Source organism: Crinia signifera, chromosome 6, assembly GCF_055691185.1.
Source record: "Crinia signifera chromosome 6, ASM5569118v1, whole genome shotgun sequence".
Taxonomy (NCBI): domain Eukaryota; kingdom Metazoa; phylum Chordata; class Amphibia; order Anura; family Myobatrachidae; genus Crinia; species Crinia signifera.
The window spans coordinates 86,348,065-86,492,243 of NC_139222.1; the positions used below are offsets into that span (position 1 = coordinate 86,348,065).

Below are 144,179 nucleotides of genomic sequence, written 5' to 3' on the forward strand. Positions count from 1 at the left end.
CGGAAAATTCTCGTGAGTGCCACTGCCTGCGCTCCCTCCTGCCGGGCACTGAGATCAGCGACTGTTCAGCGGCGCTGCCTGTACCTGGGGGTTACAGTGGTGGGGGTTTTTTTTAGGGAGCGCTCCCCCAGAAAAAACTCGCCCAGTGGGGAGCGCTCCTTAAAAAAAACCCACCACTGAAGGGGTTAATGTCTACCAACTCCCCTCTATTGTGTGTATTTTTTGCAAGTTTCTTCTCCTCTCTCTTCCTTAACTACAAACGGTATTACTTATCACAACCTTGCAGTAGAATAAATTACTATAGTCAGTAAGAGCCAGTAAAATTATCCAAAAAGGGTGATGCAAATATGGTACCTATTAAATTAGAAAATGAGTAAGCTACTGGGCACCGTATTTGTCTTGCAGTGACGACCTGAATACTATTTCCAATCACTCCAGCCACCCCCCCCCCCCCTCCCCTCCCCAAAAAAGGACAATAAACCTATCAGGTAGTCATCTTCCTTTATCACCATGAACAAAATCCCTGTGAAATACAGCTTAACACATTTTGTTCTGTCATTGCCGCCTATCACCCTTGCATATAGTTCAGGTTAATGTCTGTTGTTCCTGGTTAATCATAAAGCAACTATTAATTACCATGCACTTTCCTCTACCAAATAACCAACTTTGGGAAATGTTATCAGTACATTTTAAAAATATGTAACTGAACTGAAACTATTATCAATAAGTAATACTATTTGTGGAAAAAGTAAGTACAATTCATAAACGTTTTATTTTGTATAATTTTTGGTACTTTCACGGCGGCAGTTACATAGTCAGCGTAGTGTCCCTGTCAGAATCAGCGTAGTGTTCCTGCGGCCAGCGTAGTTAGCGTAGTCAGCGTCCCTGGAAAGTGGGGTTATGAACAGGTCAGGAGAACGGGGCACGCTGCACGCTGCACTCACCACGCTTCAGACCGGCATGGATAGTGGGGGTTTGAAAAGGAGGCATTTGCCAGTATGTAACATGGAGCACTGGCAAATGCGTCCTTTATTGTGCATGAGACATACGTGCTACCGAACCCCTAACCCTGTCTCCCTGAAGCGGACACGGGCAGGGTTGCCGTACCCTGCCGCAAGTATTACTGAGACACACAAGCATCTGAGACGCTTGTGCGTCTCAGGCAGATGGAGTGCCTCTTAACCAGCACCCGCATGATCGCCTCTCCGCCGGCATCCGCCAGCGCAGGGGATCTGGCGATTACCGGCGATGTGTGAGAGGCGCTCACAATGCTTGCCAGGGACGCCGGGGACAGAGCTGCAGCTCGCGGGGACAGTACGGTGACTACGCTGCCTGACGGTGACACTACGCTGACTACCCAGGGCTGCCGCTGGTACACTACACTGACGTTGGGCTACGCTGACAATGTAGCTTAAAACATGAGGCATAACTGAGCAATTTGCAAGAGCTGTCCGGACAACTCAGGGGGAATGCCGCGGTGTCTGCTTGACGTCACATGTAGCCACTGCGATCCAAAAACATGCACCGGCTTTGCAGCTTTGCTGTTCTGGAGGCACATCACAGAGATGGACCCGGTGAGTGGGGCGTTCTTTCCCTGTGCTGGGCGGAACCCCAGCAGCTTAGAGAGGGCAGTATTAGTTTAGAGCAGGGTTGCCGACCCTCCCGAAATTTGCGGGAGTCTCCCGAAAATCGGGTCCCCCCTCCCGGCCCCCGGAAGGGTGGGCAATCCTCCCGGAATCAGGGGGACCTCCTCGGAGACCCGCGGATTGCGCCATTTAAATGCCGCGATCGGGGGGGCTCAGTGTCGGGGGGGCTCATAGCTTCATGTTGGTGGTCCAGGACAAATTTCAATTAATTTTGGTTAAAGTAATTGGCAGACCTAGTGCTTGTGACTGTCAATAACATTTAATATGTGGACAAATTGAAGCAACTATAGTCCCTTACTACATAATTAAACTTTATTCAGTATATATCTTTTTCTTCATTTCTCAATAAGAACCTTTTGGCCTAGGGGTGCTGTGAATAAAATTCTGATACTATTCGGGAACCACTGGGTTACGCTGATCTGTGCCAAAGTTAAAGTAGGGCACCACCTAGTGTCGCCAGCTTGAATGACAGTGCAGTTCTGTGTTGTGTTTTGCAAATTATGACTCAAATAATGGTTTTAGTTAGTAGCATAAAACCCCATACAATAAACTGATTTACTGTGAGTAATCTTTTTTAAAAGCAAGTAACACATTTTCACACAATATAAATAAATACATATTGGACCTTATTCTGGATTACTCACAAAGCTGCGAATTTCACAGATTTGTGAGTCCACAAAACGCCACCTACATGGCCACCCACCGCCCCCTCACCTCACACACTTAGTTTCCCCTGCATGCATGCAAATGGATGTTTTGCAAAAACATCCATTTGCAGCTTGCATGCGGGGAGGATATCACTTGATAGTCGCCGATCATCTAATGATTTTGCAGGCGTTCGCAGATGTGAGACACCTCTCTGGTGTCTCACATCTACAAGCGCACTGTGCAGAAAACGGGGGGTAGCTGACATCCGCTAATGTCAGCTGCCCATCCCCAGCACCCGCATCACGGGCTCATTTACATGGGAACACCCAGCATTTTCATGGAAACGCCCATGGGCGCAAACCCTTCTCCCCACGCTGCTAGGTGCGAACCGGACAGTGAACAAGCATCAGCACATGCAGGGCCGGCGCCACCACTAGGCAAATCTAGGCATTTGTCTAGGACGCCGGCCAGGGCCGGTTTTAGGGTGTCCGGCGCACTCCTGCAAACCATACATTTTGCGCCCTTTCACATTGCCATTGCATCAAGCTGCAGCCCGATTGTGGGAGCGTATGCAACATGCGATCCTATGGAGGATCTCGGGTGCATGTACATGTATGCATACACCATCTCAGTGCTGTGTCCGCAAAAATGTTGCAGGCACTAAAGGTGCCCATACACGCTGCGAGAGTGTCATACGTTATGGGCTAGATCCCATCGCACGGCATGCATGCAATGTGTGCGATGCGATCTGAAAGCAGTACAAAAAGTATGTGCAGCACATGCTGATTAACTATTGTGCAGTCCCTCCTCTTCTATCTCTTCTATCTGCGTAGGCAGGACACTGAGGACGCCATTACACCCCTCTCGTGACTGAGGGGGAAAGGAGGGGAGAGAAGGAGCAGATGGAAGAAGAGGGGAGGAGATAGAGGGGCCGGAGTGTTGAGCACTGGCAGTGGCACAGCACACTGAGAAGAAGGAAGGAAGGGGAGGCGGCACTGCTGCCTGTTCATCATTTCATTGACAGCTGACAGTTGCAGGGAGCAATGGGTAGGGGGCGAATCCAGACATGACATGTCATCCAGGCATTCACAGACAGCGCTACATGCCTCAGTGCAAGTGCCCGTGAGTAAGAGGGGGAAGGTCGCAGGAGGAGGACAGTGTGTGCAGGGAGCTGCTCAGCTTCTCCATACTGCCGCCCGCTGTCAGACAGGCACTGTGGGTGACATGCAGGATGTGTGCACTCGCGGTGCAGGGAGCAAATCTTTATACTGCCGACCGCTGTCAGACAGGTGCTGCAGGCGGCATGCAGGAGGCAGTGACAGTGAGGGCTGAGGCAGCTTTTGCAGAGCAGGGAGGGAGACAGCGCCTTTTCAGCATGGCGCCTCCCTGCTTTGCAGGAGCTGCTGAGTGGGTGGTGCCGGCCCTGACGCCGGCCACTGGAGGGCGGCATTTCGCCACCCCCCCCACCCCCACCCCCCCCCCCCCCGTGCCCTGGGGGTACCTGTCCTGCGGCTGTGTATATAAAGCTTGCGGTGGCGGCAGCGGGGGGTCCCTGCAGTCAAGAAATAATGAGCGCTATCCGCCTGGCTACGCGGAAGCGCTTCTGTTGTGGAAACACTGGCCGCACGCTGATTGGCTGAGATTCAGCCAATCAGCGTGCGCCGTGCGGCCAGTGTTTTCACAACAGAAGCGCTTCCGTGTAGCCAGGCGGATATCGCTCGTTATTTCTTGACTGCAGGGACCCCCCGCTGCCGCCACCGCAAGCTTTATATACACAGCCGCAGGACAGGTACACCCCCCCGGCACCGGGGCGCCCCCACCCCGACTCGCCTGGGGCGCTCCGGTGCCTTGCACCGGCCCTGAGCACATGCGCAGATGCTAAACATCACTCCCCCATGCGAACGTGCGGGGGGAGTGATTATATCATAATAACCCCCATTGTATGTTTTGGGTGCCGGATGGGTTCCCGACAGTCAGGATCCCGACAGTCATTTACCCGACGTCGGCATCCCGGCTGTCAAAATGCCGGCAGCCGGGTGACACACATTAATTGAGTCCACAACTGCAAAAAGGGACCACTGCTGCTTTGTGCGCTCTCTTGTAATGTCTGTGCACATGCTCATCGAGTTGTGTGCACGCGCACATGCGCACAGTTTAGAGTGAACACTGTTCACAGGTATCTGCGTCCGCTCGCCACACTTCGGGCTCGGTGGCTCGCTGCGCTCGCCACACTTTATAAAATCAACTCCACGCCGACATGGATAGTGGGGGTATGAAAAGGTCGTAGGACGCGTACCGCCGCCTCTCGCCACGCTTCGGGTTCACGTTTATACTTGGGGGGTGGCGTGGGGGTGCATTTAAACATTGTAAGCACCCATTAGGGTGCTTATACAATTTAATATCGTATATGGGTTTAAATCGCATCGCATGCCATCGGGTGCAGGCAATAATGTTATTATCAATACTTGCTGATTTTCCTCAAAATATATAGTTAATAATGTAATACAGAAATATTTCATAGTAAGAATTTAGGCATTTATAGACCCATATATGGAGCTTTTTGGAACGGTGCTTAATACTAATACCAACTATAATCTCCCTGTAAGTAGTTTTTAAGAGTAGGCAAGTAAGAGGTGGAGGTGGCCTGGCTGTGCTGGTACAAGCATGAGAAAAGTTATCTTCTAAAACACATTTTGCAATGGGTCTCAGACATTAAATATTATATTATGCCTATGATCCCACATAAAACATACGGGTGTGGTATGGGACTCCGACAGTCGGGATCCCGACAGTCATTATCCCGACGTTGGGATCTACGCGAGCCACCTATTCTATTCTCCCTCTATGGGGGTCGTGGACCCCCACGAGGGAAAATAGCGGGTGGCCGTCGGTCACCCGGCTGCCGGCATTTTGACAGTCGGGATGCCGACGTCGGGTAAATGACTCCATCCGGCACCCAAAACATACAATGGGGGTTATTATGATATAATCACTCTGGTACGCGTCCTACGACCTTTTCATACCCCCACTATCCACGTCGGCGTGGAGTTGATTTTATAAAGTGTGGCGAGCGCAGCAAGCCACCGAGCCCGAAGTGTGGCGAGCGGACGCAGATACCTGTGAACAGTGTTCACTCTAAACTGTGCGCATGTGCGCGTGCACACAACTCGATGAGCATGTGCACAGACATTACAAGAGAGCGCACAAAGCAGCTTTTTGCAGTTGTGGACTCAATTAATGTGTGTTTCACCCATTAACTACATTGTGTGCTGTGTTTTGAATGTTTAAATGTTTATTATCATTTTGAAGTAAAGTTAACACAAATGCTGAACGTCATTTTCCAGTTATATATAAGTGACGCACAAAAATTTAAATTTCCTTCCAAAGTTGCACAGCCAAAATCTTTTGCCGCACACAGCCTTCATAAAATTAGAGAGAACATTGCCTGTGAAGCCCGCGAGGGGACGCGGATACCTGTGAAGGTATCCGCGTCCCCTCGCAGGGCGCGCTGCGCTAGCCACGCTTCGGGCTCGGTGGCTCTATGCGCTCGCCACACTTTATAAAATCAACTCCACGCCGAAGTGGATAGTGGGGGTATGAAAAGGTCGTAGGACGCGTACCGCCGCCCCTCGCGGGCTCGCTGCGCTCGCCACGGCACGGGTTCACGTTTATACTTGGGGGGTGGCGTGGGGGTGCATTTAAGCATTGTAAGCACCCATTAGGGTGCTTATACAATTTATAATCGCATCCCATCATATTGTATGGCATTGTATGCCATATACAATGGCATACAATTTTAAAATTGTATGCCATTGTAGAACATCGGCCGATATCGCATCGAATTGCATGCGATATGGTCATACATAAATGTGAGGCCTATGCAATAAATTCCAAAGTCAATTGGACCTTGTGTAAATTATCTTTTGAACATCTCTTAGATTTTTAAACCTTGTGCTGTCCGTTTTCTGTGTTTAACTAAAGACTTGATGGCCAAAAGGGGTTATCTGTTGTCAAGTTATTGTTTCAACTACTTATAAAACATTCTCACCTGAGAGACCCTGTTCCAAGTGCCCAAAGGTGTGTGGCAAGCACTACGTTGGTGATCCCTGGCTGGATACAGTGGTGCGGTGTGAATGCAGAGGACAGAGGGGGTTATTCTGGTTCACTCCTTCTGGTATATTCCTTCTGTAATGGATAAAACCATGTGCACTGCAGGGGGCAGATGTAACATGTGCAGAGAGAATTAGATTATGGGTGAGTTATTTTGTTTCTGTGCAGGGAAAATACTGACTGCTTTATTTTTACACCGCAATATAGATCTCACTTTGAAGAAAAACCCCACCCAAATCTAACTCTCTCTGCACAAGTTACATCTACCCAACCTGCAGTGCACATGGTTTTGTTCATTTTTGCCAGAATTTGCCAGGAAGTGAACCAGAATAAAACCCAGAGTGCTTACTGCAAGGCTGGCGTCCTTCCTGGTCTAGTTCCCACCAGATTGGCAGCATATAGTCAAGATTGTATAGTTCTGGACTCAGGGGAGTTCAAGGGAAATCGGATAGTCACAATTGTACATAGCCAATATTTCACTGTGTATATGCACCTATACCCTCCCTCCCTGCAGCCTAACCGTATCCCTGGCCCCCAAAGCCTAACCCTAATGCTCCCCCCACACTATCTTACTTACTTACAATCATGATGTTGGCAGTCAGGATTCCAGCGTCAGCACCCTTATTGATGTCGGCATTCCACCACTGATCTTCTGGCTTCTAGTCAGGATGCCGTAGTCTGTATTCTGACTGATGGCATCCTGTCTGCCGGAATCACACTGCATCCCACTACACTTGCGTCTGCCTGCCATTACTGTACTAAATGCGGGAACATCCTGGTTTTTGGGGACGTTCCCGTGTCCCTCCTGCGACCGGCGGTGTCCTGCTGCGGGGGGGCAGTAGGGAGACCCCCCCAATCTGACAGAATAGACGCTGTGCGCATGGGCACAGTGTCTATTCAGCAGCGCAGTGGCTGAAAACGGGGCATGGCCTAATTTGCATAAGCCACACCCTAATTTACATATGACACACACCCTTTTTGGGCGCTCACGCGGGTGTCCCTATTCTTCAATTGAAAAGGTTGGGAGGTATGCACAAAGCATGCCCCAATCAGCCAATGGGTGGGATTAACTGAATTTGCAAAAAAAAAACACTAAACCCAGCACGTCAGTGATAACCTATAGACCTTACTCTGCAACGCTGGTTGAGGGATCCATCAACAATCCCTCCCAGCATACCCTGCGACTGCCACCGTCACTCCGTGCTTGTGCAGTGGGACTTCCAGGTCACGGAACAGGAAGGCCAGTGCCAAGGGTCAGGACCACTGAGAGGGGGTACTAATTACCTGTTTTTGCCTGGTAATTTGCCTGCTGGAGGGGCCCGGCGGGGGCCCTGGTCCGACCTCCCTTAAATCCCCTTCCCCCTCCGTCCCTCCTGTGCTGTGCTCAGGGGCGGATCCAGGAGAAAATGACAGGGGGGGGGCACCATGATAGGAGAGGGTTTGGGAGGGGGAGGGGGGGTGTTAGTGGTATGATTGTACATGCTAAGAGAGCAGTGAGGGAGAGGAGGAGAGCAGAAACAGGGTGGGAATGGGATTAAAAATAGGCCCTGGCGTTTAATGTACACAGGCCACCTTGGCAACAAAAGTGAAGGTTGTAGATGTACGCGCCAAAGGCGTGCACCGGGAAAGGGGGTGTGGCCCCTCCAAAGGGGGCATGTCCTTGAGTGTAGTGTACCACACCATATACAACTTCTACACATTATGCAACAAAATACTAGACCCCATTATACTTGCCCCTTACACATGATGCCAAATGGATTGAGCCAAAATTCACATAATGCCACACGGATTAAGCCAAAGATTCACAATATGCTTCATAAACAGGGACATTTCGTGCCAAAGGCGTGCATTAAAAATTTACACCATAATGTCTATTACGTATAATGCCAAACACCATAATGCCTATACAAAACTTTGCTACATAAGTGCTGCTTACCTACATGCTCATTGCCAAGGGTTTCATGCTCATTGCCAGGGGTTCCATGCTGGTTGCCATGTGGGATTACATGCGCCAATGGGCAGAAGTGACAGCCATTGACCGGCAGCCATTGAGCGGGCAGAAGTGACAGCCATTGAGCGGGTGGCTATTTGAAATAATACCGTTTTAACACCAGAAAATGCATTCTCAAGTTGGCCCCTTTTACACCAGCCTAGTCCCTGCATTTTCTGGTGTGAGGGGGAGAGAAAAACTCCCATATTGAACTTTTGAGTGGGCTTCGAATGATTTTGGTCCAGTGAAACTGTCATGAAATTACCGTACATTTCAAAAATAAAAAATCGGTTTACCCACAATATCTCTGGAGAACCAATTGACCCATATGGACCAACCTAGTATCATGAAGGCCCAGCGATTTGGGTTCGAATGAGATCAACCACGAGCTTCTGTGATGCCAGGGGCGGAACTGGCAGCCGTCGGAATTGGGTGGGGGTCGAAATGTCCCATGTTAACCTATGGGGAAAACGTTCCCGGTTTGCCAGGCGATATCTCTGGTTCCCGGGGGGCTAGTGACACAAGGCTGGGCTCATTGGAAAGCCCTGTTCATCAGCTACAGCCCTGAACCCGCTCATGGCTATGCTGACAGCAGGCTCAGCATGAGCATCTTACTGACAGCGTGAGAGCTCATGCTAAGCCTGCTGTTAGCACAGCACATGCTGCATACCTCCCAACTTTGGCACTTCAGCAGGCGGGAAATTTTTGGGGGCGTGGCCTAATTTGGGGCGTGGCCTATACTCGCGACTCTTCCGCTAGGCCACGCCCCCATTTTGCCGCTATGGGGGCATGACCCAGCCCCCTGGCTGCAGGAATAGACGCTGTGCGCATGCGCACAGCGTTTATTCCCCGCTGCTTAGCAGCTGACAGGGGGGACTCCCAACAGCCCCCCCCACACCGCGGGACACTGCCGCCCGCAGGTGGGACAGCGGGACAGGCCCTGACAATCTGGACTGTCCCGATAAAATCGGGACTGTTGGGAGGTATGCATGCTGTAGGTGTGCTGCTGCTGAGGTGGTGGTGGTGGTGGGGGGGGGGGGGGTGACAATAACACTCCCCCCTCGAAATTAGAGTGTTTTTCACCCCTGAAACATTTTGGTGGCACGGCCTAATCGCGTGAGGTGACCACGCCTCCCGTGATTAGGCCACACCCTAAAAATTTAACCAGGGCCCAGCATACATCTCAGCGGTCCAGCCGAGGGTGCATCGATAAGAGATGTCCTTTGTGTTAATAACTGCATGTTTGTGCATATGTGATTATTAACAATGCAAAACCTTGCAATGAGTGGCGGGATGCACCAGCAAATTGTAGTGCATCCTGACCAGCATCTGCCCAGCATAGAAAAGCTGTTAGCTGCCCTTCTGCAAAAGATAACATCTAGTGGAAGAAATCTATGTATATATCTATGTGATTAGCAGGCAGATGCAGCTTTCTGATGTCATCACAGCTGTCTGTTTTAAATGACTCCAATTGGAAGTCGAACCTCGGACATCTCTATGAATGCTACTGGTCAGTAGGTGTCAGTATAATAAAGCAGTTGTAAATTTTCCTTTGCAATTGCATTTTGTATACCTGTAAATGTGGATATATTTTGCTTTGTTTCTTACAACTTTTCAATCATTAGAGCATAAGATCTACTGTTCTACAGTCTTTATCTTAATGTGGCATTTAATGTCATTTGTCAGTAGAATTGAAATTGCAGCCCTTCGCAAAACCAAATGTTATATAATGTTGTCATCTTTTTATCTTTCATTATACAAAGACCATCCTAGGGTCCAGACACATTATTACACCTACTGCAGATGAGTTTCCTGTACTCACTGAGGTTGACCCTTAATTATTATTAACCCCTTCATTCTTGGGTTTTCCAGAGGCAGGTCAAACTTACCAGGGCAGGTTTGTCTTGCCCCAAAAATAACTATGACTGAAGCTGCAGTCGGTGCCTTCTTCAGCACCCCCTGCTCCCCTAGGGCTGCTTCTTCTGGTTTCAGCTGTTTGCAGCTGCTCAAGGGACGGGGATTATCAGCAGGAACGGGGAGTTTCAGTGGCAGGGACCAGCGGCGGGGACCAGCAACAGGGGGCCCTGGCGTATGATCGCTGGGGTGAGCGACAAGGGGTGGTGTTGCCAAATGGTGGTGTGCCAGTGGTGTACCACTAGAGTACACCTACTCGTTAGTGGCATGCCCAGAAATATTTTGGGAGAGCCCACTCCTGCAGTGCAGCTTAGTCTGGAAAATTTCCGGGCATGCCACTGTAGAGGTTATGAGTTGCAGGTGTCCGTGGTGCTTAAGACAGGGAGGCCCGGGTAAAGGTGGGATGTATAGAAGATTGTGCATCACTCCCAGGGGCGTAACTATAGCACCGCAACCCCCGCCACCGCGGGGGGGCGCTGTGCATGTGGGGGCGCCGGGGGCTGCCGTGCTATAGTTAAACCCCCCCCCTCAATCCCCCGCAGACTTACCACAAAATGGCAGCCCCCATATAGCACACAGTTCTCTGAAACTGTCTGCTGTATGGGGGCGGCCATTTTCTGGTGGTCCTCAGCAGAAGAACGGAGCCGCCGGGACCAGTGCGATAGGTAAGGATGTGGGGGATTGAGGGGGGGTTTGCATGGGCGGTGGGGCGGCGGGGTAGGGGTGCTCGGCGGGGCAGCGGGGTAGGGGTGCTCGGCGGGGCGGCGACGGGGGGGGCGCCCAAAACGTAGCTACGCCACTCCCAACATAATCCATGATTCCAGGATGGACAATTGCTCTCTATCTGGTCTTCCCTCTTAATATATAACTGCCGTCACCTGTGTTGAACTATTTAATTTCAATTTAAGGAATTTAAATAGAGGTTATTGCAACAATAATAAAGAGGGCATTTTTTAATTGCTAATTCTCTTTGTGCATGTGCAATGCATCTGGTACGCATGCGCATTGTTCAATAATCACTTGATTTGCAAATTCTCTAATTAGTAATCCATGCTGAATTAAGACCTAAGTACATGAATCCCAAAGTACCAGCCAATCAGCTCCAAACTGTCATGTTACAGGCTGTGGTTTAAAAACTACAGTTAAGAGCTGTCTGGTTTGTATCGCTCTACTTTGTCTTTCTCCAAATATTAGTACATAGATCCCTATGCCCTTTATAAGCATTCCTCTACACTAAAACTACACGTGCACCTCCCAACATTTGTGTTTTTAATCTCTGGACAGAATGTGTGTCTTGTGCATGGATTGTTATGAGAGCATAGATCATACTTGCCAACTTTTAAAATTGCCTCTCCGGGAGAAGCCCGGAGAGGACAGCCGGATCTCCAGGTCAGGGGGCGGGGACGGGTGTTGATGACTCAAAGCCCCGCCCCAAATCCATACAAACGCAGTGATTCGCGGGTCTGTGAGTAGGGGGCGGGCTAAAATGAGGCGAAATGACGCGACTTGCGTCATTTAGTCCCGCCCCTTGCCGCAGACCCGTGAAAACTGGTAATTAGTGCGGCACGGCAGGGGGGTGCGGGGGCTGCCTGACAAATGCGGGAGGATTGGCAACCTTCCTGGGGGGCTGGGAGGGGGACCAGAGTTTCGGGAGCCTCCTGGGAATTCCGGGAGGGTAGGCAAGCCTGGCATAGATTGTGTCCTGCATTTCGGAAGTAGAGGGCCATGCACAGCCCCCTTCCCCTCCTTTACAAAAACCTTTTTCAGTACAAGTGCACTTGCCATTAGTAAGAGCAGCATTAAAAAGGCCACATTCTGGGCCTAATTCAGATCTGATCGCTGGACAAACGTGTTCTCAAATTAGGCAAAACCATGTGCACTGCAGGTGGGGCAAATGTAACATGTGCAGAGAGAGTTAGATTTGGGTGGGGTGTGTTCAAACTGAAATCTAAATTGCAATGAATAAACATAGCAGTATTTACCCTGCACAGAAACACAATAACTCACCCAAATCTAAAGGCCCCCATACACTATTCTGAAGGGCCAGTCGCACACGATTTCCCTTGAAGTCCTCTGGCAGCTACCCGAAACAGGTTCAAACCAGTGGCGGTTTTTACCTATGGGCTGCAGTGCTGCAGCCCCCCAGGCAGTGGCGTAACTACTGTAAGGCAGCCCCAGCAGCCGCTTGGGGGAGCAAGCAGCAGCAGGGTCTGTGTGGGCACCGGCACCCACTTAATGCACTGACATGCTGCTGCCTGCCGCTACCCACTGACTGAGCACTGGAGGCGAGTCAGCTGCAGCACGGGTGGGGCCATGGCAGAGATGACAAGTTCCCCCACTGATTCAATTGACTGTATACAGAGTCAGCTATTGGCTACTGTGTACAGGATGGGCGGGCGCATGGCCGTGCTAGCGCGGCCTGGGATGTCTGCTGGTCTCTCTTCCTCTCTCCTGCTTCAGCTTCTCCGTTATGCGTGTGACGTCATCACGTCACACGCTGGGGAAACATGCTGGAGAGGAGCCTCGAGGGGGGGCGCCACAAACTTTTTGGCAGGGGGGAGCAAAATGTATAGTTACGCCACTGCCCCCAAGTAAAATCCACCACTGTAGTGAAGCTAGATGCAGTCTGTGAGACTGCACTGGCTTCACTGTGACTGGCACTGACTTCCTATTGGAAGTCCAACCTGCCAGTCACCAAGGCAGTCCCATTGGGAGGTGTTCCCTCCTTCTGGGACGCCTTTGTGCGGGCTGCCGGGCAAAATCGGCAATTGTGCATGCGCAGTATCTATATCAGTACTGCGCACGCGCTGGTCCCGATGCCTGTAATTTATATTGTACAGGTGCTGAGACCAAGATTCCTTCTATGGGCTGTCACCGAAGCAGCCCATAGAAGCTGGCCACATGCACAGTACATGTTTGTACTGCGCATGCGCCAGTCCCGGCGCCTGCACTCATACAGTAGGACAGGCACCTTGGACAGGAGGAGAGCGGCAGCCCCCCTCCCCCAAAAAGGTAGGAGCCGCCACTGGTTCAAATCAATTTGGCACTTCCTTTCATTACATACGATTTATCACATGGCCAAGGACTCCGGTGGGAGTTCATGGGAAATCGTATGATATATATCGCGGGTGCTAAAAAAGGGCCTGCGATGTGCACCTGACACCTGCATATACGATTATCTTATGTGCAGCACCTCCGTCTCTGACCTGATGCACACGGAACCCTGCATTGGGTCGATTCGAAATCCATTTGGCACGATTTCTCTGCCCAATTTGTCGGAAACAGTTAAAACAGGCCAAACCGCACTAGTGTATGGGCGCCTTAACTCTATGCACGTTACATTTTTTGAGAAGAAATTTGTCCTGCAATCAGATCTGAATTAGTCCCTCAGAGAGACATATCACCCAACTGTCCTGTTAAGCCATAAACCTGGACAATCCAGCCTAAATAAGGACAAGAAGGTGGTAAGGTGGCCATACACGTCCCGATGCGGGCTGTGCGATGTGTGCTTTGAGGTGCGCGCTCCCGCGGCACCTCATCGCACAGTACAAAAAGTATGTGCTGCGTGCTAGTTAAGCACAGAACGCCCACCCGCATCGGGACGTGTATGGGCGGCAGTAGACTGCAAGTAATATAACATACACTACGAAAATAAATCAATGTGGCTGTTATCTTACTAATACAATATCCCAGCTTAAGTATTCACCTTTGTGCAATTAGAAATTATTAATTTCCTTCATTGCTTTAATCCAAATCCCCTGTAACTGCAGACAGGGATTCTATTTTACTCCAATCACATATACAGCAGGTGACATTACTGTGATTATAGCTGGTATGTTATGCTTGTACTCATTTTAAACACTGGCAACCCTGGAACATTGAATAAAAATTGTTGTGAAATAAAATATAACAATGCAAAAATCAAGATCTGGACACACATGAAAAAATGCCTAATCCCATTGTAATCTCACTCTGGTCGTTTAACAAATGGCTCGGTTTCAAGAAGATAAGGAACAAAATAACCGAGTTCTATAAACAAATGATTAACTTTTAAACGTTTAGATAACCCGTCCAGTAACTGGCTGTGTCTACCCAATGATATCGGTGGTGGCGGGGACCTGGCGGTGTGCCGGCATAGGCGAGTGCATACACATTTGCAACTGCTGGTGGCAGGGTGTGTGTCCTCCGTCGTCTGTACATGCAGGACGACATAGGACATCTATAGTAGCACATGGGAAAGTGTGTCAGTAACAATATAGAGCAGCTGTTCTCAAACTGTGGGTCCCGACCTTCTTAGCACGGGGTCACGACTCCATGTTGCTGACCATCAGGCTGATGACTTTTCTAATCTCAGTTAGTGATCCAAGGAGTGTGAAAATCTGTTGAATTGTCTGATCATCATGTTGTGCCTCCACAATGCTGCCATGTATGTGCTGTCTGCTGACTACACATGTGATGTGATGGCCTTCTGCAGTAACTTGTTGGGGTCCTGTAATTATGTTTATTTTCTGATGGGGTCCCAGAGCAAAATAGATTGAGGACTCCTGATATAGAGCATACACACTAGACGATATGCACGATAATATCGTTAATACATAATGGTTCTTATCCCCACTATCCATGTCATACCCCCATTATCCAAGCTTATTGCGTTTCGCAATAAGCTTTTACCTTGACAAAGCTTATTGCGAAACGCGTTGGTGAAGGGGAGCAGGGACACCCCTACTCTACAGACGCCCCACCTTTTTATCACCCTGAAACCGGACCAGTCTCCAGAATCAATCCTCTCCCAGGAACCAAGCGGCACCACCATCAAGCCCACCAGGTAGAGCACCTCGCTCCATCAGGAGCTCCCTGGTCAGGAGAGTTACATCTCTCCCACAAAGGAATCAAGTGGCAATAACATCAAGCCCACCAGGTAGAGCACCCCGCAACATCAGGAGCTCCCTGGTTTGGAGACCTACATCTCTCCCAGTACAAACACCTTTGGCATCCCTACATAGGACGATTATCTGGAGACATTATAGGAACGGATAAAGGACACTACTACGGCTGGACTGTGGGTGAATATCCCTGCTCTCTGCATTTACTTGTGGTACCCCCAATCTTTTTAATTGATTTATTTTATCATACTTTTTTTTAAATGTATTATTCATAATAAATGTTTTTACTACACCTGTTGCATGCTTCCTAGCGAGTGCGGTCTCAAACCCCCCTTTTTTCCAGTGTACCATTCCTTGGGTCAGACTTCCCAAGTCCCGAGACCGCAGCTCCAGCAAAACAACTCCGCTCAGGCGCCCCTCAGGCCACTCATTGTGACCTACCTTTTCTCAACATTGACAATAGGTTGACATGCACTAAATTGACATTGACAAAAAGTTGATACAAGCAAAAGATCGACGTGTGAATAGGTTGACTTTTTCACTTTTTTTGTGTGAATGTTGACACCTGTTGACATCGTCCCCTAAATAGTTTAACGTTTGCCACGCTTTACCATTCCCAATCGGAGTCCACGTGGATGTTAAAGTATGAAAAAGTAAAAAAGATTAAAATAAGTTGTGAAAACAACTCGTCAACCTTTTCATATGTCGAACATTTCAATGTTGACCTTTGCTTGTATCGACAGTGTTGACCTTTTGGTGTCCACCTATTGACCTATCCTTCAAATTCTAAATACCAATATTAAATCCTTAATATAGCTGTAGGGGAACGCCCTGCGTTTTATGGGCGTCTCCATGAAAATGCTGGGCATTCCCCTGGGAATGCAGGCAGGTCGATGCCTGCATAGGCCGGGTGGCTGATGTCACATGACACCAGGACCCGCCCTGAATTCAGACTGTAGCAGTCATCTGAAAAGTACGTATTGACTAGTGAGGGGATACACGGGGTGGGGTGTTCAGCGGGGTAGCAGGCGATGCTTACCTATTCTCTAGGCTGCGAGTACACTCAGCCAAGCAAACAGGTCTGAATCAGGCACAAAGACAATATAAATTCTCATACTGTAGATGCATAATTATATGGTATATAAGTATATAGTGTAAATAGCTGAATGCCCGTGCTTTTCTATGGAATTTCAAGTATTTCCATATGTGTAACTTTAATTTTAAAGGACTTCCTGGTAAACTACATTTTTACTCTTGCCCTCAAGCTGGAGAATGGCCGGCTGTCGGAGGAGCTGACTCTGGAACAGGCAACATACAACTGTCCATGGTAGAAGCAGTCACTCCCCAAATCCACACCAGCCACTTTTTATCTGTGACCCTGAGCTTTGTTAATGGTCCGTTTGGACTAGAGGTGGCAGTATGATGCGATTAGAGGAATTCCCGGAATGAAGATGTCAAGGTGTCAGACAGTGTAGTGTATGCCAGTACCTTGAAGATGCGGAGCCTTCCCGCTGCTGCCCACCACGAGGATCACTGGTGTTGTTACATGAATTCGATGGACAGAAGGACATGGAACCCCAAAGAGACCGCACCCCAAACACAATAACAGTATCACTACATGTGTGGATAGTGATTACTGAACTTTTATTATACTGCAAAAATCACCCAGGGTGATATAGCATGAATGGCATAACACTATGCAGTGAATGGTTCAAAAAGAAATATTGTGCGGTAGTTGGCTCAATAGCAACAGTTTAACCACGGAACACACGGTATGTCAGGCAATAGACCGCATATTATAAGAAACAAATGCAATATACACTGCGGCACAATATAACTTCAGGTGACAGTTTTTTCACCAGCAGTTCTTTGCACTTCTGCAGGCTTGCATCCACCAGAAAGAGTTACACCACGTAGGCTTCAAACCGAGGATCAAGCACAGTGGCCAAAATGTACTCCTCTGATTTCAACTCTTTGACCACCCTCGAACCCTGAAAGTGAATGAAGGGCTTCATCTACAAATCCCACATGCTTAGTGGACTCGCTGCATCTTAGCACCTCCTTCACTTTCTCCAGCTTCTTCTTCAAAAACCTGATGAGGGCAATGACCTGACTCAAGCTGGCAGTGTCTGAACTAACTTCCTATGTGGCAAGTCCGAAGGGCTGGAGAATCTTGGACAACACTGAAATCATTCTCCACTACACTTGAGTCAGGTGCATACTCCCTCCTTTACCTATGTCATCCTCTGAAGCATATAGTGGTTTGAGGTCCACCGCATTACAACCTCTTGCTTCAGCTGATGGTGGGGCAGGCTCAACAGTTTTTGCTGGTGCTCCAGTATTCGGCACGCAGTTGCTGAATGGCGAAAGTGGCCCACAATTTTTCAGACCACCGAAAGCATCTCCGGCATGGTCTTGTTGTTTTTAAAGAAATTCTGCATCACCAAATATATTGTGTGAGCAAAATATGGGTGCTGGATGTCACCCGGACTTAGGCCCTTATTCTGGTTGGTGCGGTAATATCCGCGTGCGTTCGTGCCGCCGATGTTTTGTGTCTGCGCATGTGCAGAGGCGTCTCTGCGCATGTGCGAGCGGGGCGTACGGCCAAATCCCGCATGAAATGTGAACACTCCGAACAGGGGGTGGAGAGGGGCGTGAAGGGCTATTTGGGCTCATTACCATTACCGCCGTGACGCATGTGTAGGGGGCGGACATATGACATCGCCGGATGTCAGCTGCCCGCCCAGATCCCTGCTTTTGCACGGAAAAATGTCCGTGTGGTCTGAGGTTGCGGGAGCTGGTGGAGCACTCGGTCCTGCATTCGATGGTCTGCGACCATCAGGGGCGGATCCAGGATAAAATTACAGGGGGGGCACCATGATAAAAGAGGGTTTAGGTGGGGGAGGGGCGGTGTTAGTGGTGCCAGTGTACATGCTAAGAGAGCGGCAGAGAGAGGGTGGCAATGGGATTAAAAATAGGCCCTGGCATTTAAAGTGCACAGGACCACCATGGCAACAAAAGTGAAGGATGTAGTTGTGCGCGCGCCAAAGGCGCGCTCTGGAAAAGGGGGTGTGGCCACTCAACAGGGAGCATGTCCTTGAGTGTAGTGTACAACACCATATACAACTTCTACACATTATGCAACAAAATACTAGACCCCATTATACTTGCCCCTTACACATGATGCCAAATGGAATGAGCCATAATTCAAACAATGCCCAAAATGGATTGTGTCAAAATTCACATAATGCCACACGGATTGAGCCAAAATTTACATAATAAAACACGGATTGAGCCAAAATTCACATAATGCCAAATGGATTGAGCCAAAATTCACATAATGCCAAATGGATTGAGCCAAAATTCACATAATGCCACATGAATTGTGTCAAAATTCACAAAATGCCACACGGATTGAGCCAAATTCATAAAATGCCATATGGATTGAGCCAAAATTCACATAATGCCACATGGATTGAGCCAAAATTCACATAATGCCACACGGATTGAGCCAAAATTCACAAAATGCCACACGGATTGAGACAAAATTCACATAATGCCACATGGATTGAGCCAGAATTCACATAATGCCACACAGATTAAGACAAAATTCACAATACGCTTCATAAACAGGGACATTGTCCACCAAAGGCGCGCATTAAACATTTACACCATAATGTCCATTGCACGTTAAGTTACACGGCATGATGTCCATTATGTATTATGCCAAACACCATTATGCCTATTAAAAATGATGCTACATACAGTAAGTGCTGCTTATCTACATGCTCATTGCCAAGGGTTCCATGCTCATTGCCAGAGGTTCCATGCTCGTTGCCATGTGGGATTACATGCTCATTGCCAACGGGGAATACATGCTCGTGGTAAATGGGGGACAGCCGCCGCCAGGCAGAAGTGATAGCCACTGACAGTGGCAGAGCCTGGCTGTATTCCGAGCACTGCAGGTCCCAGCTATTTGAAATAATACCCATTTCACACCAGAAAATGCATTCCCAGGTTGGCCCCTTTTACACCAGCCTAGTCCCTGCATTTTCTGGTGTGAGGGGAAGAGAAAACCACCCCTCCCCCCTTTTAACCAGTTATCTCATTTAACCGGCTATATCTTCGGAACTAACCGACCCATTTACATGAGACAAGTATCATATTGAAGAACTTTTGAGTGGGCTTTGAATGATTTTGGTCCAGTGCAACTGGAACGTTTGGTTCCAGAGTAATCTGCCCTCAAAGAACATGAACAGCCATGAAATTACATTTAAAAAAAAAAAATCGATTTACATGCTATATCTCTGTAACCGATTGACCGATATGGACTATCCTGGTATCATATTGAAGGCCCAGCGATTTGGAATTGAATGACTTCAACCACAAGCTCCTGTGATGCCAGGGGTGGAACTGGCAGCCGTCGGAACCGGGTGGGGGTCGGAATTGACGGGTCCCATATTATCCTATGGGCAAAAAATGTTACAGCTTTGCCAGGCGATATCTCCGGTTCCCGGGGGGCTAGAGACATGGGGCTGGGCTCGTTGGAAAGCTCTGGTCCTCATCTACAAAATGAATGACAGGGGGGGCACGTGCCCAGGTGCCCCCCCCCTGAATCCGCCACTGGCGACCATCGAATGATGGGGGAGGTTCCCTGAGATGGAGGAGGCGTATTCCATGAAAAATACACGTGCGGTCCGTTCGGCCAGCTTCTTACCGCGTACGGACGGAGTTGGTGATCCGTATGGAAGGCGGGGTTTCGCACGCACGGTCCTGGCCGCATATTCAGATCCGGCCGCACCGATCAGAATAAGGGCCTTAATGCCTTCACAATATTCATGGCTTTGTCTGATATAACAAATCCTACCGACGGAGGCTAGAGGCTGAACAGCTTGGAGCAGTGGACGGAGGGCTCGCTGCAACCACTATCATTACTGCTGTCAAGCTGTTATTCAGTTACTTCTATGTATGTGAGCTTTTTTATTATATATAATATGTTTTGCTTACGCTCATGTGCGCTTCATGTACCTTGATACAGCCGTGGGATCAATATAATTAAAAAAAAAAATAGATCCAGAGTTCCTAAACCTATTTTTCCAGAAATATTGAACTGTACACAATGATAGTATTCCACTTGTGTGTTCAATCCTTAATTTGGACTGTTGGTTACTTTAATACATTTTTGAATTTTAGATTTTGAAAACCAAATTGGTTACAAACTGAAAATACAAAATCATAATAACAATAACCTAGCTTTCTCCAGTGACAGCAATGTAGAAGAACAGGTTATTTCTCAAAACACACAGACATGTCATACCGGACAGTTAGACAGAGGAATACATGCACCAAGCAAACATATTGCTAATTTATACATAATGGAATGTTCTGTCATTGCATTATTTCCCCCTGCAGTCAAATTCAAATAATTCTAGCAGACAGCTATCCAAATGACAGAAAAAGGGGTATGGGTCATAGGATCGACAAAAGAAAGGTCGACTTGTATTGGGTCGACCACTGAAGATCGACATGCATCAAGGTCAACTTGTCTAAAGGTCGATATGGGGTTAGGTCAACAGGGTCATTAGGACGACACAAGCATTAGGTTACTGCTAGAGATGTCAATCCCGGGGCATTTTTTCGATTAGCATCCCTAAAAGAAAACCGCCCCTGTTCCCCTTACTTTAGTGGATCCTTATTGTGGTGGAGCAGGGCAGGTGGCAGCGGAGTAGAGGCAGGCAGTGGCTGTGATGCCGGATGGAGATGATTGCTGTGTGCGGCCGGGAGAGGTAGGCGCAGCACTGCAGCCTCCAGTGCTGGAACACGCTCACCGCCCGATCTCTCCAGTGTCACGGAAGTCACAGAGGCTGGAACCCACTCACCGCCCGACCTCTCCCAGTCGCATGCTGGGTCGGGAACAGCCGGGCAGCCCGCTCAGACGCTGCCCAGCAATAGACTGTGCAATACAGAAATCCCAGGATTGGATAGTCCAATGCTGGAATTGAAATCCTGAACATTTTGGGGCCAAATCCCAGGATCCGCCGATCCTGATCCCAGGATTGGCCACTCTAGTCACAGCGTTCATTTGAATATACTGTAGGACATCTGTTTATGGTGGCTTCTTTGCACATTTATTTATTTATTCTTTGCACATAGCATAGGCTGGATACAAGTCCATGTACTAATGACAGACAGGTATGTGGGAGAGGCTTTTGCTTTCAGTACCACACACACTTCAGGGTACAGTATTCTCACATCTACATATAATAGGAAGCTTGATCCTATACCCTTACAAGTCAGTAAAGCTCTGTCTCCTGTGCTTATCCCAAACTTAACTAAAATCTGTAACCTCTTTCTTTCTACTGGTATATTTCCTTTTCTGTTCAAGCATGCACTTATTACTCCCATTCTAAAAAAACACAATTCTGATCCAAACTGTCTTTCTAACTACCGTCCTATCTCTCAGATCCCATGCCTCTCCAAGCTACTTGAGAGACTTGCCTACACTTGCCTCACACATTTTCTTAACTCCTACAACCTATTGGACCCACTTCAGTCAGGCTTTCGCTCTCAACACTCCACAGAGACAGCACTGACTAAGTAGTCAATGATCTGGCCACTGCTAAATCTAATGGCCATTTCTCACTTCTTATTCTTCTAGATCTCTCAGCGTCCTTTGACACTGTCGACCATTCTCTTATCATACAAACACTACAATCCCTAGGTCTTCAGAACACAGCCCTTTCTTGGTTCTCTTCCTACCTAGCTAATTGCTCTTTCAGTGTTCGCTTCTCTGATTCTACCTCTTCCTTACTACCACTGTCTGTTGGAGTACCACAAGGCTCAGTCTTAGGTCCTCTTCTTTTCTCAATCTATACTTCCTCTCTTTGCAAACTAATCAGCTCTTTTGGATTCCAGTATCATCTGTACACTGATGATACTAAAATCTATCTATCCTCCCCGGAATTGTCACCATCAGTATTGCTCTGTGTCTCTGAATGTCTTTCTGCCATTTCATCTTGGATGTCATGTCGCCACCTCAAACTCAACATTTCCAAAACAGAATAAATTATATTCCCACCAGCCAAGAGTAGTTACCAACCTGATATCTCTATCACTGTTGAGAACACTACAATTAATCCTACTCCACAAGCTCGCTGCCTAGGGGTCATCCTCGATTCTGAACTGTCCTTTATTCCTCACATTCAATCTGTCTCTAAATCATGTTATATGCATCTAGAAAACATATCCAAAATTCGTCCGTACCTTACACAAGACACTGCTAAAACTCTAATCCATGCTCTCCTTATATCACGCATTGACTATTGCAATAGCCTCCTTACCGGTCTTCCTAAGAAAAGACTCTCACCACTACAATCCATTTTGAATGCAGCTGCGAGGTTGATCTTCCTGGCTAGATGCACATCGCCTGCTGATCCGCTCTGTCAGTCCCTCCATTGGTTGCCTGTATATTACCGCATTCAATTTAAAATACTTCTGCTTACATACAAAGCCATTACTCTGACTACACCGACTTATATCTCTTCACTTATCTCAAAATATATCCCCACCGACCTCTCCACTCTGCACAAGATCTGCATCTCTCATCCACACTCATTACTTGCTCCCACTTACACTTGCAGGATTTTTGTCAGGCAGCTCCCATCCTATGGAATGCCCTTTCACACACATTAAGACTCTCCTCTAGCCTCCAAACTTTCAAGCGTTCCCTGTAAACTCATATCATATTCAGGACCCTCACACAACCTGCATTAGCATTCTTATCTAATTGCATCCCATCAGGATTGTCTTGTAATCTGATAGGACTGCTATGCTATGGAATTCTATCCTATTGTCCCTATAAATTGTAAGCTTGTGAGCAGGGCCCTCTTACCTCTATGTCGGTTTGTTTAATCACTGTTTCCAATTGTAAAGCGCAACGGAATATGCTGCCCTATATAATAAACTGTAAATAAATAAATAGATGCCAAGTAAATGTGGAAATGCGACAGATTCTGTCCCTGGGCATTTCACCTGAAAACAAGGTGGAATCGATGGCCCTATTGGTCATTATCGACTAACAAAAGTTAATGCGCAAAAACGGTACTTGTTTCCTAGCAGGGCTCCTAGTTTTCTTACGTACGCAAACGTAGTGAAATCGCATTGCATTCGATCGCATCGCATTAGGTTATAGTAGCATGCGATGCGATTTTCCCGTTCCCGCTCCCTGTCATTCCCGCCCCCTGTCAGATCCTCTCAGAAATCCTCTCTCTTTGGTGATATTCTGTCAGGAGAAGAAGCATACCTCAGAGCTGCTGGTGATTTATTGGTTGATTTATTGAAAGTTATTCAGATGGCTGCATCTATGACTATGTTTACGCTGCCTCTGGAGGCTATCGCTTTTTTTCAAGGACACAATCTCCTTCCGGTGGCGCAGAATTGCGCGATTGGCCACATAATGTGCCTTTCTGTGAAGGAATGCATGTGGCACTGCCATGTAAAAGCGTGCCGGCTGAAGGTGAGCCTCAGAGCGGCCCACTGGTTTCCAGGGTGCTGCTTATCATTTGTCACCCTGGTGCGCTTTATATACAGTACTCATGGGCCCAGGAGCTGACATCCATTGAGTACTGTCAGCAACAGCTGGACATTTCCAAAATGACGGCTGTTTTGTACAACAGATGGATGCGGGAGGCGTGTACGATGGACCTCATGGTGCAGCCACAGCACCGTATTGGCGCTCCAGGCCACACCGTGGAGGTCGATGAGAGCATATTCGTCAGGAGGAAAAGTAATGACGGCCGTATGTTCCCACAGCAGTGGGTTTTTGGGGGAATTTGTAGAGAAACGGGACAGTGCTTCCTCACCATGGTGCCAAAACGCGATGCCAGCACTTTGATAGCGGCTATTCTGGAGAATGTAGAGCCAGGCACCACGATTTACATGGACTGCTGGAGGGCGTACAGCACTGAACAGCTGGAACTTGCAGGGTATCAGCACGCCCAAGTCAATCACAGGTTTAACCCCTTACCGACGCAGCATGTTTTTGCCTTCCTGACAGAGCCCTTTTTTTCAAATCTGACATGTATCACTTAAGTGGGGATAACTTTTTTTTGCTTTTACTTATCCCAGTGGTTTTGAGATTGTTTTCTCGTGACACATTGTACTTTAAATTAGTGGTAAATTTTGGTCGATACAGTTTTTTTTTTTTTTTGTGAAAAATACCAAAATGTCGTAAAAAAATTGAACATTTTGCTATTTGCAAAATGTTAAATTTTCTGCTTGTGAGACAAATAATCATACCACTCAAAATAGTTAATAACTAACATAGACCATATCTAAACTTTATTATTACATCATTATTTAAACTTTCTTTTATTTTTTTTGGACACTAGGGGGCAGCAGAGTCTAAATTTTACACATCACACAGTAAACGCTGCTTTTGGCTATTCACGTTTGAACAGCCAATCGCAGCGATCGCCCATGGCGGGGGGCATCGCTGCCCCCCCTGGGCAATGAGGGAAGATGTCTGCTGTCAGGGACAGCAGACATCATCCCTCTGTCACCGCGTCTCTAGACGCGTCGACACTTTGAAGTCATGACGTACATTTATGCCATGTGTCGGGAAGTACATCCCGACCATGACGTAAATGTACGTCAAATGTCGGGAGGGGGTAATTTTATAGACCCGTCCACAGGGATGCATACCCAGAATGTGGAAAGAGTGTGGGGCGCATGCAAATGGCGCAATAAGCGCCACAGAGGTACAGCACACCACATGCTCCATTCCTATCTCCAGGAGTTCATGTAGAGAAAGACATTGGGTGGGATAACCCATTTCATCGAATCCTGGGAGCACTTACCCTCCTACCTAAGGATGATTAAGTGATTTGTTAATAATGAATGTTTTACTCTGATTCTGTGTTATTAATTAATTAATGTTTTACTATTTTTAATTGATTAATTGTTGTTATTATTATTATTGTTATGCTTTTTAAATTATTTAAGTAAATTTACAGTTCTTAGTTAACACATGTCATCATTACTGTGTCAGCTGTATGATTTTGCAAGTGTGAATGTGTTCCTAAAACACCACCACAATCCATGCCACCCCGAAGCGTGGCGAGCGGCGGCGGAACTCGTCCTTCGACCTTTTCATACCTCCACTATCCACTTCGGCGTGGAGTTGATGTTATATAGGCCCCTATTCTGGTTGGTGCGGATATGTCCGCGTGCGTTCGTTCCGCCGATGTTTTGTGTTTGCGCATGTGCAGAGGTATATCTGCGCATGTGCGAAAGGGACATACGTCCAAATTCCGCATGAATTGTTTACACTACGAACAGGGGGAGGAGAGGTGCGTGAAGGGCTGTTTGGCCTCATTAACATATGCATACGCCCCGCGTTTCATGGGCATTCCCATGAAAATGCTGGGTGTACGTATGGTAATGCGGTCGTGACGCACGTGTAGGGGGCGGACATATGACATTGCCGGATGTCAGCTGCCTGCCCAGATCCCTGCTTTTGCACGGAGAAATGCCCGAGTGTTCTGAGCTCGCGGGAGCTGTCTGACCACTCGGTCCTGCATTCGATGGTATGCGACCATCGAATGATGGGGGGAGGTTCCCAGAGATGGAGGAGGTGTATACATGAGAAATCCACTCGTGCTCCGTGCGGTCAGCGACTTACCGCATTCGGACGGAGTGAGCAATCCATACGGAAGGCGGGGTTTAGGATGCACGGTCCTGGCCGCATATTCGGCTCCAGCCGCACAGACCAGAATAAGGCCCATAGTGTGGCAAGCGCAGCGAGTCTCCGAGCCAGAAGCGTGGCAAGGGGACGCGGATTACTTTACATGTATTCCGCTGTGCTCGCCACACTTCGGGTTCGATGGCTCGCTGCGCTTGCCACACTATATAAAGTCAACTCCACGCCGACGTGGATAGTGGGGATAGGAAAAGGTCGGAGGATGCGTTTCACTGCGCTCGCCACACTTCGGGGTGGCGTTGATACTGGAGTTGACGCTAAACAATGACATAGGTGTTTTCAATTGTAAGCACCCATCACATGTCATACTAAGCTAAGCACACATTATCTCATCCCATCACATCTCATAGTAAGCACCCATCACATTTCATCGCATGGGTGCTTCTAATATGAAATATTGCATCGCACCTGGTGCACTGCGATTCCAATCGATATTTCATTGTATAAGCACTCCTGTGCACTGCATATGGACATCGCATTGCACAGCACTATACACGCTGCGCGATGCAATGCGATTTCACTACGGAGAATAGCTCACTATGCTAAATGCCTCCTGGGCGCCCTGCCAGGAAGCAAGTACCCCAAAAACATTACAGCGGCACACAATTACCTTTGTTTGGTACTAGACGCTACTTTCCCTTTAAAGTATCTGTTATAATGTGCGGATGGAAGCTTTGAATAAAATCATGTGTATGTCACATTTCACTCTGGCTCCAATTAGGAAATCAATTGCCTGCAAAGGAAAGTCATTTGGCACGGGATGCAAAGTTGTTCCTAAGACGCCTTACTCACTGACATCAGAGACCGTCCTAATTAGAAACAATGCAGAAGTGAGTCATGAAACTCTCCAGAGAAAAGCTGGTGGCCCAGCGATGACATTACAAGCGTCAGATGCTCAGTGGAATGTGACAACAAGGTGTCCTTTCCTGACGTTAAGAGACATGTGCCCACTCCATTACCACACATATACTAAAAGGCCATGAGCTTTATCTGTCATTGTTTGCAGCAAAGGCTTCAATTACAGTACTGTTAGTTACAGTAATGTATTTCTTCTTTATAGGGAAACAGCAATAATAAGAAAAACAATTAAGTATTGTACCTAAAAACCTATATATACAAAAAGTATAAAAATCCGCACAATATTAAGCTCACCAATATAGTTTGAATAAAACAACTTTTTAAAACACAATACCTGAGCCTGGAGACAGTGCAGACTGTATAGGTTTGAAATCCAAATAATTTACTCTGAATACATCTATAACCAATTCTGTATTGCCAAAGATCATTCTTGATCAACCTATTGCCAACCCCATATTGGTAAATCTCTTTTAGAGACCTTCTGATCCCTTCTACTGGTCATTTTTAATTTCCTCTGGTGGAACCCTTTTTTGGAAGCTTTATGTAAATATATCCCTAACCCCCGATGAAGTCCTAACGTTTTGAAGAAGATCATTAGGCATATTTATACCACTGTGGATAAGAAAAGCATCTGAGAAAAAACTCCATGCCAATTGTATACCTTTTAAGATTGATTATACTGGTTTTTGTTTTTTTAAAGTTGTTTTATTCAAACTATATTGGTGAGCTTAATATTGTGTGCACTTCTATACTTTTTGTATACCTATTTCCCCGTGTCTCCTCTACTAACAGTGAGTTCTCCTAAAGGTGCTGCCACCTATTAGCGCAACAAAAGGGGTTTTATCTCCATATATACAAACATATATTTATTTATTTATTAAAAGTTTCTTATATAGCGCATGCATATTCCGCATCGCTTTACACAGAATATTTTGAACATTCACATCAGTCCCTGCCCCAAAGGAGCTTACAATCTATATTCCCTACCACAAATACACGCACACACAGACATTCTAGGGTTAATTTTTTGTTGGAAGCCAATTCGCCTACCTGTATATTTTTGGATTGTAGGAGGAAACCGGAGTACCCGGAGTAAACCCATGCAAGCAAAGGGAGAATATACAAACTCCGCACAGTTGGGCCATGGTGGGGATCGAACCCATGACCTCAGCGCTGTGAGGCAGTAATGCTAACCACTACACCATCCGTGCTGCCCACATAGATAGACGCAGGGCCGGTGTAACCTCTTGCAGCGCCCAAGGCGCCTGTCCTGTCCCCCGCCCCCCTCCTCTCTGACCCGGTCCCGGGGGAGGGGTGGGTGCGCCCGCCGTCTACCTGCTCCATGGCAGAGGGCATGCGGCACTCTCCAGCTTCACTCCCCCCCTCCTCCCCGCAGCGCGTCCAGACCAGGTCAGAGGCGTTTAAAGTGATCCACGGGGTGCGCGGATGCGGCACTCTCCGGCTTCTCCCTACACTCCTCCCTCCTCCCCACAGCATGTACAGACCAGGTTAGAGGCGCTTGCTTGATCCACAGGTGGCGCGGGTGCGGCACTGTTCAGCTTCTCCCTACACTCCCCCCCGCAGGATCGATGTCCAGGGAAAAGGGGAACGCTCACCTCCCTCCTCAGGGGGTGCAGCGGCTGCCGCTTCCGTACGGTACTACAAAGTACCGCCCTCCAGAGGCCGGCGCCCTAGGCAAATGCCTAGAGCTGCCTAGTGGTGGCGCCGGCCCTGGATAGACTGTATATATATATGTGTGCAGGGCCGGACTGGGACCAGAAATCGGCCCTGGCATTTTGAGCACACAGGCCCACCTGTAGCAGGCGGGACCCTTGCGCGGCGAAGCCATGCAGCAAAAAGGGGGCATGGCCTCATGGAAAGGAGGTGTGGCATCAGAAAAAGGAGGTATTACACATTATGGAACACACAGTAATTCCCATTACACATTATGGAACACACCATAATGCCCATTGCACATTATGGAACACACCATAATGCCCATTACACATTATGGAACACACCGTAATGCCCATTACACTTTTCTAATGGATATTAGTGTAATTGGATTCTATTGAGTGAGTGTAATTGGATTCTATTGGAAATATTCATTGGAAATATCTTTCTATATCCCATTTGAGATACATTTATCCTGTTGGGTATGTATAATTGGAACTACCTTTGCTCTCCCTCATTCCAAGAGAGGAAATATAATTTTTTGTTTTTTTGTTTTCATGCTCACCTCCCTAACTGTATTTTAAAATTAATTATAAAAAAAAAAAGATTTTTCAGAAAAGAGTGCTTTTCTATATACGCAAGGGACCCCAGTAAGTGGACACACTACTTTCCCAAAAAAAATTCAATCTAACTTCAATGGTTTAGGTATGTACGGCTCTAAATGTTCAGACGGCATAGACATTTATTTATATACATTTTATATTATTTGTTATGGTGATATGTCCATATTTTCCATCATTTAGATAATATAACCCCTGATGAAGTTATTTATGACGAAACGCGTCGGGTATCATTATATCTTGGAAGAATTGGATCATGGAATCCTTGTCTGATTGATTAATATATTTTACATGTTTTTAATTGTTTGGTCTACCCTTGAATTGTATAATAAGGTGGTGGACTGTACTAAGCGCACCCTATATCTTTTGCTCTATCTATCTATTTCTTCCTCCACTAACAAGGAGGATTTATAGAGTGCTGCTATAACTTTAAGCGCAAACAGAGGTCTACCCTTTTTGTTCTATATATCCTATAGATTGTAAGCTTACGAGCAGGGTTCTCCTACATTTTGACTGTCTGTAAATACCCTGTTTTGTTGTATCACTGTCCCCTTTGTAAACCGCAACGGAATATGTTGCGCTATATAAGAAACTGTTAATAAATAAATAAATATATATATATATTCTATATTCCACTTGCAATAGCACTCTGAGATATGGCTGTGAAAGCCGGTGGGTGCCGCCAAGTGGAATTGTTGGATACATTTTTGTGGCTTGGCACCATGGCAGCTATTTTTGCATGATATATGTAAGGAGGGTGCTGTCCAGTACGGATGCCACCCCAGGTGTTTGCAGAACAGGGCACAGTTGTTCAGTTTCCCCAAGGACAAAACTACCTGGGTTTAGGACTGTGTACACTCGGTGAGATTTGGCATTAGATTTTGGCTATATACCAGTGAATTCAAAGCTTGACACTCCAGCTGTTGTTGAACTACACATCCCAGCATGCCATGTATAAGTTTTAGCATGGTCAAATAGTAAGACTGATGCAGGGCATGCTGGGATGTGTAGTTCAATAACAGCTGGAGTGAAGGTTAGTTCACTGCTATATACTGTAGTCAAAATCACATGCAAATCGCATGCAGATCACACAGGTTTTTTACCTTGTGATCCCGAGGCACACTCCCGTGACAGCACAAATTGAAACCCAGATAGACAGGACAGCAGTGACTATATAGTAAAAATCGAATGTAGATTACATGAATTGTATGTAAAAAGTACAGAGTTAGGAAAGATTGCATAGCAATCGAATCTTTAGGAAGGGAATCTTACCATGTGTACACACCAATAGAGAAATAGCCTGCAATTTTATACCTGAGATCCCATCCATGCAGATCCAGTCCAGGTGTTGGAGCAAGCACTTCCAGCAATCAGGCACACATGTGTCACACTTTCTTAAAGCTCGTTAGTGCAAGGGTTCAGGGTTCCTGATGCCAGCAAGTGTCCAGGTGTAACACTCTAGTATTAGCTCAGATCTTTCTTTTCAGGTAATTTTACAAAGGCTAAGATAAAGGTTAACAGGGTTTATTATACAATCCAGTTTGACAATATTTAAATGTTACATTTAATAGTTGGCTTTGCACAACTAATAAATTATTAAATTAAATAACTAAAATAACAATATTACTATAACATTAAAAATCAAGTCTTTTTCTCTAAATTGCGCAATTTAACTCTTAAGGGAAATTACTATTATGTGCACATAAACGGATCTTCTCCCTGTATTCACTTTATAATCCTTTAATGTTTCTTGCACTGACAACTCTGTTTATAGATCCATTCTGCTGCTCCTGCCTGCTGCTGTATTATATATCCTAGTTTAATTAGCAATGAATGTCCTGTGGGGCCCTATAATCAAGCTGCAAAGTCTACTTCCCTATCCCAAGTCTGTTCTTAAGCCCTAGGGAATAATTTCGGGTCCACCCCTATTGCCTTTCAGGGGCTTCCGGGGCTTGACTCACTCACTCTTTTTTGTGGAATAGAGGGGCTCTGCGTAACTGCGCACCACCGGCCTCAATCAGCTAGGCCGGGCCTATGACACAGTCCAATTCTGAAGCACCTCTATGAGATTCTTGACCAGTAGGATGGCGCTGCTTCCTGATGGGGACAAACACCGGACAACCGTACTGCGTCAACGGGAGTCGCCTTTTGGTAATTCTTGCCACATTTGGTGCCTCTGCAGCTCTCATGTCAACACACACCCCTGCTCTGTTTCTCTCTCCTCAGCAACTGCTCAAACTGTCACATGCAGCTCTGCTTTTTAACCCCTCTCATCCTGGGCTTGTGGTGCTCTCATTCTGCCTGTGAGCACCCTTCAGATTAACTGTCACTTATCAGCCTCCCCTCTCCCTTCAGGAGATTGGTACAGTCCGCAGCCTTGTAGTGGTGAAGTTTCTCCATCAAGACAGTTTGGGATTAACCCACCTCCTCTCCAGAAGGGGTTTCTTATATATTACTAAACTCTCCCTCTATGAGGGGATTGAATCCCTATATGTTCCCTCTGTGAGGGATCTTCATCAAATAAATACATTTTACATACTTATTATAATATTTATACATTTCTGGGATGTCACATGTTTCTCCTCTAGAAATATGCGTGTCCTCACGCATTTCATCAACAATGACATAAAACATTAAAATTGTTTCATTACAATATTTACATTTTCATCTTCACAATTTCCGCTAAACTAATATTCTGGACCAACAATATATCAGATAACAAATGATATTCTACATCATGGCTAATATCTATGCTGCCTACGTGAGGTACTTTGGTTATATACCTTAGACCTCTTCAAAGCCTGCTGGCATATCAGTTTTATCTCCTCAGAGGTTATAGTGGTGAACTTGAGGTCTGAGTGATACCAGTCTGGAAGAAAATTTTTCTCTGAATCTTTAGCTATGCCAAGGGATTCTTCAGGAACCTTAGATTTAGAGTTTGACACAACAGAATCTGGGTAATATGGTCTAAGGGTTCCCAATCCCCCAGCCTCAGCCACACAAATCACTTCTGTGTCTTTTGCTTGATCAGATGTGCTTGAATCTGCTCGACTTGGGTTGACCATACTGAAATCGATGTCTTCAACTTTTAATTTACTGTCACAAACCATCTCTGGAGGCGGTTGCTGTTTGACCACATTCTGCAGACTTTGCTGCACTGTCTCATTCTGTTTCTCCACAGTTTGTTTGTCCGTTCGTTCCACCAATTCACTTTGCTCAGGAAAATCATGTTGTTGCTGTCCAGATTCTTCTGTTCTCATGTGGCAATAAGGGCGATGAGGATTAGTATTTTCAACCGCACTGTGACCTTCTCCTGGTTCCTCTCCACCTCCATTGTGTCGAATATCCTGTTGACAGGAGCGTGGAGAATCTCTACAGCGTGGACAGGGCCAGTATTGGCTGCGATTTGTGACATATTTGTTGCCTTGCACCGGAACACCATTAGGACCTGTTACATTAATCGCTTTGATGCCCTTCTTTCCATTTGCCAAATCAAACTCAACTATTTCTCCAGTTACCAGACTTTTGAAGCACTCTTCAGGGTTGGTCTTCTCAATGGCAGTGTAATGCACATAGACTCTTCTTTTGGTGTCAGTTCGCTTTATAAATCCAAACCCACGTGGTACACTGAACCACACAACATGACCTGAAATCTTTCTTGGGCTGAATTGCTGAATATCGCTTACAGATGTTGCTCCAGACATGCTAATCTGGTTCTGAACTACTGTATTTGAGCCTATATCTCTGGGTCCTCTTTCCCAGGGTGGACCTACTCTCTGCACTCTTCTCGTGGGTTGTCGACAATTCCTTTTGATATGACTGCTTTGTTTGCATCCTCGACATATTGGCCTCCCTTTTGAATCACAATGGTTAGTTGGTACTGCACGTTCCCGCTTTAGGTCTCTTAGCTCTTTTTTGATCTCAGCGAGACTTTGGGTGAGTTCAGCGATCTTGTCATTAAGGATTCTGATCCTGTTTTCATCTGTGGTGGGGTTGCCTCCTTGCACATTCATATTCGATCCTGTTCGTGGACGCCAAATTTGTAACACTCTAGTATTAGCTCAGATCTTTCTTTTCAGGTAATTTTACAAAGGCTAAGATAAAGGTTAACAGGGTTTATTATACAATCCAGTTTGACAATATTTAAATGTTACATTTAATAGTTGGCTTTGCACAACTAATAAATTATTAAATTAAATAACTAAAATAACAATATTACTATAACATTAAAAATCAAGTCTTTTTCTCTAAATTGCGCAATTTAACTCTTAAGGGAAATTACTATTATGTGCACATAAACGGATCTTCTCCCTGTATTCACTTTATAATCCTTTAATGTTTCTTGCACTGACAACTCTGTTTATAGATCCATTCTGCTGCTCCTGCCTGCTGCTGTATTATATATCCTAGTTTAATTAGCAATGAATGTCCTGTGGGGCCCTATAATCAAGCTGCAAAGTCTACTTCCCTATCCCAAGTCTGTTCTTAAGCCCTAGGGAATAATTTCGGGTCCACCCCTATTGCCTTTCAGGGGCTTCCGGGGCTTGACTCACTCACTCTTTTTTGTGGAATAGAGGGGCTCTGCGTAACTGCGCACCACCGGCCTCAATCAGCTAGGCCGGGCCTATGACACAGTCCAATTCTGAAGCACCTCTATGAGATTCTTGACCAGTAGGATGGCGCTGCTTCCTGATGGGGACAAACACCGGACAACCGTACTGCGTCAACGGGAGTCGCCTTTTGGTAATTCTTGCCACATTTGGTGCCTCTGCAGCTCTCATGTCAACACACACCCCTGCTCTGTTTCTCTCTCCTCAGCAACTGCTCAAACTGTCACATGCAGCTCTGCTTTTTAACCCCTCTCATCCTGGGCTTGTGGTGCTCTCATTCTGCCTGTGAGCACCCTTCAGATTAACTGTCACTTATCAGCCTCCCCTCTCCCTTCAGGAGATTGGTACAGTCCGCAGCCTTGTAGTGGTGAAGTTTCTCCATCAAGACAGTTTGGGATTAACCCACCTCCTCTCCAGAAGGGGTTTCTTATATATTACTAAACTCTCCCTCTATGAGGGGATTGAATCCCTATATGTTCCCTCTGTGAGGGATCTTCATCAAATAAATACATTTTACATACTTATTATAATATTTATACATTTCTGGGATGTCACACAGGCATTAGAGGGTGGTGGGCCAGTGGGTTAGAGACAGGGAGCCTGAGATTGTGTAATCGTCTAAGCTGTTTGTGGACCGGTGCCTGGTTAAGGTACCCGGTAAGTTTTCTGTGGCAAAGACATGTTTCATGTGCTGTGGAAGTACACGGACTGCTTTTCCCCACAAACTTTGTCAGAGGTTTGTCTGGTGGAAGGTCGTTTGTTAAAAAGTGGCACCCAATGTGGGGCCTTCTGCTGGATGCAACAAGCACAGCAAGAACCTGGAGCCACCGGAGCCGTGAAACTCCACAAACATCCTCTGGTTAGCTTAGTAACCAGCCAGGGTGTGGGTTTTTTTTGTGTGGTTTTTTTTTTATTGAATCGTGGTTTGCAAAGTTGGGAGTTATGTTATAATGCCCTCAAATTAATTTTAGACCACATTACAATGAGCAGGTCCAGGGGCATAACTAGATATATAATAAATATAAATGTTTGTAAAGGCGGGCCCTCTCAGCTCTGGGCCCCATAGAAGCTGCAATACATGCACCTATGGTTGCTACACCCTAGGAAGAAACACTGGTACAGATGGAGCGCCTCTCAGCCAGCACAGGGGCTCTCCAGATTGCCCGCTGGCGAGATGGAGCTCCATCCGAGCATCCCAGTTACCAGGCGGCGGGGGACGCGGACGCTGCCCATTGCCGCTTCAGGGAGATGATCAGGGTTAGGGGGGAGAGGGGAGCTCCATTGGGAGGGGAAGCACGTGTGTCTCGTGTGCGCGCGTCACCTTCCGGCAGCTGGTGGCCGCTAGATGAAGAGGGCACCACCTCTAACTGTATTATGCACGATTTAAAAAAATATCTGTCATATTCAGTGAGCCACAGATAAATAATAGTTAAATAAATAATTATAATCAGAGACAAAACTCTTCCAGGAACAGACATTTAATAAACAGAGTGGGAAGAATGGACAATTAGCAGCTGTTATAATAAGTGCACACAGTTTCCATGAACAGTTGTTTTCTTGTTCCACAAAGTGACAATTGAAAAATGTGAAATATGCACAATATTATATAAACACAATTTATAATTCTAGCAATAAGTTTACTACTGAATAGTAAACATATAAGGCAACACTTACATTACATTTAACAATTTTTTTACCCCAAATGTTGTGTAACAAAATTGCAGATTTCTATGCATATTTGCCAACCTTTGAATTTGCCTCTCCGGGAGAAGCCCAAAGAAGACAACCAATTCTGCTGGTTGGGGACAAGGCTGACATCTCAAAGCCCCGCCCCCAAATCATATAAACCCCGCGAGTAGGGGGCAGGGCGTAAATGACACAAAATGATGCAATTTGCGTCATTATAGCCCTGTCCCCTCTCACGGACCTGCAAATTCCGTTATTTCTTTAAGCGGCTCCAGGGGGGAGGCAAGTATGTTTATATGTTAAGTTTGAGTTACATGTATGTCAAGTTTGGCCAACTCAAAACACAGCAGTATTTGTACCTTAAGCATATATGACATGTACAAATGCTTATACCTCTACCCAACAATAAATTACTGATACAGGTTTTCAGTGATAGTTATAAATGTGAAAGTGGCATTACACTATGCATACACAATATTATATAATTCAGTGTTATATACATGTAAGAATAATGCCTTGACAGTGCTATTAATAAATATGAAAGATAAATCTAGTTTTGGTAAACATGCATTCAGCACACAATACTAAAATAAGCAACAACAGTGGGGCAAAGTTCCTGATTCAGGCTTGATGGCATGACTGTGAAGATGCACGGCAGCTAAATTATCTATGTACTGCAGATGCACATGGGCCGCAATGCGTGACGCCCGGCTGCAATTTTTTATTTGCTGGCCGTACGCACAGTGATTGACAGCGAGTGGGCGTGATTGGGGTGGGAATCAACCATTTCATGGTAGGGCCAAGAAAAAAAGAGGGTGTGCCGGAAAAAAAAACACTGGGAATGTCAAGGCCTGTTAGGGGAGGGTGTATTATGTCAGTAGCTGATAAAATTATCATTGAGGTATTTCTAAATATATGATAATAAGCAACAATCTAAGCAACATTTATTCAATAAACCATTTTTCAGGGCTATGCAGAACCTTTCACCCGGAAGTTGAAGGGGGAGCACACTGGAGGGCGGATGGGAGAGCGGGCAGCACCTGGATGGGTAAGGTATATATATTGTATATGTCTTTTTATGCACATTTTTACTATGTATGTCCTGAAGACGGGTTAATCCCGAAACGCCGTAGGCACAAGTAAAAAGGCTTTCCCATGGTAATTCCCAGATGACGCGGGTGTGGGGAGCGGGCAACTGACATCAGCAGATGTCTGCTGCCCGCCCGCTTCCTGCACAGGGTGCCTACAGATCGGAGACACCACAGAGGTGTCTCAGATCTGCGAGCTCAGGAGAAATCATTTGATGGTCGCTGACAATCGAACGCTTTCTCCCCCGCACCCAAGGCTGCAAATGGATGTTTATGCAAAACATCCATTCGCAGCCATGCGGGGGTTCGCGGCATGCAAGGGGAGCGGGCAGCTCCGTGGGCTGCGTCTGGTGGACTCGCAAGGCTGTGAAATTCGAGTCAACCAGAATAACCTCTTAGGTTCACAGCCAATAAGACCCCCAATACCAACATCCAGGGGGCCCAAAAAAGGGGTCCGGCCACTACACAAAGTGGGTCAGGGAAACAAGATATGGCAAGTTGCATAACACAGAGGGGGTAGAGGACATGGGGTTTAAGAAAAAAAATGTGGTGAGACCCGAGAGCCAACCACAGAGTGGTGTATGCCAGGCACACCATGGGCATGGATCCGGTAAGCATTCGGACACTGTTGGATCGATATGGACGAAACCAATGTGAGGTGACTTTATTGGGTCCAGTTTAGGTTCACAGTCACTAAGACCCCCAATCCGACCCCGTGGGGGTCCTATGGGCCCAAAAAAGGGATCCAGCCACTACACAAATTGGGTCAGGGAAGCGAGATATGGCATAGTTGCATAATATAGAGGGGGTAGAGGACAAAAAAATGTGCTGATATACGGGAGCTGACCACAGAAAGGTTTATGCTGGGCACATCATGGGCATGGGCATGTGCAGGGCCTTCCACTGGTCGGATTTGGATGAGAACTTCAGAAGACACTCACTAGGCAGCCACCTCCTGGGTCTGTTGGAAGGGAATGGGATCATTCGTCAGACTGCATTTAGGTCTACAAGCATTAGGTCTTACACCATTAGGTCGAATTGCATTTAGGTCTACCTGACTGAAGGTCGACAGGGTCATTAGGTTGACAGGTATAAGGTCGACGGGGACATTATGTCGACAGTGAAAAAGTCAACATGTTTTTTTAAGTTTTTTTTCATCTTTTCAAGCGTTGACACAGTCAACATAGCACCGCATCCCCTCGCATGGCTCGCTACACTCGCCATGCTTCGGGCACGGTGCCTCGCTACGCTCGGCACACTATGTTGTTCTCCCACCACACCCTAATGGATGGTAGGGCATGAATTACCGCCTGTCGGCACATGTCAAAGGACCCCATGTCGACCTTTTGTCTGTCGACCTTCCCCATGTCGACCTAATGACCCTGTCGACCTTATAAAAGTCGACCTAATGACCCTGTCGACCTAATGAACCTGTCGACCTAAATGCAGGTCTACCTTAATGCAGGTCGACCTAGTGGTGTAGACCTAATGCTTGTAGACCTAAATGCTGTAGACAATATGACCGTAACCTGTTGGAAGAGCTGTCAAGCTTAAAATAAGAGACGGATAGAGTTCAAGTAATTCTAATGGCACAGCCAAAGTACAGAGCAAAGTGGACTTGCACTTTACAACCTATGAAACGATTTAATGAATGTTCTGTTCTACTTGCAGTAAATTGTAATAGTTTGCCTTCATTCTGGATTATGCATTCATCATACATGGCATGCTGTTTGCTGTCTTTCCATTGTGAAACATACAAGTAAGAGCAGAATCCTACATATTAAAGCACAATCAGCCACACAATGACTTGGACACTTTGGAAACTAGGATTCCTGAGGAAGTATTCTAGTGTCAAATAATAAATATAAAGAAACACAGATTTAAAAGAAAGTCAACTGTTAATATATAATATTACTTAATATTACTGGTTTCTAATTAAATATGAATATTTAGTAAGTTGTTACAGTAGCTTTAATTATAGCTAAAATAAGTTATTTGAATGTCAAAATATTCAATTTGAAGTATGTTATACTTTGTACTATTTATTATTATGTTAGGCACATACTTTACATGTGTAGAATGTCTTTATTTGTAACATTGTTGTATTACATCCTCTATCACTTAAGAGCTAATAATAAATGAATTAATACTGTGGCCAGGATAGACAAGCTATTAGTACATGGTCCATTCAAGCTAATGGATTTTCCTTGGAAAGCCCAATCACTATACTCAAACCAACCAGCTAAAGCTAAGACTCATGGGAGGAAATAGTTCATGCCATTAGGAACGAACCCCTCTCCTCTCAGTTTCCATTTTCTTGCTGTCTTGCATAAGCCACCTTGTGCTGAGTATCTCCACCTTGATTGGCCTTCCCACATCACGTGCTAATGCTCAGAGAATGCCATCTTTTCACCAACTCTTTTGGTTTATTGAGCATTTCATTCCAGTGTTCCAACTCTCGTCCTCTTGTGTACATGAATGGTCCAACCACAACACGACCTAGTACATTACATTCTAGATCAAGAAGATATAGATTAATTAATAATCCACAAAAACCTTAATTTGTATTACTGAGTTCTAATACAATTTACACACTGGCCCTTATTCTGGTTCCCTTGCAAAGGCACATTCCTTCTCAAATGGACAAAACCATGTGCACTGCAGGTGGGTCAGATGTAACATGGTGCAGAGAGAATTAGATTTGGGTGGGGTTTTACTTCAAAGTAAGCTCTATATTGCAGTGTAAAAATAAAGCTGTCAGTATTTTCCCTGCACAGGAACAAAATAAATCACCCGAATCTAATTCTCTGCACATGTTCTGTCAGTGCACATAGTTTTGTCCATTTGAGAAGGAATTTGCCTTTGAGAGTGAACCAGAATAACCCTCACTATGCATGAACTTGGACACATTTACTTGGAATCAAAGCTAAACAAGAAGCAGCTAGTGCAGTGGTTCCCAAACTGTGTGCCTAGGCACCCTGGGGTGCCTCAGGACACTTGCAGGGGTCCCTTCGGTTGGTGGGCCAGGATCAATTTATATTATTTATGGTCAATGTACCAGGCAAAACCAGTGCTGGTGGCTGCCAATCATAATATATGTGGACAAACAGGAGCAAATCCTGTCCCTCACCAGATAACTGTGACATTTATGTCAGTTATCTTTTTTGAATCATGGCACCCTAGAGCATCAAACTATTTTCAAGGCACCCCTAGGCCAAATGCTTCTTATCGAGAAATTCAGGAAAAAAATATTAAATTAAGTGCATTGTGTTTATACACAATGTTTCTCGATAAGAAACATTTGGCCTATGGGTGCCTTGAAAATATTTTGATGCTCTAGGGCGCCGTGATTCAAAAAAGTTTGGGAACCCCTGAGCTAGTATCTAACATCCACCCACACTACAGCTACTCAGTGAGAGTAGTTAACACTTTCCCGCTGCTTCTGTAAAGGTGAGATTTACATTAATAATATAGCTTACATATTGCATACCAGAATGGCTGGCAGCTACATTTGTAAAATACTTTACTGCTTCCAGAGACTTTCAACGCAAACTGCTTGGCCCAGACATGCTTCAGTTGACTGTCTGAAATGCAGTTTAACCACCATTCTATTCAATGGAATCACTAAGTGGTCACTCCTCCACATAACTCCAACACCCTTGTTTGTATAACTTCCTGGAAGTGTTTGGTTCTTGCTGAAGTGCAGCCTGTACTTGTATGACACAAGCAACTTTCATACAATGGATGCATTGTGGGAATGTCGAATTTGTTCCATTTCAATGCTGTTTTGTCTGGTTCTGGAGCTTACATATTTGGAACAAATCAATTGTCGAGCAATGTCTTCTGTTTATTTAATAACATTATTCGGGGCATACACTCAAAATAAAGGGCTTCTGGGAGATGCAATTTGATCAATGTTTAATGTTAACATAGATAGTACAGAAATAAAACAATATAGAATTAATCATTTCTCAGTGATAGAAATCTCTGTGACGACTAGGCAAAGTTTTTTCTTTACCATCATTCTCCAGGTTTAGTGTCATCATTATTTTTTTTTTTTAATTAAACATCCCAAAATTCGGTACTTGTGAGTTATCCGGGCTCCCGATTTTGGGTACTTGCGATATCGCATGCGATTTGCATAAGATTTGCTATTCATTTCATTACCCCACTATCCCCAAAGTGTGTCTATCAACGTGAACCCGAAGCGTGGCGAGCGCAGCGAGGCCGCGAGGGGCGGCGGTACGCGTCCTCCGACCTTTTCATGCCCTACTATCCACTAGGGCGTGGAGTGAGAATAGAATAGTGTGGCGAGCGCAGCGAGGGGACGCGGACACCTTCACAGGTATCCGCGTGCCCTTGCGGGCTTCACAGGTGTCTGCGCTCGCCACACTATTCTATTCTCACTCCACGCCCTAGTGGATAGAAGGGCATGAAAAGGTCGGAGGATGCGTACCGCCGCCCCTCGCGGGCTCGCTGCGCTCGCCACGCTTCGGGTTCACGTTGATAGACACACTTTGGGGATAGTGGGGTAATGAAATGAATAGCAAATCCTATGCAAATCGCATGCTAAATCGCATGCAAATCGCAAATCGCATGCGATATCGCATGCGATCTAGTACCAAAATCGGACGCCCAGATAACTCACAAGTACCCAAAATTCTATTCCTTAGCATCCCATATTGCAGCTATTTGGAATACAGTCTCCAAATAGAGACACTTCATTTTATTTTTTGGTTTGAACCCTGCTGAGCTTCTGTGGGGACTACTGGAGAGGGATCTTTTGCTTCCGTTTCTGCAAAATATTATGATGAGCTAACCTATAGGCTACAATGGGGTAACACCATCAGTGGCGTACTAAATTTGAAAAACCCCACCAAAAATTTGGGCAGCGCCCTCCCCCCCAAGTAGTTAGCACCAGCCCTGCCTTACCCCTCTGCATGCCATGTTCGCTGCTGGTCTTGTCTGCGGTCCCGGCGCTCCTCGAACTCCTGCTAATTAAAACTGACCCTCACAAAATGGCTGCCCCAAATAGCAGGCCGCCGCCTCTTCTAGCATCCTCATAAACTGTCTGCTGTAGGGGGGCAGCCATTTTGTGACGGTCAGACCTGATGACGCAAATTGCATCATTGTGGCCCCTTCCACAGCTGTGAAATGCCTTTAGTGCTGGCATTTCACAACAGGGTGCATGACCACAATGACGTGGTCACAATGACCATGCCCCCAAAGCACAGCTCATCTTGTTAGCCATGCCTCTGGCCCTGCCTCTTTCTTGACACACTCACCAGCCCTGCCCCCTGTTTGTTCTAGCTGGCTGTCCTTTCCCGGAGAGGACAGCCTAAAGGTAGGCAACCTTGCTTATAGGGAGAGGGAAAATTCCAGTGGTAGGGACCAGCATAGTCAAAATCTTGTAGACATGAGAGGGAGGGGAATAAGTTTGGGAGAAGAGGCTGCATTTATTTGCAGAGCAAAGTGGGGGGATGGGAGTGTGAAGGAAAATAAGGACTCAGAGATGTAAGTAGGAGAGGACTGGGTGAGGGCTTTGTGAGTGTTAGAGGGTTGTAGTTACCTCCAGGCTGACAGAGGGTCTGATCCTGGAGATATTTTGTAAATGGCAATGGCGCAGAACTTTGAAAGGTTTTGAATGTGTGCTTTGAAGGAGTCAAATATATCTCCAAGACAACACCCTTGCAGGCTAGAGGAGATGAAGGTGTTATCATTAGATAATAAAATAGAGGGAGGTGAGGTTATTCAGGAGGGTGGGAAGATATTCAGCTCAGTTTCAAGGTGCATACATACTGGGAATTTTGCCCATTGTGTATGCACAGCAATGATGGGGAAATCGCTGGGCTGAAAATCAGTCAGTGTATACACACTGAGCAATTTTCGCCAGTCTTTTCCCAGAATCCCAGAGGTGGACGCTTTCCATAGCTGGTGGCTATGAAAAGCTGGGTACTTGTTTCCTAGCACGGCGCCCGTTTTATGCCATCGCATACCAGTACTTAAGGTATGCGATGGGACCCGATATTAGGGTTTTACGAGCTGACTGTACAATTTAATATTGCGTCGCATTGCATGCCATTACAATGGCATGCGATGCGACACGATCAGACCAGATTTTACATTGTACAGCCACCCTGATGGGTGATTACTATGTTAAATGCACCCCCATTGTTAATGTCACCCCCACTATCAACGCCAACCGTGGCGAGAGCAGCGAGCCCGCAAGGGGCGGCGGTACGCATCCTCCGACCTTTTCATACCCCCACTATCCATGTCGGCGTGGAGTTGATTTTAGATAGTGTGGCGAGCCACCGAGCCCGAAGCGTGGCGAGCACACGCGGAATACATGTGAAGTAATCCGCGGCCCCTTGTGGGGCTCGCTGCGCTCAACTTGCTTCGGGCTCAGTGGCTCGCTGCGCTCGCCACACTATATCAAATTAACTCCACTCTGACGTGGTTAGTGGGGGTATGAAAAGATCGGAGAACGCGTACCGCCGCCCCTCGCAGGCTCGCTGAGCTCGCAATGCTTCGGGTTGGCGTTGATAGTGGGGGTGGCGTTAACAATGGGGGTGCATTTACCATAGTAATCACCCATCAGAGTGGCTGTACAATTAAAAATCGGGTCTGATCGCGTTGCATCGCATGCGATCGGATCGGTATGATGGCATAAGATAAAAATTGTGGGTGCCGTGCTAGGAAACCATTACCAAAAGCTGTTCACCCCGTCTTTCATCTGCAAGTAATATCAGTAGGTGTTATATTGTGCCTTCCTATCTGTATGAAATCCTTGGTATAAAAATGAAGGCATATTGTTTATAAAGTTATTTTCATGCATACAGCAGAGTCATTTCCGCTCTGTGTCCTCTCCCCCTCCCTTCTCCCTCTCTCTCAGGCAGCTGGCAGAGTCTCCAGATGGCTGTTATGGGCATCTAATTGAGTTTTTAAAAACTTAAGTCCCTGTACTCTTTTATTATATGTAAATGTATTGGGAAAGATTTACTGTATCAAACATTCTCAGCATAATCGAGCCTTTAATAATGTTATTAATAAAATAATGTAATGGCTACATATACTTATGCTTTCGTGACCCTTTGACTGCCAATGCTGCTGTGAGCAATCCTCAAAATATCCGCTGAAAGTGCCAGCGCCGCTCACAGCGACTGTTCTTTTAGTATAAATAAATACAACTACATCCAAGTCAATTCATTGAAGTTTAGTTAAATATTGCACCCAAACAAAGAACAGACGCTGTGAGGGGATGCAGTTAAAATCCCTGCGTTCAGAATCTGGACGCCGGAATCCCGACCGCCGAAATCCCGACACATTTTCCCTCCGTGGGTGTCCACGACACTCCTGGAGGGAGAATAAATTAGTGTGCCGAGCGTAGCGAGGCACCGGGCCCTCTGCGTGGCGAGCGCAGCAAGCCCGCAAGGGGGGGCGATCCACGTCCCCCCCTTGTCGGCATTTCGGCTGTCGGGATTCCGGCGTCGGGATTCTGAACGCCGGGATCCCGACCGCCGGGATTCAGTACTGAATCCGCTGTGAGCACCGCTGGCATTTTTAATGTATATTTTGAGGATCTCTCACTCAAAGGGTTAATAAAAAAGGGTTTGTTTGCCAATTTTCACACCTATTTTTAATTCCCTCGGCACTCAGGGTTAATATGATTTTAACTAGATTTCCAAACGCAGTCCTAAAGTTAAGATTATCGAAGATTTATGGATTTAGATTAGGAAGTGACGTGTCCCTACTCACATCTAAAATGCAGTGTATACAGGGCCGCCGACAGGGGGGTGCCAGGGGTACAGCTGTCCCAGGCCCTGGCCTCTGGAGGGGCCAGGGCAGCTGCCCACAGTGGCACGACACCACCCCATCCCCGCACCCGCACAAATCCCCCCCCACCCGGCGGCCAGGCACGCACAATACAAAGTGCAGCCTGCAGAGCACCAAGCCTAGGATACAGAGGGGCTCGGCTCTGAGTGCCCCGAGTTCCGGAATAGTAATTGGGGGGGGGGGGCAGGGTGCCAGCGCGCGAGGGGGGGGTGCTGCTGGGGGCCCAGGCTGAAGGTCAGTCCTGGCCCCCAACATTACTAGTGGCGGCCCTGAGTGTATAAATAACTTTTTCCCCACTTTGCATTTACCTGAGAATCTGTCAGCCCCTAAGTACCTGCCAGCAGAGCACTATGCCAGAAAAATGGTTAATAACTGAACTAAAACCATGTTTGCTAGTGATACAGGGCAGGTGAAGGTTGGATAAACACCTGAAGAGGCTATGGTAATTCCCACGTTGCACTTTGTTATATTTTCCATCCCTGTTACATGAACAGGGAATACAGAATACAGAAAGTGTGCTTTGTTTTGTGCTGAGAATTTCTTTTGGTATTTGCATTACTCTTTGCCAGAGGACAGGTTGTTCAGTTAATATAAAGCTGTGTACACATGCTTCGATTTTTGGCTATTTTCGATTCAATTTTGCTTATAGAAGCAAAATCTAATCCACATCGAATGGATTTTAGGACACTTTCGATCTGCATTCGATTCGATGCGCGCTCCCGTTTTCTCAAAACAGAAAAATCTACTGAGCAGCCAAGGAAATATCGAATTCGATCCAGTAAATGGAATGTGTACAATGTACAATGTACATACAAAACGGCTTGTACCTGGTAATTAGTTGTGATGTGAAAGGGGTATTAGTGTCTTGTGTATCCAAATAACACACCAACATTTTAGGACACAAAGGTCTTTTTTTAAGTGATTTATGTGTGTAAGTGTGAGTGAGAGACTCTTATTTTCAGATTGCTCATTACCAGCAGTTCAGTGAATACTGCTTATGCAAGCTTTATTTATAATCTCTGTCATCGTTATTGATAAAAATGCAATAACTTTAATTACATTATGTGAAACATGAGACATTTTATTGGAGCTAATGAAGTTACTTACTATCTCCTTCAGTGTTCTGCAAAACTGAGAGGCTCAGACTTGCAGTGTCCAATTCAGTCTGCTCCAATTTAAAGCTGAAGGTCTCGTTATACACAGGATTTGGGGTGCCATGGACCACATTTGTCTTCTTACTCTTAATAAATCTGTTGTGATTCATCAGAGACACCTTAACAGACGCTGAACCTACAATAAATGGAACCAAGATAGGAAACATTTATTTTGTAAGATAGTCTTAATATATATTAAATTATTACAGATATAAATTCTCAACAAAGGAGTTATATGGCTGAAAGACGAGGTAATGTTTAAGCTTTATTACATCCAATGATACAATATTGTATTCTTTCTCAGACATAACAATGGTGTTTCTACCTGTAGTAGAGGGAGTGATGCTCATTGGTCCTTATTCAGATCTGTTCGCAATACAAATTTGTTCTCAAAATGGACTAAACCATGTGCACTGCAGGCGGGGCAGATGTAACAGGTGCAGAGAGAGTTCAATTTGGGTGCGTTATGTTGTTTCTGTACGGGGTAAATACTGGCTGCATTATTTTTACACAGCAATTTAAATATCAGTTTGAACACACCCCACACAAATTTAACTCTCTCTGCTCCTGTTACATCAGACCCACCTGCAGTCCACATGGTTTTGCCCATTTTAACCCCTTCCTGACAGAGCTAGTTTTTGCGTTCCTGACAGAGCCATTTTTTTCAAATCTGACATGTCTCACTTAAGTGGGGATAACTTTTTTTTGCTTTTACTTATCCCAGTGATTTTGAGATTGTTTTTTCGTGACACATTGTACTTCAAATTAGTGGTAAATTTGGGTCGATACAGTCTGTGTTTTTTTGTGAAAAATACCAAAATGTCGTGAAAAAATGGAAAATTTAGCGATTTGCAAAATGTTAAATTTTCTGCTTGTGAGACAAATAATCATACCACTCAAAATAGTTAATAACTAACATAGACCATATGTCTACTTTATGTTTCCATCATTATTTCAACTTCCTTTTAATTTTTTTGGACACTAAGAGGCTTACAATATGAATAGCAAATTCTCAAATTTTCAAGAAAATTTCAAACACTGATTTTTTTAGGGACCAGTTCAGTTCTGATATGACTTTGAGGGACTTGTATGTGAGACACCCCCATAAATGATGCCATTTCAAAAACTGCACCCCTCACAGTATTCAAAACAGCATTTTGGAAGTTTGTTAACCCTTTAGGTGTTTCACAGGAATTAAAACAAAGTGTAGGTGAAATTTCAAAATTTCATTTTTTTTGCAGATTTGCAATTTTAATACATTTTTATAAGGAACACAGTACATTTTACTAGAGAAATGTGACTAAAAATTGATTCCCCCAATTCTTTTGTTTTCAAAAATATCCTATATGTGGCCCTAGTGTGCACGTTGACCAAACCACAGGCTTCATAATAGAAGGAGCACCTACTTGATTTTGGAGCCTCCTTTTTATGAGATTATTTTTTAGGCACCATGTAGGTTTCTAGGCACCATAAGATGCTAAAATTTAGGAACCCCCCCACAAGTTACCCCATTTTGCAAACTACACCCCTCAGGGAATTCATCTAGGGGTATAGTGTACATTTCAAACCCCCAGGGGTTTCACCAATTGTGGTACAACTGGGCAGTGAAAATGAAAAATTACATTTTTTACACAAAAATGCAGTTCTGGCTCAAAATTTTTCATTTTCACAAGGAATGAAGGAGACAAAGCACCCCAAAATCTGTGCCCCAATTTCTCCCGAGTACCGCAATGCCTCACATGTGACCAAAAAATACCAGTTGGGTGCATGGCAGGACTCAGAAGGGAAGGAGTGATTTTTGGATTTTGCAGCTCAGATTCTGGTGGAATTTTGGTGGGTGCTATGTCGCATTAGCAAGACCCCCCAAGCACCAATACAGTGGAACCCCCCCACAAGTGACCCCATTTTGCAAACTACACCCCTCAGGGAATTCATCTAGGGGTATAGTGTACATTTCAAACCCCCAGGGGTTTCACCAATTTTGATACAAGTGGGCAGTGAAAATGAAAAATTACATTTTTTTACACAAAAATGCAGTTCTGGCTCAAAATTTTTCATTTTCAGAAGGTATGAAGGAGAAAAAGCACCCCAAAATCTGTGCCCCAATTTCTCCCGAGTACGGCAATGCCTCACATGTGAACAAAAAATACCAGTTGGGTGCATGGCAGGACTCAGAAGGGAAGGAGTGATTTTTGGATTTTGCAGCACAGATTTTGGTGGAATGAATGGTGGGTGCTATGTTGCACCAATACAGTGGAACCCCCCCACAAGTCACCCCATTTTGCAAAGTACACCCCTCAGGGAATTCATCTAGGGGTATAGTGTACATTTCAAACCCCCAGGGGTTTCACCAATTTTGATACAAGTGGGCAGTGAAAATGAAAAATTACATTTTTTTACACAAAAATGCAGTTCTGGCTCAAAATTTTTCATTTTCAGAAGGTATGAAGGAGAAAAAGCACCCCAAAATCTGTGCCCCAATTTCTCCCGAGTACGGCAATGCCTCACATGTGACCAAAAAATACCAGTTGGGTGCATGGCAGGACTCAGAAGGGAAGGAGTGATTTTTGGATTTTGCAGCTCAGATTCTGGTGGAATTTTGGTGGGTGCTATGTCGCATTAGCAAGACCCCCAAAGCACCAATACAGTGGAACCCCCCCACAAGTGACCCCATTTTGCAAACTACACCCCTCAGGGAATTCATCTAGGGGTATAGTGTACATTTCAAACCCCCAGGGGTTTCACCAATTTTGATACAAGTGGGCAGTGAAAATGAAAAATTACATTTTTTTACACAAAAATGCAGTTCTGGCTCAAAATTTTTCATTTTCAGAAGGTATGAAGGAGAAAAAGCACCCCAAAATCTGTGCCCCAATTTCTCCCGAGTACGGCAATGCCTCACATGTGAACAAAAAATACCAGTTGGGTGCATGGCAGGACTCAGAAGGGAAGGAGTGATTTTTGGATTTTGCAGCACAGATTTTGGTGGAATGAATGGTGGGTGCTATGTTGCACCAATACAGTGGAACCCCCCCACAAGTCACCCCATTTTGCAAAGTACACCCCTCAGGGAATTCATCTAGGGGTATAGTGTACATTTCAAACCCCCAGGGGTTTCACCAATTTTGATACAAGTGGGCAGTGAAAATGAAAAATTACATTTTTTTACACAAAAATGCAGTTCTGGCTCAAAATTTTTCATTTTCAGAAGGTATGAAGGAGAAAAAGCACCCCAAAATCTGTGCCCCAATTTCTCCCGAGTACGGCAATGCCTCACATGTGACCAAAAAATACCAGTTGGGTGCATGGCAGGACTCAGAAGGGAAGGAGTGATTTTTGGATTTTGCAGCTCAGATTCTGGTGGAATTTTGGTGGGTGCTATGTCGCATTAGCAAGACCCCCAAAGCACCAATACAGTGGAACCCCCCACAAGTGACCCCATTTTGCAAACTACACCCCTCAGGGAATTCATCTAGGGGTATAGTGTACATTTCAAACCCCCAGGGGTTTCACCAATTTTGATACAAGTGGGCAGTGAACATGAAAAATTACATTTTTTTACACAAAAATGCAGTTCTGGCTCAAAATTTTTCATTTTCAGAAGGTATGATGGAAAAAAAGCACCCCAAAATCTGTGCCCCAATTTCTCCCGAGTACGGCAATGCCTCACATGTGACCAAAAAATACCAGTTGGGTGCATGGCAGGACTCAGAAGGGAAGGAGTGATTTTTGGATTTTGCAGCTCAGATTCTGGTGGAATTTTGGTGGGTGCTATGTCGCATTAGCAAGACCCCCCAAGCACCAAGACAGTGGAACCCCCCCACAAGTGACCCCATTTTGCAAACTACACCCCTCAGGGAATTCATCTAGGGGTATAGTGTACATTTCAAACCCCCAGGGGTTTCACCAATTTTGATACAAGTGGGCAGTGAACATGAAAAATTACATTTTTTTACACAAAAATGCAGTTCTGGCTCAAAATTTTTCATTTTCAGAAGGTATGAAGGAGAAAAAGCACCCCAAAATCTGTGCCCCAATTTCTCCCGAGTACGGCAATGCCTCACATGTGACCAAAAAATACCAGTTGGGTGCATGGCAGGACTCAGAAGGGAAGGAGTGATTTTTGGATTTTGCAGCTCAGATTCTGGTGGAATTTTGGTGGGTGCTATGTCGCATTAGCAAGACCCCCCAAGCACCAAGACAGTGGAACCCCCCCACAAGTGACCCCATTTTGCAAACTACACCCCTCAGGGAATTCATCTAGGGGTATAGTGTACATTTCAAACCCCCAGGGGTTTCACCAATTTTGATACAAGTGGGCAGTGAAAATGAAAAATTACATTTTTTTACACAAAAATGCAGTTCTGGCTCAAAATTTTTCATTTTCAGAAGGTATGAAGGAGAAAAAGCACCCCAAAATCTGTGCCCCAATTTCTCCCGAGTACGGCAATGCCTCACATGTGAACAAAAAATACCAGTTGGGTGCATGGCAGGACTCAGAAGGGAAGGAGTGATTTTTGGATTTTGCAGCACAGATTTTGGTGGAATGAATGGTGGGTGCTATGTTGCACCAATACAGTGGAACCCCCCCACAAGTCACCCCATTTTGCAAAGTACACCCCTCAGGGAATTCATCTAGGGGTATAGTGTACATTTCAAACCCCCAGGGGTTTCACCAATTTTGATACAAGTGGGCAGTGAAAATGAAAAATTACATTTTTTTACACAAAAATGCAGTTCTGGCTCAAAATTTTTCATTTTCAGAAGGTATGAAGGAGAAAAAGCACCCCAAAATCTGTGCCCCAATTTCTCCCGAGTACGGCAATGCCTCACATGTGACCAAAAAATACCAGTTGGGTGCATGGCAGGACTCAGAAGGGAAGGAGTGATTTTTGGATTTTGCAGCTCAGATTCTGGTGGAATTTTGGTGGGTGCTATGTCGCATTAGCAAGACCCCCAAAGCACCAATACAGTGGAACCCCCCCACAAGTGACCCCATTTTGCAAACTACACCCCTCAGGGAATTCATCTAGGGGTATAGTGTACATTTCAAACCCCCAGGGGTTTCACCAATTTTGATACAAGTGGGCAGTGAAAATGAAAAATTACATTTTTTTACACAAAAATGCAGTTCTGGCTCAAAATTTTTCATTTTCAGAAGGTATGAAGGAGAAAAAGCACCCCAAAATCTGTGCCCCAATTTCTCCCGAGTACGGCAATGCCTCACATGTGAACAAAAAATACCAGTTGGGTGCATGGCAGGACTCAGAAGGGAAGGAGTGATTTTTGGATTTTGCAGCACAGATTTTGGTGGAATGAATGGTGGGTGCTATGTTGCACCAATACAGTGGAACCCCCCCACAAGTCACCCCATTTTGCAAAGTACACCCCTCAGGGAATTCATCTAGGGGTATAGTGTACATTTCAAACCCCCAGGGGTTTCACCAATTTTGATACAAGTGGGCAGTGAAAATGAAAAATTACATTTTTTTACACAAAAATGCAGTTCTGGCTCAAAATTTTTCATTTTCAGAAGGTATGAAGGAGAAAAAGCACCCCAAAATCTGTGCCCCAATTTCTCCCGAGTACGGCAATGCCTCACATGTGACCAAAAAATACCAGTTGGGTGCATGGCAGGACTCAGAAGGGAAGGAGTGATTTTTGGATTTTGCAGCTCAGATTCTGGTGGAATTTTGGTGGGTGCTATGTCGCATTAGCAAGACCCCCAAAGCACCAATACAGTGGAACCCCCCACAAGTGACCCCATTTTGCAAACTACACCCCTCAGGGAATTCATCTAGGGGTATAGTGTACATTTCAAACCCCCAGGGGTTTCACCAATTTTGATACAAGTGGGCAGTGAACATGAAAAATTACATTTTTTTACACAAAAATGCAGTTCTGGCTCAAAATTTTTCATTTTCAGAAGGTATGATGGAAAAAAAGCACCCCAAAATCTGTGCCCCAATTTCTCCCGAGTACGGCAATGCCTCACATGTGACCAAAAAATACCAGTTGGGTGCATGGCAGGACTCAGAAGGGAAGGAGTGATTTTTGGATTTTGCAGCTCAGATTCTGGTGGAATTTTGGTGGGTGCTATGTCGCATTAGCAAGACCCCCCAAGCACCAAGACAGTGGAACCCCCCCACAAGTGACCCCATTTTGCAAACTACACCCCTCAGGGAATTCATCTAGGGGTATAGTGTACATTTCAAACCCCCAGGGGTTTCACCAATTTTGATACAAGTGGGCAGTGAACATGAAAAATTACATTTTTTTACACAAAAATGCAGTTCTGGCTCAAAATTTTTCATTTTCAGAAGGTATGAAGGAGAAAAAGCACCCCAAAATCTGTGCCCCAATTTCTCCCGAGTACGGCAATGCCTCACATGTGACCAAAAAATACCAGTTGGGTGCATGGCAGGACTCAGAAGGGAAGGAGTGATTTTTGGATTTTGCAGCTCAGATTCTGGTGGAATTTTGGTGGGTGCTATGTCGCATTAGCAAGACCCCCCAAGCACCAAGACAGTGGAACCCCCCCACAAGTGACCCCATTTTGCAAACTACACCCCTCAGGGAATTCATCTAGGGGTATAGTGTACATTTCAAACCCCCAGGGGTTTCACCAATTTTGATACAAGTGGGCAGTGAACATGAAAAATTACATTTTTTTACACAAAAATGCAGTTCTGGCTCAAAATTTTTCATTTTCAGAAGGTATGAAGGAGAAAAAGCACCCCAAAATCTGTGCCCCAATTTCTCCCGAGTACGGCAATGCCTCACATGTGAACAAAAAATACCAGTTGGGTGCATGGCAGGACTCAGAAGGGAAGGAGTGATTTTTGGATTTTGCAGCACAGATTTTGGTGGAATGAATGGTGGGTGCTATGTTGCACCAATACAGTGGAACCCCCCCACAAGTCACCCCATTTTGCGAAGTACACCCCTCAGGGAATTTATCTAGGGGTATAGTGTACATTTCAAACCCCCAGGGGTTTCACCAATTTTGATACAAGTGGGCAGTGAAAATGAAAAATTACATTTTTTTACACAAAAATGCAGTTCTGGCTCAAAATTTTTCATTTTCAGAAGGAATGAAGGAGACAAAGCACCCCAAAATCTGTGCCCCAATTTCTCCCGAGTACGGCAATGCCTCATGTGTGACCAAAAAGTGGCAGGACTCAGAAGGGAAGGAGTGATATTTGGAGTTTGCAGCACAAATTCTGGTGGAATGATGGTGGGTGCTATGTCGCATTAGCAAGACCCCCAAAGCACCAATACAGTGGAACCCCCCCACAAGTGACCCCATTTTGCAAACTACATCCCTCAGGGAATTCATCTAGGGGTATAGTGTACATTTCAAACCCCCAGGGGTTTCACCAATTTTGATAAAACTGGGCAGTGAACATGAAAAATTACATTTTTTTACACAAAAATGCAGTTCTGGCTCAAAATTTTTCATTTTCACAAGGAATGAAGGAGAAAAAGCACCCCAAAATCTGTGCCCCAATTTCTCCCGAGTACGGCAATGCCTCACATGTGACCAAAAAATACCAGTTGGGTGCATGGCAGGACTCAGAAGGGAAGGAGTGATTTTTGGATTTTGCGGCTCAGATTCTGGTGGAATGAATGGTGGGTGCTATGTGGCATTAGCAAGACCCCCGAAGCACGGTGAAATTATGAACCTAATATTCCATAGATGTGTGGTATATTTTAAAACACTCCTTTATACATAGGCCGGGTTTGTCGGGGCAAGTGTCACACTGGAAAATAGTTTGCTTTCTTATTCCCTTTTTATAGCAAACTTTGCACCTTTTTTGTGTCCTGCCCTTTTTTCCAGTGGAGGGGATTTCATCAGGAAAATGCTGCCCTGGTACAATACGGGGGCCAGTACTAGAAGTACTGGGGCCCTCTGCCTGCTGGTTCCCAAATATTAGGCCCTTTATGACTTCCTCTTGAAAGTGCATAAATGTCCCCCTCTGGCCGGTAGAACGGAATAGCACGTAAGCGTTATACAGTGCCATCTGGATGATATACACGGCCACCTTCTTGTACCAGATTTTTGTTTTCCGCAGGGCACTGTACGGCTTCAGTACCTGATCTGAAAGATCCACTCCGCCCATGTACCTATTGTAATCCAGGATACAATTAGGTTTTGAGGTGTGGGTACTGGTACCTCGTACAGGGACGGAGGTGGTACTGTCTCCGTGAATTGTTGTCAGTATAAGGACATCCCTCTTGTCCTTATATTTGACCAACAACATATTTTCGTTGCATATTCCCCTGCTTTCACCCCTTCTCATTACTTGGGCAATGTGCGTTTTTGGGAGGCCTCTTTGGTTCTTGCGCACAGTACCGCAAGCTGCTGTACCTCTTGAACCAAGGGCCTTAAACAGGGGGATGCTAGTGTAAAAGTTATCCACATAGAGGTGATAACCTTTATCCAGGAAGGGGTGCACTAAATCCCAGACAATTTTCCCACTAACACCTACGAGGGAGGGGGGGCATTCTGGCGGTTCAATTCTTGAATCCTTCCCTTCATAAACCCTAAACCTGTGGGTGTACCCTGAGGTGCTTTCACACAGTTTATACATTTTTATGCCATACCTTGCCCTCTTACTGGGAAGGTACTGGCGGAATTTAACCCTTCCTTTAAAATGTATAAGGGACTCGTCGATACAAATAAATTTTTCAGGGATGTACACCTCTTCAAATTTGGCACTGAAATGATCAATGACCGGCCTGACTTTGAATAGCCGGTCAAAGGTGGGATCATCTCTGGGTGGGCACTGTGCATTATCGGTGTAATGTATAAATTTAAGAATTGTCTCAAATCGAGTCCGGGTCATGGCCATACGGTAAAATGGAGTACTGTACGGAACATCTGTACTCCAATATTGCCTAATTTCTGGCTTTTTTACTATGCACCAGACCCCAAAACGTCATCATCTCTACTGCATCTACAGGGGTCCACCTAGCAAATGATGACGTGGGGTTTTGAGCAATAAACTGCTGGGCATATAAATTAGTTTGGTCCACCATTAAATTTATAAAATCATCAGAGAAAAATAATTTGAAAAAGTCAATTTCTCTGAGACCTGTGGAATCAAATTGGATTCCTGGCATGGCCAAAAACTCAGGAACCTGGGGCTCAAAATTGTCTGGTGGTGGGGTCCATACGAGATCAATTGTTGGGGGGGGGTCTCAGCTGCTCTACGGGGGCGTCTTTGAGGGGGTCCCTCATCACCAGAGGAGGAAGAGGAGCTTAAGACGAATCCTTCAAATTCCCCGCTTGCATCACTGGCTGTGTCAGAGTCAGAAGCAAGCATGGCATATGCCTCCTCCACTGAATACATTCTCCTGGATGACTGGGAGGACATTTGGGAGGACATTTGGGATGCCATTTTTATTTTTGTGTTACTGGTAGTGAAATGTTTCAACACGTGTATAGTGTAGGGGGGGGGTACAAACTTTATTTCAACCTGGGGGGAATGTAGTGTGTAATGTGTATGTAGTGCAGAAAAAAAAAATACTTTATACCAAAAAAGAAAATTGAAGGGGTTAAAAAAAAAAAAAATTGAAGGGGTTAAAAAAAAAAAATTGAAGGGGTTAAAAAAAAAAAAGGTCCTGCGCCAAAAATTGAGCACAGATGTTGGTCAGTAACGTCTGTCACTGAACAGCGCTCAAAGGCAACAGGAATTTGATCAAAAAAAAAAAAATAGATCAACCCTGTGCCGAAAAAGCTGATCAGTGATGTACGTCACTGATCAGCGCACAGTGGCCACAGGACACCCACAAAATCACAGTGTGTGTAAAAAAAAAATTAAAAAAAGACCACACAGCACCCACAAAAAAAAAAAAAGGTGATCAGTGATGCGACACTGATTACCAGTGAGGGGCAGCAGGTGCACAACCTTTGGTGCAACTGACAGGTATATATAAAAAAAAAAAAACCTCTGTACCCCCAAAAAAGTTGCTGATCACCTCAGATATAGTGATCAGCACAAAAGGCGGGGGGCAGCAGACACAAAATTTAGCACTCTCTATCACTCTCTGTCACTATCTCTCTCTATCTCTCTATCTCTTACTATCTATCACTCTATGACACTGCAGCAGCAGCACTGACAGGTATATCTATATATAAAAAAAAACCTGCGCCCCCAAAAAGTTGCTGATCAGTTAATTTATACTGATCAGCACAAAAGGAGGGGGCAGCAGTCAGTTATATAAAAAATATATAGCACAATCTGTCACTATCTCTCTCTATCTCTCTCTCTCTCTCTCTATCTCTCTCTATCTCTCTATAACTATCACACTGCAGCAGCACAAAATATAGCACTCTGTCACTAGGCCTCTCTATCTATCTCTCTCTCTCTATCTCTCTCTATCTCTCTATCTCTCTCTCTCTATCTATAACTATATCACACTGCAGCAGCACAAAATATAGCACTCTCTGACACTATCTCTCTCTCTATCTCTCTCTATCTCTCTCTATCTCTCTCTATCTATCTCTATCTATCTCTCTATCTAGCTATTACACTGCAGCAGCACAATTTCACAGCACAGTATCTCTCTCTATCTCTCTCTATCTCTCTCTATCTATCTCTCTATCTAGCTATTACACTGCAGCAGCACAATTTCACAGCACAGTATCTCTCTCTATCTCTCTCTATCTCTCTCTATCTATCTCTCTATCTAGCTATTACACTGCAGCAGCACAATTTCACAGCACAGGAAGGCACAAGTAGCAACAGGATCCAGGAAGCATCCAGCACACTACAAGCACAGATCAAGCAGTGATCAAGCAGTGATGAAGCAGTGATCAGGTAAGTATGGAGCAAGGTTCTGGTCAGTATATGGCGGCAGGTGGGCACGGTGACCGCACTGCACGCTATTCCAGACCGGAATGGCGTCTGCAGTGCAGTCACCGTTAGTTTAAACCCCCCTCCATGGCTGTGATTGGTCCGTCGGTCCGACGGACCAATCACGGCCTTTGGGGGCGGGCGGGGTGAGGTGGGGTGACACCAGTGTCACCCTTACACCCCGCGGTGATTGGTGCTGTACTTTACAGCACCAATCACCTCCGATCCCGTGTCACCGGCGAACGTTATTCGCCGGTGACACAGGAAAACGCTGTGAATGGCTGTTCACACTGAACAGCCAATCACAGCAATCGCCGACGGGGGGGCGGCATCGCAGCCCCCCCTGGGCATGCACGGACATGTCTGCTGTCAGGGACAGCAGACATGTTGAAACTGTCACCGCGTCTATAGACGCGGTGACAGTTTAAATCCATGACGTACATTTACGCCATGTGTCGGGAAGTGCTTCCCGACCATGACGTAAATGTACGTCAAATGTCGGGAAGGGGTTAAGAACAAATTTGTACTGCGGTCAAATCTGCATAAGGGCCATTGTACAGTACAAGAGTGATTACATCACAAATGTCAGATTAGAACAAAATACAGCATGTACTGTACATCAGTAATAGGCAAACTGATATACTAATGGTACAGCATTAAATGTCCCAATAACCTTCAAAAGGACTGTACATTACTGCTAATCTCAGTACTAGGTGAATTGAATACATTTAATCAATAAAAGAGATCGTTATCTGTAATAACATATCAGCAGACTTTTTTAACCACTGAAGTGGCTAATTTTTTTCCCAAAATGTCCCTAACTTTTTATTTTATTTTTAAATATTGAATTATGTAAATAGCTATTTAAACCCAATTCTAACTAGTGCAGTGGTTTCTCGAATCATGGCACCCTAGAGGTACAAAAGTATAAAAGTTGTTTTAGTGGTAAGATTGAGGGAAAAAAAACATTAAATTAAGTAAAAGTGATAAACAACCAGCTCCTACCTGCTATTTTTCAAACCCAGCCTGTAACATGACAGGTAAAAGCTGATTGGCTGGCTGTTTATACCTCTCCACTTTATCACTTTTTGAATCTTGATACATCTGGCCCTAACGGATTCTAAAAAATATATCGCTCAAAAGGGTCAAATGAGCAATATCTTTTAAAAAGGCATCTGGTGTGTATGGGGCTAAGCTTTAATTGTAGTAAAGAAAAACACATGAAAGTTACCCTAGTATACAAGACCACAGGGAATACAGTATCTGTGTATGCAGCAATAAAGTACATATACAGCTACATGTACTTATTGCATCAATAATACAATAATATTACAAATACTGTAGTATGTTGTATCGGCTTGATTTTTAGAATGTTAGAATATATTAAAATGTATTCGTTTTATATTTTTATACACTTAATGTAATATATTCTATTATAGCCTCTTTTATAATAGTATTTAAAATAAGGAAGAGTTAATATTACTTCCTTCCTCTCCCAAATCTTTTCGTTTAATTGGATCTTGCTAAAACCAGACATCTGAATAAATGTACAATGAATATGAAAGAATGGATTTGCACAATGGGCCTCAATCTGGACTAACAACCTTATTAGAATAATTTCTTGTCAATGGCAACCACTCTGCTCCTTCTCCCTAAAATCACCACAAACCCCAATACTAGAGGCATTCCCAATCTGAACAAGTCTCATCCATTATGTGTCTGATGTAACTGTCCTCACCAACATCCAGTATGTTATACTTGCTTGCTTTCTTTATCTCCACTCTGCGAGTGGTGTCATCTGGCCCCTGTTTGGCCCATTGGGAGGGTGACCTGTTTTGCAACTCAGTAGGAATGACTATTATGATTTGGTAATCATAACCCATATGGAAATATGCATTTTGCTGGCAAAAAATCTGGCAAAATGCTTTCTTATCTAAAGCTGGGTATACACTATACCAGGCTTTCCCAACCACGGTCCTCAAGGCACACCAACAGTGCAGGTTTTAGTGATATCCAGACTTGAGCACAGGTGACTTAATTAGTACCTGAGTGATTCTGATTAAACCATCTGTGCTGAAGCCTGGATATCACTAAAATCTGCACTGTTGGTATGCTTGAGTCCGTGGTTGGTAAAGCCTGCACTATACAATAATATGTAAGATAATGATATCGTTGACAGTGTGCACCCATTATATTGTTAACGATGCCTGCTCCCGTGTATCATTAATGTTATAGCCACTCGTCTGAATATGAAATCCTATCTGACGCTATCGGCAGTGACTGCATGTTCGGTGGGGGTCCTGGTGACAACATTGAATGCTGTTGTTAATGATAGGGTACAGTGTTTACCTGCAGGTCGTTAATGATATCCTTGCCGCATATTTTACAGTGTGTGTATGGACCTTTATATCTCCCCTATATTTGTTGCTCTGATACATTAAAGCCCCGTACACACGGGGGGAGATATATTGCTAGCAATATATGGCTGAGCAATATATTGCCCAGTGTCTCCTTTTCATCAGCGACCAGAGATGGTCGCTGATGAAAGGGAACCTCTGCCGGCGGTGCCGCAGAGGTAATTAGCTGGTCGCAGGAGCAAGCTCCTGCGACCAGCGATTACAATGGGGCTGCCAGCGACCATATTTCCAGCGATTTCAGCCCCTATAGCCCCCGTGTGTACACAGCATAAGTCCATTTGTGAATGCAGGGACCTGGTGATGACCCTCAAAGAATAGTTCCTACTGTACATTTTCAACAACCTTGAAGTTCCCAATAATAGACTCCATTTTGCTTTCCCTGAAAATGTTATCTCTCACAAAAATAGCAAGAATTCCTCCTTTTCAACTTGTATTGGGCTGCGTTACCCATCAGTACTCCATTGAAGGGATGGAGGGAGGCTATTAACAGGTTTTGTGGATCTCTGATTTAGAGTGTTCAGAACACCACTTAGAAAAGCCAAAGTCACATTTCTGATTCAAACTTCCAAACAGACAGTTATTACAGAGTGGCGTGAGCGAGCAATTTTTTCTTTAGGGTCTGCATATACTTTACTTTAAATAAATAACCATAAGGCAAGTCTCCAAATGGTGCAATCTCATAATTACATTATACTCTTCACAAATTGATTATATACCTGTAATAAATCTGAATGAACCTACAGTGACAAAGGTGATCTAGGGACAGGGTGCCATCTGCCCTGCAAGCCTGGACAGTTTTAGTGATCTAGGGCCACCTACAGACTGCATGAACATGGCTGGTTGTGGGGAGTAGGCAGAGAAGATACTCCCCAGCTGCACTGTGCTATAACACAGTCAGGGAAGCCAGGCAACATCCCTGAGCTTGGCAGGGAGTCTTTTTTTGTGAGATGATTTTTGAAGGTGGGAATGCTGTGAGGCAGGGCCATCTTAAGAGCATTATGGGCCCCCGGGCAAAGCAGTGCAATGGGGCCCCTATGTTTATATATATATATATATATATATATATATATATATATATATATATATATGTATGTATGTATGTATGTATATATATGTATATGTATATATATATATATATATATATATATATACATATACACATATATACAATGTGGTGCGACCTGGCACTCTCCTGACATCTGCAAACTGCCCCAGTGCCTTCAGAAATGGATGTTTGGTGGATGGTGATTTTTCAACCAGACAGCGGCACTCAGAGCAGAGGACTTGCAAATGAACAAAATATTTTATTGCATTACAAAATGCAAAGTGATCAAAGGTTTTTGTTCATTTGCCAGTGCCGCTGTCTGATTGAAAAATCACCATCCACAAATAAATATATATATATATATATATATATCCAGATTTGTTGTTTGGCACTCTTGGATAAAAAGTCAATTGCCAGGGTGCCTCCACAGATTTTTGATATATAACACAACTACCCCAGGTTGCCCTGGGAATAAGGGAGTGAGGGGCAGGATTTACGCTGATGAAGGTCAGTATTTACGCTGAGGGAGGGAGGGGCAGGGTTTACACTGAGGGAGGGTCAGGATTTACGCTAAGGAAGTGTCAGGATTTACTCTAAGGGAGGGAGGGTCAGGATTTACGCTGAGGGAGGGAGGGGCAGGATTTACGCTGAGAGAGGGAGGGGCAGGGTTTACGCTGGGGGAGGGTCAGGATTTACGCTGAGGAAGGGTCTGGGTTTACACTGAGGGAGGGGGGGTCAGGTTGTACGCTGAGGGAGGGTCTGGGTTTACGCTGAGGGAGGGTCAGGGTTTACACTCAGGGAGGGAGTGTCAGGATTTACGCTGAGGGAGGGTAAGGATTTACGCTGAGGGAGGGATGGTCAGGGATTAGACTGTGTGAGGGAAGGATTAAGGTTTAGGCTGTGCGAGGGGAGGGAGATTAGGCTGAAGTGGTGGGTAAACGGGGTGGGGTTAGATTTAGCAGCACAGCCTCGTCTTCCTCTATCCCCAGCAACACAGCATGGTTTAGGCACAAAACCTCTGTCCCTGACCACTTTTTCAAAGGTTATGTTCCTTGGGGCTGCCTTTTAAATCACCTTCGGCTGTGTTCTTCACCCCCTCCCCCCGTCACCATTGCAGTCATAGCGCAGGGAGCATAACACAGGGAGCTACAAAACCTCCCCCATCCCCGCTCACCTCAGTGTGCAGGAGTCTGCTGTTGGAGGCGTGCATGAAGATGTTCCTGCAGCAAGCCCTGGCAGTGGAGTGCCAGTCGCCGTTCTCTGCAGGGGAAGCCGCCGCCAACCCACCGCACTGAGAGATGGATTGGAGAAAACCAAGGCGGCCGGCGGGAGAAGGAAGCACCTCGCAGAGCGGGAGGCGGTGCAGACGCGGCACTGTCACCGTGCCTGATTGGCTGCAGAGCCAGCTTCAATTGGCTTTCGGCCAATGCTCCATGCTGCCAGCGGCCCTCAGACCAGATTGCCTTACTCAGTCAGCACAGCCCCAGCCGCACACCTGGCAAGCTTGGGAGGGGGGAGCCGGGTGAGGTGGGCGGATGGCTACCTGGGGGGAGTGAGGATTGCGCTGGGCTACAGGGAGAGCCCGTGCTTCCCTGCAATGCTAGTGCCGCACTTGTTCTATGCGGCAGCGGTTGCTGGGGGTGCCTTGGGCATTGGGCCCCTAAGGTTATAGGGCCCCTGGGCAACTGCCCATCAAGCCCATGCGCTAAGACGGCCCTGCTGTGAGGTGGTTATTGAAGGGGTAGTGCTGTGAGAGATAGACACTGAAGGGATTGGTGTGCTTTCAGATGGACAGTGAAGGAGAAGGGGATGCTACAAAATAGACAATGAAGAAAGGAGTGAGTGTGGTGAGGTGAAAATCGAAGGGGAAAGTACTGTGTTCCCCCCCCCCCCCCTGTCATTACTGACACTTTTTTTTTTCACTTTAGCTGCCGCCCGCCGCTGCCGGAAAGAATTTACAGCTGGGCAGAGAGCGTCGAGTACCCGGCTGTATTCAGTGTCAGAGAGCACTAGTGCAGCAGCCCTCAATCCCGGTTCCCGATTTTTTTCCATCTTGTGCTGCCGCAGCCACCTGTCGGGTCTGCGTCCGAGCCTATCGGAGCTCGCTTACGGCCCGGAAGCCAATCACGTATGTTGGCTCCTCATTGGCTGCCGGTCCGTGAGTGAGCTCCAATTGGCTCTACCAGACAGGCAGACGGCCGCAGCAGCGCAAAATTTAAAATAGCTGTGAGCCGTGATCAAGGGCTGCTGCACTAGTGCTCTCTGACACTGAATACAGCCGGGTACTCAACGCTCTCTGCCCGGCTATAAATTCTTTCTGGCTGCAGCTAGTTCATGTACACTATATGTATGGACAGCGCGAGATTTAAAATAGCTGGAACCTAGGGCTGCTACTGTGCTCTGACACTGAATACAGCTGCTCTCTGCCCGGCTGTGAAGACATTAGCTAGACATCCCACATGGCAACAAGCATGGAACCCCACATGGCAACAAGCATGGAACCCCACATGGCAACAAGCATGGAATCCCACATGACAACAAGCATGGAACCCCTGGCAACGAGCATGGAACCCCTGGCAACAAGCATGTAGGTAAGCAGCACTTATGTAGTATAATTTGTAATATGCATTATGGTGTTTGGCATAATACGTAATGAACATTATGGTCCGTGGCTTAACGTGTAATGGGAATTATGGTGCAATAAAAACAGAAAATGGGCACAATCACTAGATGGCCCCTAGAGGACATATCATCTTCCTGTTACATAGACAGCATTGTGCATTAACTGTATTCCAGTTTGCATTAGCATTTCCCACCAAAGCTAATACCATTTCTGGACCTAGCCTGCTACCATACAAACAGCCTATGTCTTAACACCAAGTAGGAGATCCTCTACAAACCAAACCAGACCACTGTGAGGGTGGTCCAAGCCCATATCCAGCCTGCCGGTAAGTAAAAAGCATTTGTATGACAGGCAGCGGAGCATGTAGCTCATTCATTTCTGCCATCCAGACTTAAGTAAATCACTTTGCCTATATTTTTTCCGCCAAGGTGAATACCACCGGCAGCATTACAGCCTTACTCCATTTCTACAGCTAAATGCCCACATCATACCACCCTGTCCTTACCAATGAACCCTAAATAACTGTCTATCCTTATAACAAAGTAAAACCTTCCCCCAAGTATAGCTCCTAACTCAGAAAACAAACGAGTGGCCCACGGATCATGTGACTCAGGCCTCTTGAATCTGAAACAGGAGGAAGATGTTAGTAAAATCCATAAACCGGAAAAACAGAACACCTACCCCTAGCTGAACTCTACTCATGAGTGCCTACAAGAGGCTCAATCCATTCAGGGTATGAAAAAAACTTCGATCTATTGGGCCAATTTAGAAGGATTAGCAAATTTATAGTGAAAATTTAAGTAAAAATCCCAGTTGTCTCTGATATCTCCAAAACTTATGAGAGCTAAAGTTTTTGACATCTAACCCCAGGTTTAAAATACAGCACACTTCACAAATATTGACAATAACTGAAATTTAGATGGGCACACACCACTGTCGCGCGACAACTGGGCAGAGCCATGGTCTTGTTATATTGTAATGTAATGGGTAGTCAACTGGAGTGGACAGATATCTTTGTTGTCATGGGGTGAAAGGAAAAGCCACTCACCCCTGCACATCTAATCAGCTTTGAACTGGTGAACTTTGCCATAAAGCCCCTGACTCCCTGCTCAGTACATTAGTGCACAGCAAATCCCCATTATTCGAGGTTCTTAAAAACGCCACCAGCTCCCATATTTAAAAAACCCCAAAATAAGCAAAGTGAAAAAGGACCCAGGAACAGGGCCACCTTGAGAAGGCTTTCTGAGCCTCTGAGACAAAAGAAATCAAAGTGACATTCCACCTAACTTTTTAACTTTAGGAAATAAAAAATCATCATAGTGAGTTACCCAAAAATATTTAGCACCTGCTTAAACTTCCACCTGCAACAAAGTGTTGAATTTATCAGAAAAGGCACACAGCACTGCACAGCCCATAGGCAGCCATTTATTCATGTAATACATATCCCATAATCTAAAATCCATGAATTTAAATCCCTAGTCTTATTTATTTTCTTTTTTTCTTTTTTGTGCACATGTGCAGATTTATTCATACTGGGGGTTTATATAGTTAATGCTGCTTTAACGCACATTAAAGTTCTTTTACACGTTAAACACTGAATAAATCATCTTGTTTCCTTCACTCTCTTTATGATGACACAAATAGAATTTAGAACAAATTACTATAAAATAGAAAATGATATGCCACGTCTAGCTTATATTACGGTTTATTTTAACATAACTTAATTAGTAAGGAAAAAATATTGGTGCAATAATTAATATGAGGTCGCTGGGCAACAATGTTAGACAGTAAAAGACGCTTTAATTGCTCTTTTCTGACCTTCAAACACAGAGAATTCGGATGACATTTCAAAGGTGTCTATGAAACAAGACCTGTAATCATGACTCATCTTCAGTTGTGTTGTTGGCATCAAGGCAATTACTCACAGCCTTGATAGGATAGCAATCTAAATCATATTAATGTACCATGTGTACAGCAGATATAAAGCATATTTAATCAGTTGATTCAATTTAGTGTAATCGTATATGTTTGTATGGTGGTCAGTCAGTCCTATGTAACAGAATCTAATGCTGAAGATAAGCATGTCGCACACTCTGAGGAGCTTATTTACTAAGATGGAACAACTATTGAAGATGGGATGTTGTTCATAGCAGCCAATCAAATTCTACTTCTTATTTAGCACCTTTTATCTATGGTTTAAGATAATAAATAGAATCTGATAGGTTGCTATAGGCAACATCCCATCGTCAGTAGAACTCCCATCTTAGTATAATTACCCCATTGAGCAGTTGCCTGCAACCAATCAGATAATCTTCTAGAAGGTGCTAAATAAATAAGAAGATTCTGATTGGTTGCTATTGGCAACATCCCATCTTCAATAGAACTCCCATCTTAGTGAATGTGCCCCTGAGTGATAAAAAGATGCTATACACTAGCTGACTTTCTATAACACTAGTACATACTGTATTACAGTATACAATATAATCCATGTTTCCCAGGACTCACTTTGGACAAGATGTACTAAGCCTTGAAAAGTGATAAAGTGATAAAGTGAATAGTGATGAAACACCAACCAATCAGCTCCTATCTGTCATTTTTCAAATACAGCCTGTGAAATGGCAGTTAAGAGCCAATTGGCTGGTGGTTTCTCACTCTCCATTTTATCACTTTTCAAACTTAGTGCATCTCGCCCTTTCTCCACTAGTAATAATAATGCCATTTATTTAACAAAAGATGAATTAAGAAATGTATATAAATAACACATTTGTCAACAATTATACAGATCAGATCAGGTTATGTAATTGGGAGTATAGTATAGAAATAAAAGAAGCAGAGCAATGCATTCCTATACAAATGTAACAATAATAATAATTCTGTTTGCTTCTCCAATAAGCCCTTATTTAAAGTGCAGTTAATGCTAATGACCAAAAAAAAAACAGCCACATGGTTTATTAAATAACCGGTGGACTTGTCTGTTCTCTCAAAGCATGAGGTCATTTAATTGGCAATTATTTAAGCACCTTGCTGTTAGTTACTCAAGTAATGCTTCTTACACCAGTGCGTAGATGGATATATCTGGGCGTTTGGTTAAATGAAAGCATGACCTAAGCTGAAAAGCTGAGTTAAAAAAACAAAAGACAAAGGCATCTTAATGAAATATAATATGATTCAGACGTTTTACATGGAGCAACAATTGTTGAAAATAGCAGATAACTCGTATCTGGATTAAAATCACACTACTAATATATTAGTTAGTTTTTAATTGTTTTTCAAGAGTAGTAGCCCTTTATACAGTTGAATCCTTGTAACATCTCTATGTTATACTGCATACAAATACAAGGTTGCAGGTGCACCGCACCCTAAATGTGTACCACCCCCAAAAAACCGTCGCTTGCCCGACTAATAAGGTCAACTGGACGCGGTGGCAAGCCGTTACTTATTGCCATAACTATGCAAAGAACCTCGCTCAAATGCTACATTTTATTGCAATGATTATTATTATTAAATTGGGAGTTTGAATTGTGCACCTGCAACCTTGTCTTTGTATGCAGTACTACTGAAAGGTCTCCGCAGAGTCGCACCTCTAATTACCGGTGTGCGCCTAAGGACCCCACCCCTGTACATCTCTATGTTAGTAAGTAGCATGAAACGTAGGGTTAAAACTGTTGCGCTATAGCTGATTGTCTATTGTAAGGACACTATAGCATATCATCAACAAAGAGTTTTTCTTACTGACAACAGTGCGATCCTCTTGGAACTGTATACCCTTTGCTCGGAGCACTACCACTGTCAGACGTCCAAGGTAGTCATTGTAGCTAAGAGAGAACTGGATGTCTCCATACTCCGACGGTGGCTGTAGGAAGAGATAGTAACTGTTTGACAAGGAATCTGTGATCTGCATTGAATAAAAAAAGGCAACTGCTCAATGGTGTAATTATACTAAGATGGGAGTTCTGACGATGGGATGTTGCCCATAGCAACCGATGTACTGCAACCATAGTACTGCAATGTTTACTACAAACTTTGCTTAGTTCTATGATTTCTTCCTTTTTATTTTCCATCAAATACTAGTGCCCCTGTGGTCCACTATGATCCGTACTGGATCATCGATGTTATGCCTTTCCAACAACTGGATCCGGACCAAAAACACATGTGACACATCGTCCATTTTCTTAATGCTGGGGGCTGTGCCCATCGCGTGTTGCCAGGCTTTCCTTCTTACACTGTTTGGATCTATTCAATAATTAAATGCTGTCCCAACTTCTCCCCACACGCGAGACACTGCAGTCTGCTAGTGGGACAGTGGAGGTTATTCTGGTTGGTGAGTAAATTTCCGAATTCTTTCGGAGCGGTCCGCACGCCACGCTGTGTGGACATCGTACTAAGAAATGCCCACCGGTCCTCCGCATTCGGACGGACTCACACTTTAAGTGCAAGGCGTGTTTACGGACGAAATCCAAACCTTGCGTGTGCGGTGGACACACACATATTCTGCACGGTCTTACAGCGTCAGAACAGACGGGAACCTGCCCGTACGCACCGATGTTATTGGTGAATGTAAAAGTGACATGGATATTTATATTAGTGATAGCAAGTTCTGTCCATTGCTTGCAGTGTAAATGTGTGTAAAAAATGCAGCCGTGCTTTGAGCATATATTTGTGTGTTTTGTAATGGTCCATTTAAGCTGCAATGGTTCCAATTGAAGCAATGACAAGAGTGTAATTAATGAGTAATGAGTAGAGGAGTGGATTGTATTGTGTTCAGCTGACATTGGTTCAGGTGCAGCTGTACTAATTGGGCGTTCCGAATGCCTAGTGCATGACCGAGTGGTGTCCGCAAAGCAATACTTGCTTATGGAGACCGCATATTTTCTGACTTTTGGTTCGTTTGCAGTCGGTGTTCTGTCCGAATGCACGCCAACCAGAATTAGTGCACTCCCTCGTGTACGCCCATGTTTACGCCCAGTTTAGCCCACTTTGAAACTACGCCCCTGTGTAGTTCCGAATGACGCCCATATTACGCCCATATTTCACGAGTGAATGCGGTGCACTTTTCTGTACGGTATTAGTGAGAACGAGTACGGAGACCTTGCGTGGCACATGCGCATAGCGTTGCCCACGCATGCGCAGACGGCTAAAAAACGCCATCCGAAAGAATTCGGAAATTTACGCATCCACCAGAATAAGGCCCAGTGGGACAGCTCTGAAAAATGGTACTGTCACATTGGATGTTTGGGAGGTATGTCATTCTGTATGCTGTATACTAGCAGAACAATTAAATAAACTGTAGTGATCTAGGGCAGGATGTACGGAGCCTTTGCTGTACATACGCCACACATCGCAATAATGCTAATCACATATGTAATATTATATGCAATAAGTATCACAAAGGACAGAACTGTCTTTTGCAATGTTGGCACTTCTGGGGTTTGGGCCCTGACAGCAGCCGCGTGGGATCTAGGAGGGATCCGATTGCATCTCTTTAGAACTCATAGGCTTCTATATTAAAAGCCAGCAAAGGCAACCCCTGGTGGTAGTCTGTGGGGGTCCGTTCAGCTCTATTTAAGGCCACCCTGCATACTGAGTCCGACCCAGCAATGTGCCCTTGAAAATTTTCAGACACGTCGCTAAAGTGTGAACACTTCACTCAACAGCAAAGCGCTCACACATGACAGGCAGTTTCCGGCCATGTTTTTGAGTCACAATGGCTGCATGTGAGGTCACGCAGCCCTCCCCCAAAACAGCCAAGACACACCTCCTGGAAAATGCTGTGTCCCACTCACGCAATGCTGCATCGTTGTTCACGTAAGTATTTAAACTGTCGATTTCGGACATCTGTGCATCGGCCTGAACTAGTCCCAAAGTACATAGGGAAATGGGCTTTTGGTCGCATTTTCCCTTTAGTAAATCCTGCCCCATAAAGAGATGTCGGGACGATATGTACAGCAGATAGAAGCATGTGGAGGAAAAAAAAAACTATATATTTGGTAAAAGTCGAAAGTCAATAATTACACAAGCCAATAGATTTATGTCATATGAAGGCAAAGAAGCACTGATTTTGTTTAAATTGCTATTGCATTTATGTTATATATGTGCTGGAGGATAATAGGTTTGACAAGGACTCACAGGCTAATGTATTATTGGTTGCATTTTACCTCTGTTAAGCATAATTTCTTATAAATTACATGGACGTGGGCTCCAATAAGTAATGTGAAGTGAAATTAATCAATTGATCACTTACAAGATCACTTTACTTCCAGGTTTGGTCCTGGCAAAGCTACTGCATATGTTGGCATGATTTGGGTGAGTTATTTTGTTTCTGTGCAGAGAAAATACTGACTGCTTTATTTTTACACTGCAATACAAATCTCACTTTGAAGTAAAACCCCACCCAAATCTAATTCTCTCTGCACAACTACACATCTGCCCCACCTGCAGTGCACATGGTTTTGTCCATTTAAGAAGGAATTTGCCTTTGCGAGTGAACCACAATAAGGGCCATAATCAATGATTTGCTGCTTCAGTGCACAGTGAACTATATTAAAAGTAAAGGTGAGATCTCGTACAAAACACAATAATCGCACAAGAGAAAATGGAAGCTGTCAATTTCTAATACTATAATTACTAATTACAATTGTTATGAATTGTTTTTAGCCAGTATTTTAATTATTATATTTAACATGTATTGCCCCAGCCAGTGTTTAATATTGTCTACAATTTTTTTTTTTTTATTATCCATTCTGACAATGGTAGAAGGCATACAAGCTGGATAAATTCAGCATGAACTAAAAACCTAAAATGATAATATCATACCTCCAAATTTTCTTGTTCTAGGTCACGCCATATAACGAGTTTGCCGTCATCTGTTAAATTTTCATTTTTCATAGGAAAGAGAACTTGCCCCAATATATGGTGCTTCTTTAGTTTATCCACATGGTAGACAGAAAATCTCAGAGTCCTCTGATGTAACGTTTTCCCAGATACCTATGGAAAATCATGAAACAAGGTTAGCGGGGTATTCCAGTGTAGAAAAACCACAGTCCAAGTAAAAAACTAGGTACTTGTGAGTTATCCGGGCTGCCGATTTTTTCATCGCGCCTGAAATCGGGGGCATCGCGTCGGTCGTGGCCGTTATAAGGAGCCGCGACGCGATGCCCACGATTTCCCATAGACAGTAATGTTAAAAGACGCGATGGACCCGATTTCCGACACGATTTCCTATAGACAGTAATGTTAAAAGACGCGATGGACCCGATTTCCCATAGACAGCAATGTTAAAAGACGCGATGGACCCGATTTCCCATAGACAGCAATGTTAAAATAAAATTACAATGTGAAATTGGCCAATATGTTTTTAAAAAAAATGTTTCATGGCCCCCCACCACCGTTAACGCCACCCCGCTATTGACGCCAACCCGAAGCGTGGCGAGCGCAGCGAGCCCGCGAGGGGCAGCGGTACGCGTCCTCCGACCTTTTCATGCCCTACTATCCACTAGGGCGTGGAGTGAGAATAGAATAGTGTGGCGAGCGCAGCGAGCCACCGAGCCCGAAGCGTGGCGAGGGGACGCGGACACCTTCACAGGTATCCGCGTGCCCTTGCGGGCTCCTCAGGTGTCCGCGTCCCCTCGCGGGGCTCGCTGCGCTCGCCACGCTTCGGGCTCGGTGGCTCGCTGCGCTCGCCGCACTATTCTATTCTCACTCCACGCCCTAGTGGATAGTAGGGCATGAAAAGGTCGGAGGACGCGTACCGCTGCCCCTCGCGGGCTCGCTGCGCTCGCCACGCTTCGGGTTGGCGTCAATAGCGGGGTGGCGTTAACGGTGGTGGGGGGCCATGAAACATTTTTTTTAAAAACATATTGCCCAATTTCACATTGTAATTTTATTTTAACATTGCTGTCTATGGGAAATCGGGTCCATCGCGTCTTTTAACATTACTGTCTATGGGAAATCGTGGGCATCGCGTCGCGGCCCCTTATAACGGCCACGACCGACGCGATGCCCCCCATATCGTGTCTTTTAACATTACTGTCTATGGGAAATCGGGGGCATCGCGTCGCGGCCCCTTATAACGGCCACGACCGACGCGATGCCCCCGATTTGGAGCTAAATCGTGGGCATCGCGTCGGTCGGGTGTCCTTAAGTTAACCAAACTTAAGGACAAAATCGGCAGCCCGGATAACTCACAAGTACCAAAAACTAAAATATATTATTATTATTATTATTATTGTTATTACTATTTAGATTATTGTGCATTTATTGCAATTATTATTATTGAATATTTAACTAAGTAATCTCACAGATTTGTTCTTGCTGTAAATATTCATGTAGTGTTTCAGATATTTTTCTTGGTGCATGTGGGGATGGATGACCGGGGGGGCCGGCTGCCGGCTGTCAGAATACCAATGCTGACAGTCCGGTAAGTATACTTACCTGCCCCCTAACCATTCCTTCCATTAGTCTAACCCTAACCTCCCCCCTGCAGCCTAACCTTAATCCTTAAGGCTAGTGCCTAAACTTAACCTCAAGTACTACCTAAAACTAACCCCCACCCTCATCCCCAGCCTAACGCTAACCCACCCCACATAGAATCAGGATTCCGGCATTGGAATTCTTCTCAGTGTAGGAATTGCAACACTGGTCTTCTGGGTTCTAGTCAGAAGGCCAGCATTGGTATTTTGACTAACAGTGTCCAGACAGCTGGGATACTAATTGCATCCCTGCATGTGCAGTACAATATTTATTTATTTGGAATATAGAGTGTAAGCTCCTGGGGCAGGGACTGATGTGAATGTTCAAATATTCTCTGTAAAGTGCTGCGTAATATGTATGCACTATATAAGAAACTGCTAATAAATAATAATAAATGTACACGCACACACAGACATTCTAGGGTTAATTTTTTGGGAGCCAATTAACCTACCAGTATATTTTTGGACTGTGGGAGGAAACCGGAGTACCCTGAGGAAACACACGCAAGTACGGGGAGAATATACAAACTCCGCACTGTTAGAGCCATGGTGGGTATTGAGCCCATGACCTCAGTGCTGTGAGGCAGTAATGCTAACTATTACACCATCCGTGCTGCCCCAATAAAAGAGACATTCATACTAGGACCTGTCACAAAAGGGAAGCCCACGTTTAAACTTTCTAGTCACGTTTCACCGCAAGGTGAATCAGAGGTTAAAGAAGGCAAGAAACTCCTTAAAGTAGTCTTAACTCCAGTAGTTTTAACTCCAGCCCTCTAACATTAACACTGGACATTCTTCAAACTTCTAACACTAACCTAAGCTCTGGTTCTTTACAATATAAAATATGAGCATAAAAGCTCTAAAACAATCACCATTGCTAATAAACTATATTGAGTGTAAAGTTGAGACACCCAGAATTATTTAGGCCAGTGGAAATGTATTTTCTTTAATAGCTTTTTTCTTCTCCTGGGAAAACCTGTCATATTGTCCTGTAAAATGGCCATTAATCTGGTCTTTGCCCTGGGGGTCTTAATCCCGATGAGAGTGCACATGGTGGGTTCTGGATGAAACAACACACAGCATGTTGACACTGATTAAATTAACCCCATACCATATCTCTAACACTAATGTCAAGATTTTTATAATGGCATATGTCAGCAATGTGTCCATGTCGATATTTTGCCAATGTACCCATGTCAACATGCTAGATGTCTACATTTTTACAATGTTCATATAGTAAAAGTCAACATTATGGGGAGTATTCTATCCCCGACGCTATTTCTGATGGGGGAAATAGCGACGGGCGCCTATTTAATGCTGTCTTGTCCGACAGCATTGAAGAGGCAGATCAACAGTACGAGCCCAACTTTGAAAGCTGTTTTGTCGATTACGGCCTTGAATTGTCTCGATCACGGCCGATTCTCGACACTCTATGGCTGTTTACGCTGACACGCCCCCTATTCGCTGATCGCCAAGCAGGACATTGAATCCCGCCAGGTGATATGCTTTCGACCAAAACAAAAATGGGCCAGGTTCACGGCTGTCAGGATCGACAGTCGTGACCCGGGATATGACTACCTACTCAAATAGTGACTAGACACTCATCAACATGAAACTTGAGAGAAAAATGAAAACACAAATTGAAGTTTGTGACCTCAAAAGCTATGCCCTCAAATCCATTTCAATAAAAAAAGCTTATTAACATGATGGCACCTTATTTCTTACAAAATTCATGTAGATCACAACATCTCTATTTGTAACTTTGAAATTTAACAGACTACTAATTAGTTTTGTACAAGGAATATGTTTAGCTTGTTGCTGCCAAGAACCTGAAGTACAGCACCTTCAAAAACCTGTTAAACACAAAGCATTTCTCAATTTGCAACTACTTTGGGTCTCATTCATGTGTGTAAGTGAATCAAAAAAAGAAGGCAACTGAGCAAAAGCATGTTGCACTGTAGGAGGGGCAGATGTAATGTGTACAAAGATTTAGATTTTAGATTATTTTTACACTGCAATTTAAATCCCAGATTAAATGCAAATCTAAATCTCAAATCTAAATCCAAATCTAAATCTCTCTGTTTGGTTGTCATGCTTTGTGCATAGTGGAAGTGCTTCAATGTAATGTTTTTTTGATATACTGGTAGGTTAATTGGCTCCCAACAAAATTAACCCTAGAATGAGTGCGTGTACATGTGGTAGGAAATATAGATTGTAAGCTCCACTGGGGCAGGGACTGATGTGACTGTTCAAATATACTCTGTAAAGCGCTGCAGAATATGGGGATTACTCTGGTTCACTCGCAAAGGCAAATTCCTTTTCAAATGTACAAAACCATGTGCACTGCAGGTGGGGCAGTTGTAACTTGTGCAGAGAGAGTTAGATTTGGGTGGGGTTTTAGTCAAAGTGAGATCTATATTGCAGTGTAAAAATAAAGCAGTCAGTATTTTCCCTGCACAGAAACAAAATAACGCACCCAAATCTAAGTCTCTCTGCACATGTTTTTTTTTAATTGAGTCTTTATTTTTCATTTTACAAAAAACATAAAAATATAAAAAAAATAGACAAGACAGTACAAAATACAATACAAGGCAGACATTATACGGAGGTGAAAAAATCTGGGATAATAGTTACAAAAAGAAAAAGGAAAAATTTAAACAATGACAGCAGATACAGGAGGACATGTACAAAAACTGAAAATGACACCTGGTGTCGAACGACTATTGCAATTTTTGGATACTGAACCCTAGGAGATATGATGTTGAAGAGTTACTCGAGGGAGGCTATGAGGCTTACTAAGACAGAGGTTAGTAGTTCTGGCTATAGACAAAGTAGTGCGCATGTATTTAAAGAAACCGGAAAGTTATAGTAATAAAAAGTAACTAGGTGAAAAAAGAGGGGCTAACGACGTGTACACGTGACTTCTAAGGAATTTTTATAAACCACAATTACGAGTAGAGTCAAGAAAAGTGCGTAAGTGCAAAAAGTGCAGTATGCTAATATGCCTGGAATTCCGACACAACTTTATATATCCCCTTACTCCGCCAGGGTATACAAAACAAAACAAAAAAGAAGAAGAAGAAGTTGTGTTGTTACTTAAGGTACTACGTGACCAGGGTCTAAGACCCGTTTGGAGCCCAATTGGGGCACAATATGTGCACATGTATTTAATTTACATGAATCCAGACTAAATATTCAAAACCTAATATATTAACAAGTGCTACTATATGAAGAAGAACGGTAAACCCTTCACATGTGAGGCCAGAAATAGAGAAATTAAGCTATAAAAAAAACTTGCTAAAATAGGTTTGCGTGAATCTATCCTGTGAATTGGTAAAAAACAGAGCTATGCCAGGGTTGCCAGGTAGAGAAGAATTTTGTACTACGCCCTGTAGAGGCATAATGGAATTTCTCATGTTCGAATGTCGCATTCACCAAGTTGAGCCATTCGTTAAAAGGCGGCCCATTTTTTGACATCCAATAGCGGGCTATAACTACTTTTGCGATTGCAGTAAGATGCAGGAGAAGAAGACTCAAGTCGCTAGTCATTACGCCCTCCTCCCATAACCCCATGAGCAGGTTAATGTCAGTGAGATTGGCCTGTGCCACTCCCAGCCCGGAGAGTACCTGGCAGACCCTTTTCCAAAATTGGTCTACTTTGCCACACGTCCTAATTAAATGCCAAAATGTTGCCCCATTTTCGCCACATTTTGGACAAGTATCAGCCCCAGATCCATTCATCTTTCTTAATCGAGCTGGAGTCAAATAAGTTCGATGTAAAATATTGAACTGAACTTGTTGTACGCGTATGGAGTTTGTTGCCTTTTTTTGGACTGCTAGGGCCGCCTGCCAGTTACTCTCTTTAATCTCGGGAATATCTACCGCCCATTTGTGCATGAGCTGAATTAGCCCTTCGTCGGGGGCAATAACCGTTAAGTATTTATATAATTTTGAGACACCTTTACGTAAAGTAAGTTTTTTCAAGAAGACCTTGATAGGGGTCTCTGTTAACCATTGTTCCCTGTCCCCACCATATTTGGAGATCGCACTCCTCAGCTGTAAAAATCTAAAAAACATTGACTTTGGTAGGGCATACTCTGCCTGGAGCTGGGCAAAGGATTTGAAATTACTACCCTGAAATACTTTATCCAATGAGCTAATACCATATTGCGACCATAGCCTCCCCCCTTGCTGTCTAGTGATCTCCGAAGCTATGGGAAGAAGAAGGAACGATGATTCTGGATCCTGACCCACGTAGTTCTCCACTTCGCATACCCTTTTCCAAATTCTCACTGCTTGAGAGACTATAGGGGGATAGGATCTATTTAATGACCCTGCTAGAAGGATCTGCATCGGGGTAGCGTTTGGATCTATACACCTTATGAGCCTAATCAATTCGCAAGGCTGCTCGTCCGATTTCACCCACGTCCTCAGATGGAGTAGCTGGGCGGCGAAATAGTATCTCCTGAAGCTTGGGAGAGCCATACCCCCATTATCCCGATCTCTGCATAGAGTGGCAAGTTTAACTCTCGGGCGCCTACCACCCCAAATAAATGAGGACATCACACTATCCAGACTTCTGAAGTATTCGTCCTTAATGTATATTGGGGAATGTTGAAACAAATACAATATTTTGGGCAGGATTACCATTTTAATTAAGTTCACCCTACCCTGCACCGTTAAAGGAAGCTTGGCCCAGCACTTAAACTTAGCCCTTGCCTCCTGTATCACTGGAGTTATATTATCTTTTAGGTAGTCCTGTGTTTCTACCGACACTCTAACCCCCAAATATTTAAAACCTGTGGTCTTTACCAATGGTACACTGAGCTCGCCGCCACCCAGAGCATCCTCTCCCACCACCATCAAGTGTGATTTACTCCAGTTAACGGTGAGCCCCGAGAGTTCACCGAAATGACCAAGTTGTTCAATCAAAATTGGGAGATCTCTATTTGGGTCAGCCGTGCCAACCAATAAATCGTCAGCGTAGAGAGAAACTAGATTGTATTTCAGGTCTCTTCCCACATCCTCACAGTGTAGCTTGGTTCTTAGCAAGCAGGCCAGGGGTTCTATTGCTACAGCGAAAATCAAGGGGGAAAGGGGACAGCCCTGCCGAGTCCCTCTAAACAAGGGAAATGACTGGGATGTAAACCCGTTTATTGAGACTCTGGCCCTAGGATTCTTATACATGAGTCTCAACCATCTGACAAAGCCGGGCCCAAACCCAAAAGCCTTCAGGGCGCCCCATAGGTAGCCCCACTCGACGGAGTCGAACGCCTTGTTCGCGTCGAATGAGGCCACCGCGGCGTTCAACCCCTTAGTCTTCATATGTTGAATGTAGGAGAAGACCCTCCTAACATTAATCGTAGTGGATTTTCCTCTCATGAATCCAGATTGGTCAGGGTGTATTATATCCTGGATCACAGTACCTAAGCGATTAGCCAAGACTTTGGCGATTATCTTCGCGTCAGTAGGCATGAGCGAGATGGGCCTGTATGAGTCCACGCTCATGGGGTCTTTACCCTTCTTTAAAATAAACACTATAGATGACTCCGCCATAGAGGGGGGAAGATCCTCCTCCATCATCACAGCATTACATAGGGCTGCCATGCGGGGAATCAGGGCTTTGTCAAATTTTTGAAACATTTCCCCTGGCAGGCCGTCCAATCCTGGGGCCTTACCCAAGGGAAGAGAGTTAATTACACCCTCTACTTCTTCACTGGTAATTGGGGCATCTAAAAGGCTCTGGGCGTCCTGAGACAGTACAGGGAGTTGTAAGCCCATGAAGAATTGACTCAAGTCCTCCTCGCTGGATTTCTGGACTGATTGATAGACTTTTCCAAAGTGACTAACAAATTCTTCCACTATATCTGGGGTTGATGACAAAATTAGGCCTTGTTCAGTTCTGATACTAGCTATAATATTAGAGGGCTTATCCATCCTGAGCAGAAAGGCCATGAATTTGCCCGCCTTATCAGAGCCAGTATACCATTGGTGGGAGCCCACTTTGAGCCTACGATAGTTAACTTCCTGTAGATATTCTAGCCACTCTCTCTGTACCCCTTGCCATTCCACCCTGTCAGAGTCCAAATTGCTAGCCTGATAGACACTTTCTAATTCCAGTGTTCTTGCCTCCAGATCGCCTGCCTTTTTACGGTGGAGTCCCTTCAGAAATGAAATTTTTTTAATGAACACCCCCCTCAGGTAAGCCTTGAAGGCGTCCCAAATATTAATGCTGGATGATGAGCCATCATTAAGCTGAAAAAAAGATCGAATTTCCTCCTCAATCTCTGCCTGATCGAACTGACCGAGCCAGTAGGGCTGGAGCTTCCAATACCTGTACCCCACTGGCTCCGCCAGCTCGAGCCGCATGACCAGAGGGGAATGGTCCGAGATCCCGCAGGCCTTGTATTCAATTTGCGTAATCCTATTTAGTAAGGTGTCCGAAACAAAAATTAGATCGATCCTAGAGAATACCCCATGGGTGGCAGAGTAGCACGAGAATTGACGGGTTACCGGGTGCCGCAGTCTCCATGGATCCCTCCACCCTATCCCCTCTATAAATTCTGCGAACCTGCTCCCCCCTTTACTAACAACTCTATTAGATTTTCCCCATCTATCCATCAGGGGGGACACTATGTTATTAAAGTCTCCCAAACAGATCAGATGGTTAGTGGGAAAAGAAGTGGCAAACTCCACTGCAGCCCTCATAACGTCGTACGAGAAGGGGGGGGGGAATGTATACCACCATCAGGCTCACGTCCACATGGTTGATACTTGCGTCTAGGAAGATATATCTACCCCCTGGGTCAATCTTAGCTGTACGAGTTTCAAAGATTACTGATTTCTTAACTAAGATAGAGACCCCTCTGGACGCTGTTGAGCAGGGGGCATGAAAGACTGAACCCACCCATGGGCGTTTTAGTGAGAGCAATTTATCCCCACACAGGTAAGTCTCTTGGAGGCAGATGATATCGGCGTCCAGGGATTTACAATAATTTAAAACCAGTGAGCGTTTCACTTTGTTATTAAGACCTCTTACATTCCATGTTAGAAATTTAGTCATCCCCGCGGTACCTTAACCATATTTCCCATGAGTTAACCAAATAAACTCTCCTCCCATGCTTCCTCCCGACTCTCCTTCCTCCATCCAAATGGACTGCCTTGAGAAACAACACATAACACATACAAGAAAAAACATTACAGTAACCCCAACCCCCCACCCCCACCCTGTACAACCTAACACCCCTGGCGTACCTGGATCCCTACTCCCCCCCTTCTTCTATAGTCTACCCCAAACTAATATCTCTAGGGCTAATCAATTAATGGCCACCCATAGCGTGACCGACTCTCCCCTCTCTCATTTAAACAGGATGTTTTTCTTTTATTACCTTCCCCGCTGTTCCCCCCTCCCCCCCCCCCCCACACACACAGGAAAAATCAGCAAAAATATCAAAAATATCGAAAATACATCATGTAACCAGCAGACTGCTGCACCATAGGGCAGCGTGAAAAAATGGGGAGAAAAAAAAAAAAAAGAAGAAAAAGGAAGAAAATACATGGACATATGACTCTGTTAGTTGGCGAGCGGGCCCACCCCAGGGTAGGAACCGTCAAGCCAGCCCGCAGCATCGGCAGGAGTAAAGAAAAATTTAGTCGTTCCATTGACTTCAATCCTCAGTTTTGAAGGGTAAAGCATGGAATACTTTAAGTCGAGCTGTCTGAGTCTTGCTTTAATGTCCCTGAATTTTGCACGATCACGTTGGATATCAATGGGAAAGTCCGGAAAGGCCGAAATTTTCTTGCCCATGTAGCCAAAGTCTGCCTTGTTCCTGGCAGATCGCAGGATACAGTCCCGATCTCTAAAGTTAAGAACTTTAGCTATTATTGTGCGCGGTGGTCCCCCTGGAGGGGCAGGACGGGACGGAACCCGATGGGCTCTTTCGATTGCAAATTGCGCGGAGAATACCTCTCTCCCGAATTCCTGCACTAGCCACGTCTCGAGAAATTTTTCAGGATTGCTTCCTTCAACCCTTTCTTCGAAGCCAATAAATCTTATATTGTTACGTCTGAGTCTCCCCTCAAAGTCCGACATTTTAAGTCGCATGTCTGAAAGTTGACCAGACATAGATTTAACTTGATTTTGAAGAGGAGCAATGGCGTCCTCTATTGATGAAACACGGTTCTCCACTTCTGTAACTCTCTCCCTAATTACTTGTGCGTCCTGCCGTAGCAGGGAGATATCGGCTTGAACTTTGTTGATCTGTATCATCAAATTAGATTCACAGGAATTTACTGCATCGAGAACTTGCTGTAATGAGACCTCCGTGGGCCGGGACTCGGTCGACCCTTTCGACGGGGTAGTCTGTGGGGTATTAATCTGGGAGCTGTTTGCTGCCTGAGTCTGGGACCGTGCATACTTTTCCAGACGGGCAGCAGCCGCAATCTGGCCTGTTTTGCCCATTTTTGTAGATATTTTAACTCTTCCTCACCGCTGTTGTTATCCCCTTTATATTTGCCTTCCCCTCTCCCCACTTTATGCCACGACCCCCCAGCTGTAGGTACCTCCTCACGGTATATTATGGAAAGTTCGAAAGACCAGGTGCCCACACAGCTGCAGGAATAGCTCTTGATGGAGAGGACCACGTCGATCGGGGCCCTTGCAGTGGCCTCAGACACAATATAGGGTATTTGCGACCCTGAGGGCAACAGTATGCCTATACCAGCTTAATACAAATGGGAGTCCCAAAACTTCATCCACCGTCCAGCACAAAAGCAGAAAAAAAAAAAAAAAGGAAAAAATAGTACCTTTGCCCAAAGGGCGCTGGGTCTGGGGGGTCAGGTCTGTAGTGGTAATAATGTCACTTGCTGTGGCCGAACGCCAGAGACTTTTCCTCTCTCCTTCCTTTCTTTTCCCTCTCCTTTCAAGGTGGAGTATACAGCTACAATAGGATGTTTGCTGCTGGAGACAGGGGGGAGTCGGGCAATCTTGCGCCCCGGGGTGAACAGGAGCCTGTGCAGATACTTCCACCTGCGGCGATAACACTGCCAGGGGTCAGAAAATTAGCGCAGGGATTCTCTGCGCTGAAAACGGCTGGTATCTCCGGCGACAATTTTACAGGCAATCGGAGGGGAAGCAGGAGTGACCGCAGGGGACTCCTCTCTGCCTCTGCGCCTGTATGCCTCAGCGTCTCCCAGGAGCAGTTCTCCCCCGGCAGTGACCCGTGCAGCGTGAGGTCAGACCAGAAGAAGCGGGAGCCCGCGCGTCCCCTCAGCCACGAGCAGCTCCGACACCACAGCAGCCGGTTAGATCACGGAGGGGAGCGAAAAGGATCCAGACCACAGGATCACAGAGTCAGCGGCATGGGAAGGTAAAAGGGTCTTTTTGTCTGCTTGCTGTCGCCGGTCATAGGAACCCTTTGACCGGATCACCTATGCATGTGTGAGGCGGGAGAGAGACGGAGGACTAGGAGAGAGCCGGCATCAACCTCCCTCACACCAACGCCTCCGTAGCCACGCCCCCCCTCTCTGCACATGTTACATGTGCCCCATCTGCAGTGCACATGGTTTTGTCCATTTAGTCTCCAAGGAGACTAAATCTAAATAAAATTATGACAAGTGAAACATGAATTTAACATAGCTCTTAGCTGATGGATGAGACAGAAAACATGTACAGTATTTCATAAATCCTAAGTACCTTCTTAAAATCAAGTACAGGTTGAGTATTCCTTATCCAAATGCTCAGGACCAGAAGCTGAGTATTCCATATTTTCGAATATTTTTATATTTCAATGATGTATCTTGCGATATCTTGCATTAATGTTGTATAAACAAATCAAACACATGAAATACACACAAAAATATTTTATTTGTGCGTGAAACAAGGTTTTAAAACTTGAAACAAAGTTTGTGTACAATCTCAGACACTGAATTTGAATGCTAAGCAATCATTTACTTGCACATATATAGTGCCAGTTAAATATCATGTCCCCATTAGTGCCAGTTACATATCATTTCCCCAGTATTTCCAGTTACATAGCATGTCCCAAGTAGTGCCAGTTACATATCATGTCCCCAGTAGTGCCAGTTACATATCATGTCCCCAGTAGTGCCAGTTGCATATCATTTCCCCAGTAGTGCCAGTTACATATCATGTCCCCAGTAGTGCCAGTTACATATCATTTCCCCAGTAGTGGCAGTTACAGATCATGTCCCCAGTAGTGCCAGTTACATATCATTTCCCCAGTAGTGGCAGTTACAGATGTACCCAGTAGGTTTTTAGCAACAAAAGTACATTTTGGAAACTGTGGTTTTTGGAATAATTAGCATAATAGATATTTGGATAAGGGATATTTAACCTGCACATTTTTTTAGTTGTAAAGTAGGATGATTAATGTCTTAATTATTTAATTGATTTATAATTTACAATACAACTATAGGAATGGGACCACCACCCGTGTTACTTCAGTTTACCTGGAACACGAAGACCTCATCAAATTGCGGGTTTAAAGTTTTACGTTTTGTCTTTGACTGCAGATATCGCCTCTCATCAGGCAGGAGATGCATCTTCACAAAAGGATTGCAGGATTCTGAGCTGAAGTGCAGGTTCCTCACTTTGATGAGAGAAACTACCAACCTCTCTGTCTCATATTCGTACTCCACTGCAAACCAGATACGGCCGATGTTTCCCTCTGGGAAATCTGTTTCTTCATTGTCCTCCGGATATTTATACAAAGCGGGGTTGATGGCGCCCATAACATATGATCCCCCTTATAGTAAGAAAATATATGGTCAGTAATTTCATCTAAGGTTTATAATGTAATGAATATAAAACTACAATTTTTCTTATTCTTATTTTTCATCCTGCACAAAATTTATAATCAAAATATACATACCTAGTTTGTGATACTCTAGAATATATCTTTTTTTCTCTCTTCCCAAAACTTTGGTACAATTAATTATATTAATATAAGCATATATGGGCAAAATATTAAATAATATTTTACCCAGTGAACAGAAGGATGATCGTGGGTGGAAATCTGGGGCAGTATAGGGCTCGCTGTCCTCTTGAATGCGTTCTCCATTTTTCAGACCAACCCAGTCTCGTCCATGGAATTTAGGTGGTACAATGAAGGGGACGCTCTTAGTTCTTAAATCAATAGAGAAATACATTTGTGTTAAATTGGAAATTAAATAACAGCCTGGTAATTAAGACCAGGCTGGTCTTAATTACTGACCCCAGGTACATCGTAAATTATAAATATTCTATTACTTTGATTTTTTTTTATGCCCTGGTGAAAATATGATTCCCAATGGAAGACTCACTAATGGAATTCTCACCAATGTAAGATGCATTAATGGAAGTGTCACCAATAAAAGACTAACCAATAGCAGTCTCACCAATTAAAGTCTCACGATGGAAGAATCATTAGTGGAAAACTTACCAATGGAAGTTTCACCATTGGAAGACTCCAATGGAAGTCTCACCAATGGAAGCCTCATCAGTAGAAGACTCATCAATGAAAGACTCACCAGTGGAAGTTTCACCAATGGAAGTTGCAACAATGGAAGTATCACCAATGGAAGTATAACCAGTGTATGAAGTTCTAATATAAAATTATTACATATTGAAACAAAAAGTTTTTAATTATTCTCATATAAAGTGAAAAAAATTCTGTCTTTCTCAGCTACCCTTTTCAGTGTTTGGACAACCATCCTTATCATGTACTGCCGTGCTTTTTATTATTAGACAGAGGTCATTATATTATTTGAAGCAAGGAGGCATACCATGACATTTATCAGATAGCAGCTGTTACAGTTCACAACAGCTGCTAATAGTCCGATTCACCAGATAAGAGTAGAATTATAAAATTATGACCCGAACTGTACTGAATACATACAATAGAGGTATATATTATTATTTTTGCCTAAGGCCTAAATGCTATTAATATGGTCCTGTCTATTCCCAGATATATACCAAATAGAAGAGTGAAGGTTTTATCAATATCAATATTGAGTTATCCTGGAAAAAAAACAGATTATAGACAAAAATTAAAAATAAAAGCCTTATTTGGTCTAAGTGATGTCCCGCCGCCATAAAACGACATATCTCAACAAGCCCTTCCTGCTGCCAAGAGGAGGGGCGGGTACTAATTATCCAGCCCCCCCCTTCCAATCAGCAGCACCTAATTATTTGCCCAGCCAGCATATACTGTTGTGTGTTGGCTGTGCTGCAGTGTGGCTAGACAGGCAGCATCAGTCTCTCTGCCTGAGCAAGGGATAGTAGGAGAACAATCACACTGAATGCCCTACCCAGACTTTGCCCCTTTTTAACATGTCTTCTAAAAATGATGAAATTACAATGAACTTATATGTATTTAGAATACAGTGTAGTAGCATATCAATGAAAAGTAAAGACTTAAATAATGTATACATTTTCAACATATTAATTAGCCCAGGTCACCATAATGTGTAATACAGTTTCAAAAGTAAAAGACAAAGAAATAACAAAACATTGCATTTCCAATGGCATAAAAATATACTCTGTGATGGTGACAAAATTTTGAGGTTTGGCGGGGGTGGGGGGGGCAAGACTGGAACCCCATCAGACTCGCAATACTTTAGCAGCAATGTGGATAACTTCAGCACTTTAAATTGAATTGTACTAAAGAAAAATATACATGTAGCTTAGGCCAGAGGTTTCCAAACTGATGCAGCGCCCTAAAATGATTTTTTTGGTACTCTTTACCTAGAACGGCGCCCATCGCGGTGATCGCGACATCGCGGGCAGTACATAAACGGCCGCGACGCGATGCCCGCGATCACCGCGATTTTCCCATAGGGAACAATGTTAAAAAGCCTGATTGACCGCGATTTTGCATTCAATGCCTCAATGCCCGCGATTTTCACATAGGAATCAATGTTAAATGGGCTACAGAGCCCAAATAGGCAGAATTAACCCTTAAATGTCCCCCCAATTTTTGTACGCCACCCCACGATCCACGCCAACCCGAAGCGTGGCGAGTGCAGCGAGCCCGCGAGGGGCGGCGGTACGCGTCCTCCGACCTTTTCATGCCCTACTATCCACGTCGGCGTGGAGTTGAGAATAGAATAGTGTGGCGAGCGTAGCGAGCCACCGAGCCCGAAGCGTGGCGAGCGCAGTGAGCCCCGCGAGGGGACGCGGATACCTTCACAGGTAAACGCGTCCCCTCGCGGGCTTTCACAGGTGTCCGCTTTTCGCCACGGATACCTGTGAAGCCCGCGAGGGGACGCGTATAACTGTGAAGGTATCCGCGTCCCCTCGCGGGGCTCGCTGCGCTCGCCACGCTTCGGGCTCGGTGGCTCGCTGCGCTCGCCACACTATTCTATTCTCAACTCCACGCCGACGTGGATAGTAGAGCATGAAAAGGTCGGAGGACGCGTACCGCCGCCCCTCGCGGGCTCGCTGCGCTCGCCACGCTTCGGGTTGGCGTGGATCGTGGGGTGGCGTACAAAAATTGGGGTGACATTTAAGGGTTAATTGTGCCTATTTGGGCTCTGTAGCCCATTTAACATTGATTCCTATGTGAAAATCGCGGGCATTGAGGCATTTTAAAGTAAAATCGCGGTCAATCAGGCTTTTTAACATTGTTCCCTATGGGAAAATCGCGGTGATCGCGGGTACACGATTTTTATGTACCCGCGATTTACCCGCGATGCCCGCGATGACCGCAATTTTTTACCCCCGACGCCCGCGATTCTAATCGCGGGCGCCGTTCTAGGTAAAGAGTACCATTTTTTTTTTATAGCACCCCTAGGATTGAAGATGAAGATTAGTACATTTGGAAAAATAATTAAGTAAATTGTGTTGACCTGGCATCCACCTGGTTGTGTACAGTTGTGCTTCTCATTGTCCACATGTCTTATGATTGACAGCCATTAGCAATGGTTTTGTCCACCATTTTGATTTCACCATAAATAATTTGTTTAGGTCCTGGATCACCAATCCGAGGGACCTTTGCAAGAGCCTTGTGGCAATGCAGGGTATCTAGGCATACAATTTGGGAACCATTGACTTAGGCTAAAGCTACAGTATACAAAGCTAAAAATACACACTATAAGATTACCTTTCCAATATGACTGGTTGCGGTTGGAATGAAAATTTTGTAATTTCTGGAAGCAAATGATAATTGACCATTTCTCCAAAACATGGAAAACAGACAAAAATGGTCATTCAAATAAATGTATTAAAGCCTTTTGATTTGACCAATTTATGCAAATGACTGATTCTGTCCATTTTCCAGCTTTTGGGAGCAAATGGTTGATTGATTGTAATTAGTTCCCAGACCATTACCAGATTTGTGTTCCAACCAGCCAGATTGGAAAGGTGATGTATCCGCTTAAGGTTAGTTAACTCCTGGGGTTGGACTTATTTTATGGGTTTACCCAGTGATTGAGATACAGTATTTAAGAGTTCACAATGAAGATTACTTGGCTAAAGCAGATTCATCCACAATAACTTAAAAAAAATATGAGACCTCTCTCTTCAAAACAAGTGAGCTCTTATCTTCCTATCACACAAGGCGGAGATAAATGTTAAGTTACACAATGATAAGCTAGCTTAAGTAGTTGGCAGCATTTGCATTTTGTATACACTATATAATTTGTTATCTGGATATAATGGGCATGTTGGGAGGTATGATAGTATGTGTGTGGTTTTGATGGCATTTAAGAAACTTTTGGGGAGATCTGAAGGCATATAAGGCATGTGGGTGTCTGATGTATTAACCAGAGGTCATTAGACCTCTGTTTCATCACCATTAGGCAGGAGTGTGCATGATGACTTTTGCGTGTTTTGCTCAGCAGTTCTTGGCTTGCAATGGAGTCATAGCCACCAGGAGAATCCAGAAATGTCATGGCTGGCACTTGGAAAGAGAGAAAAAAATGAGGACACTGTTATCTGATTTCTCTATATTTCTTTAGACTTGGCTTCAATCAGAAGCTAGTTTGGGAGTACCAATCATTGAAATTTTAGTGATGGGTCATTTCACTTGTGTTCTGGACTCTTTAAAGTTTGGCCTTGCAAAGTTAAAAACAAACATATGAGGAACTCACCATTGCTGCTTTTCTACCTAACGGCCTGATTCAAAGGTGGAGGAAATAATTGGTGCTGCATCTTCGCTTGCAGCGTATCTGAGAAGGTATTTAAAGATGAGGCAGGTGAAGACTTTTAAAATGTGATGCCCTTCTTGGCCTTCTCAAATCTACTGTACAGCCTCAGACCACTATTGGCAGCATTGTGTGGAACATCAAACATCTCAGTACCCTAAGTTTGCTTAAAATGCCCATGCAACAGAGGTACCAACTCTATAGAATTTGGTTTCCGCATATCCCCAGAATAGAGGCATCAAACTTCTCCCTCTATACCCCTTCTCCTCCCCTAAATGTCTGCATAATGTCAATTAAACTGTGGCATACATTGCACAGCCTTTGGGGTCGCAGTGACATCATAGCACATGTGAACTGCAGCCCTGGCTCATATGTAGTTCCCAAACCACCAGTTAATTTTAACCAAATTGGGAAAGCGTCCATGCTGAATCAACACCTAAGTCAATGCCATGTCGGAATCAGAAAGTTATTGGTTTGATCACTTAAACATATGAGACTGTCATGGTGAAAATGGCAAGTAAATAAACTAGAATGTTTTAAAAACTGCTCTTAAAATGAGTCAACCAAACCCCACCTTGAGAATGGTGGCCTGGCCACCACCCATTCGCAGTGTCTGTACACGCACTGGCTGCAAATGGATATTTTACACAAACATCCATTCGCAGGCTGTGGGGGAACACCCACATCTTTCTATGGTTGCTGAACATCGAATGATGTGGCATGTTCACGCATATCTAAGGTTGCTCAGAGCAACCTTAGATCTGCGTACACATTCTGAGGGAAGTGGGTGGGCAGCTGACATCCGGCGATGTCAGTAGGCCACCCAATGTCAGCTGCTTACTTCTGCACACACGTCATCGGCCCATTGTTCTTATGGGAATGCCCATGAAACACTGGGTGATCCCATATGCTAATGGGGAACCCCACGCCCCCCATGCCCTCCGTCCGAATCACAGCATCACAGGTGATATAATTAGCTCCACCTGTGATCTTTTAAAATGTGCCCGTGAGTAATTAGTGCACCTGTGTAGTGACCTGGAAAACGTGCACCGTTGGGGATCCCTGAGGACCGAGGTTGAGAACCACCGCTCTTCTCAAACAATCAGTCTTTTATTTTCTAGGATGCAACAGAGAAATGATAGACATAATCTGATTGGTTGCTATGGGAAACAGTACCTCTTTTTATTTTTAGGAGCTTTAGTAAATTTACCCCACAGATAGAACTGGGGTGGATGAAGCTAAGGTTCCCATAGGGTCTGACTTGTCCAACAGAGACCATGCTGTGCCAGAATGGAGCTGTCTTTTCTACTATTCTCAGGCAAACCAACTTAGTAGAAATAACATTGTTACTCTTGTGATTGTTGCAAACCAGAACCCATATTGAGTAACAAAGGCTACAGAAGACAAATATTGTAACTTCATGCACTTGAATAGAGTTTCATGCTTTGATGCATACTGTCCCTAGAGCAGTGGTTCCCAAACTGTGCACCTAGGCTCCCTGGGATGCTTTGCAGCACTTGCAGGGGTGCCTCAGGTTTGTGGTCCAGAATCAATTCAAGTTATTTATGGCCAATGAAATAGCCAAAATCAGTGCTTGTGGCTTCCAATTAAGAATATGTAGGTAAACAGAACTGAATCATGTTTCTCACCACATAAGTGGACCTAAGGAAAATATTTAAATCACAACTTTTTCAATATTTTTCCTAAAATTAGTAACCAACCTTTGGCCTATGGGTGCCGTGAAAAATATTCTGATACTTTAGGGTGCCGTGATTCAAAAAGTTTGGGAACCACCTGCCCCTGAGTGTAACTATGAACTAGTTGAAAACCTTGAAGACAGCAAGTGTTTAACCACCTCAGAACTGACAAAAGCATTCTGCCAATGTCCACACAAAGGCAGCTAAGGCAAACACTGCTTGTAGCACTCCATTTTGATTATCGCACTATAAGGTACTTCTGCTTGGTTTACACAACGACTAGCCTCCATTCAGAGGGCCATGAATAAGCTGTGGAAGACCCCGGTTCCGGTTGATAGATATACAATGTCTAGGTATACAGTCTGTAGGTCTACCCCAAAAGCTCGACATTCAGTAGGTTGACAAGGTCAAAAGGTTTATACTGTAGGGTCAAAAAGTCGACATGCAATAGGCACAGTAGACATGCAATAGGTCGACAAGGTCAAAAGGTCGACATGAAAAAAGGTAGACATGAGTTTTTCATTATTTTTAATTTTTTTTACCGGCTTGTTCTTACTTCATCATCCATGTCGGCATAGAGGGAGAATCTAATACTGTGCCCGAAGCATGGTGAGCACAGCGAGCCATGCAAGAGTACTCGATACAGTAACTGAGGGTCTATGTCAACAGTTGTCGACATTGACACACAAAAAAAGAGAGAACCTAATTTTTACCTTTTTCATGTTGACATTTGATCCTGTCGACATTTTGACCCTTTCAACCTATTGCATGGCTATCTATTGCATGTCGACCTTTCAAACCTGTCGACCTATTGCATGTCGACTGTTTGGGGTAGACCTATCTAGACACTGTCTATCTTATAATCCGCAAAAGGAAGACCCATTGTGATTATGCCTCTGGAAACTTAATGACATTGTAATATTCTCCATTATATAGGACAAGAGGGAATTGCTGAACTCAGACATGGGTCTTGGCAAAAAGCTGGGGTGGAGCTTATGCTTTATACAGGTGATGTTTCCAATTTGTGGGACAACTAGGCTGGGCAAGCGACCATTCTTGTGAGTTATGTAAGGCTGGGTACACACTGGAGTGACTGCTAATCCTTCTGACTTAACAAACGATTTCCCTTGGGCCAAGATCAACCCTGTGAGTGCCAATGTTACTGTGAGAGATCCTCAAAATATCCGATAAAAATTCCAGCGTCGCTCAAAAGACTGTATTTTTAGTATAAATAACTACAAATATAGACAAGTCAATTAATTGAAGTTTAGTTAAATATTGCACCCAAAAAGGAACAGTCGCTGTGAGCGGCGCTGGCATTTTTAGTGGACATTTTGAGGATCTCTTACAGCAACGTTGGCTCTCAAAGTGTTAAGCATATTAACGCTGCAATCTTGCTAATGACCAAATTCACGTGTGTATTCGCGCTGGGGACCGATGGTGCGGCTCTGCGCATGCGCGTATTTGTGCAATTGCAGGGCCGCTGTATGATCGCCATCAGCAACTATCACAGTCGCCGAGGCGTTTGGACGGGTAGGGGATGGAGGGCAGGGGCCGGAGCTGGGTAATGCCCAGCAATTTATAGGCGTTCCCATGAAAATGCTGGGCATTCCCCCGGGAACGCATCCAGGCCCGATGCCTGCCAGGGGCGTTCAGCTGACGTCACATGGCGTCAATGCCCGCCTCCTCTTCGGCAGACTTCAAGGGAAATAACAGTCAGTTTAGACTGGGGAAAGAAATCATTCGAAGCAATGTAGGCAAATTGTCATTACGAAATACTGTACCCAATGGACCTCCAACACTTCAGTGAACAAGGCTTTAGGCTAGGGATAGGGATTTCCAAGGAATAATGTGATGTTTTCAGGCTGCTACTGTGAGCGCCATTGCCATAATATATATCATTCACTTATTTCACTACTGTATGTTTTAAAGAGAAGACTGTAAGTACAAGAAATTTATATAATTCTTAAGAGTCAGCAACCTAGAATACCAGAAGAAATGTATATTAAATGTGTTTTATGCATTGTTTTGACGCAATCCTTCAAATTCCATTTTGATTAAATTTTTCCACGTCTCCAGAATTCAAATGTGTCTGGGCTAATTACGTTCAAAGCCAAGTTTAATTGCCATTAGGTGTAAGGCATCCAATTATATCTGGTCTAATTGAAGTATTTCATAATTGAGTGTTTATATTTTAATGTTACACTTTTGATATCTGAGATAACATTATTTCATTTTTTGTTATATATAGGCAGCACGGTGTCACAGTGTTAAGCCCCATACACACTAGACAATATTGATCACAATATTGTTCAGAAAGGGCATTCTGAGCAATATTGTGGACAATATCGGCTAGTGTGTACGCTCCCCGTCGTTAACGATGCACACTCCCGTGCGTCATTAACGACCCCCTCCCTCGTCCATGCATGTCTGCACACGGGAGGTCATCATTGAAGATGTCCATTTGACGCTTCCCCCGTCACCCACTGCCGCTGCTCACCTCAGAGCAAGCATCGACAAGTGTGTATACACTTGCCAATGTCTGCCCCACCTGCCGGGGACATCGTTTAGCGTGTATGGGCCTTTACACATTGTGAACTTAGTCATGTACTGTAGTTTTGAATTTGATTCTAACCAGCAATGGAGGGATCTGATTCCACTGAACTTCTCCTCAAAGGCATAATGATCAATTCATCGGCTTGTGGTGAAATTAACCTAGTGTATGCTAAGCTCTTCTGGGACAGGGACTAATATGAATAATTAAACACTGGATTTTCAGCCAAAAAATGTTAATGCTATGGGATCAGGTTTACAAACAACATGCACACACACCCTCATGGGTGGGCACCTTTTTCACAGAATACATGTATAAAGGGCATATACCTATTTATAAAAATATACAAATGTGTCCGCATATCTATCCTCCATGCATTATAATTTGCATTACACATGGGTGACAATTCCATTACAATGCATGTTATTGTTGCACGCACAAGCAGCTTCTACTAATTACAATGATATATGGCACACTTACTGTATATTCTGTGTGTGTGTATGTGGCTGTATCTGCATACAAAATGCTACATTATAGTTTTTACTGGAAAACATTGTAATGTAGCATTTTCTATGCAGATAAAAGCATGCCAAATATAATTTCATCAGCAGAAGCTGATTGTGCGTCCTATTCATGCTAGTTTTCGAATAATATGCACCGTAATGGAAATGGTATGGCTGTTAAAGAACACTTATGGGCATACACACCAGGAGCTTGCTGCTTAATTTGTAAGTGATTCGGCTAAATCACCTAGAAGTGAAGCACAAATCACTGTCTATCCCCCATAGCGATGGTGATGTGCAGCCCTGTGCGTCACTATCGCCTCTCTAGATCATTCAAGCATGCAGTATATATCTAGTCAGATGGCTTAGAAAAGAGGCTGAAATCGCAAAGTGTGTATGCCCCTTAACCCTGAACTTCCTTCTTATCTAGAAGAACTATAAGTAAGTAAGGGTTCCCATCTATAGCGCCCGGAAGTTTGGGAGAAAACCTTCCCTCTCAGCATCTGTAATGGGGCCACACTAGATCGCGTAGAAAATGCCCCTATATCTTTCTGTGTTTAGGGTCCATTGCGATAGCCATGCAAGGCCCCACGTGTCGCTATCGCCTGGCGATTAATATCCAGCATACTGGATACCTCCATAATTGCCCCTGACCGATCGCTCAGCGGCCCAGCGCTGTGTGCTGAGCGATGCTGAGCATTCCCAGTGATCTAGCATCGCTCAAACTGCTCATCAGCACACCTCCCGTGTGGATTCCCCATAATAGAAGTTTACTATCTTTTGCAGAAATAACATGGGGGGGGGGGGTTTGGGACTGCAGTCTAAGGGCCGGTGACACAGCATTATCAGGGCAGCAATGGAGCATTGCGGGGGCACGGTCCAGACAACCAAGGCATGTCTGGACCTCTTGCAGGGCGGGTCGCGGTGGCTGAGTGATGTCATATGCGCAGCCAGGGGGCTAGTTAAACATTTAAATATATTTATTGTTATTGATAATAAAAATGTACAATATTCATATGACCAGCATCAAGCATTTGTTACATCTATAATATACCTATGAGCTATGTGTTATGTAGACAGTTATACTGTAATTTATCCCTGTGCTCAAGCAGAGTCAATTTACAGCAATACGCATGTGACAAACCTCAGTAGGATCACAGAGAAGTGCCTCACCCCGAGTCCTTGTCATAACCTAAGGAGGACGAGGTCCCATGGTCCACCCCGTTGTTTTGTGAGTGGGTCGGTGTGGCTACATTAAGCAGCTCCTCATATGAAGGGACATTGCACCTCTTCCGCCATAAGATGTAGACCCCAATGCCAATCAGCAGCAACAGCAGGGTCACCCCAACCACGCCTCCAGCCACTGCTGCCACCTGTTCTAATTACAGGGAACACAAATACAAAATAAATTAATTAAAGAAACAATAAAAGCAGTATTTGTTAACAGTATAATTAATAGAAATAAACCACTAAAATTAATAAACACATGAAAGTTTGTCGTAAATGAGGATCCGTATAAAAACTATAAAAGTAATGTCCCCTTTATGTAATTCACTTTATTTATCTAATATTGGAGAGATAGCACAATAGAAAAGTATATGTATAGGTGCCGGAATCTCGTTTGCCTACAATAAACTTCATTACGTCTTCTGAGTGCGAGCGACTCCAATCATAGAAGGCTCATGTGGCAGTTTGCATAGGAAAGAAGAAAAAGGCTAATGTCCCAAATGGTCCCTAATTTCTTTCTGTGCAAGGCAGATGTCCTTTGTATTACAGTATGTCTCCAATTATCACGGATCTGCTCAAGACCCCAAAAACCTGAAATATGTGTCACTGAACATTCACGATGGGTTTTAAAGTGCAATGAAAATAGGTGATAAATATTCCCTTTTTTTGTATATTGCGAACATGTTCCAACCAGCGTGTTTTTAACGATCTGGTCGTTTTTCCCATATAATTTTTGACATGTGCACATAATAGCGTACTTCGAATAACAGGTTAAAAAGTGATTCATTTTAAATTTCTGATTATTTAAAGTAAGTTCCACTGTTTATCTTTCAGTAGTAGTACAGGCTTTGCACATAGGGCAATCGTCGCACCTATGGAAGCCTTTATTCCTAATAATGCCTCCAATAGGTCTATCAATAAAAGCTTTTGCAACTACTCTATCTTTAATGGTAGATGCTTTCTGATATATAAAATGTGGTTTATTAGGTAAAATCGTACTAAGAGTGGGGTCCTTTAATAAAAGGTTCCAGTTCTTATAAAATATTTTTTCTATGTATTTGATGGCTTGTATATTGTAAAATGACTGATACACCATGATTAAAACTTTCCAGGGTTTTTGGTTTGTAATTCTCAAGTCTGATATCTTGTATTTCTTCTAGAGCTTATTTTTATAGTCTTTGTTGAGAAATGTCTTCTTCATACCCTTAACATTACTTTCATAAGATTCGGTCTTTGAGCAATTCCATTTAAGGCAAATTAATTGGCCTTTTGGAACATTCATAAGCCATATTTTCAAGTGATTGCTCTTTGGATCGATATAAGTATTCAAATCCGATGGTTTGATAAAATTAGAGGTTTCTCAGGGAATCGTTCTCCACATAAATATTTCAATCTGAAACATTCACTATGGTTCTACTACTATTAAAAGTTAATTTAATATTAAGAGTATTAAAATAAAAAAAGGAACAAAATGCATAAAAAATTGATTCATCACCGCTCCATATAAAAAGAAATCATCAATATATCACCACTAGTGGACCAAATTTGCCCCCATTCATGGCCACACCAGACCATTTTCTCCTCCCAGCAGGCCATGAAAATGTTGGTGTAACTGGGGGGGAAACCTGGTCCCCATTGCAGTGCCAACCTGCTTATTATAGATCTCATTTAAATCTTGAATTTAGAATCTCATTTGTCCACAATAAACTTCTTTACATCCTCTGAGTGCAAGCGACTCCAATCATAGAAGGCTCATGTGGCAGTTTGCATAGAAAAGTAGAAAAAGAAAAAGAGGGGCACTGATTGGAACGTCCTAAAATGGTGTAATCACAAGGGAATATCCCAATATTAAATGGCGTACCCTCACTCACACAGTGTGATAGGTATTTTAACCGGTCAGGACCACCAGGAGTGTAAGGTGACTCACAGCAATAGGCAAATGGTGGTAGTGACTGGTGCATTCCACATGCATCACATGCCACTTCCGGGATCAGAAACTTACAGCTGCATTAAAAGTAGGCCAATAAGGCCAATATATATAATATTAAATATATATCACACTAGACACATTAAGGATAGAGTGGTCTAAGAAATTATATGCTCTAAATATGGGATTATCCATTGTTTATTCATGGAGACCTGACAAGTAACACTTCCTGTAGTGGCTCCTCCCAATTTGGGACTCTCCAATGACAATACAGCCATTGGTATAAATACCTCCACTGGCCAGCCTTGAAAAAAACAGCTTGCCTGTCAAAACGCGTTGGGTAGAGAGACTGTGCTACCTGTGTACCCCTGATCTGTGAACACCTGGCAAGCGACTAGTGGCCATACACAGCTTTTCAGGTATCGCAAAAACCCTTTTTTACCTCATGTTACAGGCTTTTTTTGCACTATTCCTTTGAATAAATGTTGTACTAAGAAATTATTTCTCCCTTCTTCTGGCTTGAATACTGGCTAAACTTCCCTGAACATCACCTGCTGGAATACGTTTAAAGATACCGTTATAGGACGATCTGCCTTAACCACATGTGAGTACGGTACGAACTGATTTGTCGATTGCTGTGAGTCACCTTATACTCCTGGTGGCACTGACCTGTTAAAGAAACCTTGATGTGCTTGTGCATCTGCCACACTGTGTGAGTGAGGGTACGCCATATTTGGGGATATTCCCCTGTGATTACACCATTTTGGGACATTCTAATCATTGCCCCTCTATTTCTTTTTCTTTTTTCCTATGCAAACTGCCATGTGAGCATTATATGATTGGAGTCACTTGCACTCAGAGGACATAAAGAAGTTTATTGTGGACAAATGAGATTCCAGCACCTATACATACAGAATACTGTTCTATTGTGCCATTTTACCATTCAAGGACTTTGTGGTGATCCGCAGAAGTCTTGTCTGCGCCTTGGGACTAATTACTTCCTTTTTTGTTTAATATTGAAGAGCAATAAATTGGTAAGAAATGCTGAGGGAGATGTACTGAGCCTTGGAGTGTGATAAAGTGAGCGAGATAAAGCACCAGCCAATCCACTACTAACTGCTATGTTATAGGCTGTGGTGTCTATGTACTAAGACTTGGAGAGAGACTGAGAAAAAGTACCAGACAACCAGCTCCTAACTGTAATTGTTTGTAAACACAGCCTGTAACATGGCAGTTATGAGCTACTTATCTGGTACTTTATCTGTCTTCACTTTATCACTCTCCAATACTTAGTACATACTGTAGATATCATTAGTTTGGAAACTGACAGTAGGCCGTTGGTTGGTAGGCTCTCCACTTTATCACTCCAATATTTGATAAATCTTCCCTTATAAACCAATAACAAAAAATACCCTTACTGATAACCAGGCAATATAGTAATTTTATTAACAGTAGGACATACAGTTATAAATAATAATATTTTGAAACAAATATCCATATACTGTATAAATAAATTAATTAATAAATTGCAAACATATTAAAAAATATAAGTTAAATATTTGATTCAATCAAACTAATATGCCAGCACATTCCACAAATTCCAAAAGGTGCAAGTACTCTGTTCTTAAATTGCTTTCTCTAGGCTGGGGTGGCCAAACCTGTCCTCAAGATCTACTGTACCAACAGTTCATGCATATCAGGCAACCTGTGAATCTATAGTAGGAATGAATGCAGCATGTTTGACAATGTGACAGTTAGTAATGACTGCAGCTGTGCACCAGCTAAGTGATTTCGAAAATGTGCACCGTAGATCTCCAGGACCGGTTTGGCCACCCCTGGAAAAGGTGAGAGGAAAAACTATTCACATGTGTATTCTGTTCCACTGCAAGTTACATTGAGGGAGATTTATCAAGCATGGAGAAGTAGATAAGTAAAGAATTTGTCAGCAACAACCAATCAGCTTATACCTATCATTTTATGTACATGGGAAATGCCAACTTGAAGCCGATTGGTTGCTATGGGAACCTTCTTCACTAGTTTAGATGGTTAGATACATCTCCCCCATTGTTTATAATGGTCCGGTAACTGAAACTAGGTCATAAGCACAGGGTTTACAGTGATAGAGATCAACACAAATGACATTTTGTATTTCTAGATATAAATCGTATGGTTTGTTTAACCGTTTCCATTAATCAAGTTGGCTTGAACTGCTAAACCAATGAAATTAGAAAATAGTTTTTTTTATACATAATCTTCCCTGTATTTGAAAACTGCTGATCTTACGCACCTATGTATACTATATGTTATTCTGAGTTGTTTGGTCTGATTCAGAGAATTACAGAACTCTGAGGGCTTGTTACCTGTGCATGCATAGGAGTCACACTGTGCATGTTCAAATCTATTTCTGCACCAAAAGCCGCATCATGATGGACTTTTCCACCCCCATTCTCAATTAATTTAATCTAAATCCCTCAAAATCTGTAAGGGGGGGGGAGGAATGTCCCAAAATCTGAAAATTATTGTGAACATTTCACTCGTGTCTAGGATTCACTTATCTCTCAAATCAAAACAGATCTGTATGCCTGACTTGGTAAGGCTATACAGTATACAGTGGCTGCCGTAAGTTGGCACTCGATCAGTGATTTACAGTCAAGCCGACTGAGGTGGCACCAGAGCCTCACATTTTGCTGTGATATACTGGTACTGTCATTGGAGATGGGCTGGGTGGATCCATCTGACTGTGAAACATTTCTTTACCGACATGAGTCCTAGTTTGGTTTTCCCTTTAAGCAATGCATTCCAGGGTCTCAGGATGTCTTACTAGTGTGCTATTATGACATAAGTCTTGTAATGAATTCAATGTATTTCATGTCATGTAAACAAAACTGCTGACCAGATACAATCAAGTACATCAACTAGCACTGTGCTCTCAGCGCAGGCATTTCTATACTACTATCTACATAAAGATATTTTACTGACCATTTTGCGCTATGATGATGATGATGACATACCTCCCAACTTTGAAGAGGGACACAGGCGCGCACCTGAAAATTAGGGGTGTGGCTATCTGGAAAGGGGGCAGGGCCCAGAGGCTCTGTGAGCCTCTAGCCATGCCCCCACCCCCCTGACTGTGGGAATAGACGCTGTGCGCATGCACACAGCGTCTATTCACCACTGCTCAGCAGCTGACAGGGGGGATTCCCATCAGCCCCCCACCACGGGACACTGCCAGCTGCGGAAGGGATGCGAGAACATCCCCAAAAACCGGGGGGTTCCAGCGTTAATCGGGACTATTGGGAGGTATGTGATTCTGGTTGGTTTGCAAAAGCAAACTCCTTCTTTAATGGACAAAACAATGGTCCTTATTCAGATCTCAATGCAGTACAAATTTGTTCTGAAAATGGGAAAAAAACCATGTGCACTGCAGGTGGGGAAGATGTAACATGTGCAGAGAGAGTTAGATTTGAGTGAATTATTTTGTTTCTGTGCAGGGTAAATACTGGCTGCTTTATTCTTACACTGCAATTTAGATTTCAGTTTGAACACAACCCACCCAAATCAGACTCTTTGCACCTGTTACATCAGCCCCACCTGCAGCGCACATGGTTTTGTCCATTAAAGCAGGAGTTTGCTCTTGCAAACCAACCTGAATCACCCCCTTAAAGAACTTCAAAGCAATAAGTACTCATTTATTAAGAATTAGCTACTGAGAAGCAGAATAGGAGATATCACTGTGCTCTATTTGTACAGGGAAGAACATGCCCAGAGACACATGTATAAAACCCGGTACCCTCTTATAGACAATACAGGGTTTATTTACTAAGATGGGAGGATATTGCTACAGGCAACCAATGAGAATTGAATTCTTTATATTGAACCTTCTAGGAGATAATAGATAGCATCTGATTGGTTGCCCATACCAACAACCCATCTTCAATAGAACTCCCATCTTAGTAAATAAACCCCTAGGAAACTACTGTATGCATATAGAGATGCCAGGCCGGTATGGGTCATAGAGTCGACACTATGAAGGTCGACATACATTAGGTCACTAAAGGTTGACAGATCTTATGTTGACACGTTAAATAGGTTCATATGGCTAAATATGGCTCTGGCGGTCGGCCCAAGCATTAGGATGACAATGGGAAAGTCGACAGTCAAAAAGTCGACATGAGTTTCTCACTTTTTTTCCTGAATTTCATCATAAGTCGTCATGGACACCGTATCAGTGTACCGCGTCCCCTCGCTGCGCTTGCCATACTTTGGGCACTATTATATTGTCCCGCCACACCCTAATGGGTGGTAGCGTATGAAATACCGCCTGTTTTGGAAAAAAACATGAAAAACGATGCTTGTGTCAACCTTCTGACCTATTTCATGTCGACATAGAGACCATATCCCTGCCAGGATATAGAAACAGCAGTTGACTTGAAGGTTCCTGACATGGGTATGGGTAAAAACCAGACCAGGACAAGACCCCCGGACCGGACATCAAAATCTGCAGTCTGGGGGTGTCCTGTTCGGGGGGGTTCTGTGACACCTGTCACCAGGGAGTGGAGGAGAATAAAGCCTCCCTGTATGGTCCGGGCATGTAGCAAAAACTGGACGGTCCGGACCACACGGGAAGGCTGTAGTCTCCCCTTCCCCATGTCCCTGGTGATAGTCACCTGGTCACAGGGACCCCCCTGGACAAGACACCCCCCGGACCGGACACTACAAGCTCCGGACTGCAGATTTTGCTGTCCGGTCCGGTGGTCCGGGGTCTAGTCCGGGTCCGATTACATAGTCCCTCCTGACATTTCTGTTTGAGTGCTGCTGAGAAGCCACGGACCCATAATGTAATACATGTACAAATGGAATTAGACACCCAACACAAATCTGTCCATGGCAATCTTGGAACAGCACCTCTTGATGTGAGATCAGTGTGGCCCCGATTTTGAGCCTTAATGCCCCGATACAGGTGAATTACACTTACATCTGCCACCCATACGCTGCAGCTGCACTGTACACACAGACAAACACCGGCTCACATTGCTAGTTTAGCCTGCAAAAACATTTAACTCTCTCAATGGAAATAATCCATATGTTCAAAAAACAAACCAAACCTGCTCTACATGCAGCCATCTCAAAAGAAACAAATAAAAAAAGACAAAAATAAACTTCCTCATATTTTATTATCAGTCCCTTTTGTAAAATTATATTTATTAACTTTTTCCAAGTTCATGCACACACACATGCATCCCTTCTCCACTGCCAGCATAGACATTATACTGTAACACCAATTTACAGGTGTTCTACAACAACAGGAGAACCTTCTATTACTCACCAGACATTACTGCCTGTCCTTATGTTCTGCCAGAAGTAGCAGCTTCCAGGTGTATGTGGGGTTTAGGGAAACCCTCCTTGGTGTCTTGGCTGTATTTCTCACTCCATGAAGAGCTGGTAATGTTGGTCAGACCTAGACCTCAGCTCTAGGGCTAGTTAGAGGCAGCTCTCCAGGCATGCTGCTGTCATGTTCACCTCCTGATAGAGCTGTAACACATTCACTGTGCACTCGGAATAGCCTCCTTAGTCCTCCCCCTTCTGCTGAACACATGCACAGCTCTGCTGTCTTCTGTGGGGAAGATAGGTGACTGGCAGAGATGGGGAGAATGCAGTATACAGTACACTATATAAAAAAAACCATTAAGTTACTTTACTTTCTATGCACTTGGTTGTTCCTGGTTTGCATTAATGAAAGTATCAATGTCTTTGCCTAATCAGGTAAATAGGGACCCCTGAGACATTTTCCTAGGAACAAAGAGGTGTACTAATGTCTGATATTGAAGAGAATACAGCCATCTCCATCTAGAGAATCCTATTGCCGCTAAAACTATTTAGACATAGGATAAATTCCCTCAGTATGTAAGCTTGGGACTATGTAAAAACCGGACCCGGACTAAACACCGGACCGTCGGACCGGACATCAAAATCTGCAGTCCGGAGCTTGAAGTGTCCGGTCCGGGGGGTGTCCTGTCCGGGGGGTGTCTTATCTGGGGGACCTTGTGATAGCTATCATCAGGGGGACATGGGGAAGGCTTCTCATCCGTGCTTTGTTGACAAACATAAAGCAATTTTTAACCCCTTACCGCCGCAGCCTGTTTTTGCCTTCCTGACAGAGCCCTTTTTTTCAAATCTGACATGTATCACTTTATGTGGGGATAACTTTTTTTTGCTTTTACTTATCCCAGTGATTTTGAGACTGTTTTCTCGTGACACATTGTACTTCAAGTTAGTGGTAAATTTGGGTCGATACAGTCTGTGTTTTTTTTTGTGAAAAATACCAAAATGTCATAAAAAAATTGAAAATTTTGCAATTTGCAAAATGTTAAATTTTCTGCTTGTGAGACAAATAATCATACCACTCAAAATAGTTAATAACTAACAAAGACCATATGTCTACTTTATGTTGCCATCATTATTTCAACCTCCTTTTAATTTTTTTGGACACTAGGAGGCTTAAAATATGAATAGCAAATTCTCAAATTTTCAAGAAAATTTCAAACACTGATTTTTTTAGGGACCAGTTCAGTTCTGATGTGACTTTGAGACACCCCCATAAATGATGCCATTTCAAAAACTGCACCCCTCACAGTATTCAAAACAGCATTTTGGAAGTTTGTTAACCCTTTAGGTGTTTCACAGGAATTAAAACAAAGTGTAGGTGAAATTTCAAAATTTCATTTTTTTTGCAGATTTTCAATTTTAATACATTTTTCTAAGGAACACAGTAGATTTTACTAGAGAAATGTGACTAAAAATTGATTCCCCCAATTCATTTGTTTTCATAAATATCCTATATGTGGCCCTAGTGTGCACGTTGACCAAACCACAGGCTTCATAATAGAAGGAGCACCTACTTGATTTTGGAGCCTCCTTTTTATGAGATTATTTTTTAGGCACCATGTAGGTTTCTAGGCACCATAAGATGCTAAAAGTTAGGAACCCCCCCACAAGTGACCCCATTTTGCAAACTACACCCCTCAGGGAATTCATCTAGGGGTATAGTGTACATTTCAAACCCCCAGGGGTTTCACCAATTTTGGTACAACTGGGCTGTGAAAATGAAAAATTACATTTTTTTACACAAAAATGCAGTTCTGGCTCAAAATTTTTCATTTTCACAAGGAATGAAGGAGACAAAGCACCCCAAAATCTGTGCCCCAATTTCTCCCGAGTACGGCAATGCCTCATATGTGACCAAAAAATACCATTTGGGTGCATGGCAGGACTCAGAAGGGAAGGAGTGATATTTGGATTTTGCAGCACAGATTCTGGTGGAATGAATGGTGGGTGCTATGTCACATTAGCAAGACCCCCGAAGCACCAATACAGTGAAACCCCCCCACAAGTGACCCCATTTTGCAAACTACACCCCTCAGGGAATTCATCTAGGGGTATAGTGTACATTTCAACCCCCCAGGGGTTTCACCAATTTTGGTACAACTGGGCTGTGAAAATGAAAAATTACATTTTTTTACACAAAAATGCAGTTCTGGCTCAAAATTTTTCATTTTCACAAGGAATGAAGGAGACAAAGCACCCCAAAATCTGTGCCGCAATTTCTCCCGAGTGCGGCAATGCCTCATATGTGACCAAAAAATACCATTTGGGTGCATGGCAGGACTCAGAAGGGAAGGAGTGATATTTGGATTTTGCAGCACACATTCTGGTGGAATGAATGGTGGGTGCTATGTCGCATTAGCAAGACCTCCGAAGCACCAATACAGTGGAACCCCCCCACAAGTGACCCCATTTTGCAAACTACACCCCTCAGGGAATTCATCTAGGGGTATAGTGTACATTTCAAACCCCCCAGGGGTTTCACCAATTTTGGTACAACTGGGCTGTGAAAATAAAAAATTACATTTTTTTACACAAAAATGCAGTTCTGGCTCAAAATTTTTCATTTTCACAAGGAATGAAGGAGACAAAGCACCCCAAAATCTGTGCCCCAATTTCTCCCGAGTACGGCAATGCCTCATATGTGACCAAAAAATACCATTTGGGTGCATGGCAGGACTCAGAAGGGAAGGAGTGATATTTGGATTTTGCAGCACAGATTCTGGTGGAATGAATGGTGGGTGCTACTGTATGTCGCATTAGCAAGACCCCCGAAGCACGGTGAAATGATGAACCTAATAATCCATAGATGTGTGGTATATTTTAAAACACTCCTTCATACATAGGCCGGGTTTGTCGGGGCAAGTTTCACAGTGGAAAATAGTTTGCTTTCTTATTCCCTTTTTATAGCAAACTTTGCACCTTTTTTGTGTCCTGCCCTTTTTTCCAGTGGAGGGGATTTTGTTAGGAAAATGCTGCCCTGATACAATACGGGGGCCAGTACTAGAAGTACTGGGGCCCTCTGCCTGCTGGTTCCCAAATATTAGGCCCTTTATGACTTCCTCTTGAAAGTGCATAAATGTCCCCGTCTGGCTGGTAGAACGGAATAGTACGTAAGCGTTATACAGTGCCATCTGGATGATATACACTGCCAGCTTCTTATACCATATTTTTGTTTTCCGCAGGGCACTGTACGGCTTCAGTACCTGATCTGAAAGATCCACTCCGCCCATGTACTTATTGTAATCTAGGATACAAATAGGTTTTGAGGTGTGGGTACTGGTACCTCGTACAGGGACGGAGGTGGTACTGTCTCCGTGAATTGTTGTCAGTATAAGGACATCCCTCTTGTCCTTATATTTGACCAACAACATATTTTCGGTGGATTGTGCCCTGCTTTCACCCTTTCTCAGTAATTGGGCAACGTGCGTTTTTGGGAGGCCTCTTTGGTTCTTGCGCACAGTACCGCAAGCTGCTGTACCTCTTGAACCAAGGGCCTTAAACAGGGGGATGCTGGTGTAAAAGTTATCCACATAGAGGTGATAACCCTTATCCAGGAAGGGGTGCACTAAATCCCAGACAATCTTTCCACTAACACCTACGAGGGAGGGGGGGCATTCTGGCGGTTCAATTCTTGTGTCCTTCCCTTCATATACCCTAAACCTGTGGGTGTATTCTGAGGTACTTTCGCACAGCTTATACATTTTTATGCCATACCTTGCCCTCTTATTGGGAAGGTACTGGCGGAATTTAACCCTTCCTTTAAAATGTATAAGTGACTCGTCTACACAAAGGAATTTTTCGGGGATGTACATCTCAGCAAATTTGGCGCTGAAATGATCAATGACCGGCCTGACTTTGAATAGCCGGTCAAAGGTGGGATCATCTCTGGGTGGGCACTGTGCATTATCGTTGTAATGCAAAAATTTAAGGATCGTCTCAAAACGAGTCCGGGTCATGGCCATACGATGAAGTGGGGTGCTGTACAGAACATCTGTACTCCAATATTGTCTAATTTCTGGCTTTTTAACTATGCCCATATGTAACACCAGACCCCAAAACGTCATCATCTCTACTGCATCTACAGGGGTCCACCTAGCAAATGATGACGTGGGGTTTTGGGCAATAAACTGCTGGGCATATAAATTACTTTGGTCCACCATTAAATTTATAAAATCATCAGAGAAAAAGACTTTGAAAAAGTCAATTTCTTTGAGGCCTGTAGTATCAAATTGGATTCCTGGGTTGGCCAAAAACTCAGGAACCTGGGGCTCAAAATTGTCTGGTGGTGGGGTCCATACGAGATCAATCATTTGGGGGGGGGTCTCAGCTGCTCTACAGGGGCGTCTTTGAGGGGGTCCCTCATCACTAGAGGAGGAAGAGGAGCTTAAGACGAATGCAAATACATCGCTTACTTCACTGGCTGTGTCAGTGTCAGAGGCAATAAGAGCATATGCCTCCTCCGCTGAAAACAGTCTTTGCGATGATTGGGACATTTTTATTATTTTTGTGTTTGTGTAAGTGTAGTGTTTCAACACGTGTATAGTGTAGGGGGGGGTACAAACTTTATTTCAACACGGGGGGTATGTAGTGTGTATGTAGTGCTTTAACACGTAAGTTAAAAGAAAAAAAAAAAAGCTCCTGCGCCAAAAATTGAGCACAGATGTTGGTCAGTAACGTCCGTCACTGATCAGCGCTCAGCGGCCACAGAACACCCACAAAATCACCGTGGGTGTAAAAAATTTTTTTTAAAAAAACCCCACAGCACCCTCCAAAAAAAATAAATAAAAAAAAACTGCTGATGAGTCAAAGGCAACAGGAATTTGATCCCCAAAAAAAAATTAGATCAACCCTGTGCCAAAAATGCTGATCAGTGATGTACGTCACTGATCAGCGCTCAGCGGCCACAGGACACCCACAAAATCACCGTGGGTGTAAAAAAAAATTTTTAAAAAAACCCCACAACACCCTCAAAAAAAAAAAAACTGCTGATCAGTGATGCAACACTGATTAGCAATGAGGGGCAGCAGCAGGCACACAACTTTTGGTGCAACCTGACAGGGTATATATAAAAAAAAAAACCTGCACCCCAAAAAAGTTGCTGATCAATTAATTTATACTGATCAGCACAAAAGGGGGGCAGCAGGGGGCAGCAGAGACAAAATTATATTATACAATATTATGTTCTATGACACAATGACGCTGCAGCAGCACAAGCACCAGGAAGCAACAGCAACCAGGAAGCACCAGCAGCTGGCAGCACAGATGCCACCAACGCTGATCAGGTCAGTATAAGGGGACAGATGGGCATGGAGACCGCTCTGCACGCTGTTCCTGACCGGAATGGCGGCTGCAGGGCTGTCTCCGTTATTTTCTGTGAGGTGTAATGGCTGTGATTGGTCCGTCGGTCCGACGGACCAATCACAGCCTTGGGGGCAGGTGGGGTGACCACCAGTGACCCCTTTACACCCGGTGGTGATTGGTGCTGTACTTAACAGCACCAATCACCACCGATCCCTGTGTTACCGAGCGACGTTATTCGCCGGTACACAGAAAACGCTGTAATTGGCTGTTCACATTTGAACAGCCAATCACAGCGATCGCCGATGGGGGGGGGGGCATCGCTGCCCCCCCTGGGCCACGAGGGAAGATGGCTGCTGTCAGGGACAGCTGCCATCGTCCCTCTGTCACCGCGTCTATAGACAGTTTACAGTCATGACGTACATTTATGCCATGTGTCGGGAAGTACATCCCGACCATGACGTAAATGTACGTCAAATGTCGGGAAGGAGTTAAAAATCTATAAGTTTATTTATAAAAGTGTAGTGTAGACAGCTGCAATCATCCTTACAGGGGAAACACCTCCAATGGGATATTTCTGAAATCTGGTTACTACTATTTGGTCCCCTAGGTGAGCCAGCGCATAGGTAATGTGTGCCAGATCCACCTTGATGTGTCTCGTTATGCTAAAGACTAGTAATGCAGGAGTCAGAGAGGTTTATTAGCAAGAGATAAAGGATAACAGACAGCTAAAATAAAATCACACCATATCGCTTTTTTTTCTGAAATTCGCACATGAAATGGGGTGTGAATTTTTAGGTAAAGTCAGAAATCACTTGAGATTTCTGGAGATTTTTTAATGGGAATGCGTGATTTTTTAGTAACGGGATTTTTTCAGCCCTGATCGCATGTAGCCGTCACCATGAAAACGGCAACATCCAATCTGGACTGACCTCCTCCGGAGCTGAGCTGTGATTGGTTTAACCCCTTCACGGGTTTTTTTTTTTTTTTTTAAAGGGCGCGCCCCACAGGGCAGGTGTTTTTTGAGAGCGCTCCCTAAAATAAAAAACCCACTGTGTCTCCCGGGGCCGGGCAGCGCTGCTGGGCACTATATCAGCCACTGCCTGGCTCTGCCCCCGGCAACCCGGCTGTGTGTGGCATGATGTTAGTAAGTTCACGCTGCATACAGCCAGGAGGAAGGAGCTGGGGCCGGGCAGCTGGAGCCGGACAGAGGCTGACAGCTCATCGCTGACAGCTCATCGCTAGCTCAGCACAGCAGCGTTGACGGCACCAAGGAGGGGGAGACAGTGGCAATCCCAGAAATTTTCCGGGAACGACAGGGTTACCACTGAAGCATAGCTCTAAAAATTTCTGGGATTGCCAGTGAAGGGGTTAAAAGAGACCCAGTGATAGACATCTGACTGATCCATGCAGGCTTTAGCAAAAATATGGATTGAATATGATTGGATTGAGTATTTTCCATTCGTATTTTCTGCTGAATTTGTAGCCAAATTCAGCATACGAATGATAGTACATTTGCCCAAACATATACGGCCAAGTTCTATCGATGGTGTAATCACAGCTGAATTTGGCTGAAGTTGCACTCCGTAAAATTAGATGGGTGTCGGGTCCCGGACGTATTTTTAGATCAAATGGGTGCATTCGTACCCAGGGGTGGCCACTCTAAAGGGGGCGTGTACTTGAGTGTAGTGTACCACACATATACACACTTCTACACATTATGCAACAAAATACTAGACCCCATTATACACATGATGCCAAAAGTAAATGAGCCGAAATTAGCATAATGCTACACGGATGGAGCCAAAATTCACATAATGCCACATGGATTGAGCCAAAATTCACATAATGCCACATGGATTGAGCCAAAATTCACATAATGCCAAACAGATTGAGCCAAAATTGACATAATGCTACACAGATTGAGGCAAAGTTCACAATATGCTCATTGCACACAGAAGGCGCCCATCAAAAATTGACACCGTAATGCCCATAACATGTTATGCCACACACCATAATGTCCATTACGTATTATTCCAAACACCATGATGCCTATTAAAAATTATGCTACATAAGTGCTGCTTACCTACATGTTCATTGCCAGGGCTTCCATGCTCATTGACAGGAGGTCCATGCTCGTTGCCATATGGGATTACATGCTCATTTCCAAGGAGGAATGCATGCTCGTGGAAACTGGGGGACAGCCGCTGATGGGCGGAAGTGACAGCCATTGATAACTGGGCAGATAGGGGGGCTGCCTGGCTGTATTCAGAGCACTGCAGGTCCCGGCTCCTTGAAATAATACCCCTTTCACACCAGAAAATGCAGGGTCTTATCCGGGAATATGGTCCCTGGATCATGCAGGGACATTCCGGGGTTGGCCCCTTTCCCACCAGCCTAGTCTCTGCATTTTCTGGTGTCAGGGGGAGAGAAAACCACTCCCTCCTTTAACCGGCTAGGTTGTTTAACCGGCTATATCTTCAGAACCAATTGACACATTTACACAAGTCCAGTATCATATTAAATAACTTTCGAGTGGGCTTTGAATGATACTGGCTGTTTGCTTCTAGAGAAATCTGCCCTCAGAGAACATCAACATGAAATTACATTTCAGAAATAAAAAAAAATCCCCGCCATAGCTCTGGAACCAATTGAGCCACATGGACTAGCCTGGTATCAGATTGAAGGCCTTTTGGTTTCGAATTAGATCAACCACGAGCTTCTGTGATGCCAGAAGGGGAACCAGCAGCCATCAGACCCAGGTGAGGGTTGGAATTAGCGGGTCCCATGTTATCCTATGGGGAAAATGTTCCAGGTTTGCCCAGCGGTATCTCCGGTTCCTGGGGGGGCTAGAAACGCAAAGCTGGGCTCGTTGGAAAGCCCCGCCTACAAAATGAGCTATGTCAGAAATGAGAGCTGGCAAGTCCCCTGCCACTGCCACTGCGTATAGGTGAAAGTACGCATGTGCAGACAAACTGTGCATTTGTACACAGCAGTAGCGCACGCAGGGGGGGTTTCTGAGTACCCAGAAACCCCCCAGGAGTCTAAGGGCCCTCAGCTGAAAGCTGAGGGTCCCCTCTTTCCATGGATATAAGAACTGTAAAAATCGGCCCTTGGGAACCGGAGATATCTGACTTCAAAGCAGTGGTCCCCATCTAATCCTGTTAATTGTTATTCCCAGTCAGATATTTCAGGTTCTGTCTGACATAGAGTTTTTCTGAGGGTATATTCCAAAATCTGGGACTCTTAACCTTTGAAGGATACTAGTAGCTTGTCTCTACTGTGCCCAGAACCAGAGATATCAGACTTCCAGCAGCTGGTTACTGCTCCAGCTCCACACACCTGGTATGTAGTTTTATATTCTCGTTGGCAGATTGCTCTGCCTCCTGAACTCTGATCCCTTAGTCCCCAATACCATTTGGTAGGTGGGATTCTCTAGTTTTTAATTCCATTAAAATCAAATAAATCTATTTCTGGGAACTGGAGATATCTGCAGTCAAGCAAGTTGTCCTCCCACCAGAAAATATGAATAATGAGCCCACTCCACTATACACCCCACCTCTGCATATTAAACATCCCCTACCACCCTGGAAGTTATGTATCAGGGCCCCTTCATTCAGCCCAATGCCCCCTTCTCCCACCCCATCTCCCACATCTGTGCAGTAAAGGGGTAATTAGTGGAAATTACTGATCCAGGCCCTACATGATGAGCGGTTGATATAATACCCCCTACCACCCGTGGGACATCAAAGCTTCCCCCACCCCTACCGCTGGAGGATCGGTAGGGGCCCCAATACATTGCTATGCCCAGGGGTCTACACTGCTGTTGACGCCCCTGTATGTATATATGTATGTATGTATGTATGTATGTATGTATGTATGTGTATATAAATATATATATTTTTTTGTATTATTATTATAATTTATATACATTTGGTCTATCTATAATACTTTAACTGACCCGGCATATACTGGGTCACCTAAGTGTCCATCTCCGTGCTTTGCCCCGCCCCTCTGGAAACCCCCTTCTGAAAATCCTGCGTTTGCCACTGCACAGCGGTGCAGACAGGGAGCATCAGCCGCCCACCCTGTCTGCATCCAGCAAATAAAAAGCCAGCCTAGGCTGAGTTTTCTTTGCAAACGGGTGGTACAATCATTCAATGATCGGCGACCATCAAATGATTTTTAAGTCGCACACACGTATGCAAATGGATGTGTGAGCGTATAAATTCATTCACATGCAAATGCAGCCATATATTTAGTGAAGGGGGCGGCATTTACCCACTCTCTAAGCAGCGAGTCTTCACTCCTTAGCAAGTCAACATGAATCACCCCATAATTTTCTGTGCAGGATAAATACTGGCTGCTTTTCCATGTAGCCCACAGATGTTAGACAATTTGGTACTTGTTACCTAGAATGATTTTGATCCTAGGTATCGCAAGGAAAAAAATCGCGTCGGACGCATCGCATGCGGCCAAAAAAACGCATGCGATGTGACCGACGCAATTACCGCGATTTTACAAAGGGAACAATGTTAAATAGCCCAATTGACCCGATTCCACATAGGGAACAATGTTAAATGGCCCACAGATCCGAAATAGCCACCCTGAAGTGTGAAATGGCCCCCCCAATTGTTAACGCCACCCCACGATCATCATCAACCCGGAGCGCAGCGAGCCGGCGAGGGGCGACGGTACGCGTCCTCCGACCTTTTCATACCCCCACTATCCACGTCGGCGTGGAGTTGAGAATAGAAAGTGTGGCAAGCGCAGCGAGCCACCGAGCCCGAAGCGGGGCAAGGGGACCCGGATACCTTCACAGGTATCTGCGTCCCTTCACGGGTATCCGCGTCCCCTCGCGGGGCTCGCTGTGCTCGCCATGCTTCGGGCTCGGTGGCTCGCTGCGCTCGCCACACTTTCTATTCTCAACTCCACGCCGACGTGGATAGTAGGGGTATGGAAAGGTCGGAGGACGCGTACCGCCGCCCCTCGCGGGCTCGCCACGCTTCGGGTTGACGTTGATCGTGGGGTGGCGTTAACAATTGGGGGGGGGCATTTCTCACTTCAGGGTGGCTATTTGGGGTCTGTGGGCCATTTAACATTGTTCCCTATGTGAAATCGGGTCAATTGGGCCATTTAACATTGTTCCCTATGTAAATCGCGGTAATCGCGTCGGTCGCATCGCATGTGTTTTTTTGGCCGCATGCGATGCGACCGACACGATTTTAACTTTTACCATTCATTTCTATGTGAAATCGCGGGCATCGCATTTATCGCCATTATAATGGCATGCGATGTACATGCGATGCCCGCGATGGGCGCCGTTCTAGGTAACAAGTACCTTTTATTTTTACACTGCAATTTAGATTTCAGTTTGAAATACACCCCACCCAAATCTAATTCTTTCTGCACATGTTACATCTGCCCCACCTGCTGAGCAGCATGGCTTTGCCCAGTGGCTTGCTTTTATATATTGCTTGAAAACATAAATCAGGCCAACTGTCTCTGGAGACTGGGCAAAAACATCTGAATATTATACTGTCTCAACACACCTTCCTTGGGATTCCAGTTCAGTTTTTGTTTTGTTTTTTTTAAATGCATTCCAGTTGTCTCAAATAATTTACTGTGCTTTGAATTCATGTGACAGATGACATTTTGAAGAAAAGCCACATTTTTTTGTTGGAATTTTTTATTTTTTTTTGTTTCAAAACATCTCACACTCTCTCTGTCTTCTCACCTGACCAGTCAGTCTTACATATTTATAAATCAAGGAGGGAGTGGTATCTTGCACAGGACAAGAGCAAATGAATGTTAATAATTATATAGAACCAACGTAACTACAAGTATTGTTCTTAGTAAAGAATAGTAAATGAGGTTGGAGGTGCCCCCGGGAATCGAGTACAGGTATACTCAGAAGGGAGAAACGGCTGACAACAAGAAGCAGGCAGTCGTTCACAGAAGAGATTCCTTGTGGGAGGCACACTTTTATGTCATAGGGGATAATGAGTGTAATGAAACTTAACTTTTAATTCCAATTTATATTAAAATAATGGCTCAATAGTTTCACAAAATATACAATTTGTCATAAATAATTTTTAAAATATTTTTGAGAATATATGCCTCTAGGATTGTAAACAGAGAAGCAATTCCACTGTGTATTTGGTACGTTATATCTATACAGTGGTAGTTGGTGGTGTTATTTATTTACCCTACACTGTCGGTGTACGATTAAATGGTGTCCTCAAAATAGGACAAATGTGGACACGTCCAGTGTGTTACATATTAGCAAAATTCTTAATTTACTTATAGTACCCGTTGGAAGTAATAAGCTGTTAATTGGTTCAATAACCACTATTTAAACATTGTAGCAGAGCACACAAGGTATCTGTAGAGATTTGGGAAAGGGGGAGTACAGTGTGTTAGATTCAATTATTTCTGCTGCCCCACGTCTTCAGAATTTTGAGCGGACGGAGGGTGAGAGAAGAAGTTGACACACCGATAGAAAACAAGATGAGTATAAGGAGAACACTTCTGTATGTGGTGTTAGGTCAGTGCTGGTGCAACAGCATTGCAGGGCTGAAATGCGCCACCAGAAAGTCTCTCCTACACAGAATATAGTAAAAGAAATGAATGGTTTTATTTGTATATATGTATCAAAATGTTGTTGAGAGCTCACTGTTGAGGAGAATTATGACACAAAGTAAAGTTAATGGGGGAGCTCTAAATAATGATTGACAGTTGTGGTTTTGCAAAGTATTTGGAGCTATGAGTCTAATGCGTTGATACAAATCACATATAAAGGTTATATTAATTTAAATTCGGCAGAACTTTAGCAAAAACTATGCACACAAAAGTTTAAGGCGTAGGCAAGAGGTGTTGGGACATATTACAAAGATATATTGAAAGTGATCATCCAGTTATTGCATATGAAGAATTACCTTAGATGGAATAATTAGTGATCATCCAGTTATTGCATATAAAGAATTGCCTTAGATGGAATTATTAGTGAAACATATATATATATATATATATATATATATATATATATATATATATATATATATATATCAGTTGAGACAGTTATCAGAGAAGGGAGGAAAAGAGACAGAGTGTAAAGTCCAGAGTGTAAGAATCCGGAGTCAGTCAAAGCCTCCCGTCTTCAAAGAGCGGCCGGGAGGTATGACTGACAGACTGGCACAATGATGGAAAGGCAGGGGGGAGCGTGTGCTGGAGACACCGACTGTAAGCAGTGTTAGGTCAGCCCTGATGCTGGAGCAGTGCAGGGCTGAGATGCGCCGCCAGCAGGGCTCTCTGCACACGGAGAAGGAAGGGCGGAATCCGATACGTGTGCGGCAAGTGGGTATACTGGAACGATGTCCATGAGAAGGCTGTCAGTTCCCCATTGCGGCGGGGAGCTGCTGCAGCCTGTCAGAACGCGTTTCACCACATGGGCTTGATCACCCGGAAGCCTCGCAGGGCATCCATATAGGTTTCCCCAATCAATATGAGGATTTGAGGGAACCTATATAGATGCCGGCTTTCCCCGCCGGAAACCAGGTGCCGCAGACCGGAAGTTACATCACACACCCGGCCGCATGCTCGGCGTCCCCGGACAGAAGTGAGACCCTGCGGACCGGAAGTGACATCGGACGCCGGGGCCTCGTACTTTTGTGTGATGTTTGTATGTGCAGACTGCTTCAGTACATATATACTGAAAACCGGATATCACCTATTAGATGGACTCTGTTTTTTGGATTGGTGTATACATCTGTATATCTAGAGCTAGGATGTTATTTGATTGGATGAGCTAGGTATTTATACCCGGAACTCAGTGATTCACAACACTCTTCTTGAAAAAGACCACAGTGGAGGTCAAAAGCGCTTGAAGCTTGGATCTTTCCCTTGATAGTGTGTCTGGACGTTTGGATCCTGTGCCTGATGTTTCTGGTTGCCGACGGTGAATCCCAGGATCACCGTTGCCAATGTGAAATTTGAGGACTGGATGTTTGTCCACCACGCCAATCTGCTATCCTTGTATTTTTTATCTGTTTTTACCTCTGTATATATTAAATGGTGTTACACTATCTGCCATCTTTTGGATTTCTTTTTGGGGAGACTCAACATCGTCCATCACCCCTTACATTAAAGGGAGATCCATCCGTATATGGAAAGAGGGAATCCTTCATTTGGGATTCGGAAAAATATTATACAGAGGCGGAGAAGAGGAACGTTATTATAGAAAGAGGGGAGTACGGTATTTATCCCACTAATTTGTGGGATAAATACGGTATTTATCCCTGCTATCGTATATTAGGAGAAGAGGAGCGTATCCCAATCAGAAAGGACGTATTGTCTAATGTCTATTCCAAACACTGTCAGGGGATCTCAGTGCCATCAGATGTACTTGCCCACTATCAGGCTTCCACATAGAGTCATCCAGAGTTCATTTCTCCAGATGGCCCTCATCAAACTCTGTACAAGACCTTTATGGATATATAAAAAAATAGCTGTTAAGACACTCCCTGCTCATCTGGAGTGGGACAGCTCTATATACTTATTACCTGGGAGTATTCCTTCTCGTGACGGACTGTTGCTCCTTTTGCTACCTGAATGTGGTCTCATCCGCGAGTCTAAATCTTCCCTCGGAAGCTGGTCTATTCTTTGTTAAGAAGAAAGACTGAGGCATGAGACCATGTATTGATTACTGGGGTCTGAACTCCATCACCATCAGCTACCGATACCACCTACACCTCTTCTCAGCACCCTTGTCAAAACCTAAAAGCATGTTGTCAGTAGAGGTGTGCACCCGGGCACTTTTCGTGTTTTGGGTTTTAGGTCTGTATCTCCGACCATGTATTGGATTTGGATCTGTTCCAAAACACCACCATTTTCGTGTTTTGTGTTTCATGCTTTGGATCTGGATGTTCTTTTAAAAAAACATAACTGCTAAAATTGCAGAATTAGTATTTTTTTTTCTTGCTCCTACGCTGTATTTACCTCGATAACATTCATTTTCACTCATTTCCAGTCAATCCACATCTCACAATGTTGTTTTTACACTAAAATATTGCATTGAGATAGCTGGATGACTATGCCAAGCGACACAAGTGGGTGGCACAAACACTGAACACTCTTAGTAGCACCTCTGGACCTATATGGCACACTAAGCAGCACCCCTGGACTGATCTAACACACACAGCATCACCCCTAGACTGATACAGCACACTTAGCATCACCCTTGTACTGATATAGCAAACTTAGCAGCACCCCATGAATTATTCGGCAGACTTGGCTCACCCCAGGAATTATATGACACAGATGGTGGCACCCCTTACCTGATACAGCACACATGACAGCACACATGGAATTATATGGCACAGATGGCGGTAGGGGCGCCGATTTTTTTTTTTCCGGTGGGTGCTTCCCCCCCCCCCCTTAACCCCCAGACTACCCCCCCCCCCCACAGACTACCACCCACCCCCCCTGCTCGCGTTGGCAGCACCGCAGCGGGGTCCCAGCAGCGGATATGCCGTCAGCAGCAGGGTCCCATGCGGAAGATGGGAACTAGCAGCGGTATTAATACCACTACTAGTTCCCATCCGCCGCAGGGACCCCCGCTACTGACGGCATATCCGCTGCTGGGACTCCGCTGCCGTGGGTGCTCCTCACCTTCCGTGGGTGCTCAGGCCCCCGGAGCACCCACGGTTTTGGCGCCTATGGATGGCGGCACCCCTGGACTGATATGGCAGACAAGGCAGCACACATGGAATTAAACAGCACACATGGCAGAACTCCTGCAGTTAAAGACAAAACCTTTTTTATTCTTTAAATTTAAAAAAAGGCCAGCTCCCCTGGAACTATACGGTTGATTTAGCCTCACCCCAGAAATGATATGAAACACTTGGCTCACCCGAGAAATTGTATGACACACTTGGCGGTACTTGTTTCCTAGCAGGGTGTACTGGGCTATTCTCCGTAGTGAAAGCGCATCGAATGCCGCGTTATAGTAGCATGCGATGCGATGTCCATATAAAGTGCACAGGAGTGCTTATACAATGAAATTTTGCATGCAATCTCAGTGCATCAAATGCAATGTGATGCGATATTTCATTGTACAAGCACCCATGTCATGAGATGTGATGGATGTTTACAATTGTAATCACCTATGCCATCATTTTGCATCACCCCCAGTATCAACGCCAGCCCAAAGCGTGGCGAGCGGCGGCGGAATGCGCAGCGAGCCACCGAGCCTGAAGCGTGACGAGCGCAGCGGAATACATGTAAAGTAATCCGCTGCACTCGCCACGCTTTGGGCTCGGTGGCACGCTGCGCTCGCCACACTATATAACATCAACTCCACGCCGATGTGGATAGTGGGGGTATGAAAAGGTCGGAGGACGCGTTCTGTCGCCCGCGCGGGGCTCGCTGCACTCGTCACGCTTCGGGGTGGCATTGATACTGGTGGGGTTTTAGGAACAGATTCTACTCTCCATCTATGGGAGTCATGGAATCCCAAGAAGGAGAGTAGCACCTTTAAGTTGGGATCCTGGCTGTTGGCCAGTTTAACAGTCGGGATTCCGACGTCGGAGTACTGAACGTCGAAATCCCGACTGACAGCAGATCATCCAGCACCTGAGGGAAATTGTGATAAAATGAGCAAAGAAATTTATCGTTGAACAAACAAATCAAGGAGAAGAACAAGAACATTTTTATAAGCAATTGCATTAAAAAACGAATCCAAATTGAAAAATTAATTAATTAAAAAAAAACATCATCCTGTGGTTTCAGTGGCAGTGGTGGATTGTATAGGGGGACCCGGCACATAAAAAGAAGAATGGGGAGGCAGAGGATTACCCGGCGCAATGTACATAGGGCGGTGATGTGGGTAGTTGGGCGGTGGGGGCAATGGCCTGTGGCATATAGGACATGGCATTATGTCACACTCATCAGTCAAATTCTTGTCTGCTGCGCGTGACATACCGTGATGTACTAACCGCTTAAAGATGCGGAACTGGTCTGGGTCCATCGCCCGCATCTCACAGGCAATGTGGTTAGCAAAATTTTGAAAAGAATCCGGGGGATTTTTAGAGCTTCCTCCGCATGCCTACAAAAATGCTCTTGGCCGATTGGAACAGAGCTGGTCGTCTTGGAGGGCTGCTTCCTCCTTGGCTTCCTTGGTGGAGGTCCGGAAACACTCTCTTCCGGAGGAGCCACTATTTCCGTGACAGGACCAGTCTCTGTTTCCGGCTCAGGGGTAACTTCCTAGAAAAAAATAATATTATTTTACAGTTTCTTTCATACAAAACATGTCATTTCAAAAACTTACTATGTCCACACTCTTCACGGATCTTCAAGTAAATCACTTTCCCGAGAGTCTTCATCCATATGAGTACCCTCTGATCTTCTCCTTGGTGCTTGTTCAACAATAAACTTCATTCACTCGTAGTACCACAATTTCGGCTCGTAAAGGTCATCAGTCCCGGGTCCTGAACGTTGAGATTCCAGGACTTGATTGTACTCCTTCACCACCAATGTTACCATATTTGCAATGTTTTTCAGGACTTACTTCGGCTGCGCTCGAAGCGTGGCGACCGGCGGCGGCGGAACGCGTCCTCCGACCTTTTCATACCCCCACTATCCATGTCGGCGTGAAGTTGACTTTATATAGTGTGGCGAGCGCAGCGAGCCCCGTGAGGGGACGCGGATTACTTTACATGTATTCTCGCTGCGCTCGCCACGCTTCGGGCTCGGTGGCTCGCTGCGCTCGCCACACTATATAATCACACTGAAGTGGATAGTGGGGGTATAAAAAGGTCGGAGGATGCATTACGCCGCCCCTCGTGGTGCTCGCACTCGCCACGCTTCGGGGTGGCGTGGCTAGTGGAGGTGTTTTAGGAACACTTTCACACCCGCGTTATCATATATCTGACAAAGTAATGATGACATGTGTTAAAGTTAAACTGGTATTTACTTAAAGAATCTCATTAAATAATCATAAATAATTAATAACATTGATTACAAGAATCATTGTTCATTGATTAGAACAAGAAAAGATAACATTAAGAAAACATTAACTATTAAAAAGACAATATTAATGAACACTTTCACACACAGTTAATCGTCCTTTGGGAGCAGTTTAAGTGCTTCCAGAATCCTTTTGAAAGGATCCTCAGCTCCCAGTGTCTTTCGCCATATGAATTCTGTGAGGTAAGATTGTAGGTGATGCCTGGCTGTTCCTCTTTGGCGCTTGTTGCGCCATTTTCATTGGCCCCACAACCTCTCGACAGTTTGTGTGTGAACACCTGTTGCTGGATCAATGAAGTTATATCTATGATTTACAGTTAAATGGTGGTAGCCAGCCTGATCTAATTGTTGAGAGCTATATGCCTTCCAGCAGTCGGTATACACATTTGTGCCTGCCTCTACATTCTGGATGATGCAGTTGATTATTGTGGCCGCATCCCAGGTGGCCCACCTTTTCCAAGAAAATTGTCCAGTTTCCCGGCATATACCGCCAAAGACCCACTGTTGCGGCAAATTCGTCCTGCATTACTTTTTCTCTTCCATGATCATTCCTGGCCCACCGATGCGGGGCTGTGGCTGCGCCATTACATCTAGGGCACACGCCTCCCTGACCCAGCGGTTGTACAGCACTGTGGTCTTCTTGGAGATGTGGAGCTGCTGTGCACAATACTCCACAGACGTCATCTCCTGTGCTCACGAGTATAGGAACCGTAGCAAAGTGAGGAACGGTAAGCGGCAGCCAGGGAACCATTGCGCTGCTCGCAAGCTGACCTTAAGTCGGCACGCCTTCACATGGCACTGCCACATCGCCTCCTTAACTGCAAGGCACATTATGTGGCCGTTTGCGCAATTCTGCGTGACTGGGAGAACAAGTACCAAAAATAAAAATTGTTTTTATTTTCAGAGATCCCCTTAGTTGTCCCCCACAGCAGTCCCATATAGCAGGCCGTCTTAGTAGTGCTCCCATAATAGTACCCTTAGTTATGCCCCCTTAGTAGTTGTACCATCAGTAGTTCCCACTTAGTATAGTTCCCCCACAGTAGTTCCCCTTAGTAGTTGTACCCTGGCCTTTAATATTTTCCCTGTAGCCCCCATAGCTGTCCCCTATGCAAACAGCATGGACACATCCCTGCTGTCTGAATTTCACATGCGAACTGAAGATGGCACCGGAAGCCGGGACTTATATAGCGTACAGGTCTCGCGAAAATCCGACAGCAGGAAGATGTCTTCCTTAATTTTGAAATAGGCAGACTCAGTTGCACCCCTTTCCCCTTAGAATCCAGTGCCCTAGTCGGCTGCCTAATGGTAGAACCAGCCCTGCTGCCAGTTGAGGAAATTAGTTCAAATGATAAAAAAAAAAACAGGTGGTATCATACAATGCATACCTGGGTGCAGTGGGCAACCTTTGCACTGAAAAGTTGTCATAGTTGATAAAAAAAGTGCTCCGTTTCCTCAGTCTTTTTTATAGTAATGGGAATAACAGTGGACAGGTTATGGTATTATTTTATTTTAATCTGTAACAGACCACTTTCTCTTAAAAATTAGTTTTGCTTATGAGTCAGTGGTGTTTATTGGCAAGGAAGACTGAGTACCAGATGTAAATAAGTACGGTGCATGAATAAAACAGGATGGAAGTTTAGAGACAAATAGTAATAAAGGTCAATGTTATAAGCCGGCAGCAACAACTAGTATCCAGGAGAATAATCCGAAGTCAAGGACAGGACATGCAGATAACAGGTGAAATTTAAAGTAAGGCAAAGTTAAAACAACATGTGTGTGTGTCCCAGACTTCCATTGACACATGACACTTAAGCTGGGTACACACCTAAACAACAGTGCAACCCATCATGTGTCAGTGTCATGTATACATATACATACATATACTGCATCACTGCAAACACTGTAATGCTGTAAAATGACACAATCCATGTAATTGGACATGCAGCACATCCAATGGAAATATGTGACCACCCAATTTATGATAATATGGAATTGAGGCTACTCATTATTATATGATGGTCATTATGATCTATTCCAGATTGCAACATCATCTTCTACATCATGGGTCCTCAAACTGCGGCCCTCCAGATGTTGTGAAACTACAAATCCCAGCATGCCTTGCCACAGTTTTAACACTCCCTTATAGCAAAAATATGCATGCTGGGATTTGTAGTTTCACAACATCTGGAGGGCCGCAGTTTGAGGACCCATGTTCTACATTATATAGTGTGAACCCAGCTTTATCTATTAACCCTTTAGAGCGCCAACGTTGCAGTGAGTGAGAGATCCTCAAAATCTCAGTTAAAACTGCCAGCATTGCTCACAGCGACTGTTCCTTTTTTGGGTGCAATATTGAACTGAACATCAATGAATTGGCTTGGTTGTATATGTAGTTATTTATACTAAATGAACAATCACTGTGAGCGACGCTGGAATTTTTAGCGTATATTTCGAGGATCTCTCACAGCAACGTTGACACACAAAGGTTAATCATGAGTTCTGCGATTTGGGTGCATCCTTGTGCAGAATGATTTGCTGCCTTGACATATACAACATTCTACCACTGTTCACCATGTCTGCAGTGCAATGATCCTGACAACTGTAACCATGTGCCATACAAATATAAATGCATTATCATGGGGTGCCTAAATTAATTAAGATTTATTATTGTTTTGGTGACCCCGGCACCATGTTTTCTGCATGCCCGATCGCAGCTGGAAGCAGACGCATGCCCCAAATATACCTGTGACATACCTGCTATTTTGCTGCCACTCGCATTACTTCCCCCAAATGGCCTCTTCCTGTCAATTAAATCCTCGCTGTGAGTGGCATCGCAAAGTTCCCTTGGCGTCTGCACAGTTCGATTGTAGTGCGATAGCAGTGCATGCACGGTCAGCTGTTAATCAATCAGTTGCTTGAGCATCGGCGATGTGTACAAATCCCAATCAGGACCAGTCTCCTCCTTTGTGCTATAGGTTAGATTTATGTTTGTCTGTAAAGCAAAAGATCAAGCAACTAGGCAAAGCTATGTTGCACTGCAGGCGGGCAGTTGGTTGACACATGAGATTAGATTTAATTTTCCCAATTACAGTCCACGTGAATCATAAAGTATGAAAAATTTCAAAAACTCCACCTTTTTGTTTGTCGCCCATTCTCATGGCGACATATGGGGGAGAAGGGATCATTCAGACCTGAACGCACAGCTGTGAATTTGCACAGGGCAGCTGATTATTGATATACTGCACATGCATAATGTAGGGATCCTAATACTGGGATCAGGATTGGCAGGATCCAGTCCAATGTTTGCTGAGATTTGAAGAGTGGTGCTAGAGGTCACACTGCGCAGCTATGCACCTGCCACCCCCTCAACTTCGTCCACCTGCCTAAGAACTGCTTCACAGCAGTTCCCGGAGCTGCATCTGGAGGTCAATCCAGGGATTGAGAGTTTTTCAACTCTGAAAAAATGGCCTGGGATTTGCCTCTCTACACCAAAGTACCGGCTCCTGTCCAGTCACAGGAGTCTGGTGCTGCATTGTAACATTACATGCAGCTCCAGGTTCCTGTTACCATCTGGAAGCTGGCATTGCAGTCAAGGCAGTCGCCAGGGCAACCCGCACCTCAGTGGCGTAACTAAAAAATTTGCTCCTCCCAGCTGAATATTTTGTGGCGCCCCCCCCCCCCCCCCTCCCTAACTATACACAGACCTGCATTGCGTCCTGGTCCCCACACAATTTTCTCTGTACCTTTGCACTGGCTTTGCATGCAGAGCAGCTCAGTGCGTCAGGCGTCAGACAGTAGTCAGGATAGCCGTTGGGACTGAAGCCTGAAGGGCAGCCGCAGATAGCAGGCAGGACTATCAGCAGTGGTATGGGTAGCCGCGGGTAGTGTCTGCAGAAGCTGGAAGGGCAGCCACGGGTGCAACGTTCAGTGGGGAATGGATGGGGCCGGATGGAGCAATGCAGCGATGGCAACAGGAATAAATGTTTTTCCTGGCTGTTACCACAAACAGTAAAGCCCACTCGCCTCCCGGCCACTCAGACTAATATCACTAATCACACATTCATTTCTGCCACCAGCCAGCTGAATCAGGGCCAGTCCAAAGCACCACCCTGGAACCATTCATAGCCGTGTACCTGTCAGAAACTCCGCTCCTGGACCCGTTGGAAACTCTGCTCCTGGACGACCACTGTACACCTCCCACGATCAACTTTAAGCTCCTGGAGGGTGCCCTGCCCGTTTTCCACAGCAGGCCTTCAGACACCTGGCGAATACTCCACTCGCGGCTGTCCCTCCTGTTCTCGGGGGACACTCCTTCTGTGGACGCCATTCAAGCTGACACCTGCCTGCGGCCGCTTATCCAGATCCCGACAGACATTCCACCCACAGCTGCCTGGACTGGCTGCTCCCAGGCACCGCTCTTCTGTGCAGGAACCAGGGTCACGCTGCTGTACAGTGACTCCACAGGTGCTGCTCCTATCCTGATCTGGAGACACCGGCTGCTGCTGCTCCTCCAATCCTAGGCTGGCACATAACTCTGACTGATCGCTTGATGTTTTCCTTTGAGCGGCGGCGGCCAGAGTGTCAATTGCCTGCCGTAAATTAAGGTAGACACACTGGGGGGCAGCGTGTCACAGACCTTGCAGAGTTGGAGTCTACAATGGCTCTCAATTGTAAAAGGACTCGGCGTAGGATGCATAGCACAAAACTGCATTTGAAATGTTGCGCTGCCGAAACCACTGCTGATTGGCTGCTGGTATGAGCGCTGATTGGCTCACAGCCGACATCACTCATTTTGGCTGCCTGGCACCCGCTGCAATATATTGCTCTCAGCCGCATACCCGTAGTAATGGGCGAGCGGTCCGGCCCTGCTGAGTCCCCTAAACATCTATCACACAAACGCAGGGCTCCTGCGCCCCTGTGGCGCTGGCTCCCCCCCGCCACCGCGGGGGCTGCGGACCGCTAGTTACGCCAGTGCCGCACCTCCCGGACCCCTAGATTGATGGAAACAGGTCACTATTCCTTCTGTGAAGCCACCCGCCAACCCGGCCGCCACATCGCATGTCCAAAGGGTAAGTGAAGCCGCTGCCCTTAGGCGCCCACTTTCTGCTCCCTCTTAGTATCATCACCGGTTTCTAGATAGTCCACAATCAGTGCACCATTGTGTCCTATCTAACATAGAACATGGCCTTAGTGAAAGTGGCCATGCATTTGGGAATACAACCCGCTTGCAGTGACAGTCCGGCAACACTGCCATTACACACCAATGTGGTGGATTTGTGCTTGAGGTCCCTTCAGGCAACTACCAACACTCCCCCGACGAATGCCCATCACTTTGCATCTCTAGTTCTATACTAGTTCTTCCATACGCAATGGCTGATATGTGCACACAGTCAGGGAAATGGAGGGGATATCAGAATATTTTATTCAATGCGCAGTAGCTAATAGTTCCATAATTGTGCAAACATTGTTAATTCATGTGGTTTTTGTACACTGACACTGATAAGGCAAATTTACTAAGATGGGACTTCTATTTCACATGGGATGTTGCTATGGATCAAACAATCAGATACTATCTATTATGTTCTGGAAGGTGCTAAATAAATAAGTAGTAGATTCTGATTGGTTGATCCATAGCAACGTCCCATGTGACATAGAACTCTCATCTTACTAAATTTCGCCCATAGAGTTCTAAAGAATTTGGTGTATTTTTTAACATAAAAAGAACAATAATAGATATCGCTATCATTTACTATCTATGTTAAAATAGTGTAAACTATATTTACAGTCATCTTTGTGCCATTATTAGCACGTGATTGCCGATTCATTTGAAGTAGAAATGATTAATTGACTTTTGCAAAGTGAAATCAGTGTATGCCAAAATTGCAGAGCAAACTTCCTAGAGAAATATTTGACTTCTGTCATCCATCATAGAGAAGTAATTGGAGAGAACATTTTTGATTGTATGCCTTAACTTAAGGCATACAATCAGTGCGATGCGATATCGCATCGCATGCGACCATATTGCATGCGCTGCGATGCGATGACCCGATTTTCCCATAGGATTCAATGTTAAAATGGACTGAGTCCATTTTAACATGGAATTCAATGGGAAAAAGGGGTCCTTTTCATACCCCTACTATCCAAGTGGGCATAGAGTTGGATATAAACCTGTGGCGAGCGTAGCAATCCACCGAGCCCGAAGCGTGGCGAGCGAACGGTATTCTGTGTCCGCTCGCCACGCTTCGGGCTCGGTGGCTCTCTACGCTCGCCACAGGTTTATATCCAACTCCATGCCCACTTGGATAGTGGGGCAAGGAACAGGACCCCTTTTTCCCATTTAATTCTATGTTAAAATGGACTCAGACCATTTTAACATTGAATCCTATGGAAAAATCGGGTCCATCGCATCGCATCGCATCCGATTTGGTCGCATGCGATGCGATGCGATGTGCCCGATCCGACCCGATTTCTAAATCGGGCGCCCAGATACTACATAAGTACCCTTTTTTGTACTAGCTACACATCGGATTGCACACTGCATGCACTAGGGATGCGATCCGATCCGATGTGTGCTGTTTAAGCACACAACGGATCCGATTAACAGACCGTGTATGGGGGGCTTTAAACTACTGTATTTATCGAAACTGAGATATGTCAATAACAAAAAAGAAGTCCTAGGCAAATGCAAGGGGGGGGGGGGGGGGTCTGGTTGCCCGCAAACCCCCCTCCTCTTGGCAAGTGCCTTAAATTATGGGAACAATACAGTAGCTGGTATATAATATGATCAACAGAGCTGCCACCACATTATGCAGTGTAGGGGACAGAGCAGAGCTGCTGCACATGCCTAGTGTACCAGCTTCTTCTACCACATTTCCTGTATGCGTGGATCTGAGCCCTCAAACATTGCAATGGACCATGGCTGCCAGGAGGAAAAGACAGGAGCCTTACCATGAAGTGGGAGATTGTGAGCTTAGAAAGTGCAGTACTGTTTCTATTATGTCTATGCCCAAATCTCCTTGGTAACATGTGAGGGGATGTACCGAAAACATGCGGCCGAAGGGAAGAGAAATCATTTGATGGTCGCCAACTTTTATTACACAGAGAGATGGCCGAAAAATGGGGCGTGATCTGCCCGCCCCGAGCAGGCATCAGCCCAAATGCATTCTCAGGGGAACGTCCAGAGTTTTCATGGGTATGCCCATAAAAAGCTTGGCGTTCAAAATGCTCCGGCCCGGTGTACGCCCCCACCCGCCCCCTCTGGAGTGGACAGCTCGGTGAGAGTGAAACTCTCCAAAACCATTTGCTCCCAGGGTTTGCACATGCACTTAAACACGGATGTGCATGCGCAAACCCCAAACACCGCTGCGTGTGGTATATTACATTGATTTTGAAAGTTGATACATGGAATTGATATGAGGTTTTTAAATAAAAAGAATTGGTGTCAGTGTCGACATCTAAGCACATGGACCCCCAATTAGTGTGCTGCATCTCCTCACGTGGCTCATGATTCAATCTTCATGCTGTGTACCAGTTGGATGGCAAAGTAACAAAAAAAAATAATCCCCAAAAACTAATTTTGACATTTAGGGCGGGATGTATTAATATACATCGCCGCCCTTCGCCTGACAGCCGCCGCGATGCTGCCGCATATGTACTAACATATGCGGATAGCATCGGGTTGCGGTGACGTGATGTGGTCTGCGGGGGTCTCCGTCACATCCCGGCGGCTGGCAGTGTCCCCCTGCGTCTCCTCCTCCCCCCTGCAGCCGGATGTCCTCCCGGCTGTGACACCTGCTGGGGGAGGAGGAGCTCAAAGGAGGACGGGAGGGGGGCGCGCGGACGCCGGGTGGCGATAGAAGCCCATAGGCTTCTATAGGGTATCACCACCCTCTGGGTGGCGATACCCTGCCAGCCGAAGACGGGGCGGATGGGTATTGGTACATAGGAAAATGCGGTAAAACCCCCGTTTTAACGCATTTTCCCTTTAGTACATCCTGCCCTTCATGTGTCAGCCTTTTGCTTGATTTGGCCTTTTGACCATATGTATGTCGACCTATTGACTATCGATCTAAACATTCTCTAATAGCATCCGGATACCTTCTATTCGTGTGAATAATAACGTCAAACCTAAAAAAAATTCCAACAAAAGGTCTGTGAACAGTTTTTGTCTTTAGCAAGTGTACTGATCGACAGAAAAATAGTCTACTAAGATATGGCAAGTTGGTTATTTTCAAGATGGCCGTCGGTAACCTTGGAAAACGGACAAAGTCCTATAAATTTCTTATTTTAAACATAGAATAATAATTTTTTCTTCAAACCTACAGTTTTCATGATCAGGGAATTCATTTCAACCAACACATTTTGTCTAAGGGATCAAAATTGTCGACCCACCTCGCCACCGGTCCCCCAAACCCCCCCCCTAACTTTGCCCATCTCCCTGAAGCTGAGTGACTGGGATGCACGTGCATGAGAGATGCTAGTGCGTCCCAGTCTAATGTACCTCTCCTCCAGCGCTCACCAGTGGGGACATTCTGGTGAGCACTGGAAGTGAATGAGAGGGGCTCCATCTGTACATCAGGCATGTCCAAACTGTGGCCCTCCAGCTGTTGTGAAATTACAAGTCCCATCATGCCTTGCCACAATTTTGCTATTAGTAAATGCTAAAACTATAGCAAGGCATGCTGGGATGTGCTGTTTCAGAACATCTGGAAAGCCACAGTTTGGACATGCCTAGTATACATTACTACATTTTTATAAAGTACTGTATCTACAGGTGGAGCGCCTCTCAGCCAGTGCCGGGGTTTGCCAGATTGCCACCACTGCGTCCATTTGACTGAGACGTGCGAGCGTCCCACACGCATGTCCCAGGTACCGTGCGGCGGGGGAAGCGAACCCTGCCTATTTCCACTTCAGGGTGACGGGCAGAGTTAAGGGAGGGTTGGGGCGGGGAGGTGGAGGACCGCTTCGGAGACCGTCGGCGCGGTGGTAGGGACCCGGGGGAGCTCCGTAAGAAGGGGATGCGCAGGGGTGGCGGTTGGCGATCCGACCTCCAGCCCCTAGATGGAAGAGGCCGGCCCCATCTGTATATTACAAAGTACAATTTAAACTAGGTTATGACAATGTACAGCAATAGGGGGTAAATGGTACACTTCATTGTCTATTAGTCATCATCACTGTCCTCTAGTTCAGTGGTTCCCAACCTGGGGTAATAGTACCCCTGGGGGTACTCTGCAGACCAGTTGGGGGTACTTGAAAATAACAATGGTAATGGCGGAAGAAGGAAAAGTCTTTTGATGGCGGCAGAAGACTCCCATTACCATGGAGAAGAACCACGTTGTGTCACTTTTGGTTCTGTCTGCAGCGTCATTAGTGTCTCCTTTTGCTTTTACCTGACCAGCAATCCACTAGGAGCTACTGTACCTACGCTGGCCTCAAATATCAGCAATCATCTGCCCCATGTCAGGTGTCGAGAAAGCAGTGGCATTAATCCTACAGGCATTAGTGGGAACCCCGATGACAGTTCACAGCCAACGGCCAGACACAGAGGATTATTGACTACATACTACTCCTTAATATAAGGACACGCATTAGTACACGCATACTGCTCACTTTCACTACACTCGTAAGTACTGTGGATACTGTATTTCAAATTGAGATGAGGGGGTACTCATAAATTAAAAGTCTAATCAAGGGGTACGGGAGATAAAAAGGTTGGGAACCACTGCTCTAGTTCATCCGACACCTAGTTGTCACAATGTGTAACTTGGCATGATCCACATACAGAACTGCATGGTAGTCCATTTGTTCTTCAACTGTTACCACTGCAACCAGTTTTACAACTGCAGTGTATCCGGTGAACTGGGGTTCTCGATGGCGATGAACTTGTACCAGTAATATGTGATATAAATGTCACACCAGACACTCTAATTCATTAGAGTGTCTGGTGTAACATTCATATCACACATTACTGGTACAAGTTCATCGCCATCGAGAACCCCAGTTCACCGGATTCATTTCCCTTGCTATACTCATCTATGTCATGGTTTGATAGTACACTCTTAGACAACGGAATTTGTTGGAAGACTCAGTAGGTGGAAGATGCCCTGAATGAATGAACGATTTGGCTGTGACAACTTTCTTTGTAAGTGTCTGGTAACATAATGCTGCCAAAGAACGTCTACTGTTGCTACCATAAATAACAAGCATCGTTTGACTGCCAAGACTTACTATATCAGCATGGTTCACACCTGGCGACGTGAATTCAGTCACACAGGAATGAAGGACATGATCACTTGTTAAAAGTCTTTTGAATACTGACTTTTTACTAATACCATAAATACAGGAGGTGGCATCACATCCTGTGAATGTATGAATTACACACCCACCCACCCACCCATATATATATGTGTGTGTGTGTGTGTGTGTGTGTGTGTGTATATAGGTATATATAATAATAAAAAAAATATATATATATATATATATATATATATATATATAGCGATACAAATCTGCCGGCACTCTAATTTCCAATGATGCAGCTGGCCCCGGTGCCCGAAGGCGTGTATAATGCATAGAGATCCAATATAAACGGCACTCAGGAGGCAGAATGATGAAAACAAACAAGGTGTATTCAAAGCATAAGGACAAGCTTTCGGGGTATTAGCCCCTTCGTCAGGTCAAACACCTACAGCAAGTAACATACAGTGCAGGACATACCTTTATACTGCCACCAGTTCCCGCCAACTGTGCCGCGCTGTGCACGCTCTGACCCTCGCCGGCCGGAAGCAGGAAGCGCGCGGACCTCCGGGTAGACGCTAGCACTGGTTGCTAAGCAACCGTACAGCGCGTCACACCAGAAGACGCAACTTCACTGCTAACAGCCGAGGGGTACATAAGCAAGTGCATTGGGGCACAGGATGGACTAGAACGGTGTCACACTACTCACCAGACCCATGTAGATCGCAGTTCAGGAGGCCACGATCGTCCGACCGCGCACCAAAGCCTAGCGGGGATTCCAGTTGCTAAGCAACATGAGCGTCCCTACCTACTTCCGGTCGCCCGTCAGTTCCGTTCCCCCAGGAACATAGATCGCACATAAAGGTCCTGGCAAGAGAGAATAAACATGTTAAATACAGTATAACACAAGAACAAAACATAAAACATAAACAATACATAAAGAAATATACTGAAAATATATACATCATAATATCACAACAAGAAGGATGAAAATCAAATCAGACAGTTCCAATTTAACTTCTCATTTAAACCATTAGGGTGTATGGTATCTAAAGATAGAACGGAACTGACGGGCGACCGGAAGTAGGTAGGGACGCTCATGTTGCTTAGCAACTGGAATCCCCGCTAGGCTTTGGTGCGCGGTCGGACGATCGTGGCCTCCTGAACTGCGATCTACATGGGTCTGGTGAGTAGTGTGACACCGTTCTAGTCCATCCTGTGCCCCAATGCACTTGCTTATGTACCCCTCGGCTGTTAGCAGTGAAGTTGCGTCTTCTGGTGTGACGCGCTGTACGGTTGCTTAGCAACCAGTGCTAGCGTCTACCCGGAGGTCCGCGCGCTTCCTGCTTCCGGCCGGCGAGGGTCAGAGCGTGCACAGCGCGGCACAGTTGGCGGGAACTGGTGGCAGTATAAAGGTATGTCCTGCACTGTATGTTACTTGCTGTAGGTGTTTGACCTGACGAAGGGGCTAATACCCCGAAAGCTTGTCCTTATGCTTTGAATACACCTTGTTTGTTTTCATCATTCTGCCTCCTGAGTGCCGTTTATATTGGATCTCTCTATATATATATATATATATATATATATATATATATATATATATATATAAATGCTCCAACAAATGATGGCACTCCGGACGCAAACAATTCAGCAAACAAAACTTGTGTATTGCAGTTAAGCTTTCAGGGTTTGATCCCCTTCGTCAGAACACATACAACAAACAACACAGAGTAGCACTTACATATATACACTCTTCAGTGGTGATAGTCACTCCTCTCCACGGCGTTCGTTGCAGGGGCGCACGCTGGTCTGGCCGGGAGTCCTAGTGATGACATCACAGCTCCAGGACCCGGAAGCGTCGCCGTTGCTAAGCAACGCAACACGCTTGCACTTCACACTGGCTCTGTTAATCATCGCCGCAGCTCCGTGCCTCCTGCTGACAGCCCTACACACGCCGATCTGGGGGGGGGGGGACAGAATCAAAACACAAAGCTTTATAGCAAAAGCATTGTCATGATATATAATAAATGCAACATATACATTATGGAACATACAAGAAAACATAAAACATAAATAAAGAAAAAATACATAAACAAAGCGGACATAAATCAAATACAACAGAAAGCATTATGTGACAGCATTCCAACTGATCTTATCATTCAGCCCATTGGGGGCAATAGTGTTGAGCCTGAATATCCAGCGTGATTCAGTGATTAACAGGTGTTTAGTCCTATCACCACCACGAGGAGATTCTTTAATCTGATCAATTATAAAATATTTAAGACTGGACAGAGGATGTCCAGTTTGTTTGAAATGGCGTGCGACAGGCTGATCCACAGTCCGGCCGGCTAAAGCCAGATCTATGGCAGACCTGTGCAACGCCATTCTAGTACGAAAAGATTGGGTAGTCTGGGCCACATAATGGTAGCCACAAGGGCACACCAAAATGTATACCACATACTCCGATCTGCAAGTGAGCACATGCCTGATGTCATAGTGCTTGTCCAAATGGGGGTGCTTAAACTTTTTGCAAGGCACTATATTTTTGCACGTGGTGCAGTTATGACAGCTGTAGCATCCAGGTGGTTTGCTGTAGACATTAGGGGCCCTGGGTGTATTCATGCCCGTAATGTCGGTTTTTACCAACCGGTCACGTAGATTGTGACCTCTTTTAAAAGCTGCCAGGGGACGTGTAAATTTAAGGTCTGGCAAATCAGGGTCATTTTTGACCATCGGCCACAGGGCTTTAGATGCATATTGAAGAACCGGACTGGCTACTGAATAAGTGCTGGTCCAGGGCAACAAGTTACTGGATTCACGATTACTGGGTCTCAAAAGGTCAGAACGAACCATCGACATTACCTGTAGTTTCTGCTCATTCATATATTCATATATATATATTAGTACAGAGGGGATGGATACCGCACTCAACGCATGGTTTGACCATGTTTTATTTATCGTTAGGTTTTCTTCTTCTGTCAATACATATGCTTCAATAAAAAATTAAATTTAACCCCTTGAGTGGTGGGTTTTGCTGGAACAGGGCAAACCTACCAGGGCAGAGTATAGACTCCCTCCCACCGACTTGTCCGGTCTCACCTTCGCTCTGGTGTTTGTATGCCGGAACTCCTTTGCCGCTGCCTCAGCTGTCAGCCACATTAGTGACTACAGGCAGCAGGCTCGGGATGTTCGGGGCGGCTCGGGAGGACTCAAGCGCCTGATTTCCTTCACGCTCCCAAGTCATCCTGAACCGCCCACCATCCCCGAGCCTGCCGCCTTCTCCCTGCAAATAATGGCGGCGGGAGCAGTGGCAGGGAAGCTCTGGCGTATGATCATACGCCGGAGCAGAGAGGTGTGGGGCAGGGACGGGAGACTCAATGGGGGGTGCTTGGACAGGTGATGCGCCAGTGGTGCACAGCTGCAGGCACCACTGGCACACACCTTGAAATTAGTGGTATTCCCCGTAAATTTTCCGGGACAGCCCGCTGCGGCAGCGCAGCTGAGCCCAGAGAATTTCCGGGCATACCAAGTGGTTAAATAAAAATAATTCATAATCATGTCATACTGTTCCATCTCTTTCCTAGTTGTTTGGATAATTGAAAATGTTGTGAGTGGTTGTGTAGGTAGGGGCCCCACTGCACCTCTTTGCCTGGGGGCCCATAATGTTTTTAAATTGGCCCTGCAGCAGTTGGGCAATCCTGGTTCCCAACATGGTGGCTCCCATTTCCGGAGACACATTCACCATACTACCCATCCTCGCAGCGCAGCACACACCTTCTCATCCAGACTCCACAATTGTGGCTGTGACATGCTGTAATCCAACACCCGGACTCTGCCTTCTAGTGACCACTGTACTCCGGCGCTGCACGCACCTGGCGGGGAGACCGGAACACGAGTGCCTATGTTTATTCCGTATACCATATATGTTTCATCTCGCATTGGGCCCACACATAGGAAGGCGCATTGTAGTGCGGGGATTCGGGTGGCTGGGGGGTGGGCGTATGTTTGGCGGGGTAGCGTATACATGCTTGCTAGGCAGCGAATATATGCAGGTCTGAATTACCCCTATTGTTCGGGCCAAGATCAGATTATTATAACACATGTTGAAGTTACCCAGAATTTTTTTTTTTTTAAGAAAATGTTTCCACCCATTCTGTAAAGTAGGAGATCCAGAATGCTAAACACTGCAGTAAAGGCATTCCTAGTAAAAACAACCTGACTGGTTTACATACAGACAATTCTTGTTTTTGCTACCGAAGCTGCCAAAAATAATTAAAACCAAACACTTGGCCGTGGCTAGATGTGCAGTGTTCTTATGAACTTGGCAGCACATAAAAAATAAATATCTTAGGTTCAGCAGTACAGCTGTATAATCAGATCTGCTTATTGTATAATTGTTCACCTTACAACAGTTTTATCTAGATGCAATAATGTTTGGTATAGTCAGACTCATGTCACTATGGGGGAAATTAACTAAGAATAAGAATATGATTTTTCGTATTTGTATTCTTAATACGAATGAATACGACTGCATACGGCTGTTTTAGCCGTATGCAAATTTGTGTTCCGGAGGGGAATTTACAAAGCAGTGAAATACGACTGCTGTGTAATCCTCAATGGCGTACACATTCGTATTAGCGGCCGTGTATACGGCCGCATATATGAATTAGTAAATTATTTATATATTTTTCTATTTTTTTTTTACATACTGCAGCCTGCACGGATCTGACTGATCCCGCGGTACTTGTGGAGTATCACGGCTCCCATCGTATGGCATCGTATGCCATATGTAGTGGTATACGATGCGATGCGATTTTTAACGATTTTTGAGCATTTCTGGTCAAAAATCGTATGCGATCGCATCGGATGGCATCCGATGCGTTGCGATGCGATCACACCCGATTTTGCACTGAAATGCATCAAAATGCATAGAAATGTGTAGTAAACTTGTGAAATGCCCCCAAATGCCATTTTTCATAGTGTACCACCCCCACCATCAACGTCAACCCGAAGCGTATGCGATGCGATGCGATTTTTTAGCATATGATCAGCATACGATCAAGGTCGTGGGAGCCATGATACTCCACAAGTACCGATCCCGCCAATTACTGGCTGTAATTAGGAATCACCTTTCTTTGGGAGTGCTGGCGACTGCAGCCCAGGGGTGGGGGGGGAGGGTGTGGGGGTTTAGGGGTGCTGGCGGAGGCAGCCCGGTTGGGGTTGGCTGGTCCATTCTCACCCAACATCTCTCCAGAGATTATCTACCTGTGGAATCAATGCCACATCTTGTAGCTTCGCTGGGGGCTCTACACAATACTAGGCACCTATCCCATTGCTTCTGTATAATAAATAATAGTTATAATAAATGTACCCTGTGTGCCGTTCATATTACAGAGGCTTTGTGGTTTGGTTCAAGAGCACAGAAACACATTGACACCCGAACAATCACAAGCAGTACTGCAAGTGTCATCAATCCACCAAGAGACCAGGGGTAACCCACTGTGACTAATTTGTGTCACGCATTTGTCGCAAAGACCTGTGCTCCATCATACAACTGTACCTGGCTGGCGGAGGCTGCCCGGGGTGGGGGGGTTTGGGTGGTCCTGCCTGGGGGGGCGGGGGTTAGCGCTGCTGTATTGCCGGGGGGGGAGCGAGGCGGCGGGCGGTGTTTGTTATGGGGGGCTCACCTGCTCTGCTGCCTCCAGGTGGGGAGCAAGAGCAGTGGGAGCCCGCACATGAACTACCATGGGAGGTGCTGTGCGCTATCGCGCATGCGCAGCAGCCCTCCCGTGGCCATTTTGGATGTGGGCACAGTGCCCAAAGTGCCCAAACAGTCCAGGGGGAGCGCGGCCGGCCCGTTTTTACGACGTTTTGGGCCGGCCTACCGGGAAATGGCCCGGTTTCCCGGTGGGCCAATCCGCCCCTGAATCTGAACATACAAACTGCAGGCAGCAATGACATGCCATCACAGCTGATTGCTTGTATTGCTTGTATGTACACAATTTAAAACCGTGAGCTGATTCTTGGTCAAAACTTCATTTATCTAACAGTCAAGGTGAGATCCATGTAGTTAAGGAGCAAAGCATATAGTCCTTGCAGCATCGGTAAAGAACTGCAATATCACATTAAGTGTATGGCCATGATCATCTAACCATACTGTATAATTAAAGCTGGATAGAAAAACCATAGTGTTCTTTGTTTCATGTTTTGAAGACTTGTTTCCTGCACAAATAAAATATTTTAGCATGTATTACATGTGTTTGGAGTGCAGCGGCGTAAGTTCGCCCATGTTGCCCCCCCAAATAGATAGATAACTAGAGAGAGGGAGAATGAGATAGGAGGAGCGAGGGAGAGTAGAATGAGAGAGATAGGGAATGATATAGAAAGAGAGAAACAAGAGTGTCAGAGAGAAATAATGTAAGGGAGAGAGGGGAGTTAGGGAAAGTGATAAAATGAGCGTACCTCACCTTAGTGAGACCGCTTGAGCCACGGTGCCTGAAGCTACAAAAGCTGTCCTGCAGTGAGTGGCCCCTGTGTCTCCAGCGTTCGGTGCCTCTTATCTGTATGCTGCCACCCGCCAGATGCTGCACTGCAGCCTGCCCGCCATCCTGTTCTTGAACCGCAGGTAGGCTGTAGATACAAATTCTGCTGGACAGCCGCTGGCAGTTCAGTTCTGTACTGCCAGCGGCTGTCTATTACTGCCTGCGCTGCGTACCATGGCCGCTGGTGACAGGGGCCTGGGGAAACTTGCTCCCTGAGCCAGCCGGCATTTGAAGGAGCGGATTTGCCCCTTAAGGGCTTAGTGCAGGAACCCCCGTTGCCTCCTGGAGTTCCGCCACTGTTGGTGTGTTTATACAACATAATCATTTTGTGTTCACACATGCATCCTGTCTGCAAGATACGTCCATTATCCAAAATACTTCTAGTCCCGAGCATTTTGGATAAGGGATACTCAACCTGTATATCCATGCTTGGACACAGGTGACTTAATTACTGTCTCAGTCAATTTGATTTAACCATCTGTGCTGAGGAGAGGATATACTTAAAACCTGGACCATTGGGGTACCCGGAAGACCGCGTTTGGGAACCTCTGCCCTAAAGTCACTTTTAGTGCTTAAATCTAACTCGCATACCCCGCCACCTAAACCTATCCTTAAATTGCACATAGTAGTTCATTTATTTAGAGTAAAGTGTAAGTTAAACTACAGTATGACGCTGCATGTCCAATATTTACAGGGCTTCCACACCGGGATGTCTTCAAATCCAAACACCGTACAAGTGTCCTTCAAGCTTTGATGTCGACTACTGTCAGGACAGATAAGTTCTTTAAGTGAATGAATAAATGATGCATAAAGTGATGCAAATAAAAGATCTGGCCATGTGTGCAGCCATTATTAACCTCCTCTACTCATTATTAATAAACTCCATCTGAGCAAGTTGTTTTGACAGGAAAGGAGAGAGGACAAGGTGAATGGAAAAAAATGTAACTCATATTTGGGTAAAAAAAAAGGGCGGTGCTAGAGAAGTTTAGTTATTTAGGCTTCATTTAATAATAAATAATTGTGATTGCTCTAAACAATCATCTTCCAACTGCCATGTTACAGGCTGCGTTTGACAAAAGACAGAAGCTGATTGGTTGGTACTTTGTTTTTCTCCAGGGTTTGATATTTATATAGGTGTGAAAATTTTTAAGCAAACATTTTTATTCCTGTAATGTTTTCCTTGGCTAGGAAATATAATCTTTTTTTACAAATTTTTTATTTGAATTTATATAACAAATGTGAGCGACACTGGCATTTTTAGCAGATATTTTGCGCATCTCTCACAGAGATGTTGGCACTGAAAAGGGTCCCCGCCGGGAACGCTCACACTGTGATGGGGACCAGGAGTATTGGTGACAGCAGAGGGGTGCCGTCATCGCACCAGCTGCAGCCTCCCTCCTATGATAAGGTAGGAGCCGCCACTGCCGGCCAGTCATAACATATGTGGACAAACAGAAGTGAATCTCATTCCTTATCACATAGTTATTGGAATTTAATATTTTTTTTCTAAACTTCTTGATAAAAAAATCTTTTGGACTAAACGTACCATGAAATTCTGAGCTAATGATACAATATAAATAATGATACAGAATCCTGAATTAATCATAAGTCAGTAAAAATATATATATTCAGGCAATTCCCTTATCAATGGTGAGTAATTTGTTACGTAGCACTTGCAAACTGGCAAGTGCAATGTAAATGGGTTTTATGCTGATGCAACAATAAGCACCTGTGAAATAATAGTTTTTGTCTGTTTGGCCTTCAGTATTTCACTGGAGAAGGAACACACAGGAAGCAGCTGTGTAGTTAGGTGTATGATAGACATGCACATGAACTTTCTAACATAGGAAACACTGCAAAATACTCCTGTTTAAGTGTGGGATGTATTAATATACATTGCCGCCCTTCGCCACCCGGCCGCCGCGATGCCAGCGCATATGTACTAACATATGCGCCTGGCATCGCGGTGCGGTGACGGAGACCCCGCGATACCTGTAATGTGGTGTGCAGAGGGTCTCCCTCACCTCCCAGCCGCCTTCTCCTCCCTTCACACCGGGACAGCTCAGCGTGGCTGTCCCCGGCGCCTCCTCCTCCCCCTGCAGCCAGAAGGACGTCAGGCTGCGTTGCTAGGGGGAGGAAGGGTTTACCTTCCGGGGTCCTGGAGGACCTGCAGGAAGGTAAGCCGGAGGAAGGGGGAGAGGGGGGTAGGCAAGGCGGCGGGGTTGCGGCGGAGGAGGCTGGCGGCAAAAAGAAGCCCATAGGCTTCTATAGGGTATCGCCACCCAAAGGTGGCGATACCCTACTATGCGGTAGCGTGGCGGCAGGGTGTTAGTACATATGAAAATGCGGTAAAACAGGGGTTTTACCGCATTTTTGGCTTAATACATCCCACCCTAAGTCTCTTTAGTAACATAAAATAAACCTAGTAATCCCTATGTAAAAGGGAGGGCTATTCTAAACATGAAAATACGTTTAATTCTGCTCTACAAAAAGTTTCACTGAGCGATTTTCAGCCCAACGATGTTCGGCTTCATCGCTGTGCATATATGCATATATGCATGGCAAAAATAATCAGTGTGTACGCACCTTAACATAGTTACATAGTAGTCTGAATAAAGACGTGAGTCCATCAAGTTCAACCTTTGGTTAGAGGGTGTGGTCTATTTGTTATATCCCTTTATAAACTGTGTAATCTGATTATAATTATAGACAGACTATGATTATTGTTTGTAACCCTGGATGTTTTTACCCAATAGATGTTTGTCCAACCTTATTTATAATGTATTTATTGTGCCCGCCGACACCACCTCTCCAGGAAGAGAGTTCCACAATTTAACTGCCCTGACCGTAAAAAAGTTTTTTCGTCTTAGGGTTTCATGTGAGGTCCTGTAAAGTCAGTATTGTGTGTGAGTGGCAGGGCCGTTTTAATGCATGGGCTCACTGGGCAGCTGCCTTCAAGTAGGGGTTTGCTGGTGCCTCTGGAGTTTCTTGTGAGGTTAGTAGAGATTGCTCCAAGGAAGCTTTGGTTGTGTATTACACAAATCCAGAGCTGCCGTGAAACATTCTCTACCAGCCTGCAGTCAAACAGTTACTGGCTGTAAGTATGCTACTTGCTGGATGGCTGATAGCAGGTGGAGAGACACCGCAGGGAGTAATTTTTTTGTTACTTAAGTAGGGGCACCAGTGCATTGCTTTGCCTAGGATCCACAATGCCATTAAGATGCCCTGGTGCATGGTGGTGGGAGTAGTAAGCGCTGGGCCATGACGCCCCAAAGCACCACATTTTTTTGCCCCCCCCCCCCCCCGAACAAGAGACAGAGAGAGAGAGCGATACCTTCAGCAGCACAGGGCTGCAGTTCCCGGGTCGATTCCTGGCAGCACAAAACCGGGGCGGAGCCTAATCCCCATCTAGCTGCTGCAGCCACAGTCAACACCGCGCTGGGACGCCTGCTCCTGAGTCCCTATCTGGCCGCCGACGGGTCCCCACTCCTGTCTCAGCAAAGGTCAGGCAAACGGGTGGGGAAGGGGGCCATCGCAGAGCAGCCTCACTCGATCCCCAGCGCCAGAAGCACTATACTGGCTGCTTTTCCCCAGCGCCGGGTGCTCAGCAGCACCATTCGTTCTCCAGCGCCAAAAGTGCTACGCTCCTGTCACTGACATGACAGGGCTGCCTCTTTCCAGCGCCGGTACACAACTTCCCAGATACTGCAGGCAGAGCTAGGGGAGGGGGGCGGTACTTGCCGTGCAGCACAAAAGTCATAAAAAAAAAAAGTGACCCAAAAAAAAATCATACCACTGCTTGCCGCCCATAGGCCCATGCCTCACGGGCCTAGTGGGAAATCCGGCCCTGAGTAAGCAGATTTTTTACCTAGGGTGCTGTCTGGAGAGATATTCCTCCTGAAATCACCATGGTACACCTATAGAACATAAATGCATGTCAACACTGATGTGGTTATTGCAGGGTTGGCTACCGAAAATCAGGTCAACCGCCTGACCCCCCGGTAAGGGGGGGCAAGCCTCCCGGAATCCCGTGACCACCCCTCGGTGTGTGTGTGGGGGGTATGTGGGAGCAAATGACGCAAATTGATGTAGCCCCTCCCCCACTAGAATACCGGCATTGCACAGTGGGGCGTGGCCACAAGGACGCAATCACACTAGCCACACCCCCACACAGGCGTCCGCCTGCTTCCCTGCACCTTTCCCACTCTATCAGTGGTCTGCCCCCCCTCCCCCCGCCTCACTGAACTGGCTGCCCTCTCCCAGAAAGTGCAGCTATAAAGTAGGCAAGTCTGGATTATTGCAGTCATTGATGAAAGTAACTAGATATTATAAACTACAACTTGTGTCTTGTAGTCATCTGAATGAGTATTCAATAATAAGAGGACATCTATTAATGTACAATGTATTTGGCTCTCAGCTAATGCCTAAAAATATGTTTTTTTTCGTGTATGTAAAATCTAGCACTACAGAATCAGACAGCTCTCTGAAATTCAACCAATTCTAGGTTTTGCTAGATTTCCATTTCCTTAAACCCTAACCCTTTTTTAAATAAAACATCTTGTTTTTCCTACATGAGCTTGCATCCAGAGAGACCACAGACCTTGTTTTTTTCAGCTTTTACTATTAATGCCTTCCTTATAAATAATTAACAAAAGTTTTATTGCTAATTCTTTCACAAGAAAGGCCAGTGTCAATTAAAAGCAGCATCTGAACAGCATCATATGCCATAAATGTGCACAGTCTGAATACTCAGATGCAGCGAGACAAGGGGATATGGAGAAGAGGCTGTATACTCCATTTAGGACACACTCATAATAATTGGTTTAACTCATTAGCTGACAAACAACAGTATAGTTAGAATGAGCATGGGAGAATTAAAGAATTAATTCAAAAAGAGCGCAATAATAATTAGTAAATTATTTAGTGTTTAATAAAAATGAAGAATAAAACATATTATTCTAACAACACAATTTAAAAAGACAACAATTTACAATACATATACATATTATAAAAACTACCACTACTTTCCATCAGAATGTAAAGCTTAAGTGCCTCTAAATGAATTAATGGCTCATTACCCTTTTGATATCGGCTGGCCAGCACTTATTTGTATAGGGTAGATGCTTAATATGAGTGTTAGAGGAAGAGAAGAAAGTTATTGTTCGTCCAATGATAGGGCATGAAAAACCACTAGATTAATTATGCTGACAGAAAAATAAAAAAACACTTTCGCGGACCAATGTGAGGGTTGTTGCTATTATATTAGGACATGCCGCTGTCACTTGTAAAATAGTCAAAGGGCATCAAAGGGGAGTTGTCAGCACCCAGTATTTCAAGATAACAACTTTATTGGAGAATAGGTAACCGGCTGGGGAACTCAAGTGTGCATACGAGTGATACAGATGTCTGGCACCCGCCTCTGTGACTCACCGGGTCTTCTCGCTGGATGTTAGTATAGCGGCAGTTGTTTCCACTGGTGTCAGTCACACCCACTTTTGGGCTGCGGGAGCAGGCAGTGTTACCCCAATGCTGTAGATGTTCAGCCGGGGTAACACCAGCCGCTCCCGCAGCCCACAAGCGGGTGTGCCTATCCAAGTGGGCATAGAGTGAGAATATAATAGTGTGCCAAATATAGCGAGCCATGCAAGGGGACGTGGTACACTTAACCATCTAAACCCCAGCGACCCGCTATACCAGTACCAACTACACATGGGCATACCTAGGTGCACAACAGGAGAATCATAGGACTTTAGGGAGAGATTATGTTCTTTGTCCCTTCGCTATGCATGCATACATGAATGTCATGCATGTGACAGAAGACTTTCAAATAAATAAATTCAATCCAACTGCACAAACATACATACATACATACATACATACATACATACAAACAATAAAATAGTCAAAAAATATATAAGTACTAAAGTATAGTATGTTCATTACAAATATATGAAGCCTCCATTCATCTACTGTATTTATTACAAAATATAATACATTAAAACATGGCTGCCACATATATCTCTTTACTTATCACAAAATATCTCCCATCTCGACCACTCCTCTTTGCACAAGATCTGCCTTTCTCTTTTGCATGGATCACTAGCTCCCATTCACTATTACAGGCCTTTCATCGGGCTGCTCCCATCTTATGGAATGCCCTTCCACGCACAATAAGACTCTCCACTAGCCTCCAAACTTTCAAGTGTTCCCTGAAAACTCACCTCTTCAGGCAAGCCTATCATATTTAAGTTCTACACGCATAACCCTCTAAGGCACATATGTATTTTATAGCTTTTCTTCTGGACTTGCAACTTGGTGGGACTGCTATGCTATTACTGGTGCTGGAGTTACAATGAACGAAAAGAACAATTTAAAGTGGAAAAAATTACTTTATAATTAATACAAATTAAAATAAACATTACTGAAGGTTTTGGGGAAGATTTTGTGGCACAATACCCAATGTTGGGCACCTCCTGTGTATAGTTAAAAGTCACTGCTGGTGTTGTATACACTCAAGGAGGATGGGCGTGGGTTCTCCAATTTAGACTTTATTTGAGGTGGGGCAAAAACCTCTAACAGGTGGCTGGGATGGTGTTTGCTTACCTGGAGGTAGATGTTGCAGGTTACCCCGGTCACTGATGTAAGGGAGATTGCTGGTTACCCACTTGAGGCCTTGGTGAGGGACACAGTCTCAAACAGGTGGCTAAGGATGGCAGGGCTCACCTGGAGTTTTGTGTCCTGTAGAGGCTTTTAGAGGGAAATTCAATGTGGTGGTTCCCAACAATAGGCAGAGGATGGACTGAATAATGGGTACTTGTTTCCTAGAACGGCGCCCACGATTTTGATCTTAGGCATCGCAAGGAAAAAAACTCCGTCGGTCGCATTGCGATTGCGACCGACGCGATTACCGCGATTTTTACATAGGGAACAATGTTAAATGGCCCAATTGACCCGATTTCACGAAGGGAACAATGTTAAATTGGCCACAGACCCCAAATACCAAATACCAAATACCAACCCTGAAGTGTGAAATGGCCCCCCAATTGTTAACGCAACCCCACCATCAACCCCACCATCAACGTCAACCCGAAGCGTGGCGAGCACAGCGAGCCCGCGTGGGGCGGCGGTACGCGTCCTCCGACCTTTTCATACCCCCACTATCCACGTCGGTGTGGAGTTGAGAATAGAAAGTGTGGCGAGCCCCGCGAGGGGACACGGAACACGCTCCCGAAGCGTGGCGAGTGGACACGGAATACTTAACATGTATTCCGCGTCCCCTCACGGGGCTCGCTGTGCTCGCCACGCTTCGGGCTCGTATTCCGCGTCCGCTCGCCACGCTTCGGGCTCGGTGGCTCGCTGCGCTCGCCACACTTTCTATTCTCAGCTCCACGCCTACGTGGATAGTGGGGGTATGAAAAGGTCGGAGGTCGCGTACCGCCGCCCCTCGCGGGCTCGCTGCGCTCGCCACGCTTCAGGTTGACGTTGATGGTGGGGTGGCGTTAACAATTGGGGGGGCCATTTCACACTTCAGGGTGGCTATTTGGGGTCTGTGGGCCATTTAACATTGTTCCCTATGTAAAATCGGGTCAATTGGGCCATTTAACATTGTTCCCTATGTAAAATCTGTAATCGCGTCGGTCGCATCGCATGCGATTTTTTGGCCACATGCGATGCGACCGACGCGATTTACATTTTACCATGCATTTCTATGTAAAATTGCCGTCATCGCATCGGTCGCATCGCATGCCATTATAATGGCATGCGATGTACATGCGATGCCCGCGATGGGTGCCGTTCTAGGAAACAAGTACCGAATAATGATATAGGCCCAATCTGGTAGGAGTGAGAGGCTACATCTGACGCGTTTCGCCACTAGCTTGTGGCTTTTTCAAAGGTCTGACCTTTGAAAAAGCCACAAGCTAGTGGCGAAACGCGTCAGGTGTAGCCTCTCACTCCTACCAGATTGGACCTATATCATTATTCAGTCCATCCTCTGCCTATTGTTGGGAACCACCACATTGAATTTCCCTCTGAAACCCTCTACAGGACACAGAACTCTAGGTGAGCCCCGCCATCCTTAGCCACCTGTTTGAGACTGTGTCCCTCACCAAGGCCTCAAGTGGGTAACCAGCAATCTCCCTTACATCAGTGACCGGGGTAACCTGCAGCATCTACCTCCAGGTGAGCGAATACCATCCCAGCAACCTGTTAGAGGTTTTTGCCCCCCCCCCCCTCAAATAAAGTCTAAATTGGAGAACCCACGCCCATCCTCCTTGAGTGTATACAACACCAGCAGTGACTTTTAACTATACACAGGAGGTGCCCAACATTGGGTATTGTGCCACAAAATCTTCCCCAAAACCTTCAGAGGGGCCCTAGAGGGATTTAAAATGGACATTTCCCCACTGATTCCTCCAGCGGCAGTAACAAAAATCCGTGACAATAGAGAGGACCGGTGAATTGTCCCCCACACAATCCTTCAAATTTTCGCTTTCCCATTCAGCAGAGACTCCAATGGTTAAGTGCATTTTCCAATCGGACTGATACTGAATTGGGCAGTGGCCCTTACGGATTCCGATCCAATCAAAGAGTGAGACCTTAATTTTATATATCTTTTTATTGTGTCATGTTATTGTATGTACATGTATGTGTATAATACATATGTGCCTTAGAGGGTTATGCGTGTTGAACTTAGATATGATAGGCTTGCCTGAAGAGGTGAGTTTTCAGGGAACACTTGAAAGTTTGGAGGCTAGTGGAGAGTCTTATTGTGCGTGGAAGGGCATTCCATAGGATGGGAGCAGCCCGATGAAAGGCCTGTAATAGTGAATGGGAGCTAGTGATCCGTGCAGAAGAGAGACGCAGATCTTGTGCAAAGAGGAGTGGTCGAGATGGGAGATATTTTGTGATAAGTAAAGAGATATATGTGGCAGCCATGTTTTAATGTATTATATTTTGTAATAAATACAGTAGATGAATGGAGGCTTCATATATTTGTAATGAACATACTATACTTTAGTACTTATATATTTTTTGACTATTTTATTGTATGTATGTATGTATGTATGTATGTATGTGCAGTTGGATTGAATTTATATTTGTATTGATTATAAAGTAATTTTTTCCACTTTAAATTGTTCTTTTCGTTCATTGTAACTCCAGCGCTGCTTCCTTGATCCTCCGTTTTGCCAGTTCCTTGTGAATAACAACAAGGATTGACTACCCCTGTACCCCAGCAGCTGCTTGGAAGAACACATCATATAACAGGTGCCCTTCACTGCTCTCTAGTAGAGCAGTCTTTTTTCTTTTGTCCATGCTATTACTGGTGCCTGTCCTTGTGTTTCCCTCCTATATCCCTATAGATTGTAAGCTTGCAGCAGGGATCTCCTACCTCCAAGTCTGTCTGTTGTTACCCAGTTTGTTTTATCACTGTCTACAATTGTAAAGCACAACGGAATCTGCTGCGCTACTGTATATAAGAACCTGTAAATGAATAAATATTATAGTACAATATGAACCATATGCATTTGCCTCAAATTATAATTCAGTAAATATTTCCAATATTTCTATTATATGTAGTTCAAACAAAACAGTAGAAAAATGCAAAACTAATAAAGGAAATGTTAATTCAGTTACAGTACATTCTGGTTATTCTCTGTGCAACACAGATCTTGTTTTCTCATATGTAAATCAAAAGCATTAATTTTAGTTTGTATCATTCTTATCCGTTTCATAACTGGTAGTCTTACAGGAAATACATTTAGTTCTCTTCTGCTCCTACTGCTAGATCCAATTATATTCTTCATAGGGTTGCTTGCAGCAGATGATTGTATGCGCTGCCTCTGCCCTTCCAATTACCAGTACTAGTCCAAAAAAAGTTGCAGCTCAGCGGTATCTAATAGGAACAGAGGTGACGTTCCTGCTATGGCGGCTTCTGAAGGAAAGCAAAAGATGTACTGTAGGTAAGATTTGGATCACGCAACATTTAGACACGTAACATGTCTACATTCTCAGAATGCAGGGAGATAAAATGTTGACAATATGGGTGAGGCTATGGGGGGAGGGCATGGTTAGACTTAGGGCAGTTATGGTAAGAGACGATAGAGGGACGGTTATGGTAATGGGTAGGGAATAGGGTTAGGGATAGTTCTGACCTATTTACCAAAACACTGGAGATCTGACTAATAAGCCAATGCCAATACTGCTTGGGGGGGGGTTAAGGCATCCAGATTTTTTTTTCCTATTTTCCCCACATTTGCTTCCACCTTTACTATCCACCTGAGCTACGGCTGGGAATAGTAATCCGTGGAGAGTGCTGTGGTAGCAGAGCGAGCCACCTTGCCCAAAGTGTGGTGTGCAAAGCGTAGCAAGTGAATAAAGCTGCAATTGTATAGGTATGTGCTGAGAGTCGTTACATATTACCAAACATATGAGTGGGAGGCTAACATAGAAGGTTATAGTCTGTTTAGAAAAAATAGATTAGGTAGGAGGGTAGAAGGTATGTTAGATGTTAAACCATTCTTGAAACCATACATAAGAGAAGACATATACGAGAACACAATGGAGTCAGTAGAATCGGTGTGGGTAGAAATCACAGGTAATATTAAAGAAGCTAAAAACTTATAGTAGGAAAGTGTTATAAGCCACCCAACATAAATAAGGAGGAGGAAAAAGACCTCTTGCTACAGGTGGGAACAAACGGCCAGCATAGGTGACATTATTATTATGGGTGACATTAACTACCCAGAAAT

General features: G+C 44.9%; 1 protein-coding gene across 1 annotated transcript; it reads right to left on the reverse strand.

The window, feature by feature from the left end:
• Window positions 1-35,172: 35,172 nt before the first annotated feature.
• LOC146007764 (synaptotagmin-15-like) lies at window positions 35,173-99,457 on the reverse strand. Its single transcript, XM_083146361.1, has 8 exons — window positions 99,270-99,457; window positions 91,963-92,167; window positions 81,895-82,037; window positions 81,362-81,657; window positions 69,237-69,407; window positions 66,156-66,276; window positions 45,430-45,612; window positions 35,173-39,000 (listed from the first exon to the last, which is right to left on the reverse strand). Exons 1-8 carry the CDS (start codon window positions 99,274-99,276, stop codon window positions 38,864-38,866), a joined length of 1,263 nt encoding a protein of 420 aa, XP_083002487.1. The 5' UTR covers window positions 99,277-99,457; the 3' UTR covers window positions 35,173-38,863.
• Window positions 99,458-144,179: the final 44,722 nt, after the last annotated feature.

Coding starts and splice junctions, on each gene's coding strand:
- LOC146007764 (XM_083146361.1), bottom strand. Junction 69,408..81,361: donor ATGAGGTCTTCGTGTTCCAG/GTAAACTGAAGT, acceptor GATTTTCCATAG/GTATCTGGGAAAACGTTACA. Junction 66,277..69,236: donor TAGAACAAGAAAATTTGGAG/GTATGATATTAT, acceptor CTCTTCCTACAG/CCACCGTCGGAGTATGGAGA.